Genomic DNA, 144,179 nt, shown 5'->3' with positions numbered 1-144,179 from the left:
CACCGCCGTGTCCGGAAAAAGAGCCATGAAACTGTTATTGCATGTGGCCCTGTCCAATCTAACTTGGATATTCTCCTCGTTGTCCCGCTTATTGTCCCAAGTATATGGGTATCCCGAGAAGCCCAAGTCAGCCAATCCGCAGCTAGACAAGCACTCTTTAAAACCCTCCATCTGTGTAAAGCTTCTTTGGTTCCCACCTACTTGTTCTGACCGCTCTAGTATCTCGTTAAAATCTCCTGCACATAACCAGGGCAGATTGTCCTGAGAGCAAAGATATTGTAGGGCATCCCACGATTTCTTACGCAACTCAGTTTTTGGCTCGCCGTAGAAACCAGTGAATCTACAAGCTTTACCATCCACATTGATCTCCGCATCTATGAAATACTGGCACCACGGTCTGATAGTGACCTAGATATTATCCCTCCACCATAGTGCGAGTCCACCACTTAAACCCTGGCAATCCACAGCAACACCGCTTCTGAACCCAAGACTCCACTTGAGCCTCTCCATCGCCTTAGCCTTTTTCTTTGTTTCGCATAAGAACACCACCGCTGGGTTGTAGGACCGTATCAGGTCTCGTAATTCGCCAACTGTCGAGTCCAACCCCAGTCCTCGACAGTTCAGGCAAGAATATTCATTGCGTCCGGCGGCCCTGTCCAGCAGGGTCCGCCGATCGATCATCGCCCTCTGAGATACGATCAAACACACTAGAAGTTTTCTGTCTAGTATCACGAATGAAAGTATCGTTGCCCACTTGCCTGTCCGGATCTCCCTTGGCGACCCAATGCTGCTTGGGCCTTCTCTTTCTCTCCTGCTGTTCCTGGAAGTTGGGACTCCTTGGAGACCTAGGCACATACTCCTGCCTTGGGATCCGTATATATCTGCCACTTGTCCTCTCCCTCTCTCTATAGCGACTGGAGCTGCCCCATCCTCCTGAATCCCTCATTGCATGTTGCCTGTAGTGTTGGCGGATCTCTGCTTGTCTGTTTTGCTGCCGCTGCCTCAGGTCATTTCTCAGCTCCTTCTCCTTCTTTTTCTCTAGGTCCTCCCTAAGATCACCACCTCTCTGATCAGCCGGCCTGTGCCGGGTCTTGTTTGGGCTGTTAACATCAACCCCATTATTACTGCTCTCCACGCCAGTGCGGGAGTCAGCCGAACCATGAAATTGTCTGTTAAGGTTACGCTTCGTTGGGAGATCACGAACGTATCATGTTCCTCTCTTCCCCATGTCACCCTTCCAATCCATCATCCCCTCACTTGATCTTGCGCTGTTGAAACTATTTGCACTATGCGACGGCCACTGCGTCCCGTCTTTGAAAGAAGAGGATCTTCCTGGTGAAGCACGTAGCCATTCACCCCATTGAAGGTCAGAACTCACCGGAGGAACACATCCATCCACACCATGCACTAACCGTCCGCACTCAAAACAGAAGTGTGGTATTTTCTCGTAAGAAAATTTATACCATGTACCAACTGGGTCATCCTCCGATTCCTTCAGGTTGAAACCTCGTACTAATGGTTCAAATATCGACAGCTTGGTCCGAACTCGCAGGTCCGTTCCTTTCGCAAACCCATCTTTTTCCACATCCACCCTAATAGCTTTACCAATCCAATTCCCGAGGGCTTCGCCGAACTCTTTGCACCGTCTGTCTAATGGTAGAACAGATACACGAACCCAACATTCAACTGAATCAAAGACCATCTCAGACGGCCTTGTTTTGCCTTCATAATCCTTCAGAACCAACACATTAAAATCAAATTGCCAAGGGCCATTATTCAGAGCATGTCTCCAGTCCCCCTCGCTTCCAAAGTGCACCACAAACATGTTCGGTCCTATATCCTTGAACTTCGCCTCCTTATGCAATCCCCACGCCTTGTACATAGCTTTTTCTAAAGCTTTGAAGTTTACAGCCCGTGGAGTGAATGCTTTCCCAACCACAGACCACTTGGTCGCTCTAGGATGTTCACGGCCAGACTCGTTGAATATGAATCCTGCCGCTTCTTTCTCTGTCAAATACTAGATCGCCCATCCGTGCTACTAGCCCTGCTGCTTCCTCTGACCCCTTACCATCAGCCGACGACTTTGACGATTCCCTGCTCTGCGTGCCAATCGCCGCCCTCACGGCCGACCCTGCCACGTCCCGATTTGCCGTCGCCGTTTTCTGGTTTACCCCTCCCTTTGATGACGCATCCGATCTAGGAGTCGCAGCACCACCGCTCCTCGCTTTCTCCGCCATGGCGCAGCCACAGACGAGAAAGACTCACACCGATCTGCCCGTTCAGGGAGCGCCGTCGCCCCTTCACAAGCCACCGGAGACAACACCACCACCGCGCGGAAACCCTAACCCTAGCGTTCGGAGCAATCGCCCGCAGTCGCCTCTCCTGGTACCGCTTCGAGGTGGACCCGCGTATACGGTGGCGGGGTGGTTGGTGCATTGTTGCTCGTAGGAGCGGTTGCCAGTTCGACTAGCAGTACACACTTCTATTTCTCTTTTGAAAAAACAAAAAGTAGATGGATCGGCCCAGCTCGCAGCGCTGCAGGTGCAAACTGGCGCCTAGCGCCAAATAGGAAACGCCTCCAGATTTTCTCTACTCCTAATGAAGCAGTTGGTAGTCTCCGCCGGTCAATTTTTGTCCCATCATAGACGGTTTTTTCGTCCGTTTTTTTCCGCTGGTTTTTTTCATCACCTCCCCACCCCACCTCACCCCATCCCATGCACGCACCCCAAGAAAACCATCCCGCAGGAGGAACGCCGTTCCTCTCGATCCCCTCCCGTCGCTGCCGCCGTCCTCTCGATCCCCTCCCGTCGCCGCCGCTGTCCTCTTGATCCCCTCGAGTAAGCGGCGCCACCGTTGGCTCCCGATCTCCTCGATTAAACGCCGCCGCCGTCGTCTCTCGATGCCCTCGAGATCGCTGCGCCGCCATCGTCTCTCCATCCCCTCGAGATGCCAGATCCCACACCGCCACCGCCGGAGCCTCCTCCGCTGGCGACGCGGCGAACGAGAGACAAGGGGAACGATGGTCTCCACCGCGGCGGAGGAGGGCGAGGACCCGCGCTGGAGGAGGAACAACATGGGTGCGTATTTTTCTCGATCGAGCTACTGCCTCGATCTATCTCGTGTGGACGACGCCGACGCCGCCATCGTGGAACCCTCCCGCCGACCATCTCCCTTCTCCACCCGCTGCCCGTCTTCCTCGCCTCTCTTTGCCCGGATCTAGATGGCGCCTCCCACCTCGGCGACGCGGCAGCGTTGAGTGCCGGCAGCACCGTCGACATCCCCTCTATCCCCTTCCTGCGATCCCAGCATCCCCTCTATTTCCTCAATCCCTAAGATTCCATGCCACCGATGGCTTCCACACCTCCACATCGCCCATTCGAGCGATGGTCTCGCTCCTGCGCCCCTGCCAGGCTCGACTTCCCCTGACAGATGTGGCAATGAGCATATGGGTCTAGATCTGATTCAATTTGGGAACTGATCAGGCTTGTGGCGGCTCTGTAATCAGCAGGTACAGAACTACTCGCCATGGATGTGGACTTGTCCGTTGAGCGCCGAATTTGAAAAAGAAGGTGCAGGATTGGAGATAAAGGTTTGTTTCGGATTGAGGAGAAGTAATGTTAGTGAGAAAAGGTTTAGAGAAACAGGAAGGAAGAAGAAGAACACGAGAAAGAGGCCCGTCACTACCAGAATAACTAGCGATGCCGACAGCCGAACCTATGCCGACGGCCCCCGTCGGCATAGATTGGCCTATCCCGACGGCCCAGCCCAAGCCGTAAGCCGTCGGCGTATATCCATCTATGCCGACGGCCTCCGTCGGCAAAGCTCAGCCATCGGCGTCGCGAGAAATATGCCTACGGCGGCCGTCGGCATAGATAAGCCCGTCGGCATAGAACGTGGGCCTGGCTACCCGGGCGGAAACGGCCTTTTGACGGCGTCAGTCTACGCCGACGGGCTAACGGCGGCCGCCGGCATAGCCCCCACGTCATCGATCCGCGTCGCCCGCCACGTCATCGATTTGCGTCGCTCGCCGGTCCGTGGGGTGGCAAATCTATGCCGACGGCCTGGCCGTCGGCATAGGCCTGGCCCATGGATGTTGCCACGTCATCGATCCCCGCCCTTTGCCACGTCATCGATCCGTGGCCGTGTGCACAGGTATGCCGACGGCCTTGCCGTCGGCATACCTCTATTTTTTATTTTTTTTATTTTTTATTTTTTATTTATATTATTTACTTTTTCCTGTTTTTTTTCACAACATAAATGTGCCTTATCTAACAAAAAAACATACCCCGATGGTATATCGGTTGCCCCCCTCACGGACGTTGCTGCCGCCGTGCCCCACAGCGACGCCGGTGAGGGGGGGCACACCCCGGAGCTGCGTGCCAGGTGCCTGCACCAGCCACCAGGCTTCCACAACCGTAGGAGGGCCCAAAGCAACACCTAGCGGCATTGCTAACCCCCCCCAGGTACACTATCCCGTCTAACCGGGCCCTCATACATGTGGGGCGATGTGGTGCCATGTCTGAAGAGGCGGGACGGGGGCCCTGGGGGGATAGCAATACCACCGGAGCGTCGCACCGGGCCCTCATACATGCGGGGTGGTGTGGTGCCATGTCCAAAGAGGCGGCGCGCATCTCCGGGGTAGGGCTGCAAATGAGTCGAGTTCGAGCGAGTTGGAGTTGGCTCAGCTCAACTCATATTAAAATTCGAGCAAGCTCAAACTAGGTGAAGCTCAAGGTCAAGCTGTAGAACATGACTCGTATTCAGCTTGTACCGATCTCGAGTCAATCTCGAGCTAGTTTTGAGCTAAATGAGATGATAAAAGTTATAAATCAATGGTGATTATTCCAACTAGATATGGCACATAACAACAAAAGAAAGCACTAAAATAATATTCCAATCAAGACAATGTTAATATAAATTTCTTCAAGTAGTTTGACTTATTATCTCACAACCGAAAGTCTAGTGTCAACATAACATAGTGATTCACGACAGACATATAATGGGCAAAATAAATTATTGTCGAAAGACCAAAAATTTGCAGTCTAGTGCAGGCCACAGATGGGCTTGGAGTTGTCGTAGGACTTGAACTAGAAAATAAAGATGCATATACTGCTCCGTTTGCTGGAATCGGAATAGTTGAGAACAAAGTGGCGAACGGGTGCGTAACGCGTGGGAATCTGCCGAACAGTTCGGGCCAAATCCTGAAGAAAGCTCAAAAGCGTTGTTTGATGAGCCTGCGGGCGAAGGTCATAATTCGCAGGAACATTCTATAGTCTTAGTCAGAGGAGGTAGAGTGAAAGATTCGCCAGGTGTGAAATCCCATCGTATTCGAGGAGTCAAGGATTTGCTGGGAATTCCGGATCGTAGAAAGGGAAGATCTAAATATGGTGCAGAAAGACCTAAATCGAAATGAATGGAAGATGCCTCTGGAACTTTTTGGTTCTTTTTTGGGGGCGATATGGAAGCTGCTAGCTCCCTTTCCCTTATTACGTTACCATTTCTCTCCGCTATTCTTCGCAAATTTCATTGAGATAAACTGGGCCGAAGATCTGACAGAGGTTGACTTGTGGCTTGTGAGTTGGAACTTCTGTAAAAAAAAACATGATTTTAATAGACAGTTGACCACGTACCATTACTAACCCTAAGTTTTCTCCGTACTTAATTAAGCTTCCATGTTTGCTAATAATAAAATGGGAAAATCATGGACAACATATACGGTAACAAATTATATTATCTCCATTTAATATATGGCATGATCATTTAACATAATGATACTATGTCGAGCTATCGAGCTAAAATCGAGCGAGCTAATATTGGCTCAAGATCGGCTCGTTTGTCGATCGAGCTATGTAAAGTGTTTAAACTCAGCTCATTTCTTTTCGAGTCGATCTCGAGTCGAGCCAAAAAACGAGTCAATTTCGTGTGGCTCACGAGCCTCGAGCTTTTTCTTGCAGCCCTACTCCGGGGTGTGCCCCCCCTCACGGACGGCGGCGCCGCCGGCACCTGGAGGGGGGAAACGGACGCGTCGGGTCTACACGGAGGGGATCTTACTGTGGGTCTGGCCCGTATGTTGCTCCAAAGTGTTCCTATGGGCTGACCTAACACAACCGGGTGGAGAGTTCCACTAGTCAAAGCCCGTCCGTGTAAAGTCAAAGGGCTAGATCTCGTGGTCTAACGCTACATGGTTAGGCGGGACGGGGGCCCTGGGGGGATAGCAATGCCACCGGAACGTCGCACCGGGCCCTCATATATACATGCAGGGTGGTGTGGTGCCATGTCCGAAGAGGCGACACGCGTCTCCGGGGTGTGCCCCCCCTCACGGACGGCGGCGCCGCCGGCACCTGGAGGGGGGAACCGGACGCGTAGGGTCTACACGGAGGGGATCTTGCTGTGGGTCTGGCCCGGATGTTGCTCCAAAGTGTTCCTATGGTGTCGTGGAGTTGTCACGGCAGATGTCCTTGAGCTAGGACTTAGTCGTGAAGCCATCGCAACTAGGAATCTTGAAGGGGTTATGCGGGACAAGGAACACGAGGGTTTATACTGGTTCGGCCCCTTACGGTGAAGGTAAAAGCCTACGGCCAGTTTGAGGTGATATTGATTAGGGTTACGATCGCCAGGAGCTAAACAGTTATGCCCGGCTCTCGATGAGATTGTTGTCGCCCTTAAACCGCTGCCGGGTCGTCCCTTTATATAGGGAGGAACACGCCCAGCAGCCCTTAGAGTCCCGGCCGGCTCATAGGAGTGTCCGGCTCGGACTCTAAACTATACTTGCCTTACGCTACAAGTTCTACTATAATAATGATTGTAACTACGGGCCTTAAGCCATATCCGGGTCTCAGCCCATCTCTGGCCCATCGTCTTGAAACTTGGCTCCGGGCTTCTGGCAATGACCGTACGAGTAACCCGGCCCCTCCTGGCGGGTGACTCTAAGGTCTATATCCTCAACATTAGGCCCCAGATTGATTTGAGCCGGCTCATGTCAATCTTCCACTCTTCTGACAGAAAAAATCTTCGGCTTACCATTCATGTGAAGGCCATAACCCGGAGTGACGTCATCCTCTGGACTCCGGATAATCCGCCGTGACGTCATCCTCCATTAAGTCCATTTTTTACTCCGCCAGATCCGCAACGGATCTTTACTTTTACTGTCATTCCGAAAATCGAGGCGTCGTGGGGGGGGAGATAACCACGTCGTGGTCTCCTTGAATCTCGCGCCCACTTATGACCTCGCCTTTAGGCCGGCCCAACGGGCTCTTCTCACGCTCTCTTCTTCCTCCTTGCCCCGTCGCTCCTCTGCCCGAGCTCTGCTACTGCCGCCGCCGTCGCGCCCCTGATCTTCATCAACCCGGCCGCTGCATCACCCTGACTCGGACCAGATAAACGGCGGCGACTTCCGCTCTTCTCCAACTCCGGTGAGTCTCTTCTGCCTTGTTAGAACAGATCTGCGGTAGAGTTCAAACAGTTCATCCGTGTTCTTCGCCATTGTCCGCAGGCTTCAGTAGTTCTCGTAGTTGCCACCCTTGTTTGATCTTAGATATGTATAGACTTGCTGCAGTAGTTGTTTATTACTCATTTCACCTGCAAAACACACCTCTTTCCACTGCATAAGATCTCCTTCGAGCTCAAGAACTCCCCTGCGTCCGCATTTTAGGTCTAGAAAATTTTCTTTGCTCCGACCATTTTGATCCAAAAAAGTTACGGTAGTATGCGAAACCTGTTTTACCACACTTAGTAAAAACTGCCACCATTGAATCTTGGCGGCTTACATTTCCGGCTTAAAGAAAACACGCGCCGTAGAACTTTCCGGTTTAAAGAGAACCATACTCTGTAGAAACCTCCGGCTTAACTGTGGTAACGCCGTAGATAACCAACTTACTCGGAATCCCCCTGCGGCTTAAATAACCCACTGTATCTGAACATATATCATTAGTCCCCTTTATAAGCCGCCATCTTAGTTTGAACGATAGATCTCCGGCTTATAATTAACCCGGACACTTTTCTCTTTATCATAGACTACCAACCTTCACCATGCCTCCCAAGGCTCCCATCACTTGCAACTGGATGAGGTCCAACGTCACCGACGAGACCCTGGCCAATTTCGTTAAGTCCGGATATTTGCCTAAGAAGGAAATCATGTCCTACCGTGCCCCTGACCCGTCGGAAGAGAGACCACAGCCAAGGGACGGGGAGGTAGTGATCTTCGCAGACCATATGAGCCGGGGCTTCGCACCGCCCGGCTCAAAGTTTTTCAGGGACGTGCTCAACTTCTTTGACCTACGGCCTCAGGATATAGGACCCAACTCCGTATCCAACATCTGCAACTTCCAAGTCTTTTGCGAAGTGTACCTTGGAGAAGAGCCTAATCTGCTGCTTTTCCGAGAGCTGTTTTACTTAAACCGCCAAAATGAGTGTGCCAACGGGCCAAGTCTGGAGTTAGGTGGCATCTCCATCCAGCGGCGTAGGGACTGTCTTTTCCCTTACGCAGAGCCGCCGAGCCACCCCAAGGACTGGAATATGACTTGGTTCTATTGCCAAGATACGTCCCCGGCTGACGAGAACCCGCTGCCCGGCTTTCGCCCAACACGTCTAGAGCCGACTCATCCGCTGTCGGACAAACTGACTGCAGCGGAACGCCAGCCTCTGCTTCCAACTATCAATAAGATCAAGGCCCTGCTAGGCAACGGTCTGAACGGAATTGACCTGGTCCGGGTCTGGATCTCATGGCGGGTGATCCCATTGAGCCGTCGCCCCGGCTTAATGTGTGAGTACACCGGGCGAAAGGATGACCCGCAGAGGCACAGTCGCAATGATCTTCCAGAAGACGTTGCAGAGGAAGAGACCAAGGCTCTTCTAAACGGGAGCCTGGCAGATTGCGGAAGAACCGGGTTAGCCCCCTTCTGCAAGACCAATCCAGCCCCAGCGGTAAGCCGCTGACTTTAACTTTTATCTTCATCTGTATATAACCTTTATCTAAACCGTTTTAAGAATCAATCATTGTATCTTTCAGGCTGATGATAAGTTCTGGCGGGTCAAATATGACCATGAAGCGGCCAAGAAGGCCAGGAAGGCGAAGAAAGCCGCCAAGAAAGCCGCCCCTTGCAAAAAGGGAAGCAGACCCACTGCTTCGGAGCTAATGCAATTAAGCGACAGCTCCGAGTCAGAGGTAACCCTTAAACCTTTAACTTCTTGCTATATTCGTTGTTTGTTGCTGTCCACCTTATCAACACTTGCTCATTGACAGGATGACACCGGCGCCAGTAACCCGGTGGTTGAAGAGGTAATGTCACTTTCCTCCGACTCGGAGCCCTTGCCACAGCTGAAAGTCCGAAGAGTAACCCGGAAAGTAAGCTTTTCACATCATTTAGCTCATCAAGACCCTCAATTTCTTTTGAAGCAGCAGGTTCACGAAAGCCGGCATCACACCCGGGCCCGCAAGGACACCGACCTCTCCGCCGGGTTACCCGACGCAACAAGGAAGCGTCGCACTGAGGTTTTTTCTCACTTGTACCCTTTTCATCCATTGGCGGGTGTTATCCGTCAGCCACTCAACTCTTCTGACTCCAATTATCAGGAGACCTCCCCCTCTTCGGGTGACTCCATGCAGTCAAATCTGCCGGCCTTCAAGACTGCGCCCGGGTAACAACAATCTTCTTACATTATCTTGTCTGTACTTACCCTTTGTGTGCCTAACACTTCTGTCTTTTCAGTGCCCAGGCAAAGCTCACCAAAAGAGTGAAGAAGACCAGGTCAGCCGGAGTACCAGACTTACCTGACCCGGAGGCGACGGCTCAAGAGCCGCCAGCTGCCTCCGCCCCCGAAGCCACCACTCCAATGGACACGGCGCCTGAGGCCCCTGCCCCGACTACCAAGGCAACGACCGAATCTTCGGTTAACCCGGAGGCCTCCGGCTCAGCTCCACCAGTAGACGAACCGGACGTGGTAATCACCCGGACGGAATTCGTTGAGCCGGGGAGACCGACCGCGTTGGCCAAATGCTCCGCGAAGGGGGAGTTGCTGCAGCCCCACCAGGTGAACCTGGACCTCTCCGGCTACACCGACTTGAGCATTGGAGAGCTCGTCTCTGGCTACATCAGCCAAGTACACAAGAGCCGGGACGCCGAGGTTGCCATGGTCAACCAGATCCAACAAAAATCTGAGGTATCCTTCTGCTGTCTTCTTACTTTACTGCATAGTTATCTTTGCCATGCTAGCCCCCAAGTCGACGACTTATACTTGAATATGTTGTAGACTTAGGTTCCGGCTTACTCAACTGAGCCGGCGGTATGTAGATAGATACGTTCAATATGCATTAGCCCCCAAGTGCCAAGAGTCTTTGCTTGGAAAGCGCTTGGGACTTACATAATGACTGTTAATTAACCCGGAAATATATACAGGCTGCTGGCAAGAAACTAGAGGCGAATCTTGCGGATCTCAAGAGCCGGCTAAAGATGCAGGAGATGGAGACCCGGAAGGCAAACGCCAAGTTTGTATCCAGCATCGCCACTCAAGAAAAGTTGAAGACCGAATTTGATGCTGAGAGAAAAGCCTGGGTCGAAGAGAAGGCCGCACTGGTGACCCGGGCGGAACAGGCGGAGAAGGCCCTCACTGAGAAGACCGCCGAGCTCTCCGGCCTAAAGCGCCAGGTTTCCCAAATGGTGGCTGCTATCTTCGGTAAGTCGCCTCTCCGGCTTTCATCAAGTTTGTATATGTCATGATTCATCCTTGTCACCGGCTTATCTGATTCTGTTAAACAGGTCCCAGGAGTGCCAACCTCAACCAGAGTGTGGTCACCAAGTTAAAGGCCATGTACACCCTGGTGGAACAGCTCTACACCGGGTCACAGCGTGCCTTAGCTATGGTGGCCCTATCCAACGAGGTGCCGACTCATCTGGCCGAAGTCCTACGCCGGCTCGCCGTTCTGCCCAAGCGGATCCAAGAGCTGCGACGGGCCTCTGCGAGAGCCGGAGCGATCGCCGCGCTGAGCCGGGCCAAGGCATTCCTGCCGGAGCTAGACCCGGCGGACATCGCCCTGGGTTATCCAAGCCTGAAGGAAGACGGCTCATCGTTCGATCAGAAGGACTTTGCAGCGTGCGTGAAGGCTGTACGCCCGGTGGCCACCCTTATCGGGGACGATACTGATCTAACCAAGTACCAGCCGGGCTACAATGCGGAGAATCAGAGGATTCCAACCCCTCGCTATGAAGACCTGAGTTTAATTCCGCCGGCTCGTCAGCACACCTTTGCCCCGGAGATTGACCCGGCGGGGTTAATTGACGAAGAAGCCCAATTCGAAGCTCTCCGCGGCATCGACTGGAAGTCCTCAACTTTCCAAGTCTTGGGATCAGCCGGAGGAGAGGACAGGAACGAGCCGGAGACTTCGACTCAGCAGGCATCATAAATCAGCCGGCGGTTCACCAAACAATGCCCCATCCTTGAGACTTGATGAATTCTGTAATAGAATAGGCACAACAGTTTATCTCTGTCGTGCCATCGTGCACGTAATGAATGCTGAAATCCCTTGAAGTTATCTCTTTGATGTTTCTCCGGGTCATAATCAATTCTTTACTTTTCTTAACCTTAAAAGGTGCCTTTAAGTATCTGCATAGAAAGGTAAATCACAAGTCTCAAGGCGGCTTACCGCCCTGAGAATCAGGTGTTTGAGATAGATAACCCGGAATATGAAAAAAAAAGACTGGTCCTTAATTATACTCTGAACATAGCCGTGATAACGCACTTAACGGCCTGTAAGCATACTTCCGGTTTAAATAACCCGGGTAGCACGGTTGATACCTTAACTCTAATTTACTTGCCTTGATGACATCCATGATGTTCAACTAACAAGATAAACCAAAATTAAGCCGGCAAGTGAGACCCGGCAGTACACACCTTGACGTAATCAGAGTAAACTTGTGATAGAATATAAGAACTTAGGGGCTTCCGATTCGAATACGACCAGAGACCCGGCCCAAAGGGGTTAAGCTAAGATTCGGATACGATCACATAGCCCCCAGTGGGTGTGGCGATGCCAATCAAAAGGGTACCGACAGCTATGTTCTCTTTGGTTCGAATACGACCTATGTTTGAACAGGAAGCCCCCAAGTGATTTTTTAAAATTGTTTAACGACGCTGATTCGAATAAGATCCACGTCGGTTCTCAGAGAGGTTAAACTTATGATTCAAATATGACCAAAGATAACCTCCCAATGAGCTCGGCACCTTGCCAATCAAATGGGTATCGACAGCTATGTTCTCTTTGGTTCGAATACGACCCATGTTTGAACAGGAAGCCCCCAAGTGACTTTAATGCTTACGACTAGATTCGAATACGATCATAAGCCGGATCCTCCTATAAGTCATCATGTAAGCTTGCAAAAAACAACACATGCATGTTTGGAGGAGGAAAAAAGGACAGAGGTCCTGCTTTATTGCTTATCATAATATATACATGGCTGAGACAAATATGTACACCACGAGAGCCGGTAGCTCAAGTGTAGTAAGGCCGAAGTTGAGCTATGTTCCACGGCCGACGGGTCTCTTCCTCAGATTTACGTGAATCTTTGTGCTCCCGAATATCAATGAGGTAATATGACCCGTTGTGCACGTTCTTGCTGACCACAAAGGGCCCTTCCCAAGGTGGGGATAACTTGTGTGCATCTGTTTGATCCTGGATGAGCCGGAGCACAAGGTCGCCTTCCTGGAAGACCCGGGATTTGACCCGGCGGCTATGATAACGGCGCAGGTCTTGTTGGTAAATCGCTGAACGGGCTGCTGCCACATCACGTTGTTCGTCCAACAAGTCCAGAGCATCTTGGCGCGCCTGTTCATTATCCGTCTCAACATAAGCCGCCACGCGAGGTGAATCGTGACGGATGTCGCTGGGGAGGACTGCTTCTGCTCCATAAACCATGAAGAAAGGCGTGAAGCCTGTAGACCTGTTAGGAGTAGTGTTGATGCTCCATAAGACGGAGGGCAACTCCTCCACCCAACAACCCGGCGTCCGTTGCAAAGGGACCAAAAGCCGGGGCTTGATGCCCTTCAGAATTTCCTGGTTAGCTCTCTCGGCTTGACCATTGGATTGAGGATGAGCCACTGAAGAAACATCAAGTCGGATATGCTCTCGTTGACAAAATTCTTCCATGGCGCCTTTGGAGAGATTGGTGCCATTGTCAGTTATAATGCTATGTGGAAAACCAAAGCGGAAAATCACCTTTTTCATAAATTGAACCGCCGTGGCTGCATCGCACTTGCTAACTGGCTCAGCTTCCACCCACTTTGTGAATTTTTCAACTGCCACCAAGAGGTGGGTCTTCTTATCCTTGGACCGTTTAAAAGGCCCAACCATATCAAGCCCCCAGACCGCAAAGGGCCAAGTGATTGGGATCATTCTCAACTCCTGAGCCGGCACATGAGCCCGTCGTGAGAACCTTTGGCAACCATCACATTTACTGACCAAGTCCTCTGCATCAGCATGAGCCGTCAGCCAATAAAAACCATGACGGAAAGCCTTGGCTACAAGGGATTTTGAGCCGGCATGATGGCCACAATCCCCTTCATGGATCTCCCGCAAGATCTCTTGGCCTTCCTCAGGGGAGATACAACGTTGAAATGCCCCTGAAACACTGCGATGATGCAACTCGCCATCGATGACGATCATTGACTTAGCCCGCCGGGTTATTTGCCTGGCCAAAGTTTCATCCTCAGGCAATTCTCCCCGGGTTATATAAGCCAGATATGGCATTGTCCAGTCTGGTATGACATGAAGAGCCGCCACCAGTCGTGCCTCCGGGTCAGGGACAGCCAAATCTTCCTCCGTAGGCACCTTAACCGAAGGGCTATACAGGACGTCCAGGAAAGTGTTAGGCGGCACCGGCTTTCGCTGAGAGCCTAGCCGGCTTAGAGCATCAGCCGCCTCGTTCTTCCTGCGATCAATGTGCTCTACTTGGTAGCCCTGAAAGTGCCCCACAATGGCATCAACCTCGCGGCGATAAGCCGCCATTAGAGGGTCCTTAGAGTCCCACTTGCCTGATACCTGTTGAGCCACCAAGTCTGAGTCACCGAAGCACCTTACCCGGCTCAAGCTCATCTCCTTAGCCATCCGAAGACCGTGGAGCAAGGCCTCGTACTCAGCCGCATTGTTAGTGCAAGGAAACATCAACTGTAGCACGTAATGGAACTTGTCACCTTTAGGGGAAGCCAATACAACACCAGCCCCCGAGCCCTCCAACTGCCTGGACCCGTCAAAGTGAATAGTCCAATATGTGTTATCCGGCTTCTGCTCGGGCACTTGTGATTCTGTCCAATCGTTGATGAAATCCACCAAGGCCTGAGATTTAACAGCAGTGCGTGGCACATATTTGAGACCATGGGGTCCAAGTTCTATAGCCCACTTAGCAATTCTCCCTGTGGCCTCTCTGTTTTGAATGATATCACCAAGAGGGGCAGAACTGACCACAGTGATGGGATGACCCTGAAAATAATGCTTAAGCTTCCGGCTCGCCATGAACACACCATACACAAGCTTCTGCCAATGCGGGTACCGCTGCTTGTACTCAATGAGCACTTCGCTAACATAATAAACCGGCCGCTGAACCGGATGCTCCTTACCCGCCTCCTTGCGCTCCACCACAATAGCCACGCTGACTGCTCGTGCGTTTGCCGCCACATACAGTAGTAAGGGCTCCTTATCAACTGGAGCAGCAAGGACCGGGGGCTCTGCCAGCTGCTTCTTCAACTCTTCAAAAGCGGTATTAGCTGCATCATTCCAGACAAAGTTATCAGTTTTCTTCATCAACTGATATAAGGGCATGGCCTTTTCACCCAAACGGCTTATAAATCGGCTTAAAGCAGCGATGCGACCCGCCAAGCGCTGAACGTCATTTATACACGCCGGCTTAGCCAGGGAGGTGATGGCCTTGATCTTCTCCGGGTTAGCCTCAATGCCTCTGTTAGAAACCAAAAAACCCAAGAGCTTGCCTGCAAGAACACCAAAGACACACTTGGCCGGGTTAAGCATCATCTTATAGACCCGGAGATTATCAAAGGTTTCCCTTAAATCATCTATCAGGGTTTCCTCTTTGATGGATTTAACCACAATATCGTCCACGTATGCGTGAACATTGCGCCCGATCTGCTTATGAAGACAGTTCTGTACACAACGCTGGTAAGTCGCCTGTGCACACTTGAGTCCAAAGGGCATAGACACATAGCAGAAGGCTCCAAAGGGAGTGATGAACGCCGTCTTCTCCTGGTCCTTAACTGCCATCTTAATCTGATGATATCCGGAATAAGCATCCGAGAAACTTAAGCGTGCACAACCTGTCGTAGCATCAATGATTTGATCAATACGGGGGAGGGCAAAAGGATCAGCCGGACACGCCTTGTTCAAGTCCGTGTAGTCCACACACATCCGCCAGGTGCCGTTCTTCTTGAGCACGAGCACCGGGTTAGCCAACCACTCTGGGTGAAAGACTTCAACAATAAACCCGGCCGCCAAGAGCCGGGCTACTTCTTCACCAATAGCTTTCCGCCTCTCTTCATTAAACCTCCGAAGGAACTGTCTGACCGGCTTAAATTTAGGATCAACATTGAGAGTATGCTCAGCGAGTTCTCTAGGTACACCTGGCATGTCCGAGGGTTTTCATGCGAAGATGTCCCTATTCTCACGGATGAACTCGATGAGCGCGCTTTCCTATTTCGGATCCAGATTGGCACTGATGCTAAACTGCTGAGATGAATCCCCCGGAACAAAATCAACAAGCTTAGTTTCATCAGCCGACTTAAATTTCATCGCCGGCTCATTCTCCGTAGTCGGCTTTTTCAGAGAGGTCATGTCTGTCGGGTCAACATTATCCTTGTAAAACTTCAACTCCTCTGTAGCACAAACAGATTCTGCATAAGCCGCATCGCCTTCCTCACATTCCAGAGCCACTTTCCGGCTGCCGTGAACCGTAATGGTCCCATTGTGACCCGGCATCTTGAGCTGTAAGTACACATAACACGGCCGTGCCATGAACTTGGCGTAAGCCGGCCGTCCAAATATAGCATGGTATGGACTTCTTATCTTGACCACTTCAAAGGTCAATTTCTCCACCCTGTAGTTATTCTCATCACCAAAAGCCACTTCCAATTCGATCTTGCCAACTGGATAAGCCGACTTGCCAGGTACCACACCATGAAAGATAGTGTTGGACTGACTGAGGTTTTTATCAACCAACCCCATACGACGAAAAGTCTCATAATAGAGGATGTTGATGCTGCTGCCTCCATCCATGAGCACCTTTGTGAACTTATATCCTCCCACTTGAGGAGCCACCACTAAGGCCAAGTGGCCCGGGTTATCCACCCGAGGAGGATGATCCTCCCTACTCCACACTATGGGCTGCTCAGACCATCGTAAGTAGCGTGGGACTGCCGGCTCAACAGCATTCACAGCCCTCTTGTGAATCTTCTGATCTCGCTTGCACAGACTAGTGGTAAACACATGATACTGTCCACCGCTTAGCTGCTTTGGATTGGTCTGATAACCCCCCTGCTGCTGTTGATGACCCTGACCAGACTGTTGATTAAAGCCCCCTTGACCGTTCTGAGGACCGGAATTTGAGCCGCCGCCCGGGCCATGAAAGCCGCCAGCACCTGAACCGCCGCCCGGGCCATTGTAATTCTTAAAGGCCTTCATGATCGCGCAATCCTTCCACAGATGAGTCGCTGGCTTCTCTCTATAGCCATGCCTTGGACAAGGTTCATTCAACAGCTGCTCCAGCGTCGGACCTGACCCGCCGCCTCGGGGAGGGGGCCTCCCCTTGCGTCGCTGGTTATTACCTTGGGAGTTGGCATTGGCTACAAATTCTAGGCTGCCATCGGCCTTGCGCTTGCCTCCTCCTTGGTTCCCCGGGTTAAACTGAGGACCCTTGCCATTGCCGTTCTTCTTTCCCTTCCCTGTCCTTTCATCATCTGAAGGGGGATCCTTGGTACCATCGGAATCGGCGTACTTGACAAGAGCCGCCATTAATGTACCCATGTCTGTGTAGTCGCGCTTAAGCCGCCCGAGCTTCATCTTTAGGGGCACAAAGCGACAGTTCTGTTCCAACATTAAGACTGCAGAGCCGGCATCCATCTTATCTGATGAATGTATGATCTCCTTGACTCGGCGAACCCAATGGGTCGTGGATTCACCCTCCTGCTGCTTACAGTTAGTCAAGTCCACAATTGACATAGACTGCCTACAGGTATCTTTGAAGTTTTGGATGAAACGGGCTTTCAGCTCAGCCCAAGACCCAATGGAATTCAGTGGTAGCCCTTTCAACCATGTGCAGGCAGTGCCATCTAACATCATGGTGAAATACTTGGCCATGGCCGCCTCACTGACTTCCAGCAATTCCATAGCCATCTCATAACTCTCAATCCAGGCTGCAGGCTGTAAGTCAGCTGTATAGTTAGGCACCTTCCTAGGGCCTTTGAAGTCCTTAGGTAGACGTTCATTACGGATAGCTGGCACCAAACAAGGGACACCCCCGGTCCTGGTAGGGATACCCACATCAACGGAAGTCGTCGGATAAGCCGGGGGGGTCTGGTAAGCCGTCAATTGAGGTACCTGCTCCGCCTCTTGGCGTGCTTTGTCCTGGTCTGCTGCGTAAAAGGCTCCGTTATGAGCCGGGCCATGGCCAGGGGGCGGGTCATGGCGTCGGACATTGCTTGAGCCGGTTGCTGAGACCATGTGCCGGCTGTAACTCGGGCTCTGACCCGGACGAGGGGTCGAGTGGATCCTATCCCGGCTGTAGGAGTACGCTTCTTGCTGTGCCAGTGCCGTCTGCAGGAGTTCCCTGACCCGGCGGGTTTCGATGGCCGCCGGAGTATCACCGTCGACGGGGAGAGCCGCCAGCCGTGCTGCCGCAGCTACCATGTTCTCCAGCGGGTTATCATAATGACCCGGGGGTATTGGCACATACTGAGGCGGGGCAGGGGGCACCTGGGGAGGCCCCATCACTCGTGGCTGAATAAGGGGTCCAGACCCGGGCGCTATGACCCCTGGCGGGTTACTAGACCCTACACCTGGCGTGTTGAAGAGGTTGCGTGGATCGTAGACCGGTGGGAGTCGAGACTGGGCCTTCTGATGCCTCCTTCTCATGACCTCATTGGCCACGTTCTGATCCATCGTGAGTTGGAAGGACTGCGCCTGAATCAGCTGAGTCCGGGCATCAAGAGTCGCCCGCTCCGCAGCCAACCTGATCCCTTCCGCTGCAAGATCCTCCTTAGCTTTTATCAGATCCAATTTTAACTGTGCCACTTCCGCATCATGTTGAGCTTGATTCGCCGGGTCAACCGTGGCGGTTAACAGGGCCGTCATCTTGTCCGTGAGATCCATCAGCACCTGAGCTGGAGAAGGCACCGGGTTTCCCGATCCAGCAGCGGGGTTCTGAACCGGCTGTGCACCAGCCATAAAAACTCCAACCTGACTTGGCGGCTCAAAAAGGTCCGGAATACTGTCGTCATCGGAACAACCCATGAGCCTGCCATCTTGAAGTTGGTACAATGAGGTTGACTCATCGGTGGCTGACTCGCCGTCAGAGCCGGCAGCCGTCCCATCGCCGGATCTAGATTGATCGGAGAGTCCTTCATGGATACACCCCACAAAAGCATGCCTTAAGGCAGGCCGGGCCTGGGCGGGTCGCGCAAGCTGAGCCGTCTCGATGAGATCAGCGCAGAGACCTGGCTTTGGGCCCGGCTCACCAATCTTGCCAATGAAAACGTGAATTCCGCCGAAGGGGACCCGGTACCCGTACTCAATTGAGCCGGCGTCGGGGCCCCAGTTTGCATTGTCGATGTAGAGCTTGCCGCGACGACTCTTGGTCATCCGGCCCACAGCATATCCCTTGAGCCCTTCGAAGCTGCCCTTCAAGAACTCAAATCCACCGTGCGCTGGCCCCACGGTGGGCGCCAACTGTCGTGGAGTTGTCACGGCAGATGTCCTTGAGCTAGGACTTAGTCGTGAAGCCATCGCAACTAGGAAGCTTGAAGGGGTTATGCGGGACAAGGAACACGAGGGTTTATACTGGTTCGGCCCCTTACGATGAAGGTAAAACCCTACGTCCAGTTTGAGGTGATATTGATTAGGGTTACGATCGCCAGGAGCTAAACAGTTATGCCCGGCTCTCGATGAGATTGTTGTCGCCCTTAAACTGCTGCCGGGTCATCCCTTTATATAGGGAGGAACACGCCCAGCAGCCCTTAGAGTCCCGGCCGGCTCATAGGAGTGTCCGGCTCGGACTCTAAACTATACTTGCCTTACGCTACAAGTTCTACTATAATAATGATTGTAACTACGGGCCTTAAGCCATATCCGGGTCTCAGCCCATCTCTGGCCCATCGTCTTGAAACTTGGCTCCGGGCTTCTGGCAATGACCGTACGAGTAACCCGGCCCCTCCTGGCGGGTGACTCTAAGGTCTATATCCTCAACATATGGGCTGACCTAACACAACCGGGTGGAGAGTTCCACTGGTCAAAGCCCGTCCGTGTAAAGTTAAAGGGCTAGATCTCGTGGTCTAACACTACATGGTTAGGCGGGACGGGGCCCCTGGGGGGTAGCAATGCCACCGGAGCGTCGCACCGGGCCCTCATATATAAATGTAGGGTGGTGTCGTGGCATGTCCGAAGAGGCGGCACGCGTCTCCGGGGTGTGGCCCCCCTCACGGACGGCGCCGCCGCCGGCACCTGGAGGGGTGAAACAGACGCGTAGGGTCTCCACGGAGGGGGATCTTGCTGTGGGTATGGCCCGGATGTTGCTCCAAAGTGTTCCTATGGGCTGACCTAACACAACCAGGGGAGAGTTCCACTGGTCAAAGCTCGTCCGTGTAAAGTCAAAGGGCTAGATCTCGTGGTCTAACGCTACAGGGTTAGGCGGGACGAGGGCCCTGGGGGGTAGCAATGCTACCGGAGCGTCGCACCGGGCCTTCATACATGCGGGGTGGTGTGGTGGCATGTCCGAAGAGGCGGCACGCATCTCCGGGGTGTGGCCCCCCTCACGGACGGCGCCGCCGCCGGCACCTGGAGGGGTGAAACAGACGTGTCGGGTCTACACGGAGGGGATCTTGCTGTGGGTTTGGCCCGGATGTTGCTCCAAAGTGTTCCTATGGGCTGACCTAACACAACCGGGGGGAGAGTTCCAAGCCCGTCCGTGTAAAGTCAAAGGGCTAGATCTCGTGGTCTAACGCTACAGGGTTAGGCGGGACGGGTGCCCTGTGGGTAGCAATTCCACCGGAGCGTCGCACCGGGCCCTCATACATGTGGGGTGGTGTGGTGGCATGTCCGGAGAGGCGGCACGCGTCTCCGGGCTGTGGGCCCCCTCACGGACAGCGCCGCCGGCGGCACCTGGAGGGGTGAAACAGACGCGTCGGGTCTACACAGAGGGGATCTTGCTGTAGGTTTGGCCCGGATGTTGCTCCAAAGTGTTCCTATGGGATGACCTAACACAACCGGGGGGAGAGTTCCACTGGTCAAAGCCTGTCTGTGTAAAGTCAAAGGGCTAGATCTCGTGGTCTAACGCTACAAGGTTAGGCGGGACGGGGCCCTGGGGGATAGCAATGCCACCGGAGCGTCGCACCGGGCCCTCATACATGCGAGGTGGTGTGGTGGCATGTACGAAGAGGCGGCACGCGTCTCCGGGGTGTGGCCCCCCTCACGGACGGCATTGCTACCCCCCCCCCCCCCCCCCCGCCCACAGGTACCCCGTCCTGTCTAACCCTGACACAGACGACCGCCGGGTCTAGCCCTTTGACTTTCGCCGGACGTGGCATGTCCATCTATGCCGACGGCTAAGCTCCAGTGGCATTGCTACCCCCCACGGCCCCCGTACCGCCTAACCCCCAGGGTCCCGGTGTCACAGGCGTCGCACCGGGTACCGGGTCCCATACAGACGGTAAACTAAGAATCTAAAAATGTAATAATTGAATTGATTAAAAACTCCGGTATTCATCATTGAAAATGTACTATCACTGTGAAACCTTTAGTGCTCGGGCACCGGGCCGGCTGCCCGGGCACTGAAAATTTCACAGTAATTGTCCATTTTCTTCATATAAGTCTAATGAATACCGGAGTTTATAACGTATGGATTAGTGAACTATTTAAACAGGTCAAATTGCTTTTCCCTCGGCGAGGTGGGACTATTATTTCAAAAAAAGTAGTTGCCATCTATGCCTACGGCATAGCCGTCGGCATAGGCCTCCTATCTACGCCGACGGCCTGGCCGTCGGCATAGAGCCACCCTTATCCACTCGATGGCCCTCTCGCTGTCAGGTGGGACCACTCCTATGCCGACGGCATGGCCGTCGGCATAGATCCACCCTTATCCACTCGGGCCACGCCGTGGCCACTCGTTCAACTGCCCCTCCTCAACCACTCCTCCTCCGACCCACGCCGCGCCGCCGCCCGACACCAACCCCCACCCGCGCCGCCGCCGCCACCGGATCCCGACCTGCCGCGCCGCCGTCCACCCCCTGCAGCCACTGCCGCCGTCCGCCCCCTTCCACGCACCCCAGTCCCCCTCCACCCGCCGCCCCGGCCGCCCCCTCCACCCGCCGCCCCATCCGCCGCCTCTACCCGCCACCGCCCTCCATCGTTGCCGCTGTCCGCCCCCCTCTACCCAAGCCCCGGCCGCCCCCTCCACCCGCCGCCCCGTCCACCTCCTGCTGCTGGTGGTGAGCTGGTCGCGGCCGTGGCTCCGGCGAACTCCGGCGCCCTCCCGGCCCTCCTCTGCTGCTGGTGAGCACAGGGGAGGCCTCGGCCGCCCACGCTCCACCGCCCGTCGCCGGCCCCTCAGACACCACCTCCGCCACCACGTCCCCCACCGCTCCCCTACAGCCCCCCTCGGTGAGCTCCCCCGCCACCGTGCCGCTCCCCCCGCTGCTGCCTTGCTCCCCTGCCGCTGCTGCCTTGCTCCCCTGCCGCTATTGTGTTGCTAGATGAATGGATGGATAGATAGTTAGATAAATATAAAAAATTGTATGTTTTTTGTTCTTCTTGCTACTGTTTTTAGGTGGATGGATGTATGGATTATTTTTTGTTAGATGGATGCATGGATGTTGTTAGAATCATAGATGGTGGATGGGATGGAATGTCGGTGAATTTTTTTAGAAACTTTGTTTGTCATAAATTTAATGTTAGGTCATGTTGATAAATGGATGTTGGTCAAGTTAATGATATATGGATGGATGTTGGACAAAATTTTGACACTTGACTGAGATGTGATGATTTTGCTATTTTTTATACTCATAATGATCTTGATAAAATAATTGAAGACAAAATTTTGAAACTTACTAAGATGTGATGATCTTGCTAAAAAAATGATAGTCATGATGATCTTGCTAAAAGAATAGAAGACAAAAGTTTGACACTTGACTGAGATGTGATGATCTAAATTGTTTTTTCGATGGAATTTGCAGGCTTTATGGTGTCACATTTCACCGGAGTGGTCGTTGTCCAACGCGTTGGTCTCTGAGCATCCCTCTGCTGTTCGACTACTTCCTCTATAGCGGAGGGTGAGCTACAAATCCATCACCTCCTTTTTCATGTGACTAGATTTCATTCTCAAGTCAACTGGCGTAACCTAGGCGTCTCCCGTCCGAAAGGGTTGCATCGATAAATATGCATTCAATTGCATATTTATCACCGCAGCTCTTTCGGATTGTCCAGCGTTTTCCACGGACAGCCCGAGGATGTGTAGATTGGGTATGTTCTCCATGTTCTACTCCGTTCCGAGACAGGATTTCGGCGGCGCCTCCCTATTGTTCTCCGGAGCACATTCTCTCGGCTATTTGCTGAGACGTGTATCTGGAGAACAGCGGGGAGGTGCTGCCGAAATTTTGTCTCGGAACGGGGTAGAATGGAGAACGTACTCAATCTACACATCCTCGGGTGGGATTAGGACCCATCTTTACCTATTAGAGATGTAGGTGGATTAAACGCGGTAGAAACTGAAAATTTGATGTGATTAATTTAAATGAATCCTTAATTATGTTGTGTGGCTTGCAAAAAAGCAGAGGATGGCAGATAATCAGTGGATGTACAGTGGTTTTATCCGTCGGAATCGAGTAACATCAGAGTGGATCGCGAAAACCGATGTGTATTTGAAGGAGATATTCCGTCGTCCAATGAGAATTATCCCACCATGCCCCTGTGCGAGATGTGCCAGACGTCACCATAGAAATCAGACAGACATGAGTGAGCACCTTCGCACGCACGGATATATGCCAAACTTTGACATGCCGCCGATAAACATAGCCGAGCAGGACCGTGGTAGAGAGGAGGTGATGCGACAACGCATCGATGGATATGAGGACGACGGGGTCAAGGACATGCTAGATGATGTCATTGTTGCAGAAACGGGAAATGCGACACCTTCAGAGAATGAACCGGAGGAGCCGGAGGCAACCGCAAAGGCCTTCTTGGAGGTCTTGGCCTCGTCGAAGAAACCTCTTTATGCGGGTGCTAAAATATCTCAGCTGGATGCCATCTCGCAACTGATTGCAGTCAAGGCTGAGTACGGTTGTAGCCAGAAATGCTTCGAAGCATTCTTGGGAGTATGGGCTAACAACCTCCCTGAGGGTCATGAACTGCCGAAAAGCATGTACGATACAAAAAAAATCATGAAGGCAGTCTCTATGGATTATGAGAAAATAGATGTTTGCCCGAAGAATTGCCTTTTGTTTAGGCACGAGTATGCGGATGACAAGTACTGTAGGCAGTGCGGTTCGTCTCGGTACATTGAGGTGGTCGGTGAGGATGGTGAGAAAAAGCAGCTAACCATCCCCGTTAAGGTTCTTCGGTATCTTGATTTTATAAAAAGACTGCAGCGCCTTTTCATCACGAAGGAGTCTGCCAAAATGATGAAGTGGCACAAGGAAGGTATAAGGTACAATCCAAAAAAAATCGTACATCCATCGGAAGGGGAAGCATGGAAGTCGTTCGATGAAGAATACCCCGAGGAAGCAGCCGAGGCTGGGAATGTCAGAATAGCCATATCAGGTGATGGGTTGAATCCATATGGTATGTCGTCCAATCCATACAGCTGCTGGCCCGTGTTTGTAATTCCGCTCAATCTTCCTCCCGGTGCCCTAATGCAACGCAAGACCATGTTCTTGTCGCTCATCATTCTGGGGCCTGATTATCCGGGGAAGCAATTGGGTGTGTTTATGCAGCCGCTGGTGAATGCTTTGCATCATTCTTGGTACTTTCCGACGTTGACATACGACCGGGATCTGCAGAGAAATTTCTTGATGAAAGTTTGGTTGCACTATTGCATGCATGACTTTCCCGGCTATGCTCTATTCTGCGGATGGTGTACAAGTGGGAAGATGCCATGCCCAGTGTGCATGCAGGCTCTGCGAATGATTTGGCTGAGTAAGGGTGCCATGCCCAGTGTGCATGCAGGCGTGGGAGATCGCCCATACGCGGAAGGACCCCAAGCCTGGCGAGCCGAAGTACTACGGCAAGAAGACCGCGCATAGGAAGAAGGCCTACTCCGATGGGTATCTGGCGTTACATCCTGACACACCTGACCCCATTGCCGCGGATCTGGACGAAAGGGTGGTGGTGGGCATGGGGCCGAAGGAGCACGGTCGGGAGGCGGTTCTCGATGCTGTGATCACTCCTACTATCTCCTACACACAGCTCCGTCGGATCGACCCGACCCTGAGCCAGCGCACGAGCACGCCCATGAGCAGTGCACCGTCACTGTCCCTCTTTCAGGAGCAGCAAACTGTAAGTATTTTCCCTTTTATCTTCATTGCTCACTTTATTTTCAGCATTTAGTAGTTTTATGAGTTTCATCATGTCATACTGTAGGCCTACATGGAGTACACACGCCAGGAGACCATGGCGTGGCACGACCGCCTTCATGCATACCATCAGCAGAGGGATCGCCAGATGCAGCACGCTTTTCAGGAAATGGCGGCCGGCAGGTGTCCTCAATGGCCATCAGCAGAGGGTCCTCCAGCACAACCAACGTTGCTAACCTTTGAGGAGTTTGTGGCACAGAACGTTGGCCCCTCGCCGGTTAGTTCATCCCCAATCTATTCACTCAAAGCATATCATGCCTTTCAACACAGTCATATATCCCGTTAATATGTCTTTTCAACATCCAGGGAACCGGTGGATCAACCGTTGGCGGTGGTCTTCGCAGCACTCCCGAGTCACGGAGCCCGACCACTCCGATCCACGGAGGCGGAGGCGGTCTTGGCGGTACCGCTGCCGCTAGCAGTGACGACCTGGGCTTCGGCGGTCTTGGCAGTGACGACCTCCGCGGTGCTCGACGTCCTGGCGCTTAAGCCTTTGGGTCACATTGTGGCGGTTCTCGATGCTAGGATACTTATATGCTTGTGATGTTTCTTATCTTATTGTTGTTTGTGATGTTTCTTATGATGTGTGATGATGAATTTGTTGTGTGATGTTGCTCCTTATTGTTACGTGATGCTGCTTCTTATATATGCTGTGTATATTCAAATGAATTGAGCTGAAAAGAAACAGAAAAAAAAAAGAAAAAAAACTGCCCCAGGAGCGCCCAGTTTCTGACACGTGGCATGTCTATGCCGACGGCCTAGCCGTCGGCATAGTTTCAAACTAAGCCGACGGCTAGGCCGTCGGCATAGACCTGCCCCAGGAGCAACGGCTTCTCGCCACGTGGTGAGAAGCCATTGGTCAACACTTGACGGCGGCCACTGTTAGGCGATGACGTTGCCGACGGCCAGGGCCATCGGCATAGATGTACGGCCACCGTCGGGATAGGGCTATGCCGACGGCCTTTCTATGCCGACGGGCATCCTGGCTACGCCGACGGATATGTTGCCGACGGGGGCCGTCGGCATAGGCCTGTCCCGACGGCTAGTCAGGGCTATGCCGACGGCCCTGGCCGTCGGCATAGGGTGCGATTCCGGTAGTGCGTGGGATTTACAAGAGAAAATAATAGAGCAGGGAAGAGAATGTGACCACCCTCGCCTGCTGAGCAGCGGGAACAGCTCCTCGTCTTCATCCAGCCTCAATTGAAAGGTACTGCAATAACTTTTGTTGGTTAGTTACCTCTGCTCCTAGCTAGCCAAATTAAAACTAACACTTACATCTATAGGACTGCTGTGTGTCTCATATATTTGCACATGGATGAATAATATGTTTCAGTTTTAGCTTGCCGTACGTACTGATCATGGCTCTGTTGTGGAAGAGTTCTTGCAGGCAGGCAGTGTTCGCCAGCATATCCACTCATAACCTCTCCCTTGCCGCAGCTGCAGGTTAGTAACGATTATGCTACATCCGTATGGCCCCTTTTGTACATAAAGCAATGCCTTCTTGTTTGTGCAGATACCAAGTTCAGCATACGCTAATTCATTATTCATACAACTTTGGTGTAACTAGCATTCTGAAGTTTGTCTAGCTCTCCTGATCCCGACCAATTAGTTCAGGCTATGACTAATTTGTGGACCCTTTCATGGACTAGCACAATGCATGTGTGTTGTTACGAAGCCTTAAAAAGAGGGAACCTAGACCACCGATTTAGGAAATCGTCAGAAGGCATTGGTGTCTTGCTGTTATTGCACTGTTCAAGATTCAAAAGAGAGTAAAAAAAGACATCTCTTGGATAGGAAGAGAAATTAAAACCAAGAGCATGGTTTTGAGTTCGAGTCACATTTCTGTATTTGTTACTTGAGTTTTTCACACGACTGGTGTTCCCACATTAAATTTGTATAGTGTATTTGTTTATTTGGTAGGTATGACATATAAGTAAAAGTGCATTTGTTTATTTATATCTCTTGGAAGGGTCCAGTCTCATTTGTGTAAAAGCGTCTACTTGTATTTTAGTCCTACATGTGAACTCGCCATCAACTCTAATCTTTGTAAGTACGACAGATAAGCAACTGGAGCTGTAGATTAAGGAGCTGTTCTAAAAGAACTTTAGAATTTTATAATAAAAGTTTTAGCTAAAGCTCGTGGGTTTTTGAACATTAAATTTTGTTCCCTTCATTCAGTTCTGTGTATTTCAAGATGCTGCTTGGCAAAAGAGAAGAAAAGCAAAGGAAAACTCTTCCAATAACGTGGACATCACAACAAGGGCAATATAAATATATCTTTGCCATAAATGTTAGCTTTGCAAAGGCCTTCATTTTGAGGTAAGCATGGATTGTGTGCTGGGAAAAGCTTATCATCACCCGGCGGATCACAGCGGCAGCGTCCGCCACCTCCAATGCATGACACGTGTTCAGTGAGGGCTCGTATACCGTCCTTCATCAAACGCGCTTTTGCAACAGAGGCTATGTTTCTGAAACATATGTGGTGTTGCAGTAGTTCACGACGGGTCTATGTTCTACAACAAAACCTCGGTCGTGACAATTTTCTGCAACCAGACCTCAGTTGCAAAAAAAAATTGCAACAAGATCTCAGTTGCAAAAAAATTTGCAACAAAACATCTACTGCAAAAAAGTTCTGAAACAAGACCTATGTTTCAGAAATAATTCTGCAACAAGGCCTGTGTTGCGGTAGTGAAAGCGCGCTCGGCTCAGCTTGATGCGGCAAATCGGACGGCTCGCGACCCGGCTAATCTTTTTAAAAGATCAGCCGGCGGACACGTAGCACGCCCCTTGTGTGCTCCTTTCGTATTTAATTTTACATATACCAAACTTCCATTTCGTGCATACAAGTTGTTTAATAAGTTTTCTAGAAACAAAAAGTTTATGTTTTCCATTCCCAGTTGCATCGTATAGCTATTACCAGTGTGACAATTATTGCAACCAAGCATGCACGTATATATTTGACAGCGCGAAGAATTCAAAGGAATTGCTATTACCATTGTGACTTTCTATAGAAAGAAGAAATACCCATCATGACACCTTATGTTCTGGTATGATGTGAAACATTCTACATCTGACCACATATAGTAAACTTTTTCACTGAGCATGTGATGATGTATTTTTATTTCACATGATCAATGCATTTGTCTAAATTTCCCGATAAATAAATAAGAACCAAATGAAACTGGGTTATTCCAGAAAGTTAGTTTTCATCTTCGTCGAGAATCACTGTTTGATCACTCTTGCTAACAAAATGTGATATCCTTTAGCATTATATCGGCAGCTTGCACAGCTAAAATGTTTTTGTAATATAAGTGGCATACATGTGAACAAACTTATTTGTCATCCCTTTGGACTTCCAATTATGGCTATGGTCCTTTTGGCACGGGCAAGAAGCCCGAAGACTTTAGTAGTTCACACTTTGTAGGTACAGACTTATCTGCGACCTACCATTAATTAAAATGGTTTAGCTGCTGCGCTCTCACCTCGACTCTAGAATGTATTTTGCTTATTATGATTTCTATGCTATATAATGCAGTTTTATCTGGTTATGGTAAGGATCTGGAGGTGGAGAGCAGTACTGACGACCATGTTATAGTTTCAAGAAGCTATTGCGCGTTGACACAAGATGGATGTGCCTCACGCAATTCAGATGGCTCTCACGATCCCAAGTTAGATGTATGGTTATGCCAAAGTTAGATCTTACACACTGTAGTACATTCAACATCTAGCCTACTTTTTGATGATTAAATTTTATTATTTGAACAGGGAGTACACTCCTGAGAGGCGATCCATGGCCAACTATCAGAGAAGGTTCATCTAAAAAAACTATCAAAGAAGGTTGACACATACAGCTTTGGCGTAGTCATTTTGAAAATAATAAGTGGCTGGAAGAGCAATGATACAAGGCTGGAGCGTAAAACAATACCTGCTTGAATCGGTATCCATCTTTCTTCTGAAAACTTGGCTTCTATTGTTGCTGTAAATTACCCCATATGACTTGCATATTTCACATAGCCACTTACACAAGTCTTTGCTATGTCCTTATGTGTATATTTCTTTTTTGTTCCACTTCCTAATTTGGTGATGTGAGTGCCTTGGCTGATTTTTCCACTCTATGCATTATTTTTTTTCACTCTATGCGTTGTTGATTTAACAAGTAACTGATAAAATTCTTTCCAAGTATTTTCTATGTTTATTATGAATGGACAAACAAAAATAGTTAGTGCTACCACCATTTCAGGCAGTAACAATTTTTCTATGTTTATTATGAGAAGGTTCAAAGGTCCTTAATCATTATCCATGGGACATTTGCTTATAAGGAGAAAATAGTACGGTATTTTCTATCAAACTGTGTAGACATAATTACAGTTTGTTTTTGAGCTTGCAATAATCTTAACAGTTTGTGCGGTACCGTTATCTGGCATGTCCATATGTGAACCATCCACCAAATTAGCTACAAGGCATCCCACAACCAGTACCCTCATAGAATTGGAGCCAAGAGAGCATGTAGAATCATCAAATCGTATCACCCTTTCACATGGTTTTTTTCCAATGGAGTATGGTTCTCTATTGATTTAAATTCGTTCGATCTAACCCTGTGTTGGGCATATTGCTTCAAATCTGGGTCTTCGCCATGCATAAAACCTTACAACACATCAAGGAACACCAAGTGGTGATGAACATATTGCTTCCAATGCAAGTCTTACACCAGAAAAAATCAACAAAGGTGGAACCGTGATAAAGCACGACAAGATAGGCTAACACCCGAGTAGAGAGAGGACATGAATGCACGCCGAAGAGCAACTAGAAATAAATATAATGAAGAGTGTAATGCGAGCCAAAGGGCAGCAAGGCAAAATTTTACAACTAAGGAGAGCCGAGAGATGAACGCCCGCAGAAGGTAAGCCAGTCAAAAAACCCATTGAGCAGAGTCAAGATACGAATGCCCACGAAGAGCACGCAGTCAAAGCATACCACCTGACTAGAGGCAGGCGTTGCGAAACGACACCATGATGGGGAGAGGACTGGGTGGATGTCACCGTGGAAGGTAGGGGAGGTGGTGGGGAAAGGAGGGTGCGGGCTTCACCATGGCATCAAGGGAAGATGCCGGGGAGATATGGCAGCGACGACGTCATGGCGGAGAGATGAGATGCGGCGACTCCTGGTGGCTTGCTGGCCATGGAGAAAGAGAGGAGGAGGTTGTGCAGTGCGTGAGTGAGAGGAGTGGCTTCTTTTTCTTCCTTCAAGAAAAGGAGAAAGGAGCAACTGCTATGTGGTGACATAAATGACACATAGCCTAACAAGTCATCTTTCGACAAAATATAAACCAAGTGGTCTATTGGTAGTCTACAATTTATAGCTCACTAAAATCAGGATGCGACTCACATTGTACCAGTCAAATGAAGATGAAGAGATCATTCCTCACACTATATGAAAATATCTTAAACGCATTAAGTAGATCGTAGTTTGTAATAGATAATTATTTGGATCATTGCTCTCTGTGTATACATTGTTCTATTAGATTTTTGTATCAACTTACATCGTAAGTGAAGTGGATTTCAATTACTTCTCCATTGTTATGGGCTATCATTTCTATACATGCATTATTTATATATGCAACCGACAAAAAATATATCCATAGCCTGTGGCAACGCACGGGCATTCTACTAGTCTATGTGTATATGTCACATAACTTGGGCCTGTCGTTTTTTAGTTGTGGTTGTTGTTGTTATTGGTTGGGCTTTGTTGTTGTCTAGCGAACAAGAAAAACGTTCAAGTACCCCGCTTCGATAGGCTGGTAGCATTGAAGCCCAAGCCCTATTTACTTGAGATGAAATAGAGCATCTATTGCCCAATTTGGAAAAAGTACGTGAAATTAGAAAGGAAATATTATTTTTTTTAAAAAATCTTGAATTCAAAAAAATAGCGAATACAAAAAAGTTGTTAAAATTAAAATTGCCGATGAATTTGGAAAAACTTCATTATTTAAAAAAAAGAATTTGAAAAATCATGATTTTCAAAACAGTTCATAATTTTAAAAAATCATTCATGACTTACTAAAAATATGAAAATGAAAAAGAGTGAAGAACATGATTTTTTTAATGTGGACATGCAACTTACCGACAATCCTTCTTCCGTCCCTAATTGCAGTCTCGTTATGCACATGCAATTGTTTGTTGTGGGTGGACTCGCAAGTCGGATAAAAAAGGGGTCGGACCCAGTTGTGTCTCGGGGGTGGACTTGCAATAGGGACAATAATGGGTCGGACTCAGTTGTGCATCGAGGGTGGAGTTGCGAGTGGGACAAAAAGGGGTCAGGCCCTCCTCTCCAATTGCGTGTCGAGGGTGGATTTGCAACTATGCTAAAAATTGGTGATAACCCCAGTTACATATCAAGGATGGACTTGCAACTGGGACAAAAAAATAGACCCCCAAATTGCATGTCAGGGGTGTAGTTGAACTTGTAACTAAGACAAAAATGGGTGGGCCGCAGTTGTGTGTCGTGCGTGGACTTGCAACTAGGACACATAAAAACGGCTCCCCCAATTGCATGTTGGGAGTGGAGTTGCAACTGGGACAAAAAGAGGCGCCCCCAACTGGGGCTGCAGAGGGGGCGGGGGTTCATTTTCCGGGGCTCATGGCCGGCCGTAGATGGGGAACGGGCGCCGGCGATCATTTTAGTCTAGGTTTAGAGTCCAGTCTTGTAGAAAAATGTCTAAATATAAAGTTGCTCCGGTCTAGATGAAAAGCAATTTAATGTAAAAAAATGTCTGGTTTGTTTGAGTTTAAATCAAATTTGTTCATTTTTGTTGAATTTCATTTAAAATGTAACTGAACATATGTGAATAGCTTTGGATGGCCGCCTCCCGCATTCGAGCCCGCGAACGCGTGCGGGAGCAAATTTGTGGGTCAACGTTGAAGATGCCCTAATTTTATCATGTCAAGAAGATATTGTTGTAACATGCAATGGAGGTCGAAAAAGGATTATGTAGGGAGATCACAACAAATGTGCATCACACCGAAGTGTCAAATGATGAATTTAAATTTCCGCTTATTGCCGTGTTATTATTTCCTGTAATTCCGAAAGTGAGATGACATGTATCTTAATTCCTATAATGAAATAGATGTCATTTGATGCATAGGATATAAATTTTCAATTGAGTCTAGACTAATATATTTTTTTGAAATGTGGAGGATTGGTTTCTATCCTACATAGAAATATGAGTCCATCCGTACAAACCAAAGAGTTTCAAAGGATTTTTCCTACAAAATTCCTATACTTTAGAATTCCTACAAAATTCATGTAAACCAAATGGGTCCTAAATGTAGTTCAATGCACCAATGAGCTTTTGTTAATAACTGGTGGGATTTTTACACATTAGAAAAATATTTAGAGCCGGTAACAAAGATAAACTTGGAGGTTTGTCTTTTTTCTAAAGAAATATACCTTACCATCACATCGGTGTTACATAATTCAAATGGTTCAAATGCTACCATGCATCTCAAGTATAATTATTAGTGTGGACAATTCTTTACAATTTTCTATCAATATTGTCTGGAGATGTGCGGGCGTGACAACATGCGTTTTCATGTTCTCATTTATCTGGGACGGTAGAACTATGTCTAATCCCAACCCTCTCACACCCTGACACCCTTAGCATTTGTGGCTGTTCGTTTTCATGACCAATTAGTTTCTGGCCGTCTGATCCCTGGCATTACGGCTCCATCTCTTGCTCAGTGGACCAGCTGTCCTAGTGAGGGAAAATTGCTCTTTTGGCGGGAATTTCCTATTTGCCGCAAGCTGCGGCAAATTGTCCCCGCAACGCACAGGCAGAGCGATTCGAGCGATCAGGGCCGGCCCATGACTGCACGTAAACCTTTCTCGGTTTTGGGAATGTTCCACGGGTTTCCAGCCGGTCTATTTCAGATTGGGAACCTTCTAGAAGATTCAGAACCGTGTTTTCTTTCTTTTTCTTGTTTTTTTCTTTTTTTTTCTGTTTCTTTTTTCTTTTCATTTTGATGTTTTTTCTTACTCCTTTATTATTTTCATTCATATCTTATTTTCATTCATTTTCGTTTTCTTGTTCAAAAAATGTTTGAAAAAATTCAAGACATGTTTGCCTTTTCCATAATTTGTTCGTTTTTCATAAAGTGTTGTAAATTTCAGAAATTCATAAAAGTTCAGAAAGTTCAAATTTTGTTCACGTCTTTAAAAAATGTTCTAAAATTTAACAAATTCTTGTTTAAAAAAATGGTCCAAATTCAAAAAATGATATGTTTTCAAATTTAGTTCATAAATTCAAAAAATGTTCGCATTTTTAAAAATTGTTCATGTACTATTTGTTTTTATATGTTTCAATGCTATTTTATTTTAAAAAAATCAGATATTTTAAAAATTATTCTTGCTTCTAAATATCGATCAAAATTCAAAAAAGGTTGTGTTTTCAAATTTTGTTCATAAATACTAATAATGTTCGCGTATTAAAAGGAATTGTTTGTGTTTTTTCAAAAAATGATCAGAATGTTTCTGCTCAAAAATTTCACAACTTTTCAAAAAATGTTCAGGATTTCAAAAAAGTTCCCATTTTATAAAATAGTTCATAAATTTTAAAAAATGTTCTTATTTTCATTTTTTGTGTTTCAAAATATGTCCCCTCTTAGAAAAAATTCAAAACTTTCAAAAAAGTGTTCATGTTTTCAAATTTTGGTGGGGAGTTTTAAAAATGTTCGCGTTTGCACAATTTTCATTTGGAATTTGGAAAAATCTTCCCATCTTCAGAAAAGAATTCATGATTTCGAAAAAAATATCAGTTTGTTAAAAAAATTCACAAATTATGCTTTTGAAGTTCCGAAAATAATTCGGATCTGCGCTGCCTATTGGTTCTTAAAGGTTGATGCTACTGGCTAATCAGAAAATCTCGCTAGCTCAACTGGTTGTGGCTCGTGGTCGGCAGCACGAGATCTCTGGATCTATTCCCCGCAATGTCAAATTTTTTTGGAGCTACAGACGTTCGCTGGCGGTCATGGGTCGGCCCAGTCGGAGGTCCCCTTTTGGCCCTCCAAAGATTCAAATGAAAAATGAGGAGACCCGCCGAACCAGCCAACCCCAGCCCAGCCCAACCCCGCTCTATTTCTTCCTCTCCACCCTCCTTCGTCTCCCGAGTCCCACATCGCCGCCGCCGCCGCCGTCCCCACATACCGGCGACCTCGCTCCGGGCTCGGCCCTCTCCCCCACAGCAGCAGGTCAGGCGGCGGCCAGATCCGCCACGGAGCTTCAGGATCCGCGCCGTCGTCACGCGAAGGAGGCCGGCCGCTTCTCCCCGGTCGCTCGCGCGCCAGGAGTGGAGGAGGCGGCGGCCATTGCTTCCTTTCTCTGGCCGACGCCGCTCTTCCGCGTGAGGAGAGAGCTCGCTCCCGCTCGTCCGCTCCGACCCTAGCGTCCACGCGATGGCGCCCGTCAACAAGGTCCCCCTTCTATCCCTCTCGATTCGGTTCGATTTGGAGTCCGTGCTGCTCTTGCTACTCTGTTTGTGAAGCTCTTGCTGCCCCCTCTCTGCTGCAGGAGAACTTACACCTGGAGGAGGCATTCGAAAACCTGAGATAAATCTTCGGGCCCAACAAGCAGGCTCCAGAGGAGGAGGTTTGGTTTTGCTCCTGCCCCACACTGTTGTTACCTGCACTTTGCGCTCTTGCCAGTCATCGACGCTTAACTGAACCTGGAGGAATTTGACTATGTTATTAGTTCGTTGGAGTTTTATTAGTTGACTTTTTCTTGACAAAACATTAACCAGGGACTAGATTATGAGAGATGATCAGTGCTGGGGGAAAAGAAGAAGATGCCCACATACACACAGATCACACACAATAATTATTCAAACACATGATGAATATCTCAAAATGACAAAATTGTACTAGTTTCAAGTGTCATCCCGAGTGTTGCATTGAGAAAAAGACATAATAAGTAGTTTATGCTTTACCATCTACTTGTTGAGGTGAGTTCACATCTCACATAACTATTAGAAAAATAACTTCAAATTCCACAAACCTAATAGAAAAGAAGTTCCAAATGATAGCATCACAAAATAACTCTCTCCAATGAATGAAACAAATATCACAGATTGAGTTTCTTCCTCTCCGGCGTGAGCTTTTTGGGAGGTTTTGTCATTGACTTTGCGGGAGATTTGGATGGAGTCTTCGCAGGGGACATTCCAGTTTGGCTCCTTGTAACCGGCCCAGGGGATAATGCTTGGAGCTTCCTTGGAAAAAGAAATTATATCATAAAACATTGAAATAAGAAAGCAAGTAGGTAATGTACCTTCTTGTGACAGGTGAGGACTACTTGGAGCTTCCCATGGAGCCTCATTTTTACTAGTTTTCCTATCACATCAACCACACACTTATTTGCACAAGGTTGAAAGGACATACATATTTTGCAGAAGTTGGATAAGTGATTGCACCTCTTCTTTGCCCCATTGTAAGGACATCCAGCTTCCCTATGCCCAAGTTCATGGCATTTTTTGCATATGTTCTTTCAACCTACCTTAGGTTTATTACCTGAACCCCCTCAAGAGCAGCCTTTATCCTTAGGTTCCTATGCCTTCCTGCACCTGCTTTGGTAGTGTTGCTTGCAGAACAAAACCTGGATCCACTGCAGCCACTGAGTCTTCTCTCTGAGTGGTTCTATTTCCCCTTGATATGCAGCCCTGAATTTTTTCATGGAGTAGTAATTGTACAAAAGTCCTCCAGTTTGACATTAGACGGTGCAGTTAGAACAACTAATGCATATGGACATGGCTTGTTTTTATGTTGCCACTCCATGCAAGTACATTCGTGTGCAAGTACCTTTGACTACATGCCTTATAGTGGGATCTTTCTCTGTATCAGTGACCTTGGACCCCAATCCCTTTAGAGATGGCCTAATCCTCTAGTCCTATCGTTTAATTGTTTAATGAGGCCTGGCAGAATTTTTACCTTTCAAACACTCTCCAATCCTTCTCCTCTTCCTAAAGAGCTCCATAACCATCTCTCTCAGCTTGTTACAAAGTTGGATGATTGGCAAATCCTTTATCTCCCTGACCCAACTATTAAAACATTATGCAAGATTATTGTGTATGTAGTCCACCTTGATATCCTTGTTGAACGTGCACCTAAATTAAGAGAGTGGACAATGAGATCAAATGGCAAGAAAAATAGCTTGTGATGGAAAATAAATAAACAATTGACAACAGTAAGAAATGTACCTTATCCATAACAAATTGTGGTACTGTTGTAGGTAGTCATGCACCTTAGGCTCTTCGGTTATTACAAGGTTCATATGATAATCCTATGTCGACTTCTTATGTGCCTTAGCAGCTGGCCACATGGGGGAAAAGTTTTCACCACGGAATTTCTTAACTGCATTTCCCATAAGGTGCCGTAAAACATTCTCTTTGCTTGGCATCAAGAAAAACATTCTTCACTGCATTTTTTCCAACCCCTTGAAGCATCTGTGCATACAGCTAACACAGGAAAATCACCTATTGCCTTCTTGTTTGTCTCATGAACCAAGTCCAAATTTCTTCTGTTTCAGCATTAAAAAAACCAAAAGCTACATGAAACATCCAATTATGTCCATCTAAAGCTGTAACCGCAGCGAGATGCCAATTCCACTTGCCATTCAAATGAGTCGAGTCTATACTTATGTATGATCTACACCCATTCAAAAATCTATCTATGCAAGGCTTAAATGCAATGAACAACTTGTGACAAAGCATATTATCGTCTATAATTGGTTTTTTAGATGAGTCGAGTTTATACTTGTGGTGCTCTTCTCTCTACAACACTTCCTGGTGATCTCAACTCAATTTCAGCTTTGAAGTTATGAAGCAATCGAAAAAGCTCTCTTCTCAGCTCCCATATAGATCAAATATAAGTGCCATCTCCCTACAAAAGAAGCTTTAGAGCGACTATAATGCCACGATTACATATCACACTGTGTTTAAAGGTCGGCAATGAGCTATTGTTGATCTATATGGGAGCTGGGAAGAGAGCTTTTGATTGCTTCATAACTTCAAAGCTGAAGTTGAGTTGAGATCACCAGGAAGTGTTGTAGAGATCGCTACTAAGTATAAACTCAACTAATCTAAAAAGCCAATTATAACGGCAATATGTTTTTTGACAAGTTGTGCATTGCATTTAAGCGTTGCATGGATGGATTTTTGAATGGGTGTAGATCATACATAAGTATAGACCCGGCTCATTTGAATGGCAAGTGGAATGGGCACCTCGCTGCGGTTACAACTTTAGATGGACATAATTGGATGTCTCTTGTAGCTTTTAGTTTTTTCAATGCTGAAACAGAAGAAAACTGGACTTGGTTCATGAGACAACTAAAGAAGCCAATAGGTGATCTTCCTGTGTTGGCTATATGCACAGATGCTTGCAAGGGGTTAGAAAAATGCAGTGAACAATGTTTTTCCTGATGCCAAAAGAACATAATGTTTTAGGCATCTTATGGGAATTGTAGTTAAGGAATTCCATGGTGAAATTTTAGTCAGCATGTGGCCTGCTGCTAAGGCATATAAGAAGTCGTCATATGAATCTTGTAACAACCGAAGAGCCTAAGGTGCAGGACTACCTACAACAGTACCACAATTTGTTATGGATGTGGTACATTTCTTACTGTTGGCAATTGTTATTTATTTTTCATTACAATCTGTTCTTCTTGCCATTTGTTCTCATTGTTCACTCTCTTATTTTAGGTGCATGTTCAACAAGGATTGTTGCTCTTTCAGCCACCCAGCGCGAGACGTCGTACTTCCTTTCTTTCTGCTAGTAGAGGCGCAAATATTCTTGTCCTCCAACTCAGTCGCCTTCATACTAATATTCAACATGTCCGGTCTTCTAAAAAAAATATTCAGCATGTCCAGTCGTTGCTTTTTTTAGCTGTAATCTTCCAAGGGCATGCATACGTACGCAAGATGTTGCATGAATCCAAATCCTATAATTACTTGCTGGAAGAATACACTAGCTATGGCCTGTGGACTATTTTGCATCCTAACAAAATATTCTAAGCAGATTAGATTCATCATGCTAGCATGCTGCTACGGACGAGAGTACTACTTAAATCGAGAGAGTACTACGAACGTTCGCCTCAACATGAGGATTTGCTGGTGACCTGACTTGCTGGCGCCACAACGGATGATGAGTTGATCGCCTAGGGTTGAAGAGGCGCCACCTGATGAGGTGCGGCTGCTGTTTGGGTGGAGGCGTGGAGCGATGTAGGTAGCTATGGCCGATCACCAGGCATGTACGTGTATACGACCTGTGTATATGGGAATCTTCTTTTTCCCTAGCACTAATTATCTCTCACAATCTAGTCCCTTGTCATGTTTTGTCAAGAAAAAATCAACTTTGTAGTTATAACCAAACTCCAACGAACTTAATAGCAATTAGTGAAATTCCTCCTGTACCTGGGGTTTACCTTTGTTTCTTCTTGATTCATGTGTGGGTGGCAGGAGGTATGGAAGGGGAGGACGAGACCTCGATGGTGGAGGCGGCGCTGGGGCTGAGCCCTCAGATCTTCATCAATGAGGTCCTCAACATGGTCGACGATGTCCGCTTCCAGGCTTTCGAGTACTGCCTCCAGTTATGCCTCGGATCCCTCTCCGTAACACCAGCTCACTTTCCCCCCTTTGCTGCCTACTGGTTTTGTTAACTTTGCCCCTTCGCTGTCATTCTACAGGGAAGGCGCCCCCGCGGCCGTCGGCGCCGCCACAGCGACCAATAAGGCCGAGGAGCTGGAACGGGTAGGTTTTTTCCAACATCAGGATCCAATATAACTGAACCATCCTTTGGAATTTTGGAGCATTCAGGGCACTACCAGATTCAATGGTCACCTGGCCAGAGTAGTTACTTTTTACATGCTAATAATGTTACGTCATCTACTCAGTGATTACACAGGGAAATTGTTAGGTTTGAATCTGAACTAAACGGCCTCAGTGGCTTGCTCACTGTTAGAATACTGACTGCAGTATACGGCCAGTGTATGTGTGTAGTTTTCCTAGTCAACACGCATGTTCCTCCTCTCCTGATCGTGGCTAGCCCACGACTGGCATCGTGGCCAAGTGCCTCTCTGTAACCTGTATAAATATGCCCAAGTGCTAATAGATCAAGTGTGTTTGATCTCAACTTGCTATCACTCAGGTCAAGATGAGTTTGTTTTCCTTGTACTTCCACAGTGGAGGAAACTAAACTGTATCTGCCATGTATTGATAGGTTTATTATGTTGGAGTATACCATTCCAAAGGAAATTGATGCAGCGATGTTGCCTTAACTGCCTAAGTAGATGTGTCTTTCATGTGTAGGGGGTATATGGCTCTTATATTTGCATGTTTGGTGATCCCTTTCTGTAGCAAATGGATATTAATTCTTCTGCTGCAAACTGTGTCTTGGTACTTCATTGTGCCAGGAATGAGATATTCTTTGTAACACATTTGATATAAGGCATTATAATTATGAATGTAAAATGATTACCGAATGGAAGTTTGAGACAGTTAGAAAATTCTCATAATAACTTAGGTTCGACCTATAAGGCTATAATTCATCTGGATTTACCTATAGCATGCTTTAAGATATTTAAAACCTGATTTATTTTTCTTATGTAATATTTATATGCCATTGAGTTCTCTCTTTTGCTAAAGGCCTTTTGTAACACATATGATTAAATGTTCTGTATTTTTTTGGGTCAAAACTTCTGCTGGAAACTTCTGAAATGTGAACTTCGTGATGATTTTTGTCTTAGGGAGTAAATGCAATTTGCAACTTGGTAACGGATGTATTGAACAAAAGAATGAACAATTGGGAGATGTATTGCCTTCGGAAATGTTTAACTGTACCTGAAGGATTTGTGGCGCCTGAAGATGTATGTCTCTTATCTCAAAGTAATTATTATTATTTTCAATCCAGAATTGCCAATTTGACCCACACAACACTTTGATCCACACAATTCATGATTCACTATAGATTATTGCTTCAGATACTTTTTGTCCTGGGGGTTCATAATGTAGAAACTGATGCCCTATCTTATACTGATTCACCCTTTTGTGAAAAGTATTTAATTCAGTTTACTCAGCAATTGACAAGGAAACCTTTCAAGATAAAAGTTATGCACAGTTAATACCAGTCAAGCTTGAACTACTTTGTAAGCTAATTAGAGAATTTGAGTTCTGGTCTCTACTCTATATTGATTAGCATTCCATCATTTCTGACTTTCAGGCTTTGTCTCAACTATGAAAGCTTGAGCTTTAATTTATCTATGTCTTAGCTCCTGACATTATTCAATTGCAGTTTTTCTAAGTGCCAATGGTGTACGCTATGTCAACTAGGAAGTAATATAATAAATATTAATATCAGCAAGACCTTCTGATTCTCAGGAAAAAATATATCTGAACATTTCTTATTGTATCTTATTTCAAATTGCCCGACTAATGCACATCATTAATTTGTAGGTCGTTGTATTGAAATAGGATACTTTTTTCTGTTATATGCTTAGCATATATTAATGTAATTCTGTTTTCTATCCATCTCTGTCGAAGATATTCCACTTAGATTTCAATTTCAGATGCCCTAACAGGCAAATATAGATTTACTCAACATCAATTACAAAATTTTACTAAACTGTTTATAGGGAAACAGAAGTTTAATATTAACTAAGTGACTAAGTCATAACCATCCGCAGTTCAGTTCTTATGTCTAGTAAATGGAATCAGTGTGAAACATTTAATTAAGCTTAAGGTCAAGGGCCATTTTTTGGGGGGCTTATGGCTGGCTGTGGAAATAAGCTGGCCCTTCCCCAGCTTATTTTAGAAGCCCCACCTAAAATTTTATTTTAGAAGCCTATTAGTTAACCATTACTTAGTAGGCTTCTAAAATAAATAAATAAATTGGTTGGGCTTCTTGAATAAGCTAGTGAGAGGGTAGCTTATTTCCGCAGCCAGCCATAACCCCAAAAGAACTGGCCCCAAAGCTTGTTTGCAATAAGGTACTCAGTAAATCATACGTTTACGGCTTTACACACATTTGGTTCACTGAAACCATGCATTATTTATATTTACTTTACAACCTGCATTTTCAAAAAGCAGTAGGCACGTAAATCAGTATAATTATATTATTATTTTTCATCAGGATAATTCTTCTTCAATGGTATTGCATAAAGATGGGAATTCTGATTCGGAACTGGATGCAGAACTTAATTTTTTGAGAAAAAAACTGGCAGATGTAAGTACCTTACTCACAAAGAATTAGCTTGATAATGATATCTACACTTAATCTAACAAACTCTGGCGTTGTTTAATTAGGCTAACACGGAATCTGAAGAACTTCAAAGAGAAATTACTTCTTTGGAAAGGCAAGCTACATACAAGAGTAGCCTTAATTCCTCTATCACTGAAGTACTGAAGTTGTATGAAGACAAATCTATTCAGGATAATATTGAAGGTATGCCAATAGATTCAGTAATGAATACCTCAAGCAAAGGGAAAAAAGCAAAGAAAATTATGCACAATTAGATGTAAACTTCCAAGGTTCAGCAGCTTTGTTCTGCATATCCAAATTACGCTTTTTTTGCTCACCAATATTGTATTAGTACTCTCAGGTTGTAGTTTTGACTTCAACATTGATGGCATGCCAAGGTTTTGGTTTATTTTGCTTTCTGAATATCACAAGCTTACATCCATTAAATAAGACGATTAGATAGTTATTTTTTTCTCAAAATAATCAGAACTTTCACTTTGTTGAATTATTTATTTGGATACTCACCAGTTGAGATGATTAGTGAAGGGTGTCAATTTTCTTCCCTGTCTCAAAATTTTGTCTGGATAGTGCTGCTAGATTACTACTCGAGAAGTACTAGTTTTGCTCAGTTATCTCTGGTTTGGTTCAGAATGTATGCCTATTCAACTGTCCTGAACATGCAGCTATTGTGAAGGCAATACCGAAATTGCACCAGAAAATGAAGGTTATGAAAAGGAAAAAGGTTGAGGCCATGGTGGGCCAAAATGTTCGGAATGTCAATTTTCTTAGAGACCGGAAGCGTTTAGCACCGGGTAAGGGTGGGTTCCAACGTCATTTTCCTCTGGATCTCTTCCTTTTTCGTATGTTGATCTATCTGTGCCACACACTTTTCTCTCACCTCTCTGTTTCACAAAACAGGTTCTAGTCCTAGCACCGAGGACATTCAAGAGGTGAACGCGGCCGTGAAAGGCTTGCGGCAGGAGTAACTTGTGTTGTGAATCTCGTCAAGCTATCCTCTCGCTAGCTACCTGAACTGCAGATTTTTCAGAAGACCTGCATGTACATGTATGCATGCATGATCAGCAGAGTCATAAACATAGGCAATACTTGTTTGATGGCAAGACTGTCTTGTCATAGGTGCATCAATGAAAAATAGAGCATATACTGAGGGAGGGCCTCCGGCGTATTCTAACTTGTATGATTAGCAGAAGCTACATCTGCAACCAATTGACCCAGCAGGAGTTGAGCACACGAAGACCCAGCTCTTTCTTCAGCAACAGGCTGCTCGTTCCTCTATAACTTCATCAACTGGGTAACACCCTGGTGCTTGTGCTTACCGTCGACAATACCCTCGGGAACTGGCTTCTTCCTGCCACAGATACGGCAGGCCTCCAGAATTCTGCAAGGCCACTATAGGGTTACTAACACTGTTGAGCACAACTTTTTGTTGCAAAAATAAAATAAAATCCAATGCTCATTTGAGCTGGGCTTTCGTCGTGGTTCAACCATTGTCGTGTTTTGTGCTGCTGTAGATTCACGTGCTTTTCTCGGAGCTGCTTTCTTACTACTCCCTGTGTTCCTAAATATATGACGTTTTTTGAAGTGCCAAAGCGTCATGTATTTAGGAACGGAGGGGGTGTCTTTTCTTTTTCAAGGATACACCATGGAAAGGGTGCGCCAGTATCATTGAAGAAGAGCCAAGCGGGCCATACAACGCCTTTCGGCATACAACACGCAACACCACAGCTGGAACGACAAAACAACTCGCCTAGTCAAACCTCAAGACACAAAATGGCAAGGAGGTAGCAAGACTCAAAGATCAAGGATCGCGTCACAACCAACACCAAGACAGCATCACCCTGTCTTCACCTCAGGCTGGGTCAAGGCACCCATAGCGCCTAAGAATCACCGAGTGAACAGCAGAACCAGCCAGACTCAAATAAGACATCTCCAAGAGTGCCGGTGACGGCGTATATTGCGCCCCGAGAGCCCATGCCCATAACAGTAACCATCACCGAATGACATATTGCCCCAATACCTCGCCGAAGAACCCATGATAGTAACCATCACCGAATGACATATTGCCCCAATACCTCGCCAAAGAGCCGATGATGCCACCACCTCCAGCAACAGCTCGAGCAGCACATGGTTATTCTCACTTACAAGAAAGACAAAGAAGGTCAAAATTTTCTATGGGTAAGTTAATAGTTAAGAATGCAGTAGATATCCCGATTATTATGGCACTTTGGTCCAGAAATTATTTTTTACTTGATCAATATTTAATTGTTATAGTTCTTTATTAAGACAATTGTGTGGATATTATCTGGTCTTATTCATCTACCCATGTAAAAGACTGCAACATGTCTTAATTCATCATCTTCTGATACTGGAACAAGAGGAAACAAGTTGTCAACCAACAAAGCAACACATTACACGCTAGTAGGAAAAGGGGCTTTTACCCCGGTTTGTAAGGGCCTTTTGTCCCGGTTTTCGAACCGGGACTAAAGGGTCGTTACTAAAGCCCTAACCCTTTAGTCCCGGTTCTTACACGAACCGGGACAGAAGGTCCTCCACGTGGCCGCTGCTGCCAGCCCAGGCAGGGGGGCCTTTGGTCCCGGTTGGTGCCACCAACCGGGACCAATAGGCAGGGCCTTTTGTCCCGGTTGATGTCACCAACCGGGACCAATAGGCATCCACGCGTCAGCATTTCAGGGGCTGGGGTTTTTGTTTTTTTTAAGGGGGGGGGGGGGGGGGGGGGTTGGGGGTTAATTTAGTTGTTTCATATATTGTGTTAGCTAGCTAATTAATAGAGAGAAGTGTCCTCTCTTATCTCCGTGCTTGGTCGACGCTACGTACTATATACGTATGGAGAGGACTAGACACGCTAGCTAGTAATCAAATGAAGGAAACAGAAGATCGTCATGAACATATGCATACAAAGAGAAGTGATATCGACCACCTCTCCTTCTCCGAGAGATTGGTCGAACAACAAGTTCTCGTATATCTATCCGACACTACCGGCTACATATATACAATAATTATCTCTTACAATACAATCTCCTAATTAAATTGTAAGAACACAGGGTCCACATAGTATTCTCCGTTTTCAGCGATCACATGGTCAAGGAAGAATGCCGTCAATTCCTCTTGAATTGCTCGCATACGATCTGGTGCTAGGAGTTCATCCCGCTTCCGAAACATCTAATTTGAAGAAGGGGGTCAATACATATATATATGAATAAATGAAACTCAACACAAATGATGGTAATAAAATAAAATTGTGAATATTATTGCTTACGCACTTCATATTGTTCGTCAGAGTAGCCCCGCTCACAGGTCGTGTAGCGGATGGACTCGCAAACGTAGTATCCACAGTAATTATTCCCGGGTTCCTGCCACAACCACTTTACAAGAAATAGAGGTCAATCAAATTGATAAGCAAGCATGCTAAATGGTATTGATGAAACTAGCGCTTGAATCACTAGGAGATGCGCGGAACATGCTACTATAGTACTTACTTTCGGGTGTTTAAATTGCAGCTTCTTCGGCAGTCCCGGAGCTTTTGTGGTGAATTTTCTCCAAACCCTGCCAGACAAAGAAAACAATTACTTGATATCAGGAAATGAACAAAGTTGTTGATATGGTGGATAATGATCGATTTAACTTACTTCTCGAGCATTTGAGTCATGTTCGCATAGTCCTGGGGATCTTTTCGTCTCGAGTCTAAGACGGTTACTACTCCCTGCTCAAGCTTAATCTTTAGGAGAATATAGTGGAAGCTGCGCATGCATGCATAAGTCATCAATTACATTACCATAACCTGGACTAATAAGGGAAACCGAATATGCACAAGACAGTAACACTCACTTGAAGTTGTAAGGAAAGAGTATTATATCTTTGTTTTGATTTAATACCAACGATCGTAGCAAGTTGGCCTCGGCTTCTTTGGGATGTTTTTCAACCGTATATGCATCTATGAGATTTGTGTTAATGAACCCAATATCACCGATTTGTCTTTTCTTCAATTCGACGATCTTCAATCTGCATAATATAGTGAGGATAATTATAAATACATGCAATGAAAGAGCTGACCTATATAGAGAGACTTAATGACAGAAGTAGTACTACTTACAGACAGTAGCAAGTGATCGTTGTTTTATCGAGGGCCTTTTGATTGTAAAACTGGAAGAAATCCTCAAATGGAACATTCAGCAGTTCAATTCCAACGAGGTCATGCTCCGGTTTAACTCTCAGCGTCAAAGTACTCGTCCCATCAGACTCTCTGCAGGTTTTCATGTACCAATCATGTAATCTTCGCATCATCGTTGTTAGAGATCTTTCATCTTTGACGAGAGGCTTCCCGTAATGGTATTTGTGTTCGTCCACCTCCATGATTTCATAATGTACATCGTCGGGCAGGTAATCTCCAAGATTGCTATAACCGGCCACCATCCTCGGATCATTAGCGACGATGTCTTTTGACACCTTGAGTGGGGGGCGCGATTGGTTCGCTTGTTCACCGAGCTGGGCAATTTTTTTCCCAGCTCGTCGTTCTTTTAACCTTTGGTCACTAACAGTACTTCCCGACCGCTCCGCTTCGGCATATGTCTTTGCAAGAATGCGCTCATAGTTGCCTCTCGGTGGAGACTTTGGTGGTTTTGTCAGGGCAGCCAGAGTGCGCTTTGCTTTCACCGGATCTACCTTCTCCTCCGGAGGTGGATGTTTCTTTGCTTTCACCCCTTCAAAGAAGTTTGTCACTTCGGCTCGCACGATCTTCCTGGTTTCCTCCTCGGTCCTCTCGTATGGTAACTTCTCTCGAGTCTTCAGAGAAGGACCGAATCTGTATTGCCTCCCGCCTCTGGCAGCTGTACTGCTAGACGCCGGCGAGCAGACGGAGCGGCTGCGGCTGTCTTCTTTCCTTGCTTACGAGGCGGAGGAGAAGGACTACGACGCGCCGGAGCAGCCGCAGCGGCGGCGGGTCTCTTCCGCCCTTGCTGACGAGGCGGAGAAGGAGGAGGCTGGCTGCTCTGGCACGCCGGCGCAGGCGGAGAAGGAGGCGGAGTGCCGCCACGCGCCGGAGAAGGAGGCTGAGTGCCCTGATCACTCGCTGGAGGAGGAGGCGGAGGAGGAGGCGGAGTGCCGCCACGCGCCGGAGAAGGAGGCTGAGTGCCCTGATCACTCGCCGGAGGAGGAGGCGGAGGAGGAGGCGGACTGCCCTTACTCGCCGGAGCCGTCCAGTTCGGAAGGTTGATGAGCTCCTTCCGCCATAGGCACGGAGTCTTCAGAGCTAAACCCAGCCGAGTCTCCCCTTCACCGGTAGGGTGGTCAAGCTGGAGGTCCTCAAATCCCTCCGTTATTTCATCCACCATCACCCTAGAACATCCTTCTGGAATCGGCCGGCAGTGGTAGGTTGCGCCGGGTTCAGGAGGTAAAACAGAGCCAACAGCCGCCTTGACTTTGAAGTTCTGCCATTGCGCCATAAGGTGGCAATGTTGAGACTCCGTGATAGCATCCACGGGGTAGCTAGCAGGAGCCGTCAAGACATGCTCCAGCTGAAGCAGCTCGGTGGAAGCCACGCTGCTTCTCCGCTGAGATGGCGGGGTAGCTTCGGGGGTAGTTTCGGCATGTCGATTGCTGTCTCGTTCCTCTAGCGCTTGAACCCTTTCGTGCAGCTTCTGAATTTGGGTCTGCTCCATTTTTTTCCTCCTCTCCTGGCTTTTGTAACCGCCTGCGTTCGGAAAACCAGCCTTCCACGGAACGGAGCCTGGCGTGCCTCGTGTCCGTCCAGGGTGCTCAGGATTCCTGAGGGCCATTGTGAGCTCGTCGTTCTCTCTGTCTGGAACGAACGTCCCTTCCTGTGCTGCATCGATATATTGCTGAATCTTCTTGACTGGTATTCTCAAAAGCTCGTTCGTCCAAACGCACCTCCCTGGTACAGGGTCCAAGGTTCCGCCAGCCCCAAAGAACCAAGTCCGGCAACGGTCTGTCCAGTGCATTGCCTGTGGTTCGATCCCTTTTTCAAGCAGATCATTCTCAGCCTTGGCCCACTTAGGCCGGGCTTTGAGGTAGCCACTTGACCCCGTGCGATGGTGAAGCTTCTTCTTCGCAGCATTCTTCTTGTTTGTCGCTGACATCTTCTTACTCTTTTCTGATGTCTTGTGGGCCACAAATGCGGGCCAGTGATCTCTGATCTTCTCATACCAGCCGATGAATTCTGGTGTCTCTTCTTTGTCGACAAACGTTTTCAGCTCATTCTTCCACCTCCTGAATAGGTCTGCCATCTTCTTAAGAGCATGAGACTTGATTAATTGCTCTTTAACTAGCTTCTCCGGATCCTCCTCTGGCGGTAGGGTGAAATTTGTCTTCAGCTCAGTCCAAAGATCATCTTTCTGCATATCATTGACATAAGACACCTCAGGGTCTTCCTTCTTAGGCTTATACCATTGGTGGATGCTGATCGGGATCTTGTCCCTAACTAGAACCCCACACTGAGCAGCAAATGCATCCTTTGTCCGGATGGGTTCAATCGGTTGGCCGTCGCGCGCGATTGCTGTGATCTCAAACCTTTCATCCGAGCGCAACTTTCTCTTCGGGCCTCGTCACTTTACCGCAGTTGTGCTCGATCCGGAGGGCTAGAAAAAAGAAGAAAGACAAGTGTTAATTAATATGTGTACATACCAAAACAATGAATGCATCAATTAGCTAGTCAGTGTTGGGAATCGTAGCATAATTTAAAATTTTCCTACGCTCACCAAGATGAATCTATGGAGTCTACTAGCAACGAGGGGAAAGGAGTGCATCTACATACCCTTGTAGATCGCGAGCGGAAGCGTTCCAATGAACGTGGATGACGGAGTCGTACTCGCCGTGATCCAAATCACCGATGACCGAGTGCCGAACGGACGGCACCTCCGCGTTCAACACACGTACGGTGCAGCGACGTCTCCTCCTTCTTGATCCAGCAAGGGGGAAGGAGAGGTTGATGGAGATCCAGCAGCACGACGGCGTGGTGGTGGATGTAGCGGTTCTCCGGCAGGGCTTCGCCAAGCTTCTGCGAGAGAGAGAGAGGTGTTGCAGGGGAGGAGGGAGGCGCCCAAGGTTGTAGGTTGCTGCCCTCCCTCCCCCCCCCCTTTATATAGGCCCCTGGGGGGGTGCGCCAGCCCTGGGAGATGGGATCTCTAAGGGGGGGGGCGGCGGCCAAGGGAGGAAGGGGTTGCCTTGCCCCCCAAGGCAAGGGGGAAGCTCCCCCCCTAGGGTTCCCAACCCTAGGCGCATGGGGGGAGGCCCAAGGGGGGCGCCCAGCCCACTAGGGGCTGGTTCCCTTCCACTTTCAGCCCACGGGGCCCTCCGGGATAGGTGGCCCCACCCGGTGGACCCCCGGGACCCTTCCGGTGGTCCCGGTACAATACCGGTAACCCCCGAAACTTTCCCGGTGGCCGAAACTGGACTTCCTATATATAATTCTTCACCTCCGGACCATTCCGGAACCTCTCGTGACGTCCGGGATCTCATCCGGGACTCTGAACAACTTTCGGGTTTCCGCATACATATATCTCTACAACCCTAGCGTCACCGGACCTTAAGTGTGTAGACCCTACGGGTTCGGGAGACATGCAGACATGACCGAGACGCCTCTCCGGTCAATAACCAACAGCGGGATCTGGATACCCATGTTGGCTCCCACATGTTCCACGATGATCTCATCGGATGAACCACGGTGTCGAGGATTCAATCAATCCGTATGCAGTTCCCTTTGTCAATCGGTATGTTACTTGCCCGAGATTCGATCGTCGGTATCCCAATACCTTGTTCAATCTCGTTACCGGCAAGTCTCTTTACTCGTACCGCAATGCATGATCCCATGACTAACGCCTTAGTCACATTGAGCTCATTATGATGATGCATTACCGAGTGGGCCTAGAGATACCTCTCCGTCACACGGAGTGACAAATCCCAGTCTCGATCCGTGCCAACCCAACAGACACTTTCGGAGATACCCATAGTGCACCTTTATAGTCACCCAGTTACGTTGTGACGTTTGGCACACCCAAAGCACTCCTACGGTATCCGGGAGTTGCACGATCTCATGGTCTAAGGAAAAGATACTTGACATTGGAAAAGCTCTAGCAAACGAAACTACACGATCTTTTATGCTATGCTTAGGATTGGGTCTTGTCCATCACATCATTCTCCTAATGATGTGATCCCGTTATCAATGACATCCAATGTCCATAGTCAGGAAACCATGACTATCTGTTGATCAACGAGCTAGTCAACTAGAGGCTTACTAGGGACACGTTGTGGTCTATGTATTCACACATGTATTACGATTTCCGGACAATACAATTATAGCATGAACAATAGACAATTACCATGAACAAAGAAATATAATAATAACCATTTATTATTGCCTCTAGGGCATATTTCCAACAGTCTCCCACTTGCACTAGAGTCAATAATCTAGTTACATTGTGATGAATCGAACACCCATTGCGTCCTGGTGTTGATCATGTTTTGCCCTAGGGAGAGGTTTAGTCAACGGATCTGCTACATTCAGGTCCGTGTGTACTTTACAAATATCTATGTCTCCATTTTGAACACTTTCACGAATGGAGTTGAAGCGACGCTTGATATGCCTGGTCTTCCTGTGAAACCTGGGCTCCTTCGCAAGGGCAATAGCTCCAGTGTTGTCACAGAAGAGAGTCATTGGGCCCGACGCATTGGGAATCACCCCTATGTCGGTAATGAACTCCTTCATCCAGACTGCTTCCTGTGCTGCCTCTGAGGCTGCCATGTACTCCGCTTCACATGTAGATCCCGCCACGACGCTTTGCTTGCAACTGCACCAGCTTACTGCTCCTCCATTCAAAATATACACGTATCCGGTCTGTGACTTCGAGTCATCCAGATCTGTGTCGAAGCTAGCGTCGACGTAACCCTTTACGACGAGCTCTTCGTCACCTCCATAAACGAGAAACATATCCTTAGTCCTCTTCAGGTACTTTAGGATATTCTTGACCGCTGTCCAGTGTTCCTTGCCGGGATTACTTTGGTACCTTCCTACCAAACTTACGGCAAGGTTTACATCAGGTCTGGTACACAACATGGCATACATAATAGACCCTATGGCCGAGGCATAGGGGATGACACTCATCTCTTCTATATCTTCTGCCGTGGTCGGGCATTGAGCCGTGCTCAATTGCACACCTTGCAGTACAGGCAAGAACCCCTTCTTGGACTGATCCATACTGAACTTCTTCAATATCTTGTCAAGGTATGTACTCTGTGAAAGACCAATGAGGCGTCTTGATCTATCTCTATAGATCTTGATGCCTAATATATAAGCAGCTTCTCCAAGGTCCTTCATTGAAAAACACTTATTCAAATAGGCCTTTATACTTTCCAAGAATTCTATATCATTTCCCATCAATAGTATGTCATCCACATATAATATGAGAAATGCTACAGAGCTCCCACTCACTTTCTTGTAAACACGGGCTTCTCCATAAGTCTGTGTAAACCCAAACGCTTTGATCATCTCATCAAAGCGAATGTTCCAACTCCGAGATGCTTGCACCAGCCCATAGATTGAGCGCTGGAGCTTGCATACTTTGTTAGCATTCTTAGGATCGACAAAACCTTCCGGCTGCATCATATACAACTCTTCCTTAAGAAAGCCGTTAAGGAATGCCGTTTTGACGTCCATCTGCCATATCTCATAATCATAGTATGCGGCAATTGCTAACATTATTCGAACGGACTTCAGCTTCGCTACGGGTGAGAAAGTCTCATCGTAGTCAACCCCTTGAACTTGTCGATAACCCTTAGCGACAAGTCGAGCTTTGTAGATGGTCACATTACCATCTGCGTCCGTCTTCTTCTTAAAGATCCATTTGTTTTCTATGGCTCGCCGCTCATCGGGCAAGTCAGTCAAAGTCCATACTTTGTTTTCATACATGGATTCTATCTCAGATTTCATGGCTTCTAGCCATTTGTCGGAATCCGGGCCCGCCATTGCTTCTTCATAGTTCGAAGGTTCACCTTTGTCTAACAACATGATTTCCAGGACAGGGTTGCCGTACCACTCTGGTGCGGAACGTGTCCTTGTGGACCTACGAAGTTCAGTAACTTGATCTGAAGCTTCATGATCATCATCATTAACTTCCTCCCCAGTCGGTGTAGGCACCACAGGAACATTTTCCCGCGCTGCGCTACTTTCCGGTTCGGAAGGGGTGACTATCACCTCATCAAGTTCCACTTTCCTCCCACTCAATTCTTTCGAGAGAAACTCCTTCTCCAGAAAGGACCCGTTCTTGGCAACGAAGATCTTGCCTTCGGATCTGAGGTAGAAAGTATACCCAATAGTTTCCTTAGGGTATCCTATGAAGACGCATTTTTCCGATTTGGGTTCGAGCTTTTCAGGTTGAAGTTTCTTGACGTAAGCATCGCATCCCCAAACTTTTAGAAACGACAGCTTAGGTTTCTTCCCAAACCATAATTCATACGGTGTCGTCTCAACGGATTTTGATGGAGTCCTATTTAAAGTGAATGCGGCAGTCTCTAAAGCATAACCCCAAAATGAGAGCGGTAAATCGGCAAGAGACATCATAGATCGCACCATATCCAATAGAGTGCGATTACGACGTTCGGACACACCATTTCTCTGAGGTGTTCCAGGCGGCGTGAGTTGTGAAACTATTCCACATTTCCTTAAGTGTGCACCAAACTCGTGACTTAAATATTCTCCACCACGATCTGATCGTAGGAATTTTATTTTCCTGTCACGTTGATTCTCAACTTCACTCTGAAATTCCTTGAACTTTTCAAAGGTTTCAGACTTGTGTTTCATTAGGTAGACATACCCATATCTACTTAAATCATCAGTGAGAGTGAGAACATAACGATATCCTCCGCGAGCCTCAACACTCATTGGACCACACACATCGGTATGTATGATTTCCAATAAGTTGGTTGCTCGCTCCATTGTTCCGGAGAACGGAGTCTTGGTCATCTTACCCATGAGGCATGGTTCGCACGTGTCAAATGATTCGTAATCAAGAGACTCCAAAAGTCCATCTGCATGGAGCTTCTTCATGCGCTTGACACCAATGTGACCAAGGCGGCAGTGCCACAAGTATGTGGGACTATCGTTATCAACTTTACATCTTTTGGTATTCACACTATGAACATGTGTAACATCACGTTCGAGATTCATCAAAAATAAACCATTGACCAGCGGGGCATGACCATAAAACATATCTCTCAAATAAATAGAACAACCATTATTCTCGGATTTAAATGAGTAGCCATCTCGAATTAAACAAGATCCAGATACAATGTTCATGCTCAAAGCTGGCACTAAATAACAATTATTGAGGTTTAAAACTAATCCCGTGGGTAGATGCAGAGGTAGCGTGCCGACGGCGATCACATCGACCTTGGAACCATTCCCGACGCGCATCGTCACCTCGTCCTTTGCCAGTCTCCGTTTATTCCGTAGTTCCTGTTTTGAGTTACAAATATGAGCAACCGCACCGGTATCAAATACCCAGGAGCTACTACGAGTACTGGTAAGGTACACATCAATTACATGTATATCACATATACCTTTGGTGTTGCCGGCCTTCTTCTTGTCCGCTAAGTATTTGGGGCAGTTCCGCTTCCAGTGACCACTTCCCTTGCAATAAAAGCACTCAGTCTCAGGCTTGGGTCCATTCTTTGACTTCTTCCCGGTAACTGGTTTACCGGGCGTGGCAACTCCCTTGCCGTCCTTCTTGAAGTTCTTCTTACCCTTGCCCTTCTTGAACTTAGTGGTTTTATTCACCATCAACACTTGATGTTCTTTTCTGATCTCTACCTCAGCTGATTTCAACATTGAATATACCTCAGGAATGGTCTTTTCCATCCCCTGCATATTGAAGTTCATCACAAAGCTCTTGTAGCTTGGTGGAAGCGACTGGAGGATTCTGTCAATGACCGCGTCATCCGGGAGATTAACTCCCAGCTGAGACAAGCGGTTGTGCAACCCAGACATTCTGAGTATGTGCTCACTAACAGAACTATTCTCCTCCATTTTACAGCTGAAGAACTTGTCGGAGACATCATATCTCTCGACCCGGGCATGAGCTTGAAAAACCAGTTTCAGCTCCTCGAACATCTCATATGCTCCATGTTTCTCAAAACGCTTTTGGAGACCCGGCTCTAAGCTGTAAAGCATGCCGCACTGAACGAGGGAGTAATCATCAGCACGCTGCTGCCAAGCGTTCATAACGTCTTGGTTCTCAGGGATTGGTGCTTCACCTAGCGGTGCTTCTAAGACATAATCTTTCTTGGCTACTATGAGGATGATCCTCAGGTTCCGGACCCAGTCCGTATAGTTGCTGCCATCATCTTTCAGCTTGGTTTTCTCTAGGAACGCGTTGAAATTGAGGACAACGTTGGCCATTTGATCTACAAGACATAGTGTAAAGATTTTAGACTAAGTTCATGATAATTAAGTTCATCTAATCAAATTTTTTAATTTTAATGAACTCCCACTCAGATAGACATCCCTCTAGTCATCTAAGTGAAACATGATCCGAATTCAACTAGGCCGTGTTCGATCATCACGTGAGACGGACTAGTCAAGATCGGTGAACATCTCCATGTTGATCGTATCTTCTATACGACTCATGCTCGACCTTTCGGTCCTCTGTGTTCCGAGGCCATGTCTGTACATGCTAGGCTCGTCAAGTCAACCTAAGTGTATTGCGTGTGTTCCGAGGCCATGTCTGTACATGCTAGGCTCGTCAACACCCGTTGTATTCAAACGTTAGAATCTATCACACCCGATCATCACGTGGTGCTTCGAAACAACGAACCTTCGCAACGGTGCACAGTTAGGGTGAACACTTTCTTGAAATTATTATAAGGGATCATCTTACTTACTACCGTCGTTCTAAGCAAATAAGATGCAAAAACATGATAAACATCACATGCAATCAAATAGTGACATGATATGGCCAATATCATTATGCTCCTTTGATCTCCATCTTCGGGGCACCATGATCATCTTCGTCACCGGCATGACACCATGATCTCCATCATCATGATCTCCATCATTGTGTCTTCATGAAGTCGTCACGCCAACGATTACTTCTACTTGTATGGCTAACGCGTTTAGCAACAAAGTAAAGTAAATTCATGGCGTTATTCAATGACACGCAGGTCATGCAAAATAATAAAGACAACTCCTATGGCTCCTGCCGGTTGTCATACTCATCGACATGCAAGTCGTGATTCCTATTACAAGAATATGATCAATCTCATACATCACATATATCATTCATCACATCTTCTGGCCGTATCACATCACATAGCACTTGCTGCAAAAACAAGTTAGACGTCCTCTAATTGTTGTTGCAAGTTTTTACGTGGTTTGTAGGTTTCTAGCAAGAACGTTTTCTTACCTACGTATGACCACAACGTGATTTGCCAATTTCTATTTACCCTTCATAAGGACCCTTTTCATCGAATCCGTTCCGACTAAAGTAGGAGAGACAGACACCCGCTAGCCACCTTATGCAACTAGTGCATGTCAGTCGGTGGAACCAGTCTCACGTAAGTGTACGTGTAAGGTCGGTCCGGGCCGCTTCATCCTACAATGCCGCCGAAACAAGAAACGACTAGTAGCGGCAAGAAGAATTGGCAAACTCAACGCCCACAACTGCTTTGTGTTCTACTCGTGCATAGTAACTACGCATAGGCCTGGCTCATGATGCCACTGTTGGGAATCGTAGCATAATTTAAAATTTTCCTACGCTCACCAAGATGCATCTATGGAGTCTACTAGCAACGAGGGGAAAGGAGTGCATCTACATACCCTTGTAGATCGCGAGCGGAAGCGTTCCAATGAACGTGGATGACGGAGTCGTACTCGCCGTGATCCAAATCACCGATGACCGAGTGCCGAACGGACGGCACCTCCGCGTTCAACACACGTACGGTGCAGCGACGTCTCCTCCTTCTTGATCCAGCAAGGGGGAAGGAGAGGTTGATGGAGATCCAGCAGCACGACGGCGTGGTGGTGGATGTAGCGGTTCTCCGGCAGGGCTTCGCCAAGCTTCTGCGAGAGAGAGAGAGGTGTTGCAGGGGAGGAGGGAGGCGCCCAAGGTTGTAGGTTGCTGCCCTCCCTCCCCCCCCCTTTATATAGGCCCCTGGGGGGGTGCGCCAGCCCTGGGAGATGGGATCTCTAAGGGGGGGGCGGCGGCCAAGGGGGGAAGGGGTTGCCTTGCCCCCCAAGGCAAGGGGGAAGCTCCCCCCCCTAGGGTTCCCAACCCTAGGCGCATGGGGGGAGGCCCAAGGGGGGCGCCCAGCCCACTAGGGGCTGGTTCCCTTCCACTTTCAGCCCACGGGGCCCTCCGGGATAGGTGGCCCCACCCGGTGGACCCCCGGGACCCTTCCGGTGGTCCCGGTACAATACCGGTAACCCCCGAAACTTTCCCGGTGGCCGAAACTGGACTTCCTATATATAATTCTTCACCTCCGGACCATTCCGGAACCTCTCGTGACGTCCGGGATCTCATCCGGGACTCTGAACAACTTTCGGGTTTCCGCATACATATATCTCTACAACCCTAGCGTCACCGGACCTTAAGTGTGTAGACCCTACGGGTTCGGGAGACATGCAGACATGACCGAGACGCCTCTCCGGTCAATAACCAACAGCGGGATATGGATACCCATGTTGGCTCCCACATGTTCCACGATGATCTCATCGGATGAACCACGGTGTCGAGGATTCAATCAATCCGTATGCAATTCCCTTTGTCAATCGGTATGTTACTTGCCCGAGATTCGATCGTCGGTATCCCAATACCTTGTTCAATCTCGTTACCGGCAAGTCTCTTTACTCGTACCGCAATGCATGATCCCGTGACTAACGCCTTAGTCACATTGAGCTCATTATGATGATGCATTACCGAGTGGGCCCAGAGATACCTCTCCGTCACACGGAGTGACAAATCCCAGTCTCGATCCGTGCCAACCCAACAGACACTTTCAGAGATACCCATAGTGCACCTTTATAGTCACCCAGTTACGTTGTGACGTTTGGCACACCCAAAGCACTCCTACGGTATCCGGGAGTTGCACGATCTCATGGTCTAAGGAAAAGATACTTGACATTGGAAAAGCTCTAGCAAACGAAACTACACGATCTTTTATGCTATGCTTAGGATTGGGTCTTGTCCATCACATCATTCTCCTAATGATGTGATCCCGTTATCAATGACATCCAATGTCCATAGTCAGGAAACCATGACTATCTGTTGATCAACGAGCTAGTCAACTAGAGGCTTACTAGGGACACGTTGTGGTCTATGTATTCACACATGTATTACGATTTCCGGACAATACAATTATAGCATGAACAATAGACAATTACCATGAACAAAGAAATATAATAATAACCATTTATTATTGCCTCTAGGGCATATTTCCAACAGTCAGTACAGGCTTAACTAATATATTTACCTGGCCGGACTCTGTTCGGTCACCGGAGCCGTCACCACGGGCTCCTTCTTGCACCAACATTGGGTCACCGGAGCCATCATAATCATGTCTTTCCTCCTCCACTCTTCGATCACCGTAGCCTGCTTCTTCACCCTGTTCTTCCAGACCATCATTGTCGTTAAGATACGACAAGATATCACCTCCGGCTAAGATTATGTCCCCCAACACCTCTTCTGCTTGCTCGTCTCGTCCGTGCTCCATTGTTTCTGCAAATATTACAACATGGTAATTATTACACAAACATGACAGCAGGTGGTTAGTGCAAACATAGACCTAGCTTATTCCGGGTTTGGGGTGGCCTCGGCAACGCTTCAAGGGTAGGGGCGCGGCGAGAGGGGGTAGGAGACCGACATCGTTTTTTTTCTACGGTTTGGGTGTCCTCGAGAGTTTTGGTCGAGCGAGAGGGCCGGGGGGTGCTCCCGTGGTATAAGTTATCACGGTCGAGAGGGGGTATAAATATCGACCGTCCATCATGTCGAAGTTATCTGGGAGGGAGTTATATATATCGACAACGACGACATACATACATGGGAAAATAATGTTATTGGGGAGGGGGTATATCGACCGCCCCCCCCCCCCACGTGTTGAAGTTATCGGGAGGGGGTTATATCGACAACGACAATGAACGTACATGGGAAAATAATATTATCGGGGAGGGGGTATATCGACCCCCCCTCGTGTTGAAGTTATCGGGAGAGGGGTATATCGACGACGACAGACCCGATAAAACATAAGAAAACGAAGAAGAAACAAAAAGAGGAGAAGAAGAAAAGGAATAGAGGAGAAGATCGAAGAAAAAAAAGAAGACACAAAAAGAGGAGAAGAAGAAAGGAATAGAGGAGAGAAGAAGAAAAAATAGAATTTTTTATATTTTTTCTTCTTCTCTTCTATTCCTTTCTTCTTCTCCTCTTCTTTTTCTTCCTTTTTCCTCTTCTTATTTATTTCTCCTCTTCTTCCTCTCCTCTTCTTCTCCTTTCTTCCTCTTCTTATTTTCCTTTTTCCTCTCATTCATAAAAAAAGGTTCAAATAGAAAATTTCGAAAAAAGTAAAGGTTTTGCCTAATGCATTGTTCATATGAATATACAAACATTTGCATATTCTACAATAATTAATATCACCAAAAAAATCTATGAACAGAAAAAAATCCTAACTTTTCTAAAAATCTATCTTTTGCATATATACATGAACATATACACAGAGAACATATATACACAGAGAACATATATACATGAACATACATATATACATTTTTATAAAAATGCAATAAAAAGACAGGGAGGAAGGGGGCAGTGCCGGCCCTGACCAAGGCGACGGCGGCGCGTCGGGGCAGGGGCAGAGGCGACGGCGGCGTGGTCGGGGCAGGGGCAGAGGCAGAGGCGTCGGCGGCGAAGGGCGGGGCAGGGCGATGGCGACGACGGGGCCGGGGCGGCGCGCGTCGGGGCAGGGGCGCGGCTGACGGCGAGGGCGCGGGCAACGGCGACGGCGACGACGGGCACGGGCGACGGCGACGTCGGGGGCGGCGGGCGGCGTCGGGGCAGCCTGGCGGTGTCGGGGCGGCGGCGGCGTCGGCGTCGTCGGGGCAAACTGCAGATGAACTCTGAAAAATTTCCTAAGTGTTTGCTTCCTTTAGTCCCGGTTGGTGGCACCAACCGGGACCAAAGGCCTCTTGCTGCCCGCGTCGCGGCCAAAAGTTTAGTCCCACCTCGCTAGTTGAGAGGGGCTCGGAGTGGTTTATAAGCCCCGCTGCGGCTGCTGTCTCGAACTCCTCTCTATAGCAGGCTTCTGGGCCTAACTTTGGCGCGCTGCCCGTTGAGCCCTCTAGCCCTTCTGGGCCTGTATTTGCAAACCCGAGGGTTGGAGGGCCCAGCGGGCAGCGCCCCAACATTTTTTTTTGCTGTATTTAGTTTTTTTGTTTTCTTTTTTGCTTTATTTATTTTGTTTTGTTTCTACTTACAACAAAAAACTTATTTATTTTATTTTATTTTGTTTCTAATTACTTATTTATTTTACTTTATGATAATTCTTTTTGCTATTAAAGTTTCTATCAAAAAAAGTTCTTTATGAAAATTCTTTTTGTTGTATTTAGTTTTTTTGTTTTCTTTTTTGCTTTATTTATTTTGTTTTGTTTCTACTTACAACAAAAAACTTATTTATTTTATTTTATTTTGTTTCTAATTAGTTATTTATTTTACTTTATGATAATTCTTTTTGCTATTAAAGTTTCTATCAAAAAAAGTTCTTTATGAAAATTCTTTTTGCTGTATTTAGTTTTTTTGTTTTCTTTTTTGCTTTATTTATTTTGTTTTGTTTCTACTTACAACAAAAAACTTATTTATTTTATTTTATTTTGTTTCTAATTACTTATTTATTTTACTTTATGATAATTCTTTTTGCTATTAAAGTTTCTATCAAAAAAAGTTCTTTATGAAAATTCCTTTTGCTTTTAATGATTTTGAACAGAAAATACTTCGATAATTTTAGTTGCATCAATTTTATATGATTTTAGTTTCAATAATACTAGAGGTTTCTTATAATGTTTTGAACAGAAAATACTTTGTTAATTTTAGTTTCATAAATTTTATTAAAGTTTATTTTATTTTGTCGGAACACAAGAAGTCCGGAGTTGTGATAAGTTATTAAAAATAAAAAAGAGGCGCAATGCTCGTTGATTTGCTTCAAGCCTTTCGGAATAGTGTAGACTGCATTGCACATAGCTCCATGCAGTCTACCTTATTCCTCAAGGCTTGAAGCTAAGCAACGTGAGCATTGCGCCTCTTCTTCATCGTCTCTGCACTCAGGGCTTATAAACCGCTCCTAGTGCCTCTCAGCTAGCGAGGTGGGACTAAAAAACTGCTTAGTAAGAAACTCTAGTACCGGTTCGTGCCACGAACCGGTACTAAAGGTGCTCGTGGGGCCACAGCCTCATTAGTATCGGTTCGTGACACCAACCGGGACCAAAGGCTGGAATTGGTCCCGGTTCGTGCCACCAACCGGGACCAATGGCCTTGCACAGCGGCGTGGTGGTGGGAGTTTAGTCCCACCTCGCTAGCTGAGAGAGAGCCGCACCTGTTTATAAGGTGCGGTGCGCTTGAGCTGTCGAGCTCCTCTCTAAAGCAGGCTTACGGGCCTAACCTCTCTGTACATGCCTGTGGGCCTACTGGGCCTTCTGCGGGCCTAAATCCTGGCCCATGGATGGGTTTCTAATCGTATTCAGGCCGTTGTGGCCCGGTAGGTGGCATAATTTTTAATTTTTGGCATGTTATTTTTCATGCATTTACTAATTATTTTGAGCTATAAGACCCTAAAATTGAAAAGCATTTCAAATGAACTCTGAAAAGGTTGAAAGTTGGCATGGTATCATCATTTCATCCACATAGCATGTGCAAGAAAGTTGAGAGGGTTACGGCAAAAACTAGATGCACTTCGTGTACAAAACGGATAATGGTATCATACTCGTCTGTTACAAAGTTGGCATGGTATCATCATAATAGTTGCGGGAGAAAGTCTTCACTTTTTCTTCGCTTGTGTCATTTGCTTATTGCGCCGTAACCATGGATAATCTTCATCGTTTATCAGGATGCTTGGGTCAGCCTTGACTTTGAAGGGAGGAATTTCATGAAACTTTTCATAATCTTCAGACATGTCTGTCTTGCCCTCCACTCCTACAATGTCCCTTTTTCCTGAAAGAACTATGTGGCGCTTCGGCTCATCGTATGATGTATTCGCTTCCTTATCTTTTCTTTTTCTCGGTCTGGTAGACATGTCCTTCACATAGATAACCTGTGCCACATCATTGGCTAGGACGAATGGTTCGTCAGTGTACCCAAGATTGTTCAGATCCACTGTTGTCATTCCGTACTGTGGGTCTACCTGTACCCCGCCTCCTGACAGATTGACCCATTTGCACTTAAACAAAGGGACCTTAAAATCATGTCCGTAGTCAAGTTCCCATATGTCCATTATGTAACCATAATACGTGTCCTTTCCCCTCTCGGTTGCTGCATCAAAGCGGACACCGCTGTTTTGGTTGGTGCTCTTTTGATCTTGGGCGATCGTGTAAAATGTATTCACATTTATCTCGTATCCTTTGTAAGTCAATACAGTCGAAGATGGTCCCCTGGACAACGAGTACAACTCATCACAAACAGTGGTGTCACCTCTGAGACGTGTTTCCAACCAACTGCTGAAAGTCCTGATGTGTTCACATGTAATCCAGTCGTCACACTGCTCCGGGTGTTTGGAGCGCAGACTGTTCTTGTGTTCATCGACATACGGGGTCACCAAGGTAGAGTTCTGTAGAACTGTGTAGTGTGCTTGAGACCAAGAATATCCGTCCCTGCATATTATTGAGTCCCCTCCAAGCGTGCCTTTTCCAGTCAGTCTCCCCTCATACCGCGATTTAGGGAGACCTATCTTCTTAAGGCCAGGAATGAAGTCAACACAAAACCCAATGACATCCTCTGTTTGATGGCCCATGGAGATGCTTCCTTCTGGCCTAGCGCGGTTACGGACATATTTCTTTAGTACTCCCTTGAACCTCTCAAAGGGGAACATATTGTGTAGAAATACGGGCCCCAGAATGACAATCTCGTCGACTAGATGAACTAGGACGTGCGTCATGATATTGAAGAAGGATGGTGGGAACACCAGCTCGAAACTGACAAGACATTGCGCCACATCACTCTTTAGCCTTGGTATGATTTCTGGATCGATCACCTTCTGAGAGATTGCATTGACGAATGCACATAGCTTCACAATGGCTAATCGGACGTTTTCCGGTAGAAGCCCCCTCAATGCAACCGGAAGCAGTTGCGTCATAATCACGTGGCAGTCATGAGACTTTAGGTTCTGGAACTTTTTCTTTGGCATATTTATTATTCCCTTTATATTCGACGAGAAGCCAGTCGGTACCTTCATACTGAGCAGGCATTCAAAGAAGATTTCTTTCTCTTCTTTCGTAAGAGCGTAGCTGGCAGGACCTTCATACTGCTTCAGAGGCATGCCCTTCGTCACGTGCATCACGTCGATTGAAGAGCGGACCTCTAGCTCTTTCCAGTAGGGTAGGTCCCAAAATATAGATTTCTTCTCCCACATGGGTGCGTGTCCCTCAGCGTCATTCGGAACAGCTAGTCCGCCGGGACCCTTTCCAAAGATTACGTGTAAATCATTGACCATAGCAAGTACGTGATCACCGGTACGCATGGCGGGCTTCTTCCGGTGATCTGCCTCGCCTTTGAAATGCTTGCCTTTCTTTCGACATTGATGGTTGGTCGGAAGAAATCGATGATGGCCCAGGTACACATTCTTCCTGCATTTGTCCAGGTATATACTTTCAGTGTCATCTAAACAGTGCGTGCATGCGTGGTATCCCTTGTTTGTCTGTCCTGAAAGGTTACTGAGAGTGGGCCAATCGTTGATGGTTACAAACAGCAACGCGTGCAGGTTAAATTCCTCCTGTTTGTGCTCATCCCACGTACGTACACCGTTTCCATTCCACAGCTGTAAAAGTTCTTCAACTAATGGCCTTAGGTACACATCAATGTCGTTGCCGGGTTGCTTAGGGCCTTGGATGAGAACTGGCATCATAATGAACTTCCGCTTCATGCACATCCAAGGAGGAAGGTTATACATACATAGAGTCACGGGCCAGGTGTTGTGATTGCTGCTCTGCTCCCCGAAAGGATTAATGCCATCCGCGCTTAAACCAAACCATACGTTCCTTGGGTCAGCTGCAAACTCAGCCCAGTACTTTCTCTCGATTTTTCTCCACTACGACCCGTCAGCGGGTGCTCTCAACTTCCCGTCTTTCTTACGGTCCTCACTGTGCCATCGCATCAACTTGGCATGCTCTTCGTTTCTGAACAGACGTTTCAACCGTGGTATTATAGGAGCATACCACATCACCTTCGCAGGAACCCTCTTTCTGGGGGGCTGGCCGTCAACATCACCAGGGTCATCTCGTCTGATCTTATACCGCAATGCACCGCATACCGGGCATGCGTCCAGATCCTTGTACGCACTGCGGTAGAGGATGCAGTCATTAGGGCATGCATGTATCTTCTGCACCTCCAATCCTAGAGGGCATACGACCTTCTTTGCTGCGTATGTACCGTCGGGCAATTCGTTATCCTTTGGAAGCTTCTTCTTCAATATTTTCAATAGCTTCTCAAATCCTTTGTCAGGCACAGCATTCTCTGCCTTCCACTGCAGCAATTCCAGTACGGTACCGAGCTTTGTGTTGCCATCTTCGCAATTGGGGTACAACCCTTTTTTGTGATCCTCTAACATGCGATCGAACTTCAGCTTCTCCTTTTGACTTTCGCATTGCGTCCTTGCATCGACAATGACCCGGCGGAGATCATCATCATCGGGCACTGGTTCCTCTTGATCTTCAGCAGCTTCCCCCCTTGCAGCATCATTGGGCACATCGTCTGGTTCCTCTTGATCTTCAGCAGCTTCCCCCGTTGCAGCATCACCGTATTCAGGGGGCACATAGTTGCCATCGTCCTCTTCTTCTTTGCCGTCTTCCGTCATAACCCCTATTTCTCCGTGCCTCGTCCAAACATTATAGTGTGGCATGAAACCCTTGTAAAGCAGGTGGGTGTGAAGGATTTTTCGGTCAGAGTAAGACTTCGTATTCCCACATATAGGGCATGGACAACACATAAAACCATTCTGCTTGTTTGCCTCAGCCACTTCGAGAAAATCATGCACACCCTTAATGTACTCGGAGGTGTGTCTGTCACCGTACATCCATTGTCGGTTCATCTGCGTGCATTATATATAATTAAGTGTGTCAAAAACCATTACAGAACATCATGAATAGATAATTAAGTGACCAAATTAATAGAAGTTCATCATCACATTAAAATCAAAGTACATACATAGTTCTCATCTAACAACATATATATAGCTCTCCAGAGCATCTAATTAATTAAACCATACATTGAAACTATGTAAAACATTTCAATGCGAAAACAAATGCGATCATAATCGCAACCAAGGTAACAATTGATCCAACGGCATAACGATATCAAGCCTCGGTATGAATGGCATATTTTCTAATCTTTCTAATCTTCAAGCGCATTGCATCCATCTTGATCTTGTGATCATCGACGACATCCGCAACATGCAACTCCAATATCATCTTCTCGTCCTCAATTTTTTTTATTTTTTCCTTCAAGTAATTGTTTTCTTCTTCAACTAAATTTAACCTCTCGACAATAGGGTCGGTTAGAATTTCCGGTTCAACCACCTCCTAGATATATAAAATCTATGTCACGTTGGTCGGTATATTTGTCATAAACAATAAATGAACCAAATAGTTATAAAAAGATAATATATACCACATCCGAATCATAGACAGGACGAGGGCCGACGGGGGCGGATACCAAAACCATCGCACTATGTAATAAGAAGGAATAATAAAAGTAACAAAATTAGACAAGTAACTATCTAAAGTAAGAATTTTTTCCTTTCAGAAAGAAGATAAGAACAAGAGGCTCACCACGGTGGTGCTGGCGACGAGATCGGCGCGGGGGATCGACGAGGTTTATTTATTTTAGTTACTATAGGTTATTTTATTTTATTTTATTAAGGTTTATTTATTTTTATTTACTATAAAAAAATGAACATAGATGCGCCTATAGAGAAAATTCAACCTAAATTCATAATAAATTTCTATGAAATTCAAAGAAATTTACTGCGAATTTAGGTCAAATTCCCTGTATAAGGGCATCTATTTTCACTTTGAGAGGAGCTCAACAAGGCAGAGAGGGACGGGATTATAAACTGGTGTGAGCGCCCTTCGGTTGGCGAGGTGGGACTAAACACTGGCCGCAACTAGGACCAGCCCTTTAGTCCCGGTTTGTGGTATGAACCGAGACTAAAGGGTGGTGGGCCAGGAGCGTGGCCCATTGGTCCCGGTTTGTCCCACCAACCGGGACCAAAGGGTCCGGACGAACCGGGACCAATGCCCCCACGAGGCCCGGCAGGCCCCTGGCCGCACGAACCGGGACCAATGCTCACATTAGTTCCGGTTCGTGACTGAACCGGGACTAATGTGAATATTGCCCTGTGACCAAAGCCCAGTTTTCTACTAGTGACACATGGATTATTTCTTTTATGCTTGTTTGGGCATGTTTGTGCTGATGCCCCGGCAGACTAGTCTATTCCCTATGTTGCACTTAGCCTTGTTGTTTGGGCGTGGTGGTTGCTTTATTTATAAAGCAGAGAGAAAGCCTTTTTTGAAAAGAAGAAACAAAGTAACACATGGATTTCACTTGCTGAAAGAAGATCTGACTACGACATGGAAGACTACCTTGCAGCAAGGTATAAGTTCAAAAATTATCATGAACTTGGTCTCATCAGGGAGATACCATGTTCAGTTTTTTGGAATCTTATTTTTTCAACAACATAAGGACGTAGCTCATGCCTTTTTGTTCTTCTTTTCCATTGGTGTCAACCTTCAAATGGATGGTACTCCCTCCGTCCCAAAATATAAGGACATTTTTAACACTAGCATAGTGTCAAAAACGTTCTTATATTCTGGGATGGAGGGGTATCTTTTATGGTGTTTTTGTAGCCTCTCTTTTAGAGGAATCCTCCAGAAGCATTAAAAGTGTTACCCTAAAAAAGGCATTAAAAAGTGCATACAAATAAATATATTCCTGGAACGGTCTTTTGTACTGACAGTATCACATGCTGCCATCGAAATATGAAGTATTCGTATATCGTTTTGTGATGTGTCATGTAATAGTTCCCTCCTGCAACGTTTCTATATTATTCTCTTGCAAATAATCCTTTTAGCGATGGTATGTTGTCTTGCTTTGTTAGAAAAATATTTGTATGAGTAGTTGTTTTTACGAGAAGATAACTATTTCATAGATAGTTCGATCTTACAGAAAAGCCTAGAAAACAGTAGATAATACAAAGGAGTCCTTCTGAGCTCCAGCATCGCCGGCATCCCGAACGAGAGGAAGACGCGCCGCCGCCTATGCTCGTCCATGCGCCTTGGATCGACGAAAGCATCCCCATGGCAACCGGGAAGTCCTCACTCACCGCCTCCAGAGAGGTAACGCCCAGGAACATCGGCTCCGCTGCGAACCACCATGTCGTCAACCTCGAGATCTTCACATCCGAGATCCGCCGCCCCGCGGGATCTGACTGGGGAAGGAAGCACAACACGAATCCGTCGATTCGCGAGTGCTGGGGAAGCAGGCACACCACCACGGAGCTCCACCGAGCGCCGGAGTCGAAGGGGACGCGCACCTGCAACAAAAACCACACTGGCGACTCCACCACCTCCTCATCGCCGCCGGCCGGTAACCCTACAGACCCTACACTAATTACAGCCGCGAGATGAGGACCCCCCGCCCTCCCGCCGTCGGAGCGGCAGACGGAGGACGAGGGATCCGGCGCAACTGCGGCGTAGAGGTGGATTGGCCGGGAGATGTAAAAAGTCGCCCCTCTTCTTTGGACGGGAGAGGGAGAGAGACGTCCAGGCTCGTCTCAATACACGCTATTTATATGAGTAGTTGTGTTTTTTTGTGTGTGTGTTTGTTTACTCCAGTTCAAAAGCGTAGGTATACTTCAGTTCAGGTGTCGGTGCCATTCAATCTAATGATGTTCACACACTAATTTTTTTTTCTAATGATGTTCACCGCTTACACAGACAACCACAATGATTTTCTCACAAAGTTTTTTCCCCAAAATATACAACTTCTTACCCACAGAAATGAAAGGACCCAAAATCTATTCCCCAAACAATACCGAGTATTTGGTGAAAGAGAAGAAAAGGCAAGTTGATCCTCTCAATTTCTCGTGTTGTTGAACACACGGATGATGTGACTGTTTTATCCACACGGATGATGTGACTGTTTTATCCAAGTAGTCTATCCAAGTAATTACTTTTTTTGCATGGTAATACATGTCTTATTCATATCCTAAAGAACAAAGTACAAGTCACGTAAGGACCGACATGACAAAACTGAAAAGATAATAGAACATCTCTGAGCTTGACACCAACACCCGTCACCTGCCTCCGGCACCACCACAGCAGCCACCGAAGAAAAGAATGACGGATCACCTCCTCACCCGAGCTCGACGCGGCTCCATCACTGATATACAGCTTTGCGGACCTCCAAGGTGGCTCACCAAAAGTGAAGCCATTGCCGTTGAACGAATCAGACCGGGGCAATACCCCGGACACACCATCGAACTCCAGATCTGGCACCCCACCACGACTAAGACGCCGAAGGAGGAAACCATATCTGCCATCCACGAACCACGAACTCCGCACACGTTCCGCCTTTCAGATGTTGTCGATGCAGACCACAATCTGCATCCGCTCCTGGACCACCTCCCAAGCTCCACGCCGACGCTGGAGAAAATGCCGTCGCAACGACGGAGCCCAAGGACACAGGTCCACCACGAGGATGCCGCCGTCGCCACGCCATCTTTGCTTGAACAGACCGGTTTCCAAATCCATCCCCAACGATAGGACCGATGGCCTCGTCAGGGAAGGATACGAATAATCTTTATTCAGCGCCGTCATCGTCGCCGCCGAAGTCAAGACAATGAACAACCTAAAAACCTAGACTACAAGAGAGTAAAAACGATCCACGCGCGTGGATCCGGCGACCCCCCTCACCACCGACGACCGAGGTCGCCAGCGGAGGGGAGCCGCCGGAGGACGACGCTGAAAGATGGCTTCTCCTGGCGGGTTCCAGCCGCCAGGGAGGAGAGAAAAACGATCTTGCGACACTTCTTTTGACTTTCCCAAAAACAAATCCAAGTAATTACTTCTGCTATGATGACTTTTCCTAAAAAACAATATTGTACTCTACCCCGACGGTATAGAAGCTACTTAGAAATGTTTTCTTTATCAAAAGGTATATCATTTTGGCAAAAAAGAAAGAAAAGAAAGTGTGTTTATGTGGCAGAAAAAAGGAAAAAAAGTGTCATTCTTTACTCCAATCCAATAGTAATTAATAATAAGTGTAGTTGTACCCTCGTCATAAGAAGGTGCATTTTTCTTATGGAATGGCATTCGTGTTTCATCTCAAATTTGACCACAATCCCACTCTTCACCATGACGCCTAGTCAAAGCCCTTCGGTCCGCGCCCCTCTTGACGTCATGTCAAATACAAAGGTTTTCAATTCAACCAACACGGTGATTTCACGTGTAGGTACGCCAAAATACCTCTGGCACCCCGTCTACATAGTCGACGTTCAGATTTTTCCTTGCCCACAATCCTTGTGTGCTCCTTAAGGTCGGATTTGGAGCAGCTGATTGAGTGTGACCAAGGTACACTGCCTGTCTCATGGCTCTGTCAACAATCAAACATACCCACCATGGTTGCTTGGGCGTCAAGCTTCATGACTTGGGTTATCTACTGGTAGGGATGCAAGGGCGGGCTAGTGGGCAATACCGTAGCACAAATATAGCGTTATCGTTGGCACTACGGCGGTGGTTACTTGGGCTTCAAGCTCCATGCCCAAGTTGAATTGAAATTGAAATTCGATTGCGACGTTATCAAAAGGGAAATAAAGAAAGTCCTCTAAATAAACAACTCGAAGCCTGTGGCAACGGTAAAAACTTTTTTTTTTCGTGAGAAGAAGAAAAGGAATGGTACTAATACTACTACAAACTGAGTGGAGTATTCCGTGACTTGCACTCCACTCCTCCTCAACGAGGGACCAAACTGAAAATTTCCTCCGGACTCCGGACGACGGCAAGAGGCACGCGCGCGGCACGTGAACCCCACCTCTAAACCCTTCTTCCCCTCTCCCCAAGTCCAAAGCTCCACCCATCCCCCCCTCCCGCCGCCGCCGCCACCGCCGCGTCGCCCCAAACCCTAGCCCCGCGCCCCCCCACCGACGGAGCCGGCGCGGAGGCCGCCGCCGTCGCCATGGAGGACGTGTGCGAGGGGAAGGACTTCTCCTTCCCGTTGGAGGAGCAGCGCGTCCTCGAGCTGTGGTCCAAGCTCGACGCCTTCCACGAGCAGCTCCGCCGCACGGAGGGCGGGGAGGAGTTCATCTTCTACGACGGGCCGCCCTTCGCGACCGGCCTGCCCCACTACGGCCACATCCTGGCCGGCACCATCAAGGACGTGGTGACCCGGCACCAGTCGATGCGGGGGCGCCACGTGATGCGGCGCTTCGGGTGGGACTGCCACGGCCTCCCCGTCGAGTTCGAGATCGACAAGCTCCTCGGCATCACCAACCGCCAGCAGGTGCTCGACCTCGGCATCGGCAAGTACAACGAGACCTGCCGCGGCATCGTCACCAAGTACGTCGCCGAGTGGGAGGCCGTCGTCACGCGCACCGGCAGGTGGATCGACTTCAAGGCCGACTACAAGACCATGGACATCAACTTCATGGAGAGCGTCTGGTGGGTCTTCGGCCAGCTCTGGGACAAGGACCTCGTCTACAAGGGCTTCAAGGTAGAGCCTCGCTCACTCACTCACTCGCCCCTTGTTAGTTTTCGAATCTGTCCTTCCTTTGCATAGTTCCAAGTCCAGACTCCAGGGTGTGGTATGAACAAGCTTGGGCTCCATGGAAATGGAAATTTCGTAATGTTCAGAACTGTGCAGCCGCATCTAATTGTCTGATTTGCTTTCAATTTGGGGATATCTATGTCTGAAATTGGAACCACACTGCAAACGTCAACTGTTATGATTGACATTGCAATTTCTGTTGTGTCAGTAAGAAGATTAATGCTGTTCGGATGACATAGAACTGTAACTGCATAGCAAATGTTCTATCTCTTGTGCGGTGACTGATGAGTTGGGGGTTGTGTGTGTTTGGGCCTTTGGGGCGGGGTGTCACTAACGGATTAAATTGTGCATTGATGTGAATGTATTTGTTGCGTTGAAGTTGCCTCTTCTGCGAAGCAAGTGTTGTTTCTGTAGAACTTGCCTCTCGCTTCTTTCCAAAAGAGGAAAAATGGAAGGAACAAGTAGTGTTGGTGATTAGATTTTTTTCTCTTTATTTGGTTCTGATTGTCAGGAATCCCTTGAAATTCAAATCGTCCTGAACTCTTGTTCTTGTTCCAGGTGATGCCTTACAGCACAGGTTGCAAAACTGCACTATCAAACTTCGAGGCAGGCCTGGACTATAGGGTGAGTAATTAATTGACTTTGTTCCTGGTTTAGCTCATGTTCTGGTGTCGCAGCTTGTAGTAACCATCTCTTTAATCATGTCATAGACTGTCCCAGACCCAGCAGTGATGGTGTCTTTCCCTGTCATCGGTGATGCGGACAATGCGGCTCTCGTTGCATGGACTACAACACCTTGGACACTCCCAAGCAACCTAGCATTGTGTGTCAATGCCAATCTTGTGTATGCCAAGGTTAGCGCTCCTCTGTTTTTCTGGGTATTTTTTTCTTCATATTTGTAATGCTACCGACTGTTGTCGAGTTTCCTGACTGTTAACAGTAGTCCACACTTGAAAACCTTGTTGTGCAAGGGACAGAGCTGTACCGAAAACAAATTAGGAAATGCAATGAAAAACTGAAGATACCGAGAAATTTTCTAACTCAAACAACCTCAAGCTATTAACCTGGGATGTTCATCTAAACTATGGCATAATAGGCTAACATGAGCTTGTCAATCAGCTGCTTTCATATATTATGTAATGTATGGTAGATTACAAGTATTCACTTTATCTTATTCTTAAATTGCTATGCCTTGTTCTCTGTCTCTGCAATGCTCTTGCATGTGCAATGCATGCTATTATTGTCTTTATATAGTGGATAACTGGATATCGCCGCAACTTCCAAAAACAAAATTAGATATCTCCTTGCCAATTCTTGCTAATGCCTCATGTATCTCAGTATCATTGTTGAGAAGCATATACCTTCCAGCAATGCCAATTGCACATTTTCCTAATGTTCGTACACAAAGGCTATTTAACTCTTCTAGTTTGCTGCAGTTTCAGTCTGTATCTAATTTGCTCCATGTTGTATTTAGACAGTGATATTGATATAATTAATCTCCTTTTGTGATAACTGTATCTAGTTTGCTGCAAATGAAAGGGATATTTGTCATACTGCCTGTCTATTTTGCTCCATGTTACCATGTATGCAGATCACTTTTAAGTCATTGTGCACAAGAGAATTCTGTTTTTGAGGCTCTTCTCTACTTGCGCTATGCTTTTTGTTTCTGTTTTGAGGATGCATACTGTGTTGCCAGGTCAAGGACAGGTCAAATGGAACAGTATACATCGTTGCAGAAAGTAGGCTCGGGCAGTTGCCAGTTAAAGCCAAAGCTTCTGGAAAGAAACAAGCACCTTCTAAGGGAAGCAATGCTGAAGCTGTCCAGGGTGGTTTGGATACTGAATCATATGAATTATTGGCAAAGATTCCTGGCTCAAGCCTAGTAGGCCTAAAGTGAGTTATCTTCTATTTCTGTCTTAGCCATGGGATTTGTTTATCGGTAATATTAGGAAAGTACTTTTACATTATCGCTTTTTATACCTGGAGGTATTTGTAGCTACTTTCTCCGTTCTGAATTATAAGATGTTCAAACTTTTTTCTGAATCGGATGTATATAGACGCGTTTTAGTGTGTTTGTTTACTCGTTTCAGTCTGTAGTAGTCCATATTGAAATATCCAAAACATCTTATAATTCGGAACGGAGATAATACTTAACGATGCTCCTTAGGTAGTCACATGTTGTTAACCACATGTTGTTCTTGTCAGACTTCAGTGCTAATATTTGGCAGAGCTAAACAATCCACACCACTTTATTTTTGGATTTTCAAGTTTAATCTTTAGAAAGTTCTTCATTTTGCTATATGGGTTTGGTTGACTAGTCCACAGATACATTGTGTTCAGCTTCCAGTCTATTAGGAATTTTGCAACTGGCCGACAATTTTTTTCCTTCCTATTGTCACTAATCAAGAATTTCATAGCCTATCTAGAGATTTTCTATGTCTTTACTGTAGTTTTCTCTTGTCGCAGATACACTCCTCTGTTTGATTTTTTCTTGGAGCTTCAAGACACTGCCTTTAGGGTGATTGCCGATAACTATGTGACTGATGATAGTGGAACCGGTGTTGTCCATTGTGCTCCTGCATTTGGTGAAGATGATCATCGCGTTTGCCTTAGTGCTGGGATAATTGAGGTTGGAATAGTTGTCTGATATTATTTAAGTATTGTGTAATTAACATGCTGTGTTGCTAAGGCCTTGGGGGCTGAAAGAAAATAGTAGACCATGTGAACTGCTCCGTCCGTTCGCTATTTATTATGAGACGTTCTAACTTTTTTCTGAATCGGATGTATATAGGCACATCTTAGTGTGTTTGTTCAACCACTTCAGTCCGCATGTAGTCCATATTAAAATATCCAAAACATCTTATAATAGTGAACGGATGGAGTACTTGTTTGGTATGCCGAAATTATTGGGTAGTGTATAATGCAATATTTCTCAGTGTCCATAGTTTGTCTTGAAGAACATTGTTATGTGTTCTCCCAAGCATTTAATAGTGTCATCTGATTCATCTATCTTATTCTTCTATGATGTGCCCCCACTGTTTATTGCATGCCTTCTACCATGTAGTTTTGCAGCCTGTTATGCCTAGTTAACGATCTTTTGAAGGGGTTGCCTTTTAACACTTGTACTATTTGTTTGATCAATGTAGTTTTCTAGATCGCAATGTCATGTGTTGCTTTTTTAACCAAAAGCATTCAAAGTTACATGCATCTTTCACATCTATTCTGTTGTGATCAGGACTTGCTTGAATGTTCTTTGTTTTCTGTCTGATGTTGTCTGCTTCCGTCCAGGCTAGTGGACTTGTTGTCGCTGTTGATGATGATGGTCACTTCATTGAGAAGATATCTCAGTTCAAAGGGCGACATGTCAAAGAGGCTGACAAGGATATCATCAACGCTGTTAAGGTAAGTTGTTTTTCTAGTGTTCAATGGGCATCTTAGCTGTTAATAACACATCTGCATTTAGTTGCTTGCTCAACATTACTGGCAACTACCATACAGATTTTGGAGTTGGGTTCTAATCTAGTTGCACAAGACATTAATAATCACTATAAAGTTTTGGACAGTAGTATTTTACAATCTTATAAGCTTGTGCATTCTTGATGTATTATCATATTTCTCTTTGGGATAACCTTCTAAGAGATCCAAGCAAAAGGAAATCAGGCGTATAGCATGAGCATCTCACTCTATGCTAGTGTACGCTGTAGATCGCAGGCATGAGCATGCTTTACTTTGTCAACATATTTTCTCTTGTTATTTTAGATTAATACCGTGCATTGTTTCGAAGGCGCCTCAGTAAAGTTTATTGCATAAGTTGGATAGTTTATATTGGCCCTAGAATTGATAATCTACATGAACAGGATAAAGGAAGACTTGTTAGCAAAGGGAGCATTGAGCACTCTTATCCGTATTGTTGGCGCTCGGGTACTCCTCTTATTTACCGGGCTGTTCCAAGCTGGTAAACATCTTCTATTACTACTGTGCAAATTATTTTGTCCATGTGCTGACTGGTGATAACTTCTGTTGTACGTGAGCTAACACACCACAACAAACGCATGCTATTTGGGGAGGGGCAGCCTTTTATTTTGTCTTAGAATTCAGATTGTTACGGGGGAACTCACCTCAAATGTGTGTATATATGAGCCTATATTTGCTACAAATCATGGGTTGTTTTCTTAAGTTTCTTCCGTGAGATGTGAATAAATTTGATTGTGATCTGACTAAATTTATTTTCCTCTATATGTGAATTCCACAATGCGCACATTCATTGTTCTGCCTGCTTTTAAGTTAGCACCTAAGGCTTTGTCTTTCCTAATTCTAAAGTACACCTGATACCTGAATCCATTTTTTACGTTCTTCTTACCACATGGAGCAATCCCTTTATGAAATCTGACTTCATCATTACATGATATGCTTTCTGTTGAATCTTCTGTGTTCACCTTTTTTTAGCTGTGTTCCTCCGCTTTTGCGCCCATTACAGTTTCCCAATTGCGTTACTCATATTTATTGAGTATAGGTTTGATAGAGATTTTCTGTAGGTTTATCAAGGTTGAAAAGATCAGGGATCAGTTACTAGAATGCAACAAGGAGACCTACTGGGTTCCAGATTATGTCAAGGTGTGTTACCGTTTCTAGCCTGTGACAGTGCTGTCAGGTTACGGAGATGTCGTATGGATGTACCCTTCTTAGCCACTTGATCATGTATACTAACATACATGTGGGATGACCGCTAAATTTGACACTTTCCACCAATTTGCTTAAATATCCATTTGGATATGTACCTGCAGCTCTCTTGGTTGTTCCATCAATGCACGCATTGTCGCTATAACAATTTCTGTTCCCTACCCTCGTGTATTTGATCACAGATGCAAATTTATGACCCTCAGGGTACCCTCTGACCCTCATTAGTTCTACCAAATAAACTAAAATTTTGTAAGTGATGTGACTTTTGAAATTTATTTCATTTGGTTGAACAGAGTTTGATGCCAGTCCTTGTTTCCAGTATTTGCACTAAATATTTGTATACAATTTAGTTGAATGTTATGAAACTGCTTGGAAAGGCCAATTTGGTTGAAAGGTCATGCTATAGTTATGAAAGATGAAAGATGATGTGGTACAGTATGTTTGACCAATAATTCTTTGCTAACAATGAATGTGTGCAGGAAAAGAGATTCCATAACTGGCTAGAAGGTGCTAGGGACTGGGCTGTTAGCAGAAGTAGATTCTGGGGTACTCCACTTCCAGTGTGGATCAGCCAAGACGGTGAAGAAATTGTAGTTATGGATTCCATTGAGAAACTTGAAAGATTATCTGGCGTCAAGGTTAATATCTCTACTGTGCAAGATAGATTTCAATGTTTGCGCTATTTGTGGCTGAATATAATATTCTTTTGATTTCGTTCTGTTTTAATTGAAAAATTGAAACAATAGCGAACTTCCTGGAAGCATTCTTATTTTTGTGTGTGCTCAGGTTAACGATCTTCACCGCCACCATGTTGATGATATTACAATTCCTTCTAGCAGAGGACCAGAGTTTGGGGTTCTCAAGCGCGTTGAGGATGTAAGTTCATTTCGACCCACAATAAGGATGCCTCAGTTATACAGTACATATTCTTTTATATTGACACATAGTACCTTTTTCCTACCTTCTGATCGTATACATTTATGTTGTACTCCTACTTTGTTCTACCTGTTTCAGTAGAAACTTGGTCAAACTCTGTCCTTACTCGTATAATTAAGAAATAGAGGCTTAGGAGGAAGTATCAGGGAGAGAGGGAGGCTGGATTTGTAGGGAAAAGGGAATGAGACAAAGGCGGATCATGGATTGTAGATTTAAGGTCATCTAGATGCTAATTAATATTTCTGTACTATAATATGTTAACTTATGGGTTTGAAAATAAATTATATATGTCAGTCAAGGAATGGGATTACCTTCTTAGACTTGATTAAGTAATATCTTTGGAATATCTAGGTGAGAACCCTCACACAACACATTTTACAGATTTTTATTTTATTATTGTTGCTAAATATTCTATTGCATTTCTTAAGATTATTTTCTATTGCTGCTTATTCATTCCAAGATTATGAGTTTACTTGTCAACTGTCATATATGTGAATGTTTGGGACTGCATATCAATGATTTCATTTTTACTGGTTCTCATTCAGCAACGGTTGTGATGTCTTCAGGTTTTTGACTGCTGGTTTGAGAGTGGGTCCATGCCATATGCCTACATTCATTATCCATTTGAGAATCGTGAACTATTTGAGAAGAATTTCCCTGGCAACTTTGTGGCTGAGGGCTTGGACCAAACACGTGGATGGTTTGTTACTCCCTTCAGAATCTTTTGATTTACAGTTATTGTTACCATGTTCTTGCTAATGAATAAGATTTTTAAGGGCCTTTAATATTCATTCCAGTCCTTATGTTCACCACTCATGTGATCAATATCTTGTTTGGGCATCAAAACAACATGGAATATTCAGATTAATTTGGCAAAGATAAAATTTCAAGACCAGCCCAAAAAATGCACAGCATAGCCATACCTAGCCCCCCAAACCAACAAAATACGCAGCACCGAAAAAAAAAAAAGAGCTAAATATTGTGGCTAGTTCTTTACAATACTTGGCTTAAAACCCTGATATTCTGCACAGAAGACAGAGCTGTTATTCCAAAAATATGACTAAGATTAACATGAATTATGTCCATTGGCATCATCTCGGATACCCTTTTTTCCCCCTTTGCTCAATCTCCTTTTGGCATCGTTCTTTTTTGGGGAAAAAGTTCAGTACTTGTGTTATTTCATGTTGCACTTGGTGAAGTTGTAACAATAATCTGGCTTCACTTATCAAATACTGCCGTGCTCTTACAATTGTCACTTGTCACTACCTTTCCTTTTTGAGGTTTTGATGGGCAAAATGAGTACACAGTTCCTTATACTTATAATGGTAGAAACTTCGTTTCCATTGGTCTAAAATGCATATTAATATGTTACTTTAAATATGCACTTATAAGGGTAAGTCTCAAATTAATTTAGTAGTATATTTTTCTTCATGTGCTACTCATTCATGTTATCATCTCACCCTCATTCATGTTTTGACTTCATCCTGCAGGTTTTATACTTTGATGGTGTTATCAACGGCATTATTTGGGAAGCCTGCTTTTAAGAATCTTATATGCAATGGTCTTGTTTTGGCAGAGGATGGGAAGAAAATGAGCAAGAGTAAACAGAATTACCCTTCACCTATGGAAGTCATTGATGAATACGGAGCGGTAAGTGGTGTCTCTTTGAAAGTCAATGGTTGCTTCTCAGTTTTCACTTATATAACTGATGCTTTAGTGTGTACAGTATCACTGTTTTGTCTGAACCTACATGCATTTGGAGCTCTCAAGGCTTGTGATTGTGTAATTTGTCTGAGTTATAATTTCCTTTTTTGCAGGATGCTTTAAGACTGTATTTGGTGAATTCTCCAGTTGTACGTGCGGAGTCTCTACGATTTAAAAGGATTGGTGTTTTTGGTGTTGTAAGTGTCTTTTCAATATGTTAGGCTCCATTATATGAATATTTTCAGGCTACTGGTCTGCATGTAGATTATGTCAATTTATCATATCCTCCAGTTATATGGTTTCTTTATGAAGAGTATATTGTGTCGCTTAACATATTTTGATTTTTTCAGGTGAAAGATGTCTTCCTCCCGTGGTATAATGCTTATAGATTTCTTGTCCAAAACGCGAAGAGGCTTGAAGTTGAGGGTTTGACTGCATTTTCTCCAATTGATCAAGCTTCACTTCGGAAGTCATCCAATGTATTAGATCACTGGATACATTCTGCAACTGAAAGTCTGGTTAGCTTTGTTCATCAGGAGATGGATGCATATCGGCTTTACACGGTAGTTTTTTCTGGATATTTTACTTGGTCATGTTTTCATCTAACCATGCTATGCCAAATTTGATAGCTAGTTTATCCCTTCAGGTTGTGCCATATTTGGTAAAATACATTGACAATCTTACCAATATATATGTGCGCTTCAACCGCAAACGGTTAAAAGGACGCACTGGAGAAGAAGACTGCAAAATTTCTCTTTCAACTCTTTACCATGTAAGTAAATATCTAGCAATATACAGTTTTGACTGCTTTTTGATAGACTATTGCAAATTGTTGATGTAGTGGTGGAATTTTTATCCTTCAGTGCCGTATTCATATATTAAAACCTCTTAAGGTGTTCTACTGACTAGTCTGCAGATGGTGTTCTGATGATTTTGTTCCTGCTGATTACTGCACCTTTTGCTGTTTTTCTCTACGGTTCTCTAAGGCATCTTAACCATGAATTCTGTAGGCACTTGTAACAACTTGTGTGGCGATGGCTCCATTTACGCCCTTCTTTACTGAAGTTCTTTACCAAAATCTGCGGAAAGCGTCAAGTAAATCAGAGCAGAGCATTCATTTTTGCAGTTTCCCTTCCACAACCGGGGAGGTAAAATTTTCTCACCAAACAGTCTTCACTCCTTCCAACTCTTTTTACACTGCATGTAGTTTCCTTCTGTATTTTTCACTATATAAGGTGAACACAAGGACCAACGAAGCTATAAAGCTTTATTTGCCCATATCACCCTCTAATGCTCTCTCTCACTGTCCTACAACATGCATAGAGCATAGATGTCTCAACAACTCTCTCGTCATCTCTCTCTCTCATTTGCACACTGCATGTCCCAAGCTCTATTCATTGCATGCACAGCTCATATCATATTTAAAGGGTACTGGAGGGTTCTTATTCTATGTGCTCTACCAAAATATGCCCTATAACTAGACATGGGAAAGTACTTTGTTTTCTTATATCAGAGTTACTTAAGCTCATTTTCTGTTTGTTTCCCTACATGATCAGAGAGATGAGCGTGTTGAGCGAAGTGTAACTAGGATGATGACCATCATTGATCTTGCGCGCAATATTCGGGAACGGCACAGCAAAGCTCTCAAAACACCACTGAAGTAGGTCTTGACTCAATTTGCATGATTTAATTTTCTGCAACTGTTTTTATGTAGGGACATTTAGGTTAGGTTGTTGGCATTGTATTATGCCATCTGCACTTTCCTGCAGATTGCTGCAATGTAATGATAAAAGATAATTTCAAGGATTTTTTTCCTTGTGTGCATATTTTGGTATTAGCTTTTCGTCTTCTTAACAATATAAGTCTATGTAATCTTTTTGGATGTGGTAGTTGTCATAGCATGTGCAGTTTTAGTTGTGTTTTTGAATCCCTTGTATTTCCAAGCCAAAGAATACCTGTGGTAGTTGTCATAGCATTGGTAATATAGCAACTTGAAGAATAGTGTATGTGTCAGTATCAGATGGTCCAAGTTGCAATTCAGTTAATTATTCAATATGTATTCTAAAAAACATGTTCTGTTTGGCATCGTACTATTGTTGCTTAACCAATTTAAAATCTCAGGGAGATGGTGGTTGTTCACCCTGACAGTGAATTTCTTGAAGACATCACTGGAAAACTGAAAGAGGTTTGTTCATAAAGCCAAAAACTCAGAGATATACCTGTAATCCTTTTTCGTTCTGAAATTATGTAACTGCCTTGAATACTTGCTTAGTTTTCATTACGTGTAGGCTCTCTTTGCTCAGTGTTAGTGTTTAGTGCTGAAACAATATACTTTCTACTGTGTAGTATGTCATGGAGGAGATGAATGTTAAGACTGTGACTCCATGTAATGATCCCATGAAGTATGCTTCTCTGCGGGCAGAACCCAATTTTAGGTATGTATTCCTAAATGCACAAGAATTGTTGCCATTTTTACACATTGCTCAGGACCTTTTGTTTTCTCAGTGTGCTAGGTAAAAGACTAGGAAAGGACATGGGCAAAGTATCAAATGAAGTGAAGAAAATGACCCAGGAGCAAATCTTAGCCTTTGAGCAAAGCGGAGAGATTTCGTTCCTTGGTCATTGCCTTACGCTAGATGATATTAAGGTAATATTACATGCTCCCAGTCTCAGGTCATCATTTTCAAGACGTGATTTATTCCTAGCAGATGAGAATTGAAAAGTTTCAGTACATCTGTGATATTGTGTAGTTAAATTTTCCTCAAACTTGTGTTGGTTGAATTTTGTATTTAGTAAGATGCGAAATAAGATTACTAATTACTTGAATGCCAAGATAATACTCCCTCTGTCCCAAAATTCTCGCCTTAGATTTGTCTAAATACGGATGTATCAAGTCACGTTTTAGTATTAGGTACATCCGTATCTAGACAAATCTAAGACAAGAATTTTGGGACGGAGGGAGTACATGGCGTTTCTTCTTAATTATCATAAGCTCATGAGTCATTACCCTTCATGAAGTTAAACTTTAGTTTTGGCACTGAACTCACTGCATCACTTTTCACCATGTCCGAAATTTACCTGCTTAACTTTGTATCTTTAGGTGGTCCGACAGTTCAAGCGTCCTGTGGATGTATCAGAGAAGGAAATTGATGCCGCGGGAGATGGTACGTCATAAATATGTCACTTCATTCTAATAGTTTTGTTACTATGGATAACATCGATATCTTGTTTTTATAGGTGATGTGTTGGTCATTTTGGATCTCAGAGCTGATCAATCATTGATTGAAGCTGGAGTGGCTCGAGAGGTAGTCTTTTTTCTCCTTTGTATAGGATTGGTGTTCTTGGGTTTGTGTTTCACACAGATTGTGTCGGTCTTTGGTCTATTGCAATTTACAATAGATGTTTGCTGTCTGCTGTCGCATAGGTTCATTTTCTAGATGCCTGAAAATTCACTAATTTTGTCTGACACACATCAAGCTGGAAATTCACTAGCAGTCAACAGTCTGGTCTCCTAATTCATGAGCAACCCTTTTCAGGTTGTAAACAGAATCCAGAAATTACGGAAGACTGCTCAGCTTGAACCCACAGACTTAATTGATGTGTACTACGAGTCTGTAGACAACAGCAATACACTTGAAGAAATTTTGCAGTCACAGGTCTGTCAAATTGTTTCAAATAAAGTTTCTTGTTTCAGAGCCTGGAACATTTTTTTCACGAAAGCTATTATTATTGTGTGCAGGATCAGTATATTAGGGACGTGCTTGGTAATTCGCTAGTTCCAAAGGCAGCGGCAACATCAGATATGGTGAGCTTGGTTTTTCAACCTTTAAAACCTATATCAGTCATCATCAAATCAATTTAAATTGCACATCCAAGTCAATCACTTTAAATCTTTAATACGTTTACTCAATACTTTCTTCTTTACCAGACTCTGGTAATTGGCCTAATTAAATATTAAGTTTCACATCATAATAAACACCAAACTTAACCAGAGGTTGGATTGTTTGCCAACTTTGAGAGCATAAGCAGCTGGGCAGTGTTTGTGCTGTTACGTTTTGATCCTATCCTGGAGTCTCGGTTTACATTGTCATTTTTTATCATTTATTTTGTAACTTTCCAATACATGTACAAACTGGCTTGCTGAAAATAGTAAGCACCTTGGTGCTGGAGTAATTTATAATGGCTGTAACGCTTTCCATTGCAATGTCATTGTGGGGTTTGCAGGTCGTTATCTGTGAGGAGTCTCATACTGTACATGACATGTCATTTGTCATCTACATTGCAAGATGCATGCCTGTGCTCGCAGCTGATCTCCTTTCCTATGCCTCAGGTAAATAAATACCCCTGTTTCTTTTCAAGGGTGCAGTTTTAAAGGGAGTACTTGGTATTTTTTGGTGTTTCATACCATGGCATTGTCCGAGAAGTCATGCGAGTGATGTGTATGTCTGACTTTGAATGGAACAGGCAACAGTGACCACGTTGAGGCGTTAAGAGTGTATTTGCTGTCAAGGTCCATTTCCAGATTGAAGAACGAATTCCAGACTGGAAATGGCAAGGTAGGGAATCTACAGCGCTGAAACGACGTTGATGATGTGTATCATTTGACTCTTATTATATGTTTTGACTTTGTTCTTGCAGATTACGGTCAGGTGCATCGAAGGCTATCCCCCAATTGATCTGCAGCTAGGGAAGCATGTTTTCCTTAGCGCTGGCGATTTTTACCAGGCTAACCGCTCTTGATTCTTGTCTCCGAGCATCCCAGTTTTGAGTAGTTTTGTCATTTTCAACCGCAATTCATTCTAATCAGGCTGATTCTGTTTGTGCCTCACAAAAGCAATGTATTTACTTAAATGTGCTGCCAAGGATCGAAGGGAAAGGGAATTGTCAATTGTGTATTCAGAGACTCATGTGTATGAAGTATTACAGTGTGCTCGTGTTATTACACATTGCAAATAGCAGCTTGCCACAAGTATTGCGCTTTGTTTGTACTTAAATTCAGTGGGCTGATGTCGAGTTCTAAAGTCAAACTTCTTGAACTTTGACCAAGTTTATAGAGGAAAATTATCATTGCAGTTGCAGATAATAACAATTTTATTTATATTTTATATTTAGTTTTGTAGATTATAATATATTTTGCTACAAACTTGTGCAGGCATGAAAACATTTGATTTCTAAACAAACTAGTACACCTTGTATTTTAAAAAAGAGGGATTAGATAGTAAGGCCAAATTCATCAACAAGAGATGGCAAACAATATAGTAAAGTAATTTGGTGCCTTGCTTTACATTCTTTGCGGACTAATGATATCAGGAAGAGTGAGAAGAGGAGCCTCTGATTGGGATTGTCAAAATTTGATTGTCAGATGCTGTTGGTTATCTCTTTTTTTAGAAAAGGAGGTGGACCCTCGGCCTCTGCATCTGGGCGATGCATGTGGCTACTTTATTAATTATTCTTACAAGACTTTACAAAGTCATACAACAGTAAGACTAAAGCCACCGTCTAAGTAACAATTGTCGCTACACCTATTCAATTGATGAAGGGGCGCTATAGCCTGGGCCTAATACCAAACAGACCTTGCACTCAGACCTAACATCTAAGGCCTGAGGTCCTAAGCAAGACGCCTGCCGGGTATGGGCACCCACCAGTTCGGCATGCTCCTTACCCAGGATGCCTGCCGGGTATCGGCCTTGCCCGGTCTAGTTGCCGCCGACGCCACCACCACACCAGACAACGTCGACCTCTTGCGTGAGTCCATCATCGCACATCAGACTCCTAATCTTCAGGGCGCCATGCCATCGAGATCTGTCACCATCCATGTGTATGATGAAGCACCGCTCCACCAAAGACATCGTCCACTGGTCCCTCGAGCCCGCGTACACCTAAGAAAGACGCCCCCAAGGGGGAAACGACACAATCGCGCCGCCGTCTTCTGATCTATCGATCTAGGGTTTCCCCCGGAGGTAGCAGATAGTAGTCTAGAACTTCTCCACTGCGATGCCTTCAAGAAGGGAACAACGTCGTAGAACGCCGCCATCGCCGGCTTTGGCATCTAGCCAAGAGCAGGTTTTCATCCAGATCTGTTCGAAGAACTCCATCCAGCTTCTTGTGCACGGACCGCCGCCTTCTCTGTCGGAGACTAGATCAAACGGATCCAGCCGCCGCCTTCTCTGTTGGTTGTCTCTGACTGCTTGAATGCTTCTTTGATATCAAAAAGGCGAAGGGAGAAATAGGAGCCTATCACTGGCAGTCTCGCTTTATTCATTGTGAATTCATGTTTGAGACTAGGAGCAAAAAAAATTATTCTCACAACCTTGCTAGGTTTTGTTTTGCTCTTAATTTGGGGCGCCACTTGTGGCTGGGATCTCCTCCTGCACAAGCAAACATTCATGTGATGGTTTCTATTGACCAATAGGTGGTTCTAAAAAAGGAAAAAAAACTAAAGCTGCCTTCTACTCCCTCCGTTCGGAATTACTTGTCACAAAAATGGATGTATCTACAACTAAAATACATCTAGATACATTCATTTCTTGGACGAGTAATTCCGAACGGAGGGAGTATTTTCTTTTCTCGCAAAAAAATCCTCATCGAGATATCCCCAAATTCGTAGAGGCGCACTTGTACGTCTAAGGAGCATCTAAGGAGGTGTTTGGTTCGATGATTTCCTCCAACTTGAAAATGATATGGTTGTCTCGTTTACATTGGCTCGTAATTAGTTACACATAATCGTATACTCCCTTCGTAAACTAATATAAGAGCATTCAGATTACTATTTTAGTGATCTAAAACAGAGGGAGTACATATCTATTTGATACCGCCCAAGGTCACCTGTTACAAAGGTGATACCGGAGGTAGAGAGGAAGTCATTTTCTCGATGTGCCTGCACCTTCCTCCTCGGCTTCCCTAGGTAACGAGGCATGTCTCCTTCCCATGTCAGACCCATCCTCCATGGAGTAGCTTGGCCTCCTGCGAGAAGGTCCTCCAACATCGGCCGTGATCGGCTTGGTTTTGGCATGCGAGAAGGCGTTGACCTGGTCGGTGAGAACGCTCTTGTTCCTGTTGGCGAGGAGGTCGTGACTTGTGAGGCCATGAGGGGACAATATGCAAGTCAGTGACTGAGCACCCACTTATTTGATATGGTTCTTGATTGTGCATCGACAGCATGAAGCACGGATCACGGCGGAGCCTCCGCCATTGGAAGTGCCAACGCACAACAGGGGTGGGGTGACGCAGCCGATATGGCCATCGTGGACCGTCTTCTCATTCTCCAGGTCACAACGGAGCTGCCGACAGCTAGATAAGAGGAGCAGGGACACCAATTCGCTTTTCAAACTCTTTCGAATTTTTCCATTGCGTTTATGTCCAGGAAACAAACATATTTTGATTTTCTACATGGTGTTTTCGTTACCACTGTATTATGATTACATCACCATTTGCTTTATCTTTTTCTCAACCAAACACCTCCTAAGGTTCATGCGCATCCCCTATGCTTTCCGTAATCCAGTTAATAAAGCAAAAGGTTTCAAATCTAAAATTCTAAGCCCTTCATAACAAACATTCTTTACAAAATGTTCCAAGGCTGGGGCAATGCCCCCCCAAGCTAGCCATAGGTCTCCTAGTGGTAACATGCTTACATACTTAGATCGACACAGGCGGAAGATATTTTCATGCAAGGAAGATTTTTCTCAAACGACAGACCTTGAGAGAAGTGTTCATGAATGACTTCAGTGGCGCCGATAATCCCAAAAGATTCGACTGACGGGAACATAGGTTGTAACTGATGTTACTATGTTAGAGATCAGAAAAAGTGGATGCTGCTATATCACCTCGACGGTGGGCAATGAGGGATTCCGCAACATCAAAACATGGATTCTGGGGTAGTTGTCTGTGCAACAAGTCATTGACTGTGACCTTTGTGGGAGAAATGACAGTTGCTATGCGGGTCAACTCTACATTTTACATTTTGGAACATTGATCCCAAGATGGAGAAGGAATCTCTGCACAAACAATACAAGAAATGTAAGCATGTTGGTTTAGAAAAGGTAGCTAATATTAGTGGTGGGATGGCCATGGCTCCAAATACCGATGCTTTTTCAGAAAACCTTGCTCGTCAACCTGCTTGTTGTTGAGATTGTGACGAATGACCGTTTCAGACGATACACAAGTGGGATACTCACATTGAAGGATTTCCCTGCTCCGACCCTGTTGCAGCTTGCGAATGAAAAAAAAAGTGGGCTCATCATGCAGTGCTGCTTGTAGGCTTTGATCGGGAAGAACTGGAAGAAAGTATCGGATATGGAAAAACTCTTATGGCGAGCACTGGGGTGAGGATGGTTATATTAGGCTGGAGAGGGACATGAATCACACATGGGGTGCACCTCGGGTGTGCACGACGGAGCTAGACGATATTTGCAGGGGAGGTGAAAGACAAAATATAAGTGTTTGTGAAGAGGGGGGCAATGCCCCCCTCCCCCAATGAATTGCGCATATTTTCTGTAAAGGGGATGTGACACTATTTTCGGTACACTTCTGGCACAATTTGCATGTGTTCTGGCGGGTACAGGGTGCACCTGTGAGACCAGATAAATGGAGAAAACTGATATGCATAGTGGAAGAAACTAACAACATAGTGATATCATTATTACTGATCAAAGTGCAAAGATTCATAGATATACAGTGAGTGCAAGCTGAGAGATACAAAGTACATATGTGCATACACTGACTTGTTATTATTACAACTAAAGAAGCGATAGTTCAAAGAGCTCGGGACTAGAAGAGTACTTTCGTAGTTCAAAAGGATAGAAAGCTAGAGGTTCCATGAAGCTGATGTGAGGTCTAGCTATTTAGAAGGCGGACTGGGGCTCATTTGCGTCTTGCTTCATCTGGAGAAGCTGCTGATCATGTGTCTGGCTAGTTGGAAGCTTAGTCTCAGGTGCTTGTCTTCTTTCCTACCAACATTCTTATGATTCTCTGGAGAAAATAGTTGCTTCGCAGCACGACTGTATCACAAAAAGATGTGGTGCAAGATTAGTACGCGCGATTTTTGCATCCTAGAATCTCTCAAAAGAAAAAATTTATATTGACTTTTTTTGGCTTTGCTGGCAGTCGGTGAACCATCAATGTTCTGTTGACACTCGATGAAGGAAGCAAGATCAGTTTCGCACTCTCTGTTCATTGTATTGCAAAATACATTATAATTATCCATACCTGATGTTCTTTGGATGAACCTTTTTATTCTTCTGCACAGCACAGCAATATTTGCTGGTGGTGATGTTGCAAGCTGAACACTTTGCGCTGCACCCGTTGGCACCAGAGAAGAGGAGGGGAACTGCCCAGCTAAATCTGAACGTGTAACATTGCTTAAGGGAGAGCATATGTACATACCTTGCTCTTTTCTTAGTTTTCTCCAGCATTGCCTACAACCCATGTACCACCAGCCATCCCTTGCCAATACCTCGGTTATCCTTATCCTTAGTTTGTAATATTGGTTGTGCAAATTACATGAAGTCAGTGTGTCTGAGTGAAAAGCAGCTATTATCAATCGTGAAGAAGAGCTCGGTGTGTAACATTAGTGGTCTTGTATGATTGTACTATACCAGCAAAATTTGCAACTCATTTTATTAAGAGTGCGAAATCGGAAATACTCTTGTGATGAGGTGCAGCTGCAGATCATCAAGTGTAAATCGACATGGCACACCATTTATGTATTGCTTGAATGCCTTCTCCATGATGGGGAAATCGAATTATTATGTTTTTCTTCAGTTGCCATGTGGATATTTGGATTACTTTGAACATCAAATCTTTGATTATAGCATCGAGAACAACTTCAAGAGGTTGTCGACCGAGCGGTGACAGTGGCTCAATGGTAAAAACGACAATGAAATGGAAGACACATACTTATAGATTGTTGTACATCACCCATAAAGATTTCTTTCACAAATAGGGTGCTAGAGGGAGTAGTATATTAAAAATAATTCGATTGAGTAAGCATTTGTTGCAAGACTAATTGCAAAGTGCACTGTATACATGCTTTTCCATGCGTACTTGAAGCCATAGAGTTAAACATAAAAGCACGACAGATCTATCTATCGCTTCTTAATCATTTTTTTACAACAAACGAAAGTTGTATTACGATCTGATGATGGCTAATGTGACATCAAAACTTAATAGGAATGATAGACTACTCATATCAACAAGGCGCACCTTATTTTCTAGGAGCCCATCCGAAAGGAACATTGAACTTAAGTCTGCTTGGTTAGTAGTAATTTGAAGGATAGGTGACCGACTGAGAAGTTGATCCCAGCTGCGCGAGTGAGAAAAAATGCGCAGCAAAGACTAGTGTTGGTATGTGGAGCCACTTTAGATCCTAGGTGGTAGCCAGACGTAACAACCAAGAACCAACGGGTTTGGCGGGGGCGTTACGATTGGTATCAGAGCTGCCCCTCATGGTTACACGGGCGTGTGCGGGTCAGGTGCACGAGCATGTGGCGTATGACGCGTGTGGCCCATCGTGGTACACGACATGTCATATGTGCCAGACTAGACACACGAACATGTGCTAAGAGAGAATGTTCCTGCTAGGTCGGCGGAGATGTTTGTTCCTTTGAGTGAGGGTGTATGTAACATCCCGGCTTAATAGGTATGATAGACCACTAATATCAACAAGGTGCACCTTCCTTTCCGGTATCCCATCCGAAAGAAATCTCAAAGTTAAGGGTGCTTGGCTATGAGCAATTTGAGGATGTGTGACCGACTAGGAAGTTGATTCCAAATGCGTACGAGTGAGGACAACATATGCATAAAAGATTAGTGTTGGTTTGTGGGGCAGTTTAGATTCTAGGTGGTAGCCAAACACAACGACCTGGAACCGATGGGTTTGGCAAGGCCCGAAAAAGAATGAAAATGACGTGCATGCATAATGCTACAATGTTACATAAGGGCATGTACAATGGAAGCAGCACCATGGTGCTGCCCCAGGCCATCCACATCAGCGCATGGAACTAAGACTACCGTGCAACTTCATATCTATCCAACGCGCATGTGCCCTTTGCGACGTCAGCTGTTTCCCTTTTTGCCCATTCTTTACATTTGCTATCTCTTCCTCTCGTCCTATCTCTCTCTTCCCTTTTTGCTTTTTTCCATGGAGAGACCGCCTCCTGCAGAGGAGTCTATGACACCTGCGGAGCAGCCGTTTGAGTAGCCACGGTGGCGTCCGAGCCTACCTGGCCTCTGGGGCATCAGGCTGGGGCGACCCATTGGCCATGCCCTAATGAACCCGCAAATAGCTAAGCCATTGCTTTTTAATGCATTTGTGCAAAGAATAAATTGGGCATGGTTTCAAAACGAATCATCATTTGTACACAACATAAGTACCTGCTATCAAGATGTCAGAGCATTCTATCACAAAAAAAGACCCAGAAAACATTATGGTAGAAGCTTTATAGCTACATCATTAGGAGCAATATACGTGTCAAAAATATCTACAATTTTTTATTTCAGGCTATTATTATTTTAGATTTTTTATAATAATTTATGTTATTTTTCTAAACTAACCTATTAGTTCAGTGGGCAGAGTCGGATGCTGGTTTCTGCATGTTTTTGATTTATACAAAATGACCTCAAAATATCACGAGGATTTTCGACGATTTTTTCAGGAAGAGAAGGTTCCAAAAAGCACCGAAAGGAGCGATGGGCCACCCATAGCCCCCAGACGGCCAGGGGGGCCGCATGGTGGCCCGTTTGGTGTCCCGAGGATGATTAGGAAATAGGAGCCACGCTGGATCTAGCTAGGCGAAAGGGCGACACGAGGAATTTTACGAGCCCTCTCAGCCCAAACGTTTAAAAGAGTACTTGGCAGTGAATCTAATGACGCCGATTCGGTATGTAGGTAATATATTTTTTAAGAGATTATTGATAATTCGCTTTTGTAAAACATAAAATCAAATGTAGGTTTTAGAAGAACCGGGGGATTGAAACATAAATGAAGAAAATTGGAGGCATCCAATGTAGAAATCGCCGAAAACAAACCGACCTCCGCTGCGGTCGACCGCACCGCAGGGCTAGCAGCGCCGTATACGTATGCAGTACTGCAGTATATATTCGCGAGAAAATTTCCCCTTCCCATCGCCACCGCCCGCCGCCGCCGCCTGGCGATTCGCCGTCGTCCCCAGGGCTCTCCTCCCCCTCAAATACCCCCCACCCCCATCCACTCCGCTTCCCACCACCGCCACTCCCCGCCGCCTCCACCCACCCCCACATCCCCAACGGAGGACGCATCGCCCCGCCGCCGCATGCAGCCCTCCACCGCCCGACGCCGCGGCCCCGACGCGCCCTTCTCCCGCGGCGTATGGCGGCCCCGATCCGCCGCACCCGCCGCGGAGGCCCCCCGCCCCAACCCCGCCGCCTACGCGCCTCCCCACCACCGCGACAGCACCGCCCCGCTCCCGCTCCTGCCCCTCCCCAACCCCACCCCCAACCCTGCCTCGGACACCCGCCCGCCCCGCCGCCGCCAGCGCCGCCCGAACCACAACGACGGCCGCGCCCCGCCGCCGCACGAGAGGGCTCCCCCGTCCGCGCCCGCGCCGCGGCAGATGAGGGCGAACGCGCCCGCCTACGCGCCCGCGCCCGCGCCGGCGGCGGCGGCGGGGGGCGGGGCGGTGCCGCAGCTGGTGCAGGAGATCCAGGACAAGCTGGCGCGGGGGGCGGTGGAGTGCATGATCTGCTACGACATGGTGCGCCGCTCCGCCCCCGTCTGGTCCTGTGGCAGCTGCTTCGCCATCTTCCACCTCCCCTGCATCCGCAGGTGGGCCCGCTCCCCGGCCTCCGCCTCCGACGACCCGGCCTCCGACTCGTGGCGCTGCCCCGGCTGCCAGTCCGTGCAGGACGTCCCCGCCCGCGACATCGCCTACACCTGCTTCTGCCGGCGCCGCCGCGACCCGCCAAACGACCTCTACCTCACCCCGCACTCGTGCGGCGAGCCGTGCTCCAAGCCGCTCGACAGAGCAGACCCTGCCGCCGCCAAGGGCGATGATGACGATGTCGCCGCCAGGTGCCCGCACGCCTGCGTCCTGCAGTGCCACCCTGGGCCGTGCCCGCCCTGCAAGGCGTTTGCTCCGGAGCGCCCGTGCCCTTGCGGCAAGCAGTCTATCACCCGTCGATGTGCGGACCGGAGCACGCCTGTCACGTGTGGGCAGTCGTGCGAGAAGCTGCTACCCTGCGGGAGGCACCGTTGCGACAAGGTCTGCCACACCGGCCCGTGCGGGGAATGCGAGGTTGATTACCCTGCACAGTGCTTCTGTGGCAAGAAAACAGAGACATTGTTGTGCGGCGAGATGGTGCTCAAAGGGAATCTGTCGGACAAGGATGGGGTGTTCTCTTGCAGCGAGGTTTGTGGCCACAATCTGGCATGTGCCAATCATGCCTGCCAGGATGTTTGCCACCCAGGGCCATGCGGGGAGTGTGAGCTTCTGCCAGGGAAGGTCACCACATGCCATTGTGGCAAGACAAGGCTGCAGGAGAAGAGGGCTAGCTGCTTGGACCCAATCGCCACCTGTGACAAGGTATGTGACAAGAGATTGCCGTGTGGACTGCATAGGTGCAAGGGCACGTGCCATGAAGGAGAGTGCCCACCGTGCTTGGTGCGTGTCGAGCAGAGGTGCCGCTGTGGCTCATCAGGCCAGATGGTGGAGTGCTATAAGATCTCCAGGGAAGAGTTCCGTTGCAACAAGCCTTGTGGCCGCAAGAAGAACTGCGGGAGGCACAGGTGCAGCGAGTGCTGCTGCCTGCTGTCGAAGCCATTTGCTCAGCATCAAGGTGACAGCATGGATCCCCATTTCTGCCAGATACCATGTGGCAAGAAGCTCCGGTGTGGACAGCATGGATGCCAGCATCTCTGCCACAGCGGTCACTGCGACCCTTGCCGTGAGACCATATTCAATGATCTCACTTGTGCGTGTGGCAGGTCATCTATTCCGCCACCGCAGCCTTGCGGCACACCAACTCCATCATGCCCACACCAGTGCATTGTCCCTCAGCCTTGCGGGCATCCAGCTTCGCACCAATGCCATTTTGGGGATTGCCCACCTTGTGTTGTGCCAGTAATGAGAGAATGCGTTGGGGGACATGTGATGTTAAGGAACATCCCTTGTGGTTCAAAGGATATCAGATGCAACCAGCCCTGTGGAAAGAACCGTCAATGTGGACTGCATGCTTGTGCCAGGCCTTGCCATCCTTCCCCTTGTGATCCACCGCCCGCAAATGGAGAAGCTAGTTCAAGCTCTGGGGGCAAAGTTTCATGTGGACAGTTATGTGGGGTCCCAAGGAGGGAATGCAAGCACACTTGCAACGCCCCATGCCACCCATCGTCACCTTGCCCAGATGTGAGATGTGAACACCGTGCGACCATTACCTGTTCTTGTGGCCGTATCTCTACAACTGTGCCCTGCAGTGCCGGTGGAGCCTACAATGGTGATAGCACGTTTGATATCCCCGTCATGCAGCAGCTGCCAATGGCTCTCCAACCAGTGGAATCAAATGGGAAGAGGGTACCTCTTGGGCAGAGGAAACTCTGTTGTGATGAGGAGTGTGCAAAAGTGGAGCGGAAACGAGTCCTTGCTGAAGCTTTCGACATTACCCCTCCCAATCTGGATGCATTGCATTTTGGTGAGAACTCAAATGCGTCAGAGTTGGTTTCTGATCTTTTCCGGCGTGAGCCAAAGTGGGTGCTGGCCATAGAGGAGAGGTGCAAGTTCCTTGTCCTTGGGAAAACAAGGGGTAATTCTTCAAGCAACATGAAGTTCCATGTCTTCTGTCACATGATGAAGGATAAGAGAGATGCTATCAGGCTCATTGCAGATAGGTGGAAGCTTTCTGTCCAGGCAGTTGGTTGGGAGCCAAAGCGTTTTGTTACCGTCCATGTGACACCCAAGTCTAAGGTTCCTGCTCGTGTTCTGGGCTCCAAGCCTGGTGTCCCTGTCTCGGCGGCCCATCCTTACTTTGACTCCATGGTGGACATGGATCCGAGGCTCGTCGTCGCAATGCTGGACCTGCCAAGGGATGCTGATGTTAACTCTCTAGTCTTAAGGTTTGGTGGGGAGTGTGAATTGGTTTGGCTGAATGACAAGAATGCTGCTGCAGTCTTCAGTGATCCAGCTAGAGCTGCAACGGCCCTGAGGCGGCTCGATTATGGGTCTGCTTACCAGGGTGCTGCAATGTTTTGCCCAAGCAGCATCACCCAGGCTTCCTTGTCAAGCAATGTGTGGGTTGGAGCACCGAGAGATGGAGGGTTGGCTGCAATGAGCAGTGCCAGTCCATGGAAGAAGGCCTCTCCCTCTGAGCTGAATCCGAACCCGCCTGCAATGATGACAGTGCTTGGTCGTGCCCCAGGGACAAGTGTGCTTGGTCATGCCCCAGGATCAGTGTGGAAACCTGCTGTTCAGGTCACGAGTTCAAACCGGTGGAATGCTCTGGAGCCTGATGCTGCAACCAGCTCTGGGGCAGCCGACAAACCTAAGCCGCCTCCTCACACTGACGCGGGATCCAGCACTTCCGCTCCTCGCGTTGGCGCTGGATCCAGCGCAGAACCGAGTTCCGGGCAATCTGTGAGCAAGCTGCAGCCTGACTTTGAAGTGGAAGACTGGGAAGAAATCGAGTGAATGATGAGACCGAGGTAGTTTGGTCAAGATGAGTCTCTTTTATTCAGATCTCATTTTTCTATCTAATATATGATGTAGTATATTGAAGCGGTTATTTTGTCACCTTCGAATTAGTTCCTGGTCGTTGCCGGTTGACTGTTCAGTTGGGAAGTATCTTTTGTCATGAAATAAACAGTGAGCCGTCCCCAGATTTCCTGCGTTCTTTTAACATCACAGTGTTGGTTGCCTAGCAATTGTCTCAGGCGCAGGCAATACTTGGCTAGAAATAAATTACCTCAAACTGCATTGACGGAATGTGCCATCAAGTTGTGAATGTTTACCGCTTTGGCACTGCTTTCCCCAATTGATTTTTAAATGTGTCTTTGTTTATGATGTTCTTCAGACTAGTTTGATTCTTATTTACAATTTTCTTCAAACTAGTTACCACTCTCACTACAATGTTTTTCTAAACTGGTTGCCATCATCTCCCTTTTATCATTCTCTTCGTTTTATTGGGGAAATGTTGCTCTTTGCTTAACTACTAGCAAAATGCTTGTGCGGTGCTTTTTGTTATATTGCATCAGTTGTTTAAATGCTTGTCCCATCAGACCCCCTAACTTTCTGCAAACTAAAAAGTTCATCTCAAAATTCACATCAATCGACTCAACCGTATGTCCTCCGCATAACGGATGACAACTGCGATGATTGTTTTTAATAACTTGAGAGGTAATCTTGGTGAAGCATGTATTTTATTTCGTTCTGTTTGCCAATGAAAACATTCTGCTTTGCATCTGTATTCAGTAGCAGAAAGGTTACCTGAAGTCAGTCGTCTCATCTGAATTTCATTGGACTCAGGGTCTGGCACAAGTTATTTAGTTGCAGTTAGATTCTGTTCAGCACATTGCGTTTGCGCACTATGCACTGTGCTATTTCTTTCTGCTCTCAGCCAATATTGTGTTTTATTTGCCAGTGACAACAATCTTTACACATATAACAACTCCAGATTTGTGATATGGCACATCGCTTTGAGTTAGCTAAATTTAAGTGAGTGCTATCTTCTCACAAACTATATATTGGTGATTGCCTAAATGTGGAGGCCACGATGATTCTTCCTGCTCTACAGAAGATTAAACATCTTCATGTTTTATCTATATATTGAGAATCTTGCTAATAGTTTATTTTTTATATTATATACAGTAGTTTTCTTAGTTTGCTTCTGATTCCCGCATCATTGAAACCACACCATCTTTTACCTAAATGCATGTCAGGAGCATTTTGTCCATATGGATTTAATTCCACAGCTGAGGTCACTAGCTACTTGTAAGCTGTAACTAGAGGACCCGTTAAATCCTTTTTTTCATAGTAAACTATCGAACTTTAGTGATCAGCATATGGTAGAGCTGCTCTGCATTATCCGTAATCAGTATCCTGTTGGTTTAGTAGCTTGACGAATGCTTACAAAATGCATACGCAACCTTCTAATAAGATTGCTGTGTGAGCGCGTGAACGACCAAAGGTGAAACTGTGGCGTGATACTTCCATGCTGCCAATGCGGTTGGTAATTGGTACTTTCCTCTTGTCTTTCGATTTAAACTCCTTGAATTCAGTTATAGCTCGAGATGAATAAGGGTACTCCTTGAATTCAGTTATAGCTGAAGATCATTCCTTCCTTCTGGTTCTCTGTTCCTTGGGCTGAAACTCATGCCTGCTATCCTATGATTTCACAGCTAACTCCTCTGCTTATGCACTGCTTCCTTTCCTTTTGCTCTCTTCTGCTTGGATGCTTTGTGGTTCTGCTGATGACCCCCCTTTGGTTAAAGAAATGTTAACCAGCGAACGTTTGCTGGGTTCCGCAGCGAACGCCCGCACAGCCGTGTGACTGGAATCAAACGGTTGGTATTTTTTTCTTCAAAAAATAAATAAATGTGTTCGTTGGCAATTCTTCCATACACATGGCAAGTTTCCCTCCCGTAGATGGCAAGTCCCTAACAAAAGCTTGGCATTTTTAGTTGTTTTGGCATGGCAACTCGGGCTTTTGCTGCCAATTTTGCTCCAGCGAACGTTCACCAGATATTCGCGTCTACTTCTGGTGAAGGATTCTTAGCTATTTTCTTATTTATATATGAATGTGCACGGTGTTTTCAGTTCCATATGTTTGTGCTTCCCTTCAACGAGCATAGAAAGAATTGCTGCCAGTTTCAGGGTATTTCTAGGCTGCTCCTTAATCCATCCCCATTTTCAGATATGAAATCCCTAGGTCACTAATGTTGCTCTTGCTTGTTAAGGCTAAAAGAAAATATCTATACCGTTTCTTTTTGTTGGGTTGTCCTTCTGTTTTCTTCTCTTGCAATATCGATTTCTCTTTGGAGAGCAATCTGAACTACAAATTAGCTGACGAAAATCATGGAGTGCGCGATGTGGCGCACTAACAATCCTCTGGTGGTAAATGAAAGATGAAACAGAGGTAGGAATTACACTGAAACAAGTCCACAGAAGAAAATTGAACTGTTGAGGAATACAGTGATATAAAAAACAAGTCTACAGAGACAAACGCATGCACATCACAGGTAGTATGGATAAATCATACAGTTTAGATAAGACCCAATGAGAGGCAAGTACCATGTTTCTTCTATCCAAGAAACAAAATGATTCTACCTTCTGAGACATGTTTGGTAGAAAGACCTGGCAAAACAAAAAGAGAAAAAACAAATACCAAAAATGAAAGGATGCTAGCGTAGCTCAACATATTATAGTAGACAACAAGCAATAATCAAACTCATGCAAATCACACAACTCATCACAATGAAACGATATATAGGTTCGTCAAACAAACATACATCAAACCAAGCTGAATTTAAGGTTCATCAGTCGCACACCACACTGGGTTGACGTGCACCGATGCACGCACACCCTCTTATTACAAACAGACAGCAAACCAACACAAACTATCAGGGTTGTGAACATCGCACCAAGCTGTGGAAAACCAGCACTCGAAGTCGAAGTAGCAGCACAACACATCAATACAATCAAGCATAACAAGATCGAGGCAGCTTGGTGGAAAGGAAACACACCAATCCAATCCAGCATACCAAGATCAAGGCAGCTCAGTGAGAAGGAAACACACACTTTATTCACCGTGCAAGTATATGCAGCAGCATGAACACACTTAATTTGCAAACACACATACGGCTGGAGAAACACCTCGGAGACGTCAGACGATGACTTGTAATTGTAACAGCAGCAAACTGATGCTTCACATAGACCAATTTCCTTGTGTCGTAGAGCAGAGCAACAACAGATCACCTGATAAATGGACAACGAAAAGCGGAAATATTACTACTCAACTAACGAAAATTTGCCGTAGAAAAAACCCTTATAATCTATCTATGTATGTTGCATACAAGAAATCAATGCGCGACGAACCTTAGATAGGAGCCCCTCGGGAGGGTCTTCTTATAGTAGGTTGAGTGGCGCGTTTCGAAGAGCGATGGGTGATGTCCAGCCCTCAAGCCATCCCATTTGAGCTTGTCCCACAAGTCCTTCTCGCAGTCCACCACCGGCTTAGGACCTTGACGTGCTACAGCCGGGAGACGCCTGAGACCCCAGCAGTCCCTGAGGCCAATTGTCTGCAACGCAGGTGCAGTCAATTTGACCTCACATATCTGCTCCAGCTTGTGAAGATGGTGTAGCTTGATGTGCTTCAGGTTGTCGAATGTGAAACCAGATGCTATTTGCTCAGTCTCGTGGTCCCATGGGAAAACATGCCGGAGGTTACTGCAGTATGCAATTTGGAGGGTCTCCAAGTTGGGCAAGGTGAAGGAAATGGGGAGGACGAACACCAGCCTTGGGCAATTGTACAGGTATATGTGCTGCAGTTGTTGGAGACTCTGGTGTGTGTGATAAGGGTCATCCCAAGTTTTCTGGATGCCTCCCCAGATGCAATAGGCCACCAGGAGATCAGAAGCTGAAAATATGTTTATATGCCGAAAGCTGTATGTTCTTTCCCGAGATGGAAACACAGAGTGTAGCTTGGGGCACCTCTCAACATGACACCATTTTAGTCTCCGCCAGTATGACCAATCCGTTGGGGGGATAGCAGTGATGGAGCAATTGTCATGCACATGCAATGATTCAACGACATCTTCTGCTAAACTTCTGAAATCCTCTTCATCTTGCATACTCTCTAAATTATAGCTTCCTTTACCAATCTCGATATGCACGTTCAAAGTTTGGAGCTGTTGACAGTTCCACACCAAGAGCGAGCATGTAACATCTTTAGCCATGGCAATATCATTATACGGTAATAACGGCCTTGTTGGAAACAAACCCTGTCGGCTAGATCCAATCTCCTTGATACTTTTGGTGATGTTGGCTTGGCTACGGCTCGTACAAGAGATAAGGAGGTACACCTTGGGGACAACATTTTGTGATCGGCTATTGAGCCCCTCTGAGAATGACCAAATGAACCTTCCATCTGTAAAAACAATATGTGCCTGAAAGTGAAACGATCCCTGTTCTCCACAGCAGACCACTGATCTTTTCGTCCCTTGAGTATCCACATGTAGAACTTCCAGTCTAGGTGAATATCCTTTCCAGATTAGGCTACGGAGCCGCTCACAGCCCAGTAGGAATAGCTTCTTGAGTTTCGGGACATCCATTGCATTGAGGTCAATTATTTTAATAGCTGTACCAGAGAGGTCCAGTTCCTCCAGATTGGGCAGTGCACGCAGGAATATGTTATGCAATCGACCACAACCGTGTAGGGAGATCTTTGTCACCTTGACTATTTCAACCGGAGCTAAAGGAGACTTGAGGCGCAATTCCTTTTGTGGCAGGTGTATGGAATGTGTCCAATTCTCTGCTGGGCCATAACCATCGAAGCTAAAACTTTCAAGCAGTGGAGGAGCTCCTTGCAGGGCAACTTGCTCCAAGCTGGAACAACCATCAAGAATAAGCGTCTTCAGGCTTCTTGCGGATGATAATGTTGGCAATGATTCCAGGTGAGTGTTGCCGGACAAGTCAAGCAGCTCCAGGTTCATCATATCTACGGAAGAGCAACTGTCCACCGTGACCACATCTGAAGATTCTGTTAATCGGAGCTTCTGAAGCTTCTGTAGCTTTTTCCATGCATGACTTGCAGTCTTCCATGAGACCCCCTTTGTATTTAGCTCCCTGAGATTGGTCATCAGTTCAATCATCTGAGGCAAGAAAACATAATCTGTGAAACGTATGTCAAGCACCAGCAGGTTCAGAAAACTTGGCCCTCCACTTTGCTTCTTCCCAGTGTTTGCACAATGGTCAAGCCAAAGGAATCTTAGGTTGTGGCAGCACTGAAAAGGAGGAGATGCAAAATTGAAGCTGCAATTGTAGAGTTTTAGCACACGGAGGTTGTTGCTGGCTAGTTGAAACAAATCATTACGTACATATACTGGATCATCATCTCCCTGAAATGTTAAGAAATATGATGATGCACTGCCAGGAACATTAGAGATATCGTCTGCCCTTAGTTTGTTGGAGGTGACTGAATACCAGCCCACATAGGGTTTTTTCTGTCCATCCAAAAGTCTTGTTTCGAAAGTAGAATTGCCCAACAGTGGTATCACATGATACAATGTATTGCCAATCTCCCATGTTTTGTCCTCACCAAGGATTCCATCACATATCCAGTAGTTACAAGCATGAGTCGCCCAACCATAGTCAACACCAGTAAAGTTTTCAGGTAGTCTTGTTGTTAGGAATAATGTGTACAAGAAGCAATCCAAAACTGTTTCTGTGTTGATGCCATCCAGACCGGTGTCACCAATCACTGCAGCAGCTTCTTTGTGCAATACATTTTCAATAAGTGGTGCAGCAATATATGTAGAATATGCCGCCAGATAAATATTAATATTAGCAGAAGTGTGCATCAACTTGAATTCTTTCCACTCGTCCCCCAAAAATCTTCCACCATAGGTACATAACAATTTACCTTCACCATAAAGTGGAATGCCACACTCTACCATATCAATACCTTCACCTCCTCCATTGTGAAAAATCATCAGAAATCTTTCATCTCTTAGAGACTTATTAATCAAACTTGCGATCCTTGGTATCGCTTTTCTAGAGCTGTTGTCTACCCCACTGAAATCATCACCTTCATCCTCCTTATCAAATATGTGCATTACATGGCGAAGGTTCAACTCCTCTGCTATTGTCCTCTGCATGGTCCTGCTGCTTTTCCACAGGGAGCAGTCCACATGGATAATTCTGTCAAAGTGCTTTCTCATGTCAGAATCATCACGTATTTTGGATTTTAGAAGTTTCGCTATAGCTCTAAGAACAGCATATCCTCCCAATAACCGAGTCTGGTCGAACCAACCATGAAGCAAGAATGTTTTAATTTTGCCTTCTGCAGTACCATCGCTTTCATACAAAAGATCAACCACTTGTCTGACGGCGTCATCAAAATCCTTCACATACTGCAGTGATCAATAGTTATTTCATACAACTGCCACAATACGTACCTTGGTACTATAATTTCAATTAGTAGCTATTTTGCGTAAAAATAAACTAAAGCAACAAACGATACAATCGTAATGATAAGATTAGTGGAGGTATGTATCTAGTTTGAAATTTTAAATTGATTGGAATTATATATAAGTGTACAAAACACCAGTTTCTCCCATATATATCCTCGCTAAGTTTGCAGTCCAAAATTAAACTAGTGCCTATCTAAATCAACAAATGAGGCGAAAAATAAACCCTCATCTCGTCCAGCCCTCCCCTGCCCCTGCCCCTCCCTCGCCGCCGCCGCAGCAAGCCGCCGGGCAAAGCCCGACCGGCGTCGGTGGTGGCGGGGCTCGTCTCCCTTCCTCGCGGTGTTTGCTGGCGAGGGACGGCGGCATCAGGCAGAGGCACGACGTTCTGTAGGGAAGCGCAGCGAGGTTGCGGCTGGGGCGGCCGGCGGTGGCACCCTAGTGTGGCTGCGCTGCTGTGGTGGAGCGGTGTGTGCTTGTGCGGGGAGGCGGCGCGTCGAGGTGGTGGTCTCGATCCTGATCTGGAGCGGCCTGCTCCTCCGACCGGTTACCCGCGGGTGGCTGGGGCATAGGCGGCGAGGCTCGGCCGTCACCGGCGGTCAAGGCTGCTGGAGGTGGCTGGCATGGGTGTGTGCCATGGGTGGGGTGTCCGACGGCGTTTCCGGCTGTGATGGTCTGTCCAAGGGCGCGGGTGGTGCGGGTCGGTGGGGGCGGTGGTGCTCGGAGCTGGGTGTCGACGTGCCCCCACCGATGGCGCTGGGTGGCACCAACGGGCCTCCTTTCTCCTAGCTCTTTGCCGACGGCATGTCGGCGAGTCGGGGCTTGCGCCTGGGCGGATCTGGTCGAGGCCCGGGGTGAGTAGGAGTTTGTGCTCCAGGCAGATGTGCTTGGGCTCGATCCGATTGGTGTCCGCAGGTGTTGAGGTCCCTCACCTCGCTGGTACGGTGGGCGTTGGTGGTGGTCGGGGCTCTGCTACATTGTCGGGTTGATCGACGACAAGGGCCATGGACATTGCGTCATGTGACTGGGCGACAACCATCGGTAGCCACGGGGTAGTGTCTCCCCTGGTCCACCGGGACCAACTGGAGATGCAGGCATGGGTGCCTCCTACCGTGGAGGCGTCAACCCAGACTATGTGGCTGATGCCGGGCTAGGAGTGAAAGGAGACCCTTTTTACTCCTCCTATCGTGGTGGATGCACCGTGATGTGGGCGGTTGGTAGAGTCTTGGACATGGATGCTGGAGTGGCGGCACCGGACGGTGGACCGCATGGTTGGCTTTCCGGCGGGCACCATGGCGGCGGTGATGGCCTTCCCCCTTGGTCATGTGGGCGTCGAGGGGTGGAGTAGTGGATGGCTCGGGCGTGCTCTCTGTCTAAGACGGTGGCGGTGCCCCAGTCCGGATCTGTAGTTCTGTGCTCATCGCACTTGCCCTAGTGACATCGTGGGACACGGAGAGCTGCCGAGCGAAAGTTTCGCCCTTTGTTGCCGACGACGGTGACACTCGCGGCGTCGTTATCTTCTAGAAGTCATCATCGTGGTGCTCCTCTCCGTGTCTGGGTTTCAGGTGAAAATCTATGTCTATTGTGGACTCGGCAATGGCGACGTTTAGAGCCGTTCTCCCTCATGAGGGCGTTGTCATGGAGCTTAGGTGTTATAGGGCTCAGCGTGCTGTTGTACTCAGTTCCTCTTGTACTCTATTTCAGTAGCGTAGTCTCGTGCGTGATGTGTGATCTGATTATCCTGGGTATATGAGGGCTACCCATCTCCTTGTATCGTTCGGCCGCGTACTCTATTTGGTTGTTGCTTTTACATATAAAGCGGAGCGAAAGCCTGTTTGTAACATCCCAAATTTTCAATTTGGAATCTTATACATTAGGTCATCATTGCATATCATATTTTATTGCATTTTTGGCTTGATCCTAGAAATTCTACGCAACTCAAGGATCCACGGAGAGAGTTGGGAATTTCGTTATTTTCATATTTGAGTTTTCTCAAATTTTAAAAAGAGGATCATTTGGTTTTAATTATTTTCTCTTCGAATATTTCTTTTATGAAAATAAAAAAGAGGAGATAAAATGACTTCCCCAAAATAAAGAAATATTGGATATTTAATATTAAAATCAAATAAGAATTTTATTCGGAGTTTTATCACTATTTTATTTGAATTAGGAAAAATATGCGTTTTCCAAAATTGCACTAGAGTCCCAAATAAATGTTCACCTTGTCCAGTAGATTTTTAGAGGACGGGTAAAATTTATTTCGGATTTTTAGAGTCCGTTTAGTATTTCTTTTCTTTCTTTTTCTACACGTCGGAATTGTTTAAAAAAAAAAATCGAACCGACCTACCGGGCCGTGGGCGACCCGGACTCTGCCACCGCCCGGGGGGCTTTAAAAGCCGGGCCCCCTGCCCCTCAGCCCACCCGCCAGCCCACCGCAGCCCGCGCCCCGCCGCCGAACCCTAGCGCCGCCGCCGCCTTCCGCCGCCGCGCCGCCTCCCGCCGCTTCCACCGCCGCCGCCGTGCCGGATCTCGCCGTTGACCGGTCGGTTTTCTTCGGATAACCCCGGTTTTTTTAATTTTTTTCTCGGTTTATTTCTTTAGATCGGTTTTTCCGTCAGCTTATTTATTTTGCGGACGTTCGTCCATACGTTCGTTTTAACAAACTCCGTTCACCCGTTAGTAACAGACAGCGAACGTTCGTTCGTTAGCCTGTTCGTTAGTTTTTCTTTTTCCAGGGTTTTCGCGATTATTTTCGATCGCGATTTCTGACCCGATTTTCGTTGTAGTTTATCTTTTCGCTCGTTTATCGGAATCAGGCGATTCAAGCGCCTAGAGTTTCGTCTCGAAGCCCTCTTTCTGTTTAATCAACTTGAACAAGTTTTGATACTGTAAAATTTGACTTTAGTCCAGATTAGTAATCGAGCTTGTTTCTTTCGCAGTTTGAGTTTCGTTGCTTCGTTTAATTTGATTCTTTTTGCAAACCGGAGTTCTTTAGCTGAACTTTCTGGTTAGATTTCTTATTTGAGTTTTACCCGTGCGTCTTTGCTTGATTGCTTATTGTATGCTTGTTTGTTTGCGATAGAGTACCCGGAGTGTGAAGCGTGCTACTACGAGTCTCTAGGTTTCACGGATCATCAGCAAGGCAAGTAACACTTTGATCATACCTCTTAACTACCCAGTTTTATTGCATTAGATCAATCCTCAAACAATTGCATGATTAGGATCTGATTAATATGTGGGTTTTGGGAAGTAGATGAGATAGTACCTATTGTCTTGTTTATTACCAAACCTTTGGGAGTTACTTCTACGTTGCTTATATTGCTATGCTATGCTCGTCGACGTGGATTGGGTGAGTGTATCCATGACAGATGTGAGTATTGTTAATTAATGCTTAACTTAAGGTGGCTACTTTAATACACATCTGGGTTGGTTGAGGCACCTGGGGAATTCAGTGTTGCCTGTATTTTTGGAAATCCCGGGGTACCGTGTGATTCTCCTATGGACACCCAGGCTCAAAGGGATCATAAGATTATTCATGCTAGAAACTTCCGTGTGCAGCCACATGCCATTATGGGCTCTGGCATAGTTGAGTAAGTTGTGGGAAACCTTTCCGTGATAGGCTAGCAGATATAGGGGATTGTAGGTGTACCGGCCTATCTATCGGTTAAGGGGACCTCTTCGGAAAGACTGTGTCTCGGTCATCCGTTTCTCAAACATCGTGTAGTACGAGAAATCCAATGGAGGAGATCGAGTCTTGTGGGAAAAAGTGCGCAAACCTCGGCAGAGTGTACAAACTAATCATGGTTAGCCGTGTCCCCGGTTATGGACGTTTTGAGTATCTAGTTCTTGGATTATCATGTGGATCTCATCACTCTTGATATAATTTGATTGGGTTTAATGATGATGCTTAATTGGGATTGAGTTGGGTGAACCTTCTCAATGTTTAACAACCACCATGATAGTTAAATAAAATTTATTCCTTTGTTGTAGGAAAAAATTGGCTTTTCGCAAAACATATTAACCATACAGCCTCCACCAGCCAAATATGCATGTAGTGATAGCTATTATTTCTGTTCATTACTCTTGTGTTACCTTGCCAGCATATTCCATGTGCTGACCTGTTTTCGGGCTGCAACGTTCATGTTGCAGACTTTTCAGATGACGAGTAAGGTGCCTTAGGTCGTGGTCTTTCACTCAGTGATGCCGTTGGAGTTGATGGACTCACTTTATCTTCCAAGTCTTCCGCTGTTATCGTATTAGATGACCTTAAGCCATATTTATTGTAATAAGTTCTCTTTTGAGACATTCGATGTAATAAGTGTGTGATTGCTACTCTGTTATAAATCCTCAAGTACTGTGTGTGTCAGCATTACCGATCCAGGGATGACACTGATGCACAGAGATCAGACCGTTTGAGGTCTGGTCGCTACATGATGGTATCAGAGCACACGCTGACTGTAGGACACGACCACTAAGCTAAAGCCCTAGATCACTACTCTCTTCTCATTTCTGACTCCTCTCCATTTTCTACTCTTTAGGATGGCGGATGCAAGGATCAAGTTCACTCAACCGGATGAAGATACACTGTTTGGACGACACTTGAAGGAAGTCACTAAATACCTGAACATTGGAATACCAAGCTTCACCGGGACCTACAACGCCACTTTACCAGAAGAAGGCGTTGGATGATTCAAGTTCAGATTCCTGGAAGAACATTCATGCCAGTCACTGAGCCCATAGAGTTTTCCTTTGATGCCCCAACCTGGAGTTTAGGAAAGAGCATGGCAGCCCACATTGCTATGGGACGCATTGGAGAAGTTTACCACATGGATCTTAAGGATACTATTTATCAGATTTGTGGGCGCCGAGATGAGCAATGGGAGATGATCAGCACCAGGAAGGATAGATCGATTGCCGCATTCATCCAGGAGTTAAACCAGCACATTCGTCGCCAGGAGAACCAGATGTGCGCAGGCATGATAGACCTGAAGAAGGCAATGACCAAGATCACGGAGCTGGAGGAAGAACTCAAGTCTACACGCGATGGATATGAGGAGGAAATGACGATACTCGTGGAGAAGAATGACGATCTGACAAAGAAGCTATGAGTGTTCATGGGAGACCCCGCGCCAGGAGGAGAAGCTGACGATTCCACTTGCCCGGAGAACTACATCATCATCGACGACACCGACCCGGACCCTGACGATAGCGATGATGACTATGTTGATGAAGCTGGAGCAGATATTATGGAGTCTTGTACCGATCAATTTTTCTAGTCGACCACCATAACAGTAGTAGTATTCCCCCATGTACATAGTAGTAGTTCGAGCACTTTTAACAATAGTTCTAGACCGATTGTATGCCCTTGCTTGATTGATTGAGTGATATGATTGTGTTTGTCTCATGTGCATATGGGTAGTGCTTTCTCACTAGACCTCTTTTCTATTCCAATCTCTCCCCACTAAACCCATCAGATGCCTCCGAGACGTGACACCGGATTTGTTTTCCCACCGGAGATCACCCGGTTGATCCAGCAGCAGAATGCATTGATGCAGATACTAGTCCAGAATCAAAATCAGGGGAACAACAACAACCCACCACCTGTTGATCACTTAGCCCGTTTTCTAAGGCTGAATCCACCGGTGTTCTCCAGTAGCACCGAGCCGATAGTTGCAGATGATTGGCTCCGCAAGATTGGAAGGGAGTTGACCACTGCAGGATGCACATATGCGGAGAGAGTGCGTTTTGCCGCACATCAGCTTGATGGACCCGCAGCATCATGGTGGGAGAATTTCACAGCCACTTATCCCATCGACACTGTTACATGGGACCAGTTCCAGCAGGCTTTTCGCACTGCCGATGTATCAACAGGAGCTATGGCCATGAAGAAGCGCGAGTTTCGCAACTTACGCCAAGGAGGACGCACAGTTGGCCATCATGTGGATGATTTTAGTAAGCTAGCACGTTATGCCCCAGATGACGTTGCTACAGATGCAACTAAGCAGGAGAAGTTTCTGGAAGGACTGAATGATGAGCTGAGCATGCAGTTGATGGTTGCAACTTTCAACAACTACCAGGAGTTGGTAGATAGAGCTCTCATGATTGAAGGGAAGCAGCAACAGATTGACAGCCGCAAGAGGAAGTATGGACAAGGGAAGTATAATTCTGGAGCTCAACAGAGGCCCCGTTTTACCCCAAACTCGGGAGGATCTTTTCAGCATAACCATGGAGGTCACAATCACACTGGAGGAAGTTCGCACGCAACGGCCAGAACCGTTCCAACGCAGCAACGCCCGCCAAGAAAGATCTAAGCCACTTTACTTGCTACAAGTGCCAGAGGACGGGACAGTACGTCAATGAATGTCCCGAAGCTAAGAATGGAAACGGCAATGGAAGCTCTGGGAAGAAGCCCAACCCTTTCAATAGGGGACAAGTGAACCACGTTAGCGTGGAGGAGGTTGAAGCGCAACCCGATGCAGTAATAGGTAAGTTTTTGGTTAAGTCATTTACTGCAATCGTTCTTTTTGATACTGGTGCATCGCATTCATACATATCAAGGGGATTTATGGATAAGTATAAACTGTCCACCAAAGTTCTTAGTACACCTATGTTAGTGAGCTCGCCAGGAGCGGAGTATATGGCAAGCCAAGGATGTTTTCAGATGCCATTGACCATAGGTAGACATGTTTTCCCCTCAGACCTGATAATTTTGGATTCGCAAGGTTTGGATGTGATTCTGGGTATGGATTGGCTATCGATGTATGGAGGAAACATCGATTGCGCCAGTAAGTCGATTTTGCTCACCACCCCAGAAGGGAGAAGGATTAAGTATGTATCCCGGCATGTGCCGAAGAGGACTCAAGTAAATTCCTTATCAGGAGTTGTACAGGAGGAAGTACCAGTGGTGAAGGATTTCCGGATGTATTTCCAGAAGAGTTGCCAGGCATGCCACCGGATAGAGGCATTGAGTTTTTGATCGAGATTTTGCCAGGCACAGGGCCAATATCTAAGAGACCGTACAGGATGCCCGCAAAGGATTTGAAGGAAATTAAGAAGAAGATTAAGGAGTTACTGGATAAAGGCTATATTCGCCCAAGTTCGCCACCTTGGGGATCACCAGTGCTTCTAGTGGAGAAGAAGGATGGATCGTTGAGGATGGTTGTTGATTACCGTGGATTGAATGAAGTAACGATCAAGAACAAGTACCCACTGCCGATGATCAATGATTTGTTTGATCAGCTGCAAGGAGCTAAAGTGTTTTCCAAGATCGATCTGCGATTAGGATACCACTAGCTGAAGATTCGAGAGCAGGATATACCTAAGACAACTTTTACCACGAGGTACGGGCTATATGAGTATACCGTTATGTCATTTGGCCTGACTAATGCACCTGCCTATTTCATGAGCATGATGAACAAGGTGTTTATGGAGTTTTTGGATAAATTCGTCGTGGTGTTCATTGATGATATTCTGGTCTACTCGAAGAATGAAGAGGAGCATAAGGAGCATATGCGTTTGGTACTTGGGAAGCTCAGAGAACATCAGCTATACGCCAAGTTCAGCAAGTGTGAGTTTTGGTTGAAGGAAGTGGGATTCCTTGGACATGTTATATCCGGAGAAGGAATAGCAGTAGACCCCACCAAAGTTGTCACTGTGACAAATTGGGAGGCACCCACGTCAGTTGGAGAGATCCAGAGTTTTCTTGGACTCGCAGGATACTACCGGAGGTTCATTGAGAATTTCTCAAAGATTGCAAAACCCATGACGGAGTTGTTGAAGAAGGACACCAAGTTTAAATGGACCGAGGAATGTGAGGCCAGTTTTCAGGAGTTGAAGAAACGTTTGGTTACATCACCAGTGTTGATTCTGCCAGATCAACGCAAGGATTATGAAGTGTATTGCGACACTTCTCGTCGAGGACTTGGAGCCGTACTTATGCAGGAGGGAAGAGTTATTTCATATGCCTCATGACAGCTTAAACCCCATGAGGTGAATTATGCTACCCATGATTTGGAGTTAGCAGCCGTAGTGCATGCGTTGAAGACTTGGAGACATTTTCTCATCGGAAACCATTGCGAGGTATACACGGATCACAAGAGTTTGAAGTATATCTTCACGTAGAAGGAGTTGAATCTCAGGCAGAGGAGATGGTTGGAGCTCATTAAGGATTATGATATGAAATTGCATTATCATCCCGGAAAGGCTAACGTAGTAGCCGATGCGTTGAGCCGCAAGAGTCATGTCAATACACTCATGACCGGAGAGTTACCCAAGGAGTTAGCAGAGGATCTTCGTGAGCTATGTTTGGAGATGGTTCCGAGAGGCTATGTAGCAGCATTGGAGATTCAGTCTACTTTGATGGATAAGATCAGAGAAGCTCAGAAGACGGACAAGGAGATTGCCGAGATAAAGGAAAATATGAGCAAAGGAAAGGCTAAAGGATTTCGTGAAGATGAGCACGATACCTTATGGTTTGAGGACCGCGTATATGTGCCTAATGACCCGGAGATCAGGAAGTTGATTTTGCAGGAGGCCCATGATTCGCCATATTCGATTCACCCAGGAAATACCAAGATGTATCTAGATTTGAAAGACAGTTTCTGGTGGACCGGAATGAAGAAGGATATTGCGGAGTATGTAGCAGTTTGTGATGTATGTCAGAGAGTGAAGGCAGAACATCAGAAGCCACCTGGATTGTTACAGGCATTGCCGATACCCGAATGGAAGTGGGATAAACTAGGCATGGATTTTATCATGGGATTGCCCAGGACTCGTTCAGGCTATGACTCGATATGGGTTGTAGTCGATCGTTTGACGAAAGTAGCTCATTTCATCCCAGTGAAGACCACTTACACCAGCGCTAAGTTGGCAACGATATACATGACAGGATCGTATGTCTGCATGGAGTTCCGAGGACCATTGTATCAGATAGAGGAACCCAGTTTACCTCAAAGTTTTGGAATCAGTTGCAAGAGACTTTGGGAACCAGGCTAGAGTTCAGTACAGCCTTTCACCCGCAGACAGATGGACAGACTGAGAGAGTAAATCAGATTCTGGAGGACATGCTGAGAGCTTGTGCGCTAGATTATGGATCTAGTTGGGACGACAATTTTCCTTACGCAGAGTTCTCTTATAACAACAGCTATCAAGCCAGTTTGAAGATGGCCCCTTTCGAGGCTTTGTACGGAAGGAGGTGCAGGACACCGTTGTTGTGGGATGAAGTTGGAGACCGTCAGTTGTTTGGACCAGATTTGATTAAAGAGTCTGAAGAGAAGGTTAAGCTGATTCGCGATAGACTCAAGATAGCCCAGTCCAGGCAGAAGAGCTATGCGGATTCTAAACGCAAGGAGACAGTTTACGAAGTCGGAGACAGAGTGTATCTTCGTGTATCACCACTTCGAGGGGTTAAACGTTTTGGAGTTAAGGGAAAGTTAGCACCACGTTTTGTGGGACCATACAAAGTTTTGGAACGTATGGGAGAAGTTGCTTACAAATTGGAGTTGCCCGAAGGATTGTCAGGAGTTCACGATGTGTTTCACTTTCTCAGTTGAAGAAGTGCCACGCAAAGATGTCTGATATTCCTCTGAGAGATACAGTGCCACTGAAAGCGATTCAGTTGGATAGCGATTTGACCTACGAGGAGAAACCAGTCAAGATTCTCGAATTTGCCAGCCAAGTTACACGCAACAAAGTTATCAAGTTTTGCAAGTTTCAGTGGAGCCACCATACCGAAGATGAAGCCACCTGGGAACGAGAGGAAGACCTACGGAAGGATCACCCTCACCTATTTTCTAGCCAACCCGAATCTCGAGGGCGAGATTCATCTTAAGGGGGGTAGATTTGTAACATCCCAAATTTTCAATTTGAAATGTTATATATTAGGTCATCATTGCATATCATATTTTATTGCATTTTTGGCTTGATCCTAGAAATTCTACGCAACTCAAGGATCCACGGAGAGAGTTGGGAATTTCGTTATTTTCATATTTGAGTTTTCTCAAATTTTGAAAAGAGGATCGTTTGATTTTAATTATTTTCTCTTCGAATATTTCTTTTATGAAAATAAAAGAGAGGGGATAAAATGACTTCCTCAAAATAAAGAAACATTGGAGATTTAATATTAAAATCAAATAAAATTTTATTTGGAGTTTTATCGCTATTTTATTTGAATTAGGAAAAATATGCTTTTTCAAAATTGCACTAGAGTCCCAAATAAATGTTCACCTTGTCCGGTAGAATTTTAGAGGACGGGGAAAATTTATTTTAGGATTTTTTTAAGTCCGTTTAGTATTTCTTTTCTTTCTTTTTCTGCATGTCAGAATTGTTTAAAAAAAATTGAACCGACCTACCGGGCCGTGGGCGACCCGGACTCTGCCATCGCCCGGGGGGCTTTATAAGCCGGGGGCCCCTGCCCCTCAGCCCACCCGCCAGCCCACCGCAGCCCGCTCCCCGCCGCCGGACCCTAGCACCGCCGCCGCCGCCTCCCGCCACTTCATCCGCCGCCGCCGTGCCGGATCTCGCCGTTGACCGGTCGGTTTTCTTTGGATAACCCCGGTTTTTTTAATTTTTTTTCTCGGTTTATTTCTTTAGATCGGTTTTTCCGTCGGCTTATTTATTTTGCGGACGTTCATCCGTACGTTCGTTTTAACGAACGCCGTTCACCCGTTAGTCACAGACAGCGAACGTTCGTTCGTTAGCCTGTTCGTCAGTTTTTCTTTTTCCAGGGTTTTCGCGATTATTTTCGATCGTGATTTCTGACCCGATTTTCGTTGTAGTTTATCTTTTCGCTCGTTTATCGGAATCAGGCGATTCAAGCGCCTAGAGTTTCGAGTTTCGTCTCGAAACCCTCTTTCTGTTTAATCAACTTGAACAAGTTTTGATACTGTAAAATTTGACTTTAGTCCAGATTAGTAATCGGAGCTTGTTTCTTTCGCAGTTTGAGTTTCGTTACTTCGTTTGATTTGATTCTTTTTGCAAACCGGAGTTCTTAAGTTGAACTTTCTGGTTAGATTTCTTATTTGAGTTTTACCCGTGCGTCTTTGCTTGATTTCTTATTGTATGCTTGTTTGTTTGCGATAGAGTACCCGGAGTGCGAAGCGTGGTACTACGAGTCTCTAGGTTTCACGGATCATCAGCAAGGCAAGTAACACTTTGATCATACCTCTTAACTACCCAGTTTTATTGCATTAGATCAATCCTCAAACAATTGCATGATTAGGATCTGATTAATATGTGGTTTTTGGGAAGTAGATGAGGTAGTACTTATTGTCCTGTTTATTACCAAACCTTTGGGAGTTACTTCTACGTTGCTTATATTGCTATGTTATGCTCGTAGACGTGGATTGGGTGAGTGTATCCATGATAGATGTGAGTATTGTTAATTAATGGTTAACTTAAGGTGGCTACTGTAATACACATCTGGGTTGATTGAGGCACCTGGGGAACCCAGTGTTGCCTGTATTTTTGGAAATTCCGGGGTACCATGTGATTCTCCTATGGACTGCCACCCAGGCTCAAAGGGATCATAAGATTATTCATGCTAGAAACTTCCGTGTGCAGCCACATGCCATTATGGGCTCTGGCATAGTTGAGTAAGTTGTGGGAAACCTTTCCATGATGGGCTAGCAGATGTAGGGGATTGTAGGTGTACCTTTTCGGAAAGGGGACCTTTTCGGAAAGACTGTGTCTCGGTCATCCGTTTCTCAAACATGATGTAGTGCGAGAAATCCAACGGAGGAGATTAAGTCTTGTGGGGAAAAGTGCGCAATCCTCGGCAGAGTGTACAAACTAATCATGGTTAGCCGTGTCCCCGGTTATGGACGTTTTGAGTATCTAGTTCTTGGATTATCATGTGGATCTCATCACTCTTGATATAATTTGATTGGGTTTAATGATGATGCTTAATTGGGATTGAGTTGGGTGAACCTTCTCAATGTTTAACAACCACCATGATAGTTAAATAAAATTTATTCATTTGTTGTAGGGAAAATTGGCTTTTCGCAAAACATATTAACCATACAGCCTCCACTAGCCAAATATGCATGTAGTGATAGCTATTATTTCTGTTCATTACTCTTGTGTTACCTTGCCAGCATATTCCATGTGCTGACCCGTTTTCAGGCTGCAACGTTTATGTTGCAGACTTTTCAGACGACGAGTAAGGTGCCTTAGGTCGTGGTCTTTCACTCAGTGATGCTGTTGGAGTTGATGGACTCACTTTATCTTCCAAGCCTTCCGCTGTTATCGTATTAGATGGTCTTAAGCCATATTTATTGTAATAAGTTCTCTTTTAAGACATTCGATGTAATAAGTGTGTGATTGCTACTCTGTTATAAATCCTCAAGTACTGTGTGTGTCAGCATTACCGATCCAGGGATGACACTGATGCACAGAGATCGGACCGTTTGAGGTCTAGTCGCTACACTGTTTCGAGAAGAAAATCAACAAATGATGCGATTTATTAAACTAAAGCAACAAATGATGCCTTAGCTGTAAGATCAGTTAATGCATGCAGCCAGTTTGAAAGTTTAAATGAAGCCGAACTATATTTAAGTGTACAAAATACCAGTTCATACCGTGGGTTGCTTCAGTCCAAAGTTTTGTTAGTGCTAAAAAAAATAATGTAGGAACACACAAATATAAATCAAGCATTGGACTTGGTGAGGGGAGAAGAGGTACGAACCAGTGTGGGCATGTTGAACTTCTTGACAGAAAACTAATACCAGCAGAAGAAGACCGGGATAAACAAATATCTAACCCATGGGGCGCAGATTTCTCCACTCCCTACAAAAGCAAGATGCTTAAAATCCTGATCACACGCTGTCAAAACCTATGACAAGACAAGATCATATATTACATATGCATGCACGAGATGCAATTTGCAGTACCTCTAGAAGCCCCAAGCGCGAATCAAGCCGGGGAGGAGCGAAGAACACTTGCAGAGAATAGAAAATTTGTCCCCAAGAAATCCAGTCCCGGGCAAGGATATATCTGATCACTCGGTCATCTTGGTTTAAAACAAGAGAAAATTTCGCTCTTGTCAATGGCACGAGCTTTGGTAGAGCTCTGGAACAGAACGCGCACTGCAAGGTAGAGCAGACGCGTATGTTTCAGAAGATGGGTGGTGTAATGGTAACTGTATGTGCTTTTGGCATCTTGTTATTGCTTTCCTTTTGCCAAAGCATGCATCCATGGTTCCTTGCTTGCACTTGCGGGTAGCTAGTGTCGATCGCCGCTGGTCCACTGGTGAACTTTTCTTTTATCTTTAGAGCAGAATCTGCCAGGCATCGCACAAACTTCCTTTGCGTAATGGAAAAAGAGAGAAACATACTAGTTACCAATCTTATTACAATCCATCATCTCCCTGTCATCAGTTTGGTTAAGTGAAACTAGTTATAATGAGTAGCCTTATTAGCAATTTGTGCATAACAGTTCCCCTGTAAGCCCCCCTCTTCAAGCAACCTAGCTAGTAAAAAAAGGTATACTACACAGGAAGCAACTGTCGTGTGCTGCTTTTTGTTATATTGTATATCAGTTGTTTAAATGCTCGTGCGAAATTCTTAAGCAGATAGGGGTGATGGTATAAGATGCAATTGCAGCACCTACCTCTGGAGCTCCACGGGCGAATCAGGTCGAGGAGGGGCGAAGAACACTTGCAGAGGAAAAGAAGAGTTATCTCCAAGAAAACCCAGCCCAAGGCAAAGGTATCTCTGATCACTCCATCATCTTGCTTGAAAAAAAACAAAATTTTTCTCTGTCATTTTGTGTTAGAGCTCTGCAACGGGATGAACAGAAGATGGGTGGCGTAATGGTAACGCTACGAGCTGCTTTTGGCATCTTGCTGTTGCTTTCCTTTTGCCAAAGCATGGCATGGTTCCTTGCTAAAGGAACATACTACTGCGAGTATACTAGTACCTCCATCTTATTTGACAGTCCAATCTTGACATCGATGCTGTATCATCCCCAGGCCAAGGTAACTGGATCCGGCGATTCCACGGTGTTACTGGTGGATTGAAATACTACAGCCGGAATCAACATACCCTGCCACATTTCCTCTCTCATGCCAATGAGGCACGCCGACGGGGATGGAGGGAGCTAGCACGGCACGGACGGCCGCGGCCAGCAGGAGGCGCACACCGCAGGCTTGCCATGGCGGCGTTCTCTCGGCAGCGAGGGGCAGGGAAGGGCCGGGGGAGGCACCGGAGGGGAGCGTGGGCAGCGGCGGTTACGCCATAGCCGCCTTGTTTGGCACAAAGGGTTTTCAAGCCCCAAGGGGGCTAGGGATTATTGGGGATTTGGTGAATCCCTCCCCTGCACCAAATTTCCTGAAATCCCCACTCTTCCCCAACCTCTTCCACCCTGAGTCCACTTTCTCTAAAATTACTACTGGTTTGGTGCATTGCAGCAAGTACCTCTAGAGCGCCGAGGGTTGGAGCTTGGAGGAGGAGCGAGTTAAGGACACTTGCAGAGGAAATAAAAATGTTATCTCCAAGAAACCCAGTCTCAGGCGAAGATATGTACACGATCAGTCAATCATCTTTTGCTTGCATCAAAAGGAAATTCCACTCTGCGACAGAACGCGCCGCAAGAGATGGAAGGAGAAGGCGTGTGTGTTTGAGAAGATGACGGGTGGTGTAGCGGTAATGGCTCGAGCTGCTCTTGGCACCTTGCTGTTGCTTTCCCTTTGGCAAAGCATCCACGCATCGCATATGGTTCCTTGCTTGCAGTTGCAGGCAATGTATGCCGCTGCCGATCCATTTTGGTGAGCTTTTTCTCCCATTCCTCTTTAGATCAGAATCTGCCAGGAAGGACAAGAAAGGAACGTACTGCATGCCTCCCGCCATTTTTACAGCACACACTCCATCCATGCATGCTCCTCGCACTCCTTTGGAGAGCTAGAGGGAACGTGAGTGAGAGGGAAGAATGAGATGGAGAAGGAGGACCGGAACATTGCTCGCGCTTCATCCATGCTCCTCGCCGCGCTGCACCCGAGGTCGCCATGGTGTTCAGAGGTGACACATTGGAAGAAGAAACGGCGAAGTGTTCATTGCTGGCAGCCGCCACGAGTTTTTCCTTTTCTTGGAACTCACCTACCACGAGATAAAAGCCCATTGAAAAATGTTTCCGTTCGCAAAATTCTAAAAATATTCGGTGGGTTTGAAGTTAGTCCTAAACTATGAAAAATGCATATATGAGTCCTAGAAGTTTGCCAAGTGTGTCATCCGCAGTCCAATCCACTTTGCATCAGCTTTAACTTACACAGATGGTAGGTTGACTACTGCCATGTGACAACTTTCTATACTTTTATTTTTGTTGCCCACCCCCTTGGCGCATATACTCTCCCTTACCTTCCTCCCCCCCTCTGACGGCCACAATCCACCTCAGCACCTACGCGTCGTGAATGTGATGAGCCCCCTGCAACACGCGAGTTGGAACCACTCTGACACGACTACCTTCGTAGCCCAGGTAGGATCGTATGTGCTGGGGAGGAAGTGGGGACAAAGTTGTCCATACTTTTGCATCAGGGTGGAAGGTCGAGGACTCAGAATGGAGCCTGCCTGCTGCTTGCTGCCACTGTGGCCCTCTCGCATACGCCGGCGGCACCGCGACCTTCGGAAGGCAGCCGCCGCCACGTGGAGAAGGGGGCCTGAGGCTGTCGCATGGGAGAACACAATGGGCGGCGACGCAGATGCGGGATGGCGGCAACTGGATCGTGCGAGAGAATCAAGGAATGAGATGGATGGATTGGTCAAATTTATTGCTAAACGACATCCGTGTAGGTTTTGTACAAAGAAAAGGGTCACGAAATTAGAAGGACCTTTTGGAGGGTTTCGTGAAAAAACTCGCCACATGACGGTGGTCAACCCGCCACCCACGCAAGTCAAAGCTGATGCAGCGCGAATAGAATTGAGGGTGGCACACTTAGCAAATTTTAGGACCCAAATATGCATTTTCATAGTATTAGGAGTAACTTGACACCCCTCAAATAGTTTTAAGAGTTGTGGTGTACACAAAAAGATAGATGTTTTTTATGAAATATATTAGTCTCTCCGTCCGAATTTACTCGTCCCAGAAACAGGTAAAAATGATTGTATATAGAACTAAAATACCTCTAGATACATCCATTTCTTCGACAATTATTTGTAGACAAGGGGGTATTAAACAGGTAATCAATTGTCTCGACATATCTTATAAATACACCATGTTCCTTAATTTTAGAGCTCACTCCTTCGCCGACGCAAGGACCACCGCCTCGGAGGCGCATTTGTCGCCGTTGAACCCTTGAATAGATCTAAAGGACCTGACACTAAAAGTTGTCATTTCATGCAAACGGTGCAAAAAGCCTAAGAGCAACTCTAGCAGATGCGCTATATCCTCATCGGCCCAGATAATTTCGGCCGATATAAATTTTTTGTGTTTTTTTGTGTGGCCCAGATAGGTTCTCTATATCGAGGCCAATCTGTAATATTTTTACAAGTGGCCTGCAAAACCGCCCTTCTACCGCTAAATGTACGGGGTCGGCAGCGTTTTAGGGTTTGTGTCTCGCATCTCCTTCGCCGCAATCCACCTCCTCCTCACCTCCCTTCCTATCTCCGGCGAGCGTGGGAGCGCGACCGCCTCTCCCGTAGCGGCGGTCGGTCCCCTTGGGCCGGCTTCAACTGCCTCCACGAAGCCCTCTACTCGCACACTTTGTGGTGTCGGGAGGCGGATGAGGAGCTCCTCGCCACGGAGCACGCCATGCCGGCCGGAGAAGAAGGGGCCATCAACAGGCTCGCCACGGCGAAGGAGGACCATGCCTACGCCCACGCTTGCCGCAAGTCGGCGGAGACGTTCTTCCTCGGTGTTAACAACTAAGCCGGCATCCCTAACCTATGTTAGATATATGTTTAATCTATGTTTTTAGCTATGTATGAACTCCGGTTTGTTGTAAACTTTGTAGTGGAAACTCGTTTTTAAATTTGCGGTATGCTATACCGGATCTGTTCTGCCAGGACCTTTGAGTTCCAGGAACCCTATAACGATTTTACAGCACCGATTTATACTGCATCTGCTAGAGTTACTCTAACCTTGCCACCCCAGAACCACACAATGCTTTCCCACAGACCATGAGCCGTCATCCCAGATCCGATCTCTTTCCCTCTTGTTCTCAAAACTTCCCACAAAAACATTGTGACCCATCGATCTAAAGTCCACACCTTTTGGGTTGCCCAAAGCAGGGCGAAGAGCCTCTGCAATTGTGTTAACATGCAGAATTTTACAGTACAACACTTTGCCTGCCAATACCCAGAGTTGCTCCTCAGAATCATTGACTTCATCATCAATCATCAGCTTCACCTTTTCTTTATTAGTTAGATCCAACTTTTCTAGCATCTCTTCCACCTGCTCCTTCTCCCTATTCGCATCTTGCCTACTTGTCATTGAACTCGCCATCGTCACCCGGCCTCTGATCCCGTCTGAAAATCGCCTTCGGTCAAGGGTGGGCAGGAGGAAACTAGCTAGCACCATACATGCATTGCACTGGTGAGAAGTACCTTTCCTCCAATATCCCTTGGCGGCTAGGGCAAGCTCTCCCCTCCAGGTTTCGCGGGGGAACCCGTGGATTCACCTCCCCTCTGCCTGCCGTTCTGGCGGCCTGTGGCGGGGAGGGGTATCCCGGCCTCCACTCCGGTTAGTAGTTTAGGTTAGTTTTTTTTAGTTCTCGCGGGTGCAGCGCTCAGACGGATGGCAACGCTTCTTCTTCTACTTTGTCTTTTGTGTTCCGAACCTTCTCGGGTTCATACGTCTGGACGTAATCGACGAAGCTCCGGCGTAGATTCCTACCGTCGCCTTGCGGCTGTGAGGTTAGCATTTCTCGTCCTGTGGTGAGATTTGGTTCAAATGCTTCAGATCTATTCAAGTGTTTAACGAGGACAACTACATCTCTAGGGCGTTGGTCTTTAGCGGCATGTGCACGTAGACTTTGTAGTTGTCATCGACAAGATGATGCCAGCTTCGATAGGGGAGCTGCGACAGTGGCGCATCGGCGGCTCGTTCTTACGGCGGTAGTGGTCGTTCGGTGGTCTCGGAACCTCGATGTAATTTCTATTACCTTTAAGGTGTTTCGTTTCGATGAACTTTGATGATAGATCTGGTTCATTAGGGACATCAGGTCCTTCCTTGATCACCCCAAGCGAGCACACCAGGAAGAGAGGGCACATCAGGTCCTTAGGGGCACGTGCATGAAGAATTTCCGGCTATCGTCGACAAGGTTAAGCTGGCTTCGATAGGGAAGCGGCGACAGCGGCGCGTTGACGGCTCGACGATAGTGGTTGTTCGGAATCTCGAGGGAGCTAGGGACACCAGATCTCACCTTGATCACCCCAAGTGAGCACACCCGGGAGAGAGGGCAGCGGAGTAGAAGATGGAGCCGCGACTCGAGGGATTGGAAAATCGCCCGATCGCCCTGTCGCCACCCTAGGAAAACGCTTCCGGGCGTGTCGAGGGAGAGTCACGGGGCTTGACTTGGCCAGCAATCGCGCGCTCGATACTGTAAAACTCTAGTGGAGTAGCACTGATTAGTCCCGCACTCCCTTTCAAATCAAATCAAATCAAAGAAGATTGGTCCAGCACGAAAAACTGGACCGGTTCCACGAGCGTTTCCGTCCGTGGCGGCTGAACGTCACGTCACGCTGCTAGTTCTACCTCACCGCCCCCCGGCACGGGGCTATAAAGCCGGCGCCACCACTGTGAGACGCACATTCCACACTCAGCCTGCACAAACAAGCACGGGATCGAATGGCTTTGGCGCCGGTGGAGTTCGTGGGCGCGAGGGACGGCGGGGAGGCGCTCTACTGCGCCATCATACTGTGGCTGTCCGTCATGTCGTGGACCATCTTCACCTGCGGCGGCGGGAGGAGGAGGAAGGGCCGTCGGGGCAGCCGGGACACCAAGGTCTTCATCGGCGCTGACCGCCTCTGCGACGGCACCGGGCCCAACTGCAGCGGCGGCTACGGCCTCTGCGGCTCCTGCGTCGACTAGCCTGGCCGAGCCGCCGGCCCCTGCCTACGTGTTGGTAAGAGCATCTCCAGCCGTTGGCCCCCCGCATAAAAATCGCCCCTGGGAGCGAGCCGGCGCTAAATCCGCGCTGGGGGCGGCGTCGCCCCAGGCGTCAAAATTGGCCCACTTTTCGGCCCACTTTCGGCGAATAAAGGGCCCATATGGGCGAGAATAGGCCCATATTCGGCGTGGTTCGTCGTGGCTCGGCTTTGAATTCTTCCATTTCCAATGCAACTTTTGTACATCCCCTGCCAAGCAAATGGGCAATTCTTCCATTTCCAATGCATGCAATCGATGCTTCCAAGCATCCCACGAAATCCTCTTGCTGCATTCTGTGCTAGGATCCGAGCAGTGTCTTCCGCATTGGGTGTTCTCAAGTATTGCGGTCCAAACACTGCCACCACTGCCCGACAGAACTTGTAGAAACACTCTATGCTGGTTGACTCGGCCATGCGCCCATAGTCGTCAAGTGAATCACCGGGAGCTCCGTATGCAAGCATCCTCATCGTTGTCGTGCACTTCTGGATGGAGGTGAATCCAAGGGCGCCGGTGCAATCCATCTTGCACTTGAAGTAGTTGTCGAACTCCCTGATGGAATTCACAATCCTGAGGAAGAGCTTTCGGTTCATCCGATAACGGCGCCGAAATGTTTTCTCGCCGTGAAGTGGAGTATCGGCGAAGTAGTCGGAGTAGAGCATGCAGTAGCCTTCGAGACGATGCCGGTTCTTTGCTTTCACCCGCCCCGACGCCGAGCCACCTCGCCGCGGCTTTTCATTGCTCGCCAACAGCTGGGCGAGGGCGGCGAGCACCATGAGATGCTCTTCTGCCTGGACGTCGGCCTTGGCTTCCTCCTCCAACAGCGCGGCGAGCGCTTCCTCGTCATCCGAGTCCATCGCCGAGGCAGGCAAATCGCCGAACACCTTGCGCCCGGTGGGCGTGTACCCGCCGCTGAACTGCCCCTCCGCGGCCGGAAACGCCCAGCTGCTGTTGGAGGGGCTGCCGCGACGAAGCTCTGCTATTTTTCCGGCGGGGAATGGCTATCTAGCGGTGAAGGGCGGGCGGCACCGGGATATAGCTAGTGGCGGCCGAGGGCGCGGGGGTGGGAGGCGAGTCGGGGAAGAAAATCATGACCTTTTCCCTGACGGTGTGGGCCAGCCGCGCTTTTCCCTTGCGCCGGAGCCCCCAATTGCCCCCCAGTGCGCCGGGTTCGGCCTGTGACCGCCGGGCGGAAAAAAGGGCCGAACCGGCGATTTTCGGCGTCCTGGGAAGCGACTGGGGCGTTTTTTTGGTGCCGGCGCCGAAAAAGTGGCCTGGGGGGCCTGTTGAGGGCGCGGCTGAAGATGCTCTAATAACTGGAACTCGTGTAATTGGGCGTCAAAAGTATCATATATGTCTATGATGTGGCGTGATGAAGATCGAACTCATCTTCTCTTCTCCGGGCAACTTCTTCTAGCATGTACTCCCATTCGTCTGGAATTATTTGTCATTAAAATGAATGTATCTACAACTAAAATACATCTAGATTTTAATGACAAGTATTTTCGGACGGAAGGAGTATGTATATAGTTTTAGGAATCGATGAGATGAGCTACGCACGTATGCACAAGGAGTAGGTCCATCGCTGTGGGACGTGTTGCCCTTTGCTGGGGTCCACCTAAACCAAGTGGATCAATGGTAATATATGGCGCATGCATGTTAAAGTGGTTTGTTATTTTTTTTTTGTGCCTGTCGAGAGGTAAAAGGCAGATTGAACATATAAACACCGCTACACTACCCGCCCAGGAAGCACTTGCGATCGCCAAGGCTGCGTTCGGTTTCTATCCACTCCTTTAACTCCGCTCCCGGAGCGGACCACACTTTAGCCTAATTTGCCGGCGCGGAGTGAGGAAGTTCCGAACAGGGCCTAAGTCAGCTGGTCCGTTCGATTTCACAGCGACAGGATTTTTACAGTGCTGTCAAAGTCTTAGCCATTGGTTATTCGTGACTCCTTTGTTTCAATTTTTTGCATGACGGGTGGGCCTCAAATTTTCCCGGGCCCAGGGTGAGAAAAGGAAGAGTCGTGGGGCTGAATCGTGGTGCATGGTGAAAACCTAGCCACCAATCCCTCGCATCCCCGAACAGTCAATCCCTCCACTCCCCTCGAGCCCCGCTCCCCTCCTCCCCTGCCCTCATCTGTGCCGCCTCCTCCTCCCTTGCGTCCGCCTACTCCCCCCTGCATCGCCGCCTCCTCCCCTTCTCCCCTGCTCACCACTAAGCCGCCTCCTCTGCCCCTTCACTTTTCTCTCCTGCGGCGGCGACGACCTGCAGGCAAAAGGCGACGCTGACGGTGCTCGATTCGATCTCCAGGAGAGAGAGAAGATAAGAGGGAGAGAGAGAGAAGGAAGGAGAGGAGGGAGAACTCCGTTGCCGCCGCGTGCCGTGCTTCTGGATCGACCGCTGCCTGACCAAGGGATAAGAGTATGAGGTAAAAACTAAAAACCCTAGCCACCATGTTCCTGTGTGGGCTGCATCCCCACATCTCCTGTTTCATTATTTCACCATCGCTGCCTCTTCTCCTCTTCGTTGCTCTGCTTCTTTCCCTGATTCCTCTTTTTCATTTTTTTCTCTTTGTGGCACCGCCGGGGATGAGAGGAGCAGCTGCTGAAGCAGGCGCGGCGCTGGTGCACTGCTGGTGAAGCGGTCGTCAACGGTGTCGTCGACGTCGTCCTTGGCAGAAGGTAAGCCAAGATCAATCTCTCACAATATACCTTTGTGGTCTGTGTTCTTATGAAACTTAGTGATTGGACTTTCTCTGTTATGTTTCACACATTGCTACTTTTAGTTATCCCCATTGGCTTGCGGATATGCTCCTGCTGAGTTGTTCTTGTTTATTTTCTCTATCCAACATCATTGCAGGTTGGTGCTTCCTCTCCTTCTCACTACAGCTACCTATGCCTCTATTATTCTAGGATTTTGCAAGTTAAATACTCATGTGTGCTGAACTGAAAAGTTCTCTATGCAACATCTATTGCAGGTTGGTGTTTCCTACCTATGCCTCTATTATTCTAGGATTTTGAAAGTTAATTGCTCATGTGTGCTGAATTGAAAAGCTCAATGAAAGGCACTTATTTCTATGCACAAATGCTTTTGTTGCTATAAGAATCTGTAGAGAAGAAAGCATTTAGCACTGCTGCCCCTGCTGTACATAATTAGAGGAATAGTTTGGTTCAGCTAGAGGAATTGGTGTTTTTGGATAGTAATGTTTGGGTCAATTCTGGGCTGATCAGTCCATAATTTCAAGAGTCTCCAAATATAAGTTGTACTGTAGGTCTCAAGCTTTCCAAAGAGTATTTGTTTGTGCTTTTTGGCCGGGCAGTTTCAGAGCAGCCATCAATTTAATTTGTTGTCCAGGAAGTTATTATCCTGAGCGCAGTTTTTTCATTTGCCAGTTTAGGGCCTATTAGAGGTTGAATAAAAATAACTTTCAACATGAAAGTTGTAGATAAGTTTCTGTAGATGCTTATACACTTATAGTTTGTCCGAATTCCTCTTCTATATCGAATCCTATAAAAATATTAAAGGAGGTTGTACTATGTTGGACAAAATTTCATTCTCAGCTTCATCGGCGTCAGCTTCATCACCAAGAGGACGGACTCCGAAAGGCAACCTCCTCCCAAGGCGCCAGGACCGGTAACTCCCGGAACGTCCATCCTTCCTTCCATTATTTTCTGGTGATGCGCCGTTAGGGTTCGTGTTCATTGCCATTTTGGATTCATATGTGAAGTCTATTGTTGTTAATTACAGTTAACTAATTTCTTAATTCATGGTTGTTTTAGTTGCTGACCATATGATTGGTAGCATTGGACAGAAGAGGGCCAGCAACAAACAGAAGCAACGACTATCCTCTCCAGAACATGTATATCTTCAGTTTTGGTTGCCGTTCGTTTACTTGCCAACAAGCGACACTGAGCTCACATATTTACTGTTTGCTTTGTTATATACTTAATCTGCTAGACAAAGTGTAAAAGGGAAATTCATGCTCGACAATTTTGTATATTTATAAACCTAGATGCCACTCTAATTGGTTTTACTTCTTCCATATATTTTTCTCCTCCCAGTGTGTATAAATAGTGCACAAAGTTAATTTCTTTTCCTTCTCGACCGCATCTAATTTTAAAGAAGTTAGAGGAATCTGAGAGATACACAACCAGAAGAATTTTGTTTCTTTGACTTTTCGACCGTGTCTAACTTTTGGTAAAAGAGAGAGGAATTTGAGATAGATAGACAACCTGAAGAGCTTTGAACAACTTTGAACGTTTGAGTATGCCGCCGGCCTCCTCACCGCTGCTGTCGCGTGGCTGGCACCAGTGTGTGTGGCAGCTGCTGAGATGGGCGCAGTTTACTCCCGGTTCCGTGATGGTGTTGAAAAGCACCTTAACTGAGCCAAGGAATTTAGTAGCATTGTGGGATGATTAACCAAAATTTGTCCTCTTCCTATACTATCTTCTCATATTATAATTTTGGTGTCCTGGTAGGCAGGGATCAGCTTTGGTGGCATCCGATGCTCGCAAGCCATGGCGTTAGAGCAGAGGAAGCTGACATGGTGTTGAAATTCAGATGGTCATTATGATCGACCAGATGCTGCGCCTCATGTCACCCCGAGCCTCCAGGGCTTGTTAGCGGTGCTCATAAAGTAAGAATATGCTTGCAAGTGCTCGTTTCCCATATGCTTGCCCACTCCTGTCTCGCATCAATCTTTCATTTATTTCCCTAAAATTCCTCTAATTTTGTTGTGTGCATGTCTAAGAAAGAAATAAGAGGAATAAGCTATGGTACGTCTTGGCGAAGTACATTATTTCCCTGGCTTGTGAAATTAATGCGCCCAAATTCGCGTACAGTCTGGTTTCGGACTAACAATGGCTCGTTGTGTTATATTGCAACTAAAAAAAGAGATGGACATAATAAAGAAGCTTGGTGAACAAATATATATCTGAACCCTCTACACAATATAGATGCTATAATTTTTGGTAAATGGAAGTTAGATCCAGATTCTTAAAAATATTATCCTTCAGTCTTATACATACAAGGTACTGTCCTGGCATGGATATAGCCTGCAACCCGCATCTCTAAACAACGCGAACCTATCCACAATCATAAACTTGTGTATTGATCCTCTATTCGGATTTCTTATTAGCTCATTCTAGCCTGTGTGAACTTTTTGTGTTTGCTTTACATTGGCCCAATGCATTTCGGTCGATATATATGTGATGCCATTGGTTGGCCTGGATCGGATAGCTAGGTTTGATCGGTTCGGTTAATATATGTTTATGTTTAGGTTTAGGTTTCAGCACCTTTTGATGCGTGTGCATGCTGACATTGAGTAACTTGATGTGTTTTCCTGGCTATTCTATTTGCATTCACAAGTATAGGATAGTCATTTTGATTCAGTTAAGATATGTTCAGATTTCTGTTTAGATTTTGGCACCTTCTAAATGTGCTACCATGGGGTAGCCTGAGTCTATTTTAATGGCAATAGGACCTGCAAGTGCATGGCCCACTTCTAATAGTCCTAGAAGCGACCGAAATTGTTGCTATTTTGACTTTGTCTGCTACATGGACTGCTGTTCTGATCTCTATGTTTTCCCGTTGCTTCATTCAGTATGTCCACGTCAAACCAGAAATGACATTCATTTGTATGATGATAGCTTAGCACTCGATGATAAATGTGATGTTGTTTTATGTTAATGTGAAACCCGATCTATCGGTTGTTAGTTTGAATCAGTACCCAAGCCATCCTCCTCACTGCCCTCCTCTTAGATATTTAGGTAGTTCTTCCTTCTTGGTAACAATGAGAAAACAATTAGGTTGGTTACACAGTATACTTCATGATTGCAGTAGGCACAAAATGCTTGGCAGACTAAAATAACTCATTTCTATTATCAAGCTCTAAGTGTATATTGAGATGCCTTTGTACAATGAAAGATCCATGGGGTTGTAGGTTTGTTTGCTTGTAGATTTTCGTGCAGATATTTGAATTGTGCAAATATTTAATTCGAGTTATAATTTGTTGTCTCTCGATGTCGCTAATTTTGTATGAGCTGTAGGTGACCACCATCATGTTCTTTCTATGTTTTATAGACAATGTTTTCTTTCTAATATTTAGTTTTATTCCAAGATTAATGATGCTTTCACTCTATTTTCAGATTGACAATTTCTGCCGACCCTTGTTGCACTCAATGATGGTTGATGCCAACGTGGTCCATTAGCATCCTGGTTGTGGTTCTTAGTCCTGGTAATGTGCTGCTCCTTGCCTTCTTTCTTTGGTCGGTGCAGAGATATGCATGTGATGTGAGTCTGTGTGCTAATGATGATGCTGGTATGTTGTGTTCTATTCTCTCTTCTAGATTTCCTTACAATCATATTGTTGCGTTTGAGGTAGTTAGAAGCTTTATGCTGCTTATGTCTATTAATTTGGCTGAAAGCACATTGTATGAAGTTGATTCATCAGCATCTTCTTAGGTTTCTGCATATGGGGAAGAGGGTCATAGCACTCGCAAGTTAAAAGCTTATGTGAATTTCAGGGAAAAGATGCTCTAGATATAATGTATGGTGGCCTGATATAATGAACTCGGAATAGTTCTGGTGCCGTTCTGTTGCTCTGCATCTGTTGAATCGGCTCTGTTTCATATGTGTTTTGTTGGTTTGTGTGCCTACATTGCTATGCTTATGTCCATTAGCATCCTGGTTGTGGTTCTTAGTCCTGGTAATGTGCTGCTCCTTGCCTTCTTTCTTTGGTCGGTGCAGAGATATGCATGTGATGTGAGTCTGTGTGCTAATGATGATGCTGGTATGTTGTGTTCTATTCTCTCTTCTAGATTTCCTTACAATCATATTGTTGCATTTGAGGTAGTTAGAAGCTTTATGCTGCTTATGTCTATTAATTTGGCTGAAAGCACATTGTATGAAGTTGATTCATCAGCATCTTCTTAGGTTTCTGCATATGGGGAAGAGGGTCATAGCACTCGCAAGTTAAAAGCTTATGTGAATTTCAGGGAAAAGATGCTCTAGATATAATGTATGGTGGCCTGATATAATGAACTCGGAATAGTTCTGGTGCCGTTCTGTTGCTCTGCATCTGTTGAATCGGCTCTGTTTCATATGTGTTTTGTTGGTTTGTGTGCCTACATTGCTATGCTTATGTCCATTAGCATCCTGGTTGTGGTTCTTAGTCCTGGTAATGTGCTGCTCCTTGCCTTCTTTCTTTGGTCGGTGTAGAGATATGCATGTGATGTGAGTCTGTGTGCTAATGATGATGCTGGTATGCTGTGTTCTATTCTCTCTTCTAGATTTCCTTACAATCATATTGTTGCGTTTGAGGTAGTTAGAAGCTTTATGCTGCTTATGTCTATTAATTTGGCTGAAAGCACATTGTATGAAGTTGATTCATCAGCATCTTCTTAGGTTTCTGCATATGGGGAAGAGGGTCATAGCACTCGCAAGTTAAAAGCTTATGTGAATTTCAGGGAAAAGATGCTCTAGATATAATGTATGGTGGCCTGATATAATGAACTCGGAATAGTTCTGGTGTCGTTCTGTTGCTCTGCATCTGTTGAATCGGCTCTGTTTCATATGTGTTTTGCTGGTTTGTGTGCCTACATTGCTATGCTTATGTCCATTAGCATCCTGGTTGTGGTTCTTAGTCCTGGTAATGTGCTGCTCCTTGCCTTCTTTCTTTGGTCGGTGCAGAGATATGCATGTGATGTGAGTCTGTGTGCTAATGATGATGCTGGTATGTTGTGTTCTATTCTCTCTTCTAGATTTCCTTACAATCATATTGTTGCGTTTGAGGTAGTTAGAAGCTTTATGCTGCTTATGTCTATTAATTTGGCTGAAAGCACATTGTATGAAGTTGATTCATCGGCATCTTCTTAGGTTTCTGCATGTGGGGAAGAGGGTCATAGCACTCGCAAGTTAAAAGCTTATGTGAATTTCAGGGAAAAGATGCTCTAGATATAATGTATGGTGGCCTGATATAATGAACTCGGAATAGTTCTGGTGTCGTTCTGTTGCTCTGCATCTGTTGAATCGGCTCTGTTTCATATGTGTTTTGCTGGTTTGTGTGCCTACATTGCTATGCTTATGTCCATTAGCATCCTGGTTGTGGTTCTTAGTCCTGGTAATGTGCTGCTCCTTGCCTTCTTTCTTTGGTCGGTGCAGAGATATGCATGTGATGTGAGTCTGTGTGCTAATGATGATGCTGGTATGTTGTGTTCTATTCTCTCTTCTAGATTTCCTTACAATCATATTGTTGCGTTTGAGGTAGTTAGAAGCTTTATGCTGCTTATGTCTATTAATTTGGCTGAAAGCACATTGTATGAAGTTGATTCATCGGCATCTTCTTAGGTTTCTGCATGTGGGGAAGAGGGTCATAGCACTCGCAAGTTAAAAGCTTATGTGAATTTCAGGGAAAAGATGCTCTAGATATAATGTATGGTGGCCTGATATAATGAACTCGGAAGTTCTGGTGCCGTTCTGTTGCTCTGCATCTGTTGAATCGGCTCTGTTTCATATGTGTTTTGCTGGTTTCTGTGCCTACATTGCTATGCTTATGTTCTTATGGCTTTGTCTGGGTTTATTCTCCAGGTTTGAAGAGCTGCTCTGTTTGTTGGTGCTGGCAACATCTATGCGGTCAAGCTCAGGCCTCCAAAGAACATCTCTGCAAACTCAAGATTTTTTGTCATTGTTCAATTCCAGACCGAGGCACATGCTTCGTTGGTGTTGAATGCGGCCTAAGGGAATGCACTTACGAGTGCAAGTACTTATCTGAAGATTCAATATGCAGAGCGTGACATTGTTCCGAGACCAGGAACGATGATGTTTAATCTACAGGGTGCAACACTGCATTTTGGCTGCCTTATGAGGGAAAGAGTTCTATCTATTCTGTGGAGCGGAAGGGATGTTTCTGTTGAGTTTGGATTTGCCAAGGCGGAGGCCACCGCCACTCTCGACGCCCTCTGTTGCGCGCTCTCGCCGGCGGCGTTCGCAAAGCCTTGTCGCGGCGCTGCAAGTGTTGCCCCCCTCCTCCCCAAGGGCAAGGTGAAGGAAGGTGCCTGTGTGGTTCTTCTGCAGCTCGCAGCGAGGATTGCTATGTCCAACCTGCACAAGAATGCCAAGAAGTCCTTCTCGGAGATGTAAACCACGGCGCATGTTTTTGCCATGATTTCCTTCGGTTGGATTTCATGGATTTAGGTGTTGAAAAATTATGGGCTCTGGATGCAGGATTAAGGACATGTACCTGCACTACAACGAGAGATCTGGGCTATATCTTTGTGGCTTCCAAACTTGAAATGTTTGCCTGGAAGTTAGTTTAGTTTTCTGTTGTGGATTCACAGCTTCTCACATGTACTATCGTCTTAGACCTTTAGATTTCCAAAGAAACTAAATGAAGATATGGTGGTATGGTCTCAATCAGACAACTTAAAGCCTTCCATACTTTATATTTTCTATGAAATTTGCTCTTGAAGAATCATGTATCTATGTTAGATTTGGTGAGAAAAGGCGGCTTCCAAGCAAAGGATGCGGGAGTGTTGGCCACATTTGGTTTTCGACTTGGGTGTCTAAATATTCTCACAATACTTGGTTCCCTCTCGCCCTTTGCGCCATTGGCGCAATAAGTCAAGGGCCTTTGTATGATTATCTATCCAATCTAAACAGATCATGAGAGTCCTTTCCTACATGACTTAGTGCATCATTTTCAATCTTATGTACTCACTGCATATAATATATGAGCTATTCTTTTTGAACACATATATTAATGCACACTCTCACAATAATTATCTTACACTCGGCCTTTATGCCATTGGCGCAACGAGTCATCTAGTGCTATTTAAAGAATGGTGATCGTATCAGGAAAACATGCGTTGAGTTTGTCGGCCAAGTCATATGAGTCTGACCATTATATAAGGTCACGTACGTGCGCGATGTAAAGGTCAGATTATGTTTTTTATAATCAGACTATTTTTATTTATCTTTATCTTTACCTAATAATAAATGACGGAGGCTTTCATAGTTCTTCATACGTCAACTCTTTATATCGTTGATTTTGTGTTAACGATAAAGATTGATGTATGAGATTTATCTATCTTTTTATTTAAAAGTAGATTTACATAAGGCCGACACGCAGACGGAACACATCAACCTTTTGAGCCAGGACTCTACTCAGATCGACATATGCACGTACACAGTTTGGACTCTACTGCAATTTCCATATGTTGCCGGGCTGCACGTACACTGTTTGGTTGTGAGTTCTCCTTTATATGTGTGGCGTGCCTGAACCAAATAGTAGAAAGAAAACTGATCCGTTTCCGACGGCCGTACTCATGTCCCAGGTCATGGTGGCAGCGGCGTGGTCGTTGTCATTGGCGATGTTGCTATATACAGGGACGATTTCAAGGGGGGCGAGGAGGGGCAAGACCCCCCTATCGATCATGCTGCCCCTTGATAGCGATTAGGTATAGCAGCTTTTTTTGCGTACGCAGACGATTTGTGGCTTGTTTCGCCCCCCTGTGGCTCCCATAGTCAAAGGCTCAAAGCCCATGAATGACTTATACTATGCAAAGTAATCAGTGGAAGAGAAGGCCCAAATATCAGTAGAAGGAATAAATAAAAAAGCCCACAGTGGAAGAGAAGGACCAGGCTCAAGAGGCACGTACTCACGGTAGTTCCATCTCCTCTAATCGCTTCTAATCGCTTCGTTTTCGATCTGCTAGTTCTTGCGATCCGAAACACCTGCTCCTGCAGCCGACCGCCTAGTAGATCGGCTACCGTCGAGAAGGGAAGGCGATAGGGAAGCGCTGCCGCACTGATTCACAGGTGCATTAGCCGGCCGCTCGGATTAGGAAAAAAGGTTAGTTTATTTCAGGATTAGATTAGTTTGTGTCTTAGAGATGTAGAACGATAGACATTGAAAACTAATTAGGATTTTCTAGATTGTCTAATTGTGTTTGTGTAGACTTGAAGAGGAAGGTAGCTCAATCAATTCATGAAATTTCCAAGCCAATTGGTTCATGGCTTCATGCTCTCAGCTATGTGAACATGACGTCTTCTATGCTCGATGGTATGACCTCTCTCATCAACTTCAACTTCAAATCTCTAAAACAAATTGTCTAACATTAATAATCCTTGGTTGATGCACATGAAAATTGGATTAGAATCAATATAGGTACTACAGTCTACCTAATTTTGCTATAATAAATTAAAAAAACTAATCTGCCTTGTCAAAGATGGACAATTTGGTAGTCTTCTTCTAGTATTTACATCATTGAAAACATGATTTCAGTGTAGGCCTTTTTTACGGTCTAAATATTTTATGCCTGGATCGATGCTCTGTAAAATTTCAAGTGTGGAACTCGCCCCCCTATATCAAATTCCTGGCTCCGTCCCTGGCTATATACGCGGCGTTGGTCCGGAGGATGTTCCACGTGGTGGGGTTCCGGCGTCGTCGCCGTCGTCGGGGGCGCTGCTACGTGGCTTTTATCGTGGACCCGTGGGATGTTCAACGTTGGCATGGTTCCCGCCATCCTCCTTCGCGCTGCTCAACGGCAAGCTGTCGCAGACCATGTTCACGTCCCCGGCCATGTTGCCCCTGGCACTCACCTTCCTGCTTCTTGCCAAGGCCTGCATCACTGGCGCGCTCCGTGCATACCCACATGAGCGGCGGCGGGCATGCATGTTGCTCCCGCCAGCGCCGACGTCGCACGCGTACTCGGCGCTCGTCGCCACGCTCTTCTTGGGCTCCTACGTCATGCTCTCCGCCAACGTCGCCTTCTGGCTGCTCTTCCTGGCCTTCGGCGCCGCCGACCTAGGCTTCACCTCCCGCGCGTCCACGCCAGAGCTTTCGGCGTCGCCACGGTCGTATGCAACCTCGCCGTCGTGGTGGCGGCCATGAAGGAGCGCTGCACCGGGCACGCCGCGGTGCTGAGAGCGTGTGTCCTCAACTCATCAAAGGAAATTCGAGCCCGTACCAGTTTTGTTTTACCCAGCAAAACCTAGCAGCCGCAACAGCAACTTCTGGAGGCGGTTGTTGCGCTTCTGGAGGTCGAGCAGGGAGGTGTAGCCCTTCTTCCTATCGTGGACCGGATGAGACATCCCCAGCGGAATAGCGGATAGTGCAACAAGACGAAGGGCGCTTGCCTGCCGCGCCCGCACTCCAACACTAGATGCACGGGTTCGCGGCACACCTATCTTACGTGGGTTGCCGAGACATCAAGTAAGCCACGTTGGATGGATCTTTTAGCTCTATCTCGTCATGGATGCAGGATTGGTTAGCGGATGCAACTGAGGTGGAACGGGAGACGATGATCCAAGCTCTTTACGGGATGTGGTTAGCGAGGAATGAGGCGAGGGACGGCCACCGGATTGCTGATGCAAGAATGGTCGCTAGGAGGGTGTGTGACCATATAAATGAATGGAGAGAAGTGCATCCTAAAGGACCCAGAGTGCATCTGAAAAAATTATGGAGACGTGGAAACCACCTGAGATGGGGTGGGTAAAGGCAAATGCGGACGGTGCGTCGACGAAGCTGCGAACAAGAGGAGGAGGAGGAGTGGTCCTACGAGATCATGGTGGCGCGTTCAGAGGAGGGGCGTGTGCGTTCCTCCCAAGCACCTCCGATCCCCAGTTACTGGAGCTAATGGCGAGCCGGCAGGCGATGCAACTTGCGATTCAGCAAGGATTTCAGAAAGTTCACTTGGAACTCGATAGCAAAGAGGTGGTGGCCATGCTCAACAACAGCAGCAAGGATCTCTCGGCGATGGGTCCAATCGTCGATGAAGTGAAAGAAATGCTAAGAACTAGACAAGAATATAAGGTGAGCTGGGTGAGAAGAACGGCAAATGGCGCAGCACATTTGCTAGCTAAGGAGGGGGTTAGCATGGAGATGAATAAAGTGTGGCTTGATGGACCACCTGAGTGTATCCTGCAGGTTGTCGCTGAGGAGATTCCAGGTGTTCTTTAACAGCCTGCAAGTAGTGCAGTTTTTAGACGTTTTCAGTTTCGTTCCGGTTGTTTTCCTTTGGTTTGTTGCCTGCTGTTAAGGCAGATGAGACTGCGGATACTGCGAACTTGTTTTTGCTTTCTTAGCTTGGAATAAATGCTTTACCCCTCAAAAAAAAAAAAAGTAAGCCACGATGCACTTCTTCCACAATGCTATTCATTATTGTGGTTTCAGTTGCATTGGGCAATTTAGATATTTGGTGCCAAAGCTTGAAGAATATTGGTTTTTTTCCTATGACATATCACGAGCCCTCCTACCTGTTGCTCCTCTAGATCGAGTTCGTATGCTCTTCTCAAGCCGACCGTCATGGATATTTAGTTCCTTTGTGATTTTGAGTCAGATCGAGCATGGCAAGTTGGCAACACTACTGCACGATCATAGTAACTACAAGAAAAAAAACTCATATGTGCAAGGTGAGTCCGCACTTCATTCAAACTCCTTGCTTTTTCTCTTGCTATATCTCTGTCCTATATTTTCTTCTCACATTTTATAATATAAAATAGATGGTCTGAATTTGGCTTATGTGGACTGGTCGACAGATGACAGAGCTATTTGGGTCTGGATCCTGGGATTCACTTGTTGAGTACAAGGTGCACGTGCTATCTTATAACTCTCTGGTAGTGTGTTTGCGGCTGGGGAAGAGACAAGGAGAGAAGAGAACAACTCAACGGGGAAGAATAGAGCAAGGAGCAGCAAAAACAATGGTCATTGATTCTGTGCTATTGCAACGGATGAACAAATAATGAAGAAAGATGAACGAGAGAAGATAAACCGGAAAACGGAAGAGTGAGTGCTTTCTTGGCAAGCTTTGTCATACTCATCATCCACACTTCAAGGGTTACCTTCTATTTAGTCTCAAACTATCAAGAGCCATACTTACTATTAGGCTATATAGTTACGTGATACTTTTTTCTCCCCCGTTGCAACGCACGGGCATGTTTGCTAGTATATAACAAAACACAATGTGTTTTTAGGATATAGACACACTACCGAGTTTTAGAGAAAATTGTCTAAAAATCCTTTTAAGTGTTGTGATCCATTGTCTAGATTTTTTTCCTTGCTGAGGTTCAAACTTTATACTTCGTGTACATCGCGGGGACGGTTGAGAGGCTACTACTGCTGGAGGTGAAGTGTCGTTGACTTAATCTTGCCTTGAGATTCGGTCCTCATAAGGATGAAAGGACAAAACTTAACCAAAGACTTGGACTATATGTATCAGCCAATGCATGAAAAGGGCAAGGCTTAATCAAATCTTTGGGCTATACTATATCCCGACAAATGGATAGAAGGACAAGATTTAATCAAAGACTTTAATTGTATGTATCAACCAATAGATTGAAGGGCAAGTCTTAATATCAGACATGGAACATATTATGTCCAAGAAATGGATTTTTATTTTGCGAAAAATGTCCAACAAATGGATGAAATGACATGACTTAATCGAAGATCTGGACCATATGTCTCAACCAATGGGTAGAAGGGCAAGACTTTTAAGACAAGACTCAACCAATGCATGGAAGGGTATGTGAAGACTTGGACTATGTTTCTAGACGCACCGCTGGGATGTGGGTTGGGCGGGAAGAACTTTATTCCATCTTCAGTGAACCGCCACTGCTTCGCCTTTTTGAATAGGACACAAACCCTAAGCAAACTAAAAAACACCATGAAACAAAGCAGGAGCCCTCCCATCGGAAAGGGCTTAGATCCACCGCACCTCCATGGCCCTAAGACCGCATGAGGCAAGGCAGATCAGCGGCGACGTCAGCGGGAGGCAGGGAAACCTTATTTGCTGGAGTCACTCGTGGGGAGAAGGGAGAAAACTTTAAGCACCAAACTTGGGTTTTAAACTCAAGCAAACACCATTTCCCAGGATAATGATATTCATAGGAACCTAAAAGACTGGAATATTGAATTTCATAAGTCATTTGAATTTGTTTAGAAGAATACATCTTGAATATGCTTGAAACTATATTCCTATTGGAAATAGATGTATTCCCGTATCTATTGATCCACGGTATATCGATTTTAGTGAGAAAAAGCTTATAGTAAATTGGGATTGCTAAATCTCAGTCGATCAGACCAAGTCTCGGTCTATCCTATATTCATAAGATTTTACATGAAGATTCGTGCAAAATTTTCTACTCCCTCCGTTCCTAAATGTAAGTCTATACGAAACAAAATGAATGAGTATATATTCTAAAATATGCCTACATACATCCCTATGTTGTTGTCCATTTGAAATGTCTGAAAAGACTTATATGCTCCCGGCCGGCTTAATTTAGCACCGGAGAAGGGAGAAATGGAGACCAAGGCGAAGAACCAAGAAACGGCTGCCGACGAGAGCCCCCGGCCGGCGCTGCCGTGGACAGTGAGGCTCCAGCTATTCGCGCTCGACACCGCCTTCGACCTCTCGCAGCGCCGCGACGGCACGATCAACCGCTGGCTCTTCTCCCTCGGCGACCGGCAGACGCCCGCGAGGCTGCGCCCGGACGCATCCGGCGTCTGCTCAGCCGATGTTACCGTCGACGCCTCCCAAACCTTTGGGCGCGGGTCTACTCCCGCCCGGCAGAGGCGGCCGGGTCGACCCCGCTCCCCGTCATCGTGTACTTCCGCGGCCTCCACGCTCGTGGACGGCATGTGCCGTCGCTTTTGCCGCGAGCTGGGCTCCGTCGTCGTCTCCGTCAACTACCGCCTCGCGCCCGAGCACCGCTACCCGGCCGCCTTCGAGGACTGCGTGGACGTGCTCCGCTACCTCGGATCCAGCTCCACCGGCCTCCCTGCCGGCGACATCTCCGTTCCGGCGGTCGACCTTTCGCGCTGCTTCGGCATCATCCTGATGCAGCCGTGCTTCGGCGGCGAGGAGCGCACGGAGGCGGAGCTGAGGCTGGAGGGCGTGGCGCCGATGCTGAACATGCGCCGCACGGACTGGTCGTGGAGGGCGTTCCTGCCGGAGGGGGCGGACCGGAACCACCTGCCGGCGCACGTCACGGGCGAGGCGGGCCCGGAGCCCGAGCTGGCGGGGGCGTTCCGCTGCTTGATGAGACGAGCTCCAACTCTGTGTGCGTCTTTTGGTTTTTTAAAGTCGTTTGCAGGACCCAAATCTAATTTCTCGAGAGTACATGACATTCTCTAATCCACCGTTACGTTCTATACAAGTATTTTAGAGAAGTATAATACTGTACTTAGTAGGCTATAGGTCTGGTTATGTGGCACTTTTGTCTGCAAGAGTCAGTTTCTCTTCAGAAGTCAAAAAAGTCAAAAAAAACCCAGTATAATACTTAGGCCTCCTTTGGTTTGAAGGAATTTCATAGAAATTCTAGAGGATATGATTCTTGTAGGATTTTTTCCTTTAGAGCCCTTTGGTTCATAGCAATGGATTCCTATTCCTACATAGGATTGGTTCCTATCCTCCACCACATTTTATAGGAAAATAAAAATGAGCCTAGACTTAATGGAAAAATTCCTTTGGTGTCAATCAAATGACATATCGTTTCCTATTCCTACTCATAGGATTTGAGATACATGTCATCTCATTTCCTATAAAATTCCTATTCCTATGATAATCCTATCCTATGAACCAAAAAATTCCTTAGTAGGCTACAACTATTTTTAGAAAAAGTCAAAAAAGTTTAGAAGATTTTTTTAGAATAAACATGACTTTCTTTTGCACTACTACCTCCGTCTCATTGCATAAGTCATTCACGTAGTTCTAGGTCGACAATTTAACTATCTAAATATGTATTATATGTGACAAAAAATATATATTTAGAAACTATATCCTAGAAATCTAGTGATATACTTTTCATGACATATGACATATATTTAATTCCTTAAATCGATGTTCTAGAACTACGCGAATGACTTATACATCGAGATGGAGGGAGTAGTATATAAATTTTAACGACTAAAAAACCAGCGTTGACTTCAGGGCAGAAAAAACAAAAAATATTGCAATTACAAGTCACCATTCACACTGTTTTTGCCGAATATTTTGTTTTCTTAAATGAAGTCAATGTTTTTTTTTCCTTTTGTGGATTTTTCTTTACAATTATAATGGAAGGTCAAGTGACTACTCACACTATTTGTCTTTCTTATTGAGAGCTACTCAGATGTTAAAGCACACTGAAAATTGACACGGACATTACACACTCAAACATCTTCCACAACAAAAATAAGTTTTTTTTTGGATTTTTTATTTTATTTACTGTTCATAGCCGGGAGCAGATGAGGTCGTGATTCAAAACGCTGCTCTCGCAAATTAAATGTTTGATTACATTTAAGAACATAACAAACCTGCCTGTGCATTGCAACGGGAGAAAAAAAATCTCATCCCTCATGCACACACCCGATGATGTCAACAAATTCCTTTAAATTCTTCACGACACTACATGACAAACAACATGATAAATTGTGTTGCGCAATAAAATAAGTATAAGATATTTTTTTAAAATGTACTCAATGTATTTTCAATTTATTATTGTACAAAAGAAATATCTATCTAGTTGCCTCTACATGTTTACGCCTTTTTGTCGCACTCCTCGGTGATGCCCAAAAAATATTACATTTGGATAGAAATAGGAAACTACATTTTTGAAATTCACAAACATTTTCTATAAATCTGTGAACAAATCTTAAACTGTCGTTTAAAAGTCATGATTTTTTTTGAATTGGCGATTTCGATTCAATGAACTTCTTTTGCAATTCACGATCATTTTTTGGGTTTTTGAACATTGAAAAATGATCATGAATTTTTTTAATTAAGGTTGTATCGTAAATAAAAGTTTGGAAATCATTAATATAATAGCATATTTGAAATCTACACGATTTTTTGAGAGATTTTCGTATATGACATGTTAGATTTGGATTCTGGGTTTGAATGTTGTGAGTTAAGAAAACATTTGAATGTGCCCGAAAATCGGAAAAATAAAAATAGAGTAGCTGGGCCGAAAATGGGTGAAGCTAATACCACGACGACACTGAAGCGCTTTTGATATCTGGCATGGGCTTACCTTAAATAAACCAAAGCCGTCCGTGATTTTAGAAGGAAAAAAACGATCCAAGGGTAATTATTTACAACTCCAAGGGTAATTTTAACGACGGACGGGCAGAAGCACTCCTTGCTTTATTATTAGGTAGAGATTTAATAAGGTTTGTTTTTGTGAGATGCTAGAGGACAACGCACACTTTGCCGCACCACTTTTCAGTTTTGGCATTAATTCTATTTTTTCTCCCAACAGTTATTGGGTCAATTTACGTTTGTTTTTTTTACTGGAGTCATTTTACATTTCATGCATACCGTTGAGGTGGTGGAGCAAACTCGGACCCCACAAGCGCTATTTGGTTGGCCATATAGGCCAGTCCTTTAGATTTTCGGAAGGTTTCGCTCGTTTTTTTCTTTTCTTTTTTCTCATCCTGGTTCTTTTACTATTTTTCATATTTTCTTATATTTATATTTATTTTTTACTTTCATTTATTTGTTGGATATTATTAGCTTATTAATATTTTTCAAATTAAGGAGCTTAATATAGATTCTTGGACATTTCTCCAAATTCATAAATGTTTTCTTCAAAATTTTGAACATTTTTCAAATATCTACTAAAATAATTTCATATCCATGACACGTTTTCAAATTATAATTTTTTAAAGTTCTGAACTTTTTTATTTTTTTATTATTTTAAAATATCAAGAAAACATATAAAAGAAGTGAAAATTTTATAGAAATATTTTTTTTCATATTTCTGAAGAATATTCAAATTTATAAACTCTTTAATTTAAAAAATATTTTTGAAGTTTTGAGAGTATTTATGAAAATTCACAAAAAATGAGGATTCCTAAATCTTTGTAACCCTTTTGAAATGTGTTTTAATAGAATGGTTGTTCCAATACAATAATTTGATGCCCATTTCCTGACCAGCCTTAACATGTAAGGTCCACTTCAATGTAATAAAAGTTATTTTGGTTATGATATTTTCTATAAATTCAGGAACATAGTTTAAGGACATATTTTCGTATTAATAAAAAATATATTTGAAATTGTGATTTAAAACCGTGAAAAGTTTCAAATAATGAATAAATTGATATTCGTAAACAAAATTCTATAGTTCACATTTTTTGTAAAAGCATGAATAAATATAAATATCATTTAGAAATTTTGAATCAATGGATTTTCTTCACATTCATGCAGTTTGAAATTTACCAAGATTGTTTAAATTTGTGAATGTTTTTAAATGTTGAAACATTTTTGATATTCACAACAATTTTAATTTCCTGAATGTAAAGAACAAGAACTTGACTTAATTGCTCATAGGCCGAATGTGAGAAAAAAATGCTCGGCTTGTAAAAACAACTCAGCATACAGAAAAAAGCCCTTAGCTTACAGTCAAGCCTCGGCAACGTTCCCCTATCATGTGACTATCAGAAAGGTGGTTGACGGATCAAATCATAAACCGTGTGTGTGCCAGAAGGTTCTCGGCTTACTTTAGGGAATTATTTTAGTTTTAAAAGTATGCCAAATATAGGGAAATGCACGGGAGCACCTGGGTGCTCCACCCCTATATGATAATTAAATTCAGAAAATATCAGCTAATGCACGGATGCACGGGAGCACATGGTGTCCATCTCGCACTATTTTCACCTTGCTCTTGGCCAGAAGATGACCGAGGAAGATGCGCGAAAGCAGAACCTTACCTTGATTAGGGAGCAATACTTGTTGGTAAGTATAACCGACTTTTCATTCCGATGTTTGTGGTAAATTTCACCGTTTCATGTTGACATGCCATTATGCTTTCATTATGTAGGTGTGTCCTTCTTGGTGCTATGGAAAGAGTGATGGATGGGCGGGATTGGTGGATTTGTGGCTCGGCCAGGATGCAGAGTTTGCTGCCAAGAGCAGCAAAAACCCGGGCTAATCGAGGATCCGACGGAACACATGGTAAGGGAAACCAAAACCACTGGTACCACAAGAAAAAACAGGTATATCTATTTACTGTCTTGTTCTTATGTATGACTAAGCTCTGTTTGGCGGTGCAAGAGAAGAAATTGAAGCGGCCACTCTCAGACATGGAGTCGTGGAAGCTCGCCGGTGTGCGGAGTAATCGAAAGGATGAAGAGGGTGAGTACTACGGCAAGACCAAGGAGAACCTAGCGGCCTACACGGAGTTGTATCAGAGATTACATCCTGACACACCTGACCCCATAACGGCGAATACCAACAAGAGGGCGGTGGTCAGCATAGGACCAAAGAATCATGGTCGGCAGGCGGTTCTGGATGCTGTGATCACTCTTTCTGTTTCGTACACACGGCTCCGAGCTACCAACCCGAGGCCGAACCCGCGCCCGAGCACGTCCACTGCACAATCCGTCCTAGCCAGCAACACTCTGTAAGTATTTTCCCTCTCATCTTCCTTTTTCCTCACTTTATTTTATGTATTGCTATGTTTTATGAGTTCCATCATGTCATATTGTAGGCCTACATTGAGTTCGCACGTCAGGAGCTCTTCGAGTGGAACCACAGAGTTGCAGCAGTTGCGGACCATAGCCGTTGCATGATGGAGGTTAGTTTAGCCAACTTATAACCAACGTAAATATTGCAATTTTATTTCTTCTGAACTTCGTGTTTGCTTGGTCAACTAACATGCAGCTTCTGTTTAACTCCATGGCGACCAACACAGTTCCTACAATGGAACCACCACCACGACCACCTGCTTGACCACAACCAGTGCTGCCTACGTTTGAAGAATTTGTGGCACAACACAACTGGATTCCGGTTAGTATATCACCAAACTATTCAACCACTAGTTATCATTTATTCAACACAATCATATATCCCCTTACCATCTCTTTTCAAACATGCAGGGAACCGGTGGATCATCCGTTGGTGGTCTCGACGGTGGTGGTGCTACTAATGCTTTCACTCCAGAGTCACGAAGCCAGTCACTCCGGTCTGACGAGGTGGTGCTGGTGGTGGCGCTGATGATGGTGCCGGTCTTGCTGGTGGTGGTCTTAGCGGTGGCGCTAATGCTGGTGGTGGTCTTGGCGGTGACGGTCTTGGAGGCGGCGGCTGTGGTGGCCTTGGATCTTAAGCCTTGTGTGCTTCTTTAGATGACACTCATTTGACTTGTGTGCTTATTTAGATGACTTGTGTGCATGATGATGATGATGACTTGTTTATGATGATGATGACTTGTTTATGATGATGATGACTTGTGTGCATGATGATGACTTATGTGTTGTGTTGTCAATTTGAATGTGCCGTCAATTTGTTGTGGTCCTATATTTATATATGTGCTATCAATTTAAATGGAAGATAAACAGAAAATGCAAAAAAAAAAATCTGAATAGAGCTATGGCGACGGCTTTGCCGTTGGCATATACGGGCGTCGTGCCACCAGTAGCAGCCACGTGTCCTCTATGCCGACGGTGTGACCGTCGGCATATATGGAAATATATGCCGACGGTCACACCGTCGGCATAGTTGAGAGGTGGCTGCTACTGGTAGCTCCTGGCACACGGCTAGGCTGACGGTCTAACCGCCGGTATAGATTGCGCATCATACCCAGTAGGTGACACATGGCGCCAATATGCTGACGGCCAGGCCGTCGACGCATATACGATATATGCCGACGGTGGGGCAGTCGGCCTAGCCATGCACCCCGACAATCCACGAGCTGCCACATGTCCTTAATATGCCGACGCTAAGGCCGTCAGGATAGTATCTAAGCTAGGGCTGTCGGCATATCGTGGACACGTGGCCGCACCTGGTAGGCGATGACGCCGTCAACGGCCTTCAGACGCAGAATTTTGCTAACGGTGGCAGTATGCCAACGGCTGCACGAACACCGTCGGCATAGACGCCTATGCCGAGGGCCTGCTGTAGGTACGCCGACGGTGCTATGCCGACGGCTGCCGTTGGCATATGCCTATCCCGATAGTGTTTGGGCCTATGCCGACGGCATAGCCCCTTATTCCGGTAGTGTGTCATGCCAAATAAGGCAGGCACGCACATCAAGCTTGCCACTCCCCATACCAAATCTGCTTTGAAGTGAGGCGGCGAGTGGAGGCGGCAACGGGGGAGAGTGTGACACCCGGATAGTTAAGCTACAGTAATCCCATGTTAACGATGCCACGTCACCAGGATACTGTTGCTAAATCTCGCGTTAGTTCGAAACCGATTCAAATTCAAATTCAAAATCGAATCAAGCGGTAAAAGTTTACAAACATTAAAACTAAAATGTCTAAAATGTGTCAAATAAACCATGGATAATACTAGTAGGGAAACCACACTTTTATAAAATGTTTAAAGGCTCTAAAGTAATTAAAACAGCAGCTATGTCAATTAATTAAATGCCTTTTAAAAATTATAATAATGCAAACTATTTTAATTAGGTGTCAAACTTTTTGGGGCAGTAGAATAAGTTATAACATTTATCTAGGAGTTGCATTTATATTTTATAAAACCAAAGTTAAAAAAAATAAAATAGAAAAGAAATTAGATAAAGAAAAGAAAACAGAAAAAGAAAACAAAAGAACCCCCTCTCCCTGGGCCGAATGGCCCAGCTAGCCACAGGCCGGCCCAGCTGCGGCCCAACCCCACTCCCCTTATCCACTCACCCCCCCAGCCAAACCCTAACCCAAACCGAACCCCACCCACTCTCCCCGATCCCCTCTCTCTCTCGCTCCCCCTCGATCCCCCTCTCCCTCCCCCGTTCTGGATCGGGAGCGGGCGCCCCCGACGCCACCCGTCGCCCGCCTCGCCGCCCCTCCTGGCCTCCTCGCCGCCGCCCCGGTCCGCCATCGCACTCCGCCGTCCAGATCGAACCGCGCCCCGTCACCCCGACGTCGTTCCCCGCGGCGCCGCCCCCTGCTTGGGTCAGGTCGGGGCCGACCGCCGCTGCCTCGACCTCGACGCCAACCGCCGTGGCCGGACCCCGACGCCGCCGCCACCGGACCGCCTCGCCTCCTCACCTCTCCCTCGCTAGCTCCATCGAGCCTCGCGCCCCCGCCACCTGCGTCCATCCCCAGCGCAGGGGAGGCGAGGCGGGCGACGGGTGGCGTCGGGGGCGCCCGCTCCCGATCCAGAACGGGGGAGGGAGAGGGGGATCGAGGGGGAGCGAGAGAGAGAGGGGATCGGGGAGAGTGGGTGGGGTTCGGTTTGGGTTAGGGTTTGGCTGGGGGGTGAGTGGATAAGGGGAGTGGGGTTGGGCCGCAGCTGGGCCGGCCTGTGGCTAGCTGGGCCATTCGGCCCAGGGAGAGGGGGTTCTTTTGTTTTCTTTTTCTATTTTCTTTTCTTTATCTAATTTCTTTTCTATTTTATTTTTTTTAACTTTGGTTTTATAAAATATAAATGCAACTCCTAGATAAATGTTATAACTTATTCTACTGCCCCAAAAAGTTTGACACCTAATTAAAATAGTTTGCATTATTATAATTTTTAAAAGGCATTTAATTAATTGACATAGCTGCTGTTTTAATTACTTTAGAGCCTTTAAACATTTTATAAAAGTGTGGTTTCCCCACTAGTATTATCCATGGTTTATTTGACACATTTTGGACATTTTAGTTTTAATGTTTGTAAACTTTTACCGCTTGATTCGATTTTGAATTTGAATTTGAATCGGTTTTGAACTAACGCGAGATTTAGCAACAGTATCCTGGTGACGTGGCATCGTTAACGTGGGATTACTGTAGCTTAACTATCCGGGTGTCACAGAGAGGAAAGAATGACATGGAGAAGAAGGCCTTGGCCATTTCTCGAATGCTCGATCCACGCTCATTGCCGCACTGCAACCCCGCCATAGCTTTCAGAGGTGAGAGATTGATTCAAGGAACAAAACTGAGAGAGAAGAATATGAAAGGTGTTCACTGCTGGCACCCCTCCACAAGATAAAAAGTTCACTGGAAAATGTTTTATCTGGCAACTACTCCCTCATTTTTCTTTCCGTGGAACTACTCCTTCTGTCAACAATGTTTTGGATATTTATACATATGGACTGAAAATAAGTAAACAAACACACTAAAACATCGATTCCCAAAAAGAATCAGAACTATATTTGTGAACGGATGGAGTAGTAATACCATATCCCCGCTGCGCTGAAACTGAGCTCCCTTTGCTGTCCGATGCCCTCACACACAGGGAAATCACACATTGCCCGTGTGGTTAAACATAGGCTGAGTGTAAAAACACAAGCACTCGACTTACTTTCTCGTAAGCTGAGTATTGACTGAAAAATGCATGGTAAAGAACAAGAACTTGACCTAATTTCTCATAGGCCGAATGTGAGAAAAAAAATGCTCGGCTTTTAAAAACAATTCGGCATATAGAAAAAAGCTCTCGCAGTCAAGCCTCGGCAACGTCCCCCTACCATGTGACTATCACAAAGGTGGTTGACGGAGCAAATCATAAGCCGAGTGAGTGCCAGAAGGTTCTCAGCTTACTTTAGGGAATTATTTTATTTTTAAAAGTATGCCAAAATATAGGGAAATGCACGGGAGCACCTGGGTGCTCCACCCCTATATGAAAATTAAATTCAGAAAATATTAGGAAAATTCAAAAAAACTGAAATTTGGGGATATCAAACCTTTGTGCCCAATCTACTTCCGTGTGAAGTTTCTTGAAAAAATACTAGGAAACGTATTCGTGGCGAAGAAAAGACGGTCCAACCTATGATCCACCCAAATAGTTTTTTTCTATACATAGGAATAGTTTTGTCTTTTTACTAAGAATATGTTTCCTGGATGTTTTCATGAAACTTCACACGAGAGTAGATTGAGCACATTGGTTTGATATCCCAAATTTTAGATTTTTTTTTAATTTTCCTGGTTTGTTTTTTGAATTTAACACTCATACAGGGTTTGGAGCACCCGAGTGCTCCAGATCCTCTTCCACCAAATATAAGCCTAATGCCTCTGAAACAATACTCGGCTTTTGCAAACCAATTTTTTAGTGCAAACATGACTTTCTAATGTTTTGCATTGCATTTATGTTTACTTCTTGTATTTTATTTCTTTCCCCTCTTACTCAACTATTCTCTCTAGGCTAGTTTTCATAGTCCTTTTGATGCTCACATTTCACGATCTATCTAATTAATCACCATCAGTTTGTCACTTTAAAGTTATGGTATTGCCTTGTACTCTTCACCCCCATAGTGTACCTTTATTAGGATCACATGCAAAAGTATAAGTTGTTTCGATCCTATTAAGGCGTTTTGATGAATCCTTTGTTCGGTAAACCAAAAAACGTCCACCCCTAGCTTTTCTTCGAAAGGGGTGATTCCATCCTCTTTGTGTGTTAAAAGTTTCTACAAAACCATACCTTTTTGAAGCCCTGGTAAAAATGTTGTGCGAAACCACAATTGGTGATGTTTGCTAAAGCCTGCCACTTACATGCGATGGCTCTCAAGACAATTCTGATAGCCTGGACAGGGGGCTGGACATGGTCAGACCATTTCGTAAGGGCGAGTTGAATAATAAGTACCTGCTCGGTATGGTCGACAAGTTTACAATATGGATCGAGGCTAAGCCAGTTGCCACACAAGTTGCCGAGCCGGTTATGTACAATACGGATGTGCTCCAGGACTGGTGCATTGAACAAAATATTAAACTGGACTACACTTTCATGTACCACCCATAGAGTAATGGGCAGGTCGAACGTGCCAACAGATCCTCGGCGGCATTAAGCCGAGTTTGGTCAGATGCTTAGAAAAGTGGGCCGAGGAGATCAACTCTGTACTACAGTGACATGATGCTTGCTCAGCATACTATAGTGGACAGCGACCAACAACCAGAACTGATGCAAACCACACAATAACTCATCACAATAATTTAAGATGAAATGTTGTTTCATCAACAAAAGATACATCAAACCATGCTAAATTTAAGGTTCATCAGTCACACACCACACACACTAGATTGACATGCATCGATGCACACAAACCCTCTTATTACGAACAGTTTCATCAAACCAAGACAAACTAGGTGGGTTGTGAATGCCACACCCAAGCCGTGGAAAGCCAGCACTCCAAGTGGCAGCACAAGACACCAATCCAACCAAGCATACCAAGATCAAGAGGCGGCTCGGTGACAAGGAAACACACAATTTATTCGCCGTGCAAGCAGCAGCAGCAGCACAGACACACATAATTCGCAAACACACCTGCAGTCTGCAGCTGGAGAAACACCTCGGAGCTATGAGGCGAGGACTTGTTGCAGCAGCAAACCAATGCTTCGCGTAACCCAAGCTCCTTGCATTGCACCGCATAGCAATACACGCCAGAACAGCGCTACAACAGATCAATTACCTGAGAAATGAAGGACATAAAGGGGAAATATTACTACTGACTTAATGACCATTTGCCGTACAAAAAACCTTATCTATCTATGTATATTGCATATAAGAAATCAACATGCGACGGACCTTAGATAGGAGCCCCTTGGGAGGGTCTTCTTGTGATAAGTGGAGTGGCGCGTTTCGAAGAGCGACGGGTGATGTCCAGCGTCCA

At 46.0% G+C, this 144,179-nt stretch overlaps 5 protein-coding genes, 1 long non-coding RNA gene and 1 pseudogene across 27 annotated transcripts; 6 read left to right on the top strand and 1 right to left on the bottom strand.

Moving 5' to 3' along the window:
* The first annotated feature begins 33,929 nt into the window (after positions 1-33,929).
* On the top strand, positions 33,930-42,604 carry LOC109764759 (protein MIS12 homolog). Of its 3 annotated transcripts, XM_040395074.1 has the most exons (10): positions 33,940-34,292; positions 34,390-34,467; positions 37,568-38,115; positions 38,324-38,453; positions 38,551-38,614; positions 39,610-39,729; positions 40,992-41,084; positions 41,165-41,303; positions 41,783-41,917; positions 42,018-42,604. In XM_040395074.1, exons 4-10 carry the CDS (start codon positions 38,329-38,331, stop codon positions 42,083-42,085), a joined length of 744 nt encoding a protein of 247 aa, XP_040251008.1. In that variant the 5' UTR covers positions 33,940-34,292; positions 34,390-34,467; positions 37,568-38,115; positions 38,324-38,328; the 3' UTR covers positions 42,086-42,604. The 3 variants fall into 3 exon arrangements, with proteins under 3 accessions (XP_020179133.1, XP_040251008.1, XP_020179131.1); XM_020323544.3 differs by lacking the exon at positions 37,568-38,115 and having other exon boundaries at positions 33,930-34,292; positions 41,783-41,911; XM_020323542.2 differs by lacking the exon at positions 37,568-38,115.
* Positions 42,605-68,318: 25,714 nt separating this feature from the next.
* Positions 68,319-81,440, top strand: LOC109764758 (isoleucine--tRNA ligase, cytoplasmic). Its single transcript, XM_020323541.4, has 27 exons — positions 68,319-69,097; positions 69,710-69,775; positions 69,862-70,005; positions 70,848-71,044; positions 71,618-71,780; positions 72,440-72,553; positions 73,009-73,106; positions 73,687-73,765; positions 74,311-74,469; positions 74,618-74,707; positions 75,334-75,467; positions 76,258-76,417; positions 76,585-76,668; positions 76,822-77,034; positions 77,118-77,243; positions 77,482-77,619; positions 78,028-78,131; positions 78,593-78,656; positions 78,818-78,906; positions 78,977-79,118; positions 79,572-79,635; positions 79,709-79,776; positions 80,008-80,127; positions 80,211-80,276; positions 80,696-80,801; positions 80,936-81,027; positions 81,110-81,440. The coding sequence occupies exons 1-27, from the start codon at positions 68,564-68,566 to the stop codon at positions 81,209-81,211; spliced, it is 3,516 nt and encodes a 1,171-aa protein (XP_020179130.1). The 5' UTR covers positions 68,319-68,563; the 3' UTR covers positions 81,212-81,440.
* A 7,158-nt stretch (positions 81,441-88,598) lies between these two features.
* On the top strand, positions 88,599-92,440 carry LOC109764757 (NF-X1-type zinc finger protein NFXL1). The gene has a single exon (XM_020323540.4). It carries the CDS (start codon positions 88,759-88,761, stop codon positions 92,119-92,121), a length of 3,363 nt encoding a protein of 1,120 aa, XP_020179129.1. The 5' UTR covers positions 88,599-88,758; the 3' UTR covers positions 92,122-92,440.
* Positions 92,441-94,885: 2,445 nt separating this feature from the next.
* LOC109764755 (uncharacterized) lies at positions 94,886-113,780 on the bottom strand. 2 transcript variants are annotated; one of them, XM_045231090.2, is made up of 4 exons: positions 111,503-113,780; positions 111,298-111,398; positions 95,524-98,558; positions 94,886-95,403 (listed from the first exon to the last, which is right to left on the bottom strand). In XM_045231090.2, exons 2-4 carry the CDS (start codon positions 111,307-111,309, stop codon positions 95,400-95,402), a joined length of 3,051 nt encoding a protein of 1,016 aa, XP_045087025.1. In that variant the 5' UTR covers positions 111,310-111,398; positions 111,503-113,780; the 3' UTR covers positions 94,886-95,399. The 2 variants fall into 2 exon arrangements, with proteins under 2 accessions (XP_045087025.1, XP_073361541.1); XM_073505440.1 differs by lacking the exons at positions 111,298-111,398; positions 111,503-113,780 and adding an exon at positions 108,107-108,933.
* Positions 113,781-117,379: 3,599 nt separating this feature from the next.
* LOC109764767 (uncharacterized) lies at positions 117,380-117,830 on the top strand. The gene has a single exon (XM_020323551.3). It carries the CDS (start codon positions 117,390-117,392, stop codon positions 117,630-117,632), a length of 243 nt encoding a protein of 80 aa, XP_020179140.1. The 5' UTR covers positions 117,380-117,389; the 3' UTR covers positions 117,633-117,830.
* A 1,920-nt stretch (positions 117,831-119,750) lies between these two features.
* Positions 119,751-127,140, top strand: LOC109764754 (uncharacterized). Of its 19 annotated transcripts, none has more exons than XR_005762813.3 (8): positions 119,751-120,114; positions 120,288-120,367; positions 120,546-120,663; positions 121,247-121,376; positions 121,466-121,545; positions 122,165-122,322; positions 123,833-123,921; positions 126,273-127,140. It is a non-coding gene; the product is annotated as an uncharacterized lncRNA (long non-coding RNA). The 19 variants fall into 19 exon arrangements; XR_005762805.2 differs by having other exon boundaries at positions 119,754-120,114; positions 120,640-120,663; XR_012189878.1 differs by having other exon boundaries at positions 119,755-120,114; positions 120,640-120,663; positions 121,247-121,319.
* Positions 127,141-132,982: 5,842 nt separating this feature from the next.
* On the top strand, positions 132,983-133,910 carry LOC109764764 (probable carboxylesterase 18; annotated as a pseudogene).
* The last annotated feature ends 10,269 nt before the right edge of the window (positions 133,911-144,179 follow it).

This window comes from Aegilops tauschii, chromosome 7, assembly GCF_002575655.3.
Source record: "Aegilops tauschii subsp. strangulata cultivar AL8/78 chromosome 7, Aet v6.0, whole genome shotgun sequence".
Taxonomy (NCBI): domain Eukaryota; kingdom Viridiplantae; phylum Streptophyta; class Magnoliopsida; order Poales; family Poaceae; genus Aegilops; species Aegilops tauschii.
Note: the sequence above shows the minus strand (reverse complement) of the source record. Positions and strands in the feature narration are given on the sequence as shown.

Coding starts and splice junctions, on each gene's coding strand:
- LOC109764767 (XM_020323551.3), top strand. CDS start 117,390: ATGGCTTTGGCGCCGGTGGAGTTCGTGGGCGCGAGGGACGGCGGGGAG.
- LOC109764757 (XM_020323540.4), top strand. CDS start 88,759: ATGCAGCCCTCCACCGCCCGACGCCGCGGCCCCGACGCGCCCTTCTCC.
- LOC109764759 (XM_020323542.2), top strand. CDS start 38,329: ATGGAAGGGGAGGACGAGACCTCGATGGTGGAGGCGGCGCTGGGGCTG. Junction 38,454..38,550: donor GCTTTCGAGTACTGCCTCCA/GTTATGCCTCGG, acceptor GTCATTCTACAG/GGAAGGCGCCCCCGCGGCCG. Junction 41,918..42,017: donor GCGTTTAGCACCGGGTAAGG/GTGGGTTCCAAC, acceptor TTCACAAAACAG/GTTCTAGTCCTAGCACCGAG.
- LOC109764758 (XM_020323541.4), top strand. CDS start 68,564: ATGGAGGACGTGTGCGAGGGGAAGGACTTCTCCTTCCCGTTGGAGGAG. Junction 77,620..78,027: donor TCCCTTCCACAACCGGGGAG/GTAAAATTTTCT, acceptor CTACATGATCAG/AGAGATGAGCGTGTTGAGCG. Junction 80,802..80,935: donor TCTCCTTTCCTATGCCTCAG/GTAAATAAATAC, acceptor TGAATGGAACAG/GCAACAGTGACCACGTTGAG.